Genomic DNA, 126018 nt, shown 5'->3' with positions numbered 1-126018 from the left:
GGAGAATGGCCAGGATTTTGAGGCCAGCCTGGGCTACATAGTGAGTTCAAGGCCAGCCTGAACTGTATAATGAGACCACGTCTCAAAAAAAAAAAAAAAAAAAAAGATGTGATCTAGATGGACTAAGGCCCTCAGAGCAGATTTCTAAATAAAAGGCAGAAGGTTTGCTCAGCCTAACATTCAAGGCCTTCCATGATCTGACCTCACTTGCATAGGCAACCTTATTTCTCCCCACCTCTAACTATCCACAACTAAACCATTTAATGTGCTTGGGTATACACTATATTTTCATTCCTTTTAGTGTTATCTATTGCTGTGGAAATATTTTTTATTTCTCAAAACCTAATGTTCAAAACAGTAAACATTTATCATCTTATTATCAGAGCCTATGGAATAAGGATTTAAGTGCAGCTAAACCATGTGGTCTGGCTTGGAATTTCCTAGGAGGGTACAGTCATGCCTGGTCTTCAGTGTCTGCTTCCAACATGATTCACTAGCAAGTTGGAACTGGTTATTGGAGGCCTCGGTTCCTCTCTAAATGGGACTCTCCCAGGACTGTCTGGGTATAGCTTGGGAGAGCTATGAATAAGTTATCTTTTTAATGACCTAATATAACAAATCACATGGTATCATTTCTACTATATTCTATTAGAATGGAATCATAAAGTCAAGCCCATATTCAAAGATATGAGAATTAGGATCCATCTCTAAAGGAAGTGTGTCAGTCACCACAGTGCTCCTGTCTCACTACTCATTTAATTCCTTCTGCTCAGAATGACATTTCCATATCAGCATAGCCTGATCCTACAAGCCTTTCAAGACCCAGATCAACTGTTATTTCCTTCAAAAAGCCATCTTAAATTCCTCCCAAGAGTTTTCCTTTCTTTGTATTCTCATAAAATCATCTTTATTTTTTAAAGTACATTTATTGTTTTTTATATTGAATATTGTACATACTGTATAGTCCAAGCCAGGGTTTATCCACAGTGGCACTATTGATATTTTGGGCCAAATAATTCTTTGCTGTGGGGGCTGTCTTGAGCACTGCGGGATGTTAAGCAGCTTTCCTGGCCTATTCCCATCAGGTGCAAGCAGCATCTTCTACCTCTGGTTATGAGAGTCAAAAATGTCTCTAGACATTGTAAAATGTTCCCTGTGGGCAATATCACCCCTTATTGAGACCCACTCTTCTAGACAATAAAGTAGTGATTAATTTTGTATCCTCAAAGTACTACTCTAAAACACTGTTCTAATAAGCTATAACAATATTTTTCTCTCAGCCTTTTTGTGAGAGTTGTGGATCCTAGGATTGAATCCAGGGCCTTTGCAACTTAGCTAAGTTACTAAGTTGCCCAGGCTGGGCTCAAACAAGGCTTTGTCTATTAGTAACCAGGAAGTAGAATCTGATTTCCTCAACTTATAAGCGGCATGTTCTTCCCACCTGTCTTATTTTCCTGAATTGGCATTCAAGGTGCTATATGTGGTCCAAACTATCCTACATTTCCTCTATGTATGAGTCACCTTTTCACTGCTGGGACAAAATATCTGACATACACAAATTAAAGGAGAAAAGGTTTATTTTGGCTGCTAGTTTCAGTCCATGGTCAGTGGGTTCCAGGGCAGAACTATCTTGGTAGAAGGGCATGGTGGAGGACAGCTGCCTACCTCATGGCAGCCAGGAAAAGAGCAGGAGGAGTTCAAAAAAGGAAGGGGCCAGGGACCAAGGGCCAGATATAGTTCCCTAGCTCATGCCCCTATGGCCTACCCAGGATCCACCTAACCAGAAATGTGCTTTATTAATCTCATAGGCATCTCTCAAGCCAATCAAGTTGATAATGAAGATTAACCATAACATTAATCACTACATTTGCTTCAGCCTTTCCAACTTGTTTTACCCATCTTAATCTGAACCTTAACATATGCTAATTCTATTTTTGCCCTGTTACCTGCCCTATCCAGCTGTGGCTCCTTTCCTCAACTTCCATGATACTAAGCTCCTTTGATTGCTGAAACTCCAGGAACCCAGTGAATGGTCTATTTTACTCAAACCTCTAAGACCTAAAATATCCTATTATAATGTGTCCTGACATCATTGCAATATAGCCATAGAATATAATTTTACACTGTTTATTATTTTTATAGTAAAAAGATGTAAGGCCTTTTGAACATAATGGAAAAATTGCTTTGTAAAAGTTCTCATTTGCCTCTCTGATCACTCAGAGTACTTAAAGTTAGGTGCTTAATTGTTTGGCTACTGCTTTTGTTTCTTGTTTTTTTTGGTACCGGGGATTGAACTCAAGTCCTTGCGCTTACGCAGCAGGTGGCGAAACCACTGAGCTAAATACCCGGCCCTTGGCTACTGTTTTATGTAGTCCATACTGGTTTATATATTCTATAATCTTCACAGTTTATTTCCTTATGGTATATATTGTTTTAAATGTCTGCATCTAGATAGATTTATGTTAAATTTATGGGAGATAGGTCAAGCAGAAATTCATCTCAATATTCTCTACTATGGTTGGTCTTATTCATTAGAATGTGAGCATCTTGACAATATGTATTCTTTAAGTCAAAAGTGCAAAATATAGGGTTTGAGACAGAAAGAACAATATGTATTTGGATATATTTTTAGGTATTTCCTAAAGTTTTATGTACTATTAAGCCAATGTGTTCACAATGAGCAAAAAATGAAACTGAGCAGAGTTATAAGCAATTTTCATTGAGTATATATGTATCAATCAGCTATGTTCTCTTTATATATATTTTTACATACTTTATGCTGTGGTATAAAAATAAAGCAAGAACTCTAAGTACCAAGCACAGAGCTATGAGTTGCATGGATTATTTTACTTACTAATCTCAACTCTCTTATGAGGTAAGTACTATTTTTATCCTACAGATTTAAACAAACCAAATGAGGTTAAAGAAGAAAATATCCAGCCCCATCATACAGCTAAGTCGTGGCAGAACTGGCATGTAACCAAGGTCAAATTCCAGAATCCATACTCAAGTACTATGCAGTATGTCCAGGGCAAGGCTTCTCTACTCTTCTAAATTTGTTAAGTGTGTTAACAGGAAGTTACAGCAATGATTAAATAAGTTGCTTCATTTCTAGCACTCTGGGAGGATGAAGTGATTGCAAGTTCAAGCCCAGACTGGGCAATTTAGTGAGACTATCTCAAAATAGGAGAGTGTGTGGCCCAGTGTGAAGGCCCTGGGTTCAATCCTCAGTGTCACCACCAAAAAATAAAACAAACAAAATGTTTATTGAAATATTTGGCATAGTATCTTAAATATATACACATAATAAATATTCAGCAATCCATACTGTCATTATAATACACTATGATAGGGTTCAACGTTCAATAAACAAGCTCCTTGCCTAACAGGGTATGGTGGGCAGAATTCAAAAAGGCACTTCAAATATGGTATGGTATCACATATGGGATTGTATCACGCACAAAAAAACTTTCCAGATGTAACTAATGTTACTAAGCAATGGACCTTGAGTTAATCAAAAGGGAGATCGTCCTGATGAGCATCCCTCATTTAACGGGTCCTTTAAAAGCAAAGCACTTTCTTTCACTGGTAGCAGAAAAATCAGAGATTTGACATGCAAGAAGACGAGAGGAATTGTGGTTTTCTTTGGAGATTGAAGGGGCCACGAGGAACTGAATTCTGCAAACAATCTGAATAAGCTAGGAGAGGCAGATCTTCCCCAGAATGTCCAGATAAGGGTCTAGCCCAGCTAACACCTTGATTTCTGCCTACTGAAATCTTAAAACTCTCCTATTGAGTAGACCTCTGAAGTACCATTAACTAGTTAAGTTTATAGTAATGTGTCAATCAGGAAACAAACACAGAAACACAGGAGAATACAAAAATATAAATAAGAGATTATATACATACACACACACATATATTTTATGTATACACACACACGTAAAACAAATATAACTCAACTTAGGTAGAAGAGGGAACTGGTGAATTTAAAGGAGCTACCATTTGGAAGAAAACCCAAAATTTGTTGACTGCTGATAGTGGTTAGAGGGAAGTTTACATAAAGAAGAGAAAGAAAAGAGAGATCCTGGGCATATACAGCATAGCATAAGAAAAGGAGGAACAAGCAGAAATGACAGTCTGTGGAGGCAACACCTATGAGAGGAGAGTAGCAATTGTACAATGTGCCTTATAGTGTGGTAGGTAGGAGCTGGTTTGCAATGGTTCCTGTAAACTGTGGAAAGGGGCTGGATCTTTGCTCCACTACCATTAGTAGCATATTTTAAAAAAATCTTTTAAAATGAAATGAAAATACCTGAAGAATCAGAGTATTTTTATGAAATGTATGCATATATTATCTCATTTTCTATTTTGTATGTATTTAACATGTTTTAGTATTTGAGGTTAAATGAATAATTATTATGCCTTTTCTTCTACAAGAAAATTATAAACTTCCTATAATAAATTACATTAAATATTTAAGATAGCAAATTAAAAAATTTATTTATTCACAAAAAAGAAAATGTGCTTCCTTTACAATAGACAAAAACCAAAAATGTTTTGAAATAACAAAGAAAAGTATCCACTTTCAACAAAATTTATGTTGATCTTGAAAAATGCTTGTGATACAGCATGATTATGAATATATATAATCTTTCCAACCTTTTTCTCATTTAATAGTTACATTAACAGATTCCCATACCTCTTAAAAGCAAACTATTGCAACTGAAAAACAATTTTCAGTATAATTTACTTAAGTATCAAACACGTCAGGATTGTTATTTTTTCCTATACTCAGAAAAAGGAAAATATTTTAAACATTTCTGAAATAGTTTTTCTTTTTCTTAACTGAACTTTAAGGTATTTTGTTTATCTAAGTATACTGATTAGCTCCTCTCTTTAGAGAAAGGAAAGTTTTTTTTTCTAAAAAGAAATGTCAAATATTTCTAATCATACTACAGACTTATAAGTAAATGTTGAATATAACTGAGCTAGGGCTGGTCATTCCTGTGCCAACCTCCAACTCCCTTTCCTAAGTGCTCCACGAGAAAAAAAAAAATCATTACTGAGGGAGGTGAATTAAAATAAGTCTCCTTGTGTCTAACAGTGACTGAATATACTAGGTACACAAATTGCTTTTCACAGTGACTTACTCTGTAGAAATTCTACATCACTGACCTCAAAATAAGGTTACATCAAAGGATTTTTAAGACTGCATACACTTTAAGAAGGATAATATACAAACAATTAAATAAGTGTTAAGTATGCCAAGGTGTTCAGAGCATTAGTCTTCTAAGAAGTAGCCAGCTACTACATAAGTCTTTCCCTAAAATGATTCTACCATACTGTCTACTTCTACCAGTCTAGCTCAGAAGAAGATTCTAAGGAAATATGTTAGAAAATATCGTCATGAATCAGTTTCTGTAATGTGCAGAACTCTTTATCACATGACTTAGGGTTCTTTACCAGATATGTCTCAACAAATATGCTTAAACAAATATGCCTATGATACAATTAGTACCTTTTAATCCAGAAATTTTATACACATTAACAAAATTGTAAACAATGCTAATTACACAAGCATGTCAGAAAACAGTACCCTAGTATATTTTCAAATGAAATTCTGTCTTTTAAAAACTAAAAGGTAATATTTTTCCCAGGATTAACTAGGAAAATGCATAATCCAGAATAGTTTTCATATGGCTATTATTATAATGAAGTAAATATGAACATGTAAACATTTAAAAAGAATAATGCCTTGAAATGTAAGTCAGAAAGTTAACTCTATTTACATTATAGTTTAAGACTAATAGAACAATGAGGACAATTATTAGAACATAAATGATGATTAATTAAAGCTTAATTACTGTTCAATAATTCACTCTTTGAAAAAGCAATTGAGTTTTGACAAATTCTGACCAGAGGAAGAGATTTTTTTTCCTGCAAAAGCATTTTTCTTCTTGTTCCTGGTATAGCATTTTCTATCTAATATGGTTTTTTCTCATTTGTGGTAACACAGATGATTACATTTGAATGGCATTTAACATAACTGCACCAAACTGCCCTATAATTTCATTTTGGACTGAATTAATTAACTTCACAGTAGGTGGCTGAGGTGCTGCCCATAAGCCTAAAGAAATACTTGACTGCTTAACCTACCTTACATGAGTTGTCTCTAAATCACGGAAGCTTCCATTTTTAATAAATAGTACCAGGTAAAATACATTTAATGGTATTCTAAAAGCCGAAAGATTTATATGATCTGAAGAGAAACCAGAGTGTTATTTAATGGTATTCTAAAGGGTAAAGATAAGGCCTTTATAATAAATGGATTTAGTTTTCCAGATACATTCACATCCATTTAAAAGAAGTTTGGGGGCAACGCAGAGAGTTAAGGAGGATTTAACAAAACTCAGCAAGGCCTGTCATGCTTGATATTTACCTTAGGAAATGTGCATTTATAATGAAAAATATTCTTTGTCCTTGCAAGATGTTAAAATAATTATTTTGTAGCAATTAAAAATAATACTATCTTAAATGCTATTGTAAGAAATTTGTATTCTAGAACTTGAAATGTAAATATAATTGTCTAAGACATTATCTTCAAATTATCAAAATTATATCATAAAATATCTATTTTTCCTATATGCTTCTCTAATTATAATATAAAGACATGACAGCAAACTGTTTCAAGTTTATAGTCTTTATACATCCAGAGACAAATTAAAAAGGCAAACAAGGAATGTGAAAAGCCAGCTCATAAAAAAGCAGAAACCTTTCATGTTACATGGCATATTTCTATCGTAACTTCTGGTTCAGAAAATAAGAAAACAAATATTTCTGATGAACACCTTGACAGCATTTAACTCGGTATTTTTAGATTTTTTTTTAACACTGTAAAAGAAGGAAAATGGTAGTGGGAGAGACAGAAAAGAGAGAAAGAAGAAACAAAATCCAACTTTGTATTATAACTTTCCTTTTTAGGGGGCAGGTAAACTATCATTTAATGGGCACAATAATCAAAAGACAGGGAAATGGGAGGGGGAGGGGAAAAGAAAGAAAAGAATGGAATTTATATGAGAAAAAAGAAAAAATGGAAACAAAGTCTTTGTAGATAGGGAGGGGTGGAGGGGTTGAAGGGAGGGCAGGGGAATGGGGAAAAAATAAGAACCAAAATGGATTATGTAAACATGCAAATTTCCAATGATGAATGTCATTATATTGTATACCTTAAATGTACCAATATAATTAATAAGAAAAAGATGCAGCTGAAGATTGCTGGCTGATTTTTAAAGACTCTAACATATATATGGGAAGATGAGTTCCCAGAAATAGAATAATGTGGGGAAGTGGGGGTGAGCAGGGATGGGGTGGAGCACCAGCAGGCTTCACCTGAATGGTTCTAGGAAGGACTTCAGACCTGGTTCAAAAGTTCCCTTCTGAGAACACAACTGCTAGATAATGAATAAGTTGTCTTTCCTGTACAACTTAAATTCTTTCTGTATAATTACATCAGGAGAAATATGATTTGAAGTTTTACTACTGGTTTGTATTAAAGGAAAGCATCAATTAGGAAAAAAAGAAGGAATGCTTAGATGCCAATATCAGAAACAATTTTGCCTGCAGCATCTTCTAGCTGAAAAATTTAGTGGCAATGACAATCATAAATGGTGTCAATAACAGCAGTGATATTAAAAAGTAAAAAATTCAAATAATAATGTCCTTTAGGTTTTGAATATATCATTTAATGAAATGGCAATCACAACAGAAATTTATGAGACCCTTCCAGTAGAAAAAATAATGAGCTTTTTAGGTCACTTTCTTCTCACTAAATGCTATGTCTGCCCTGGTGACATTAGTCGCAAGAGATCTTTTGTCAGGTTCTAAGTAATCTGGCAGTTACATCATGCTCTACAAATAAAAAAAAAAGAGCGCTATCTAAAAATAACGAAGACTTCATTTAAATTAATCTTTTTTTGGTCAAGTGTTCATTTTATTTTGCAATAATGTAGCTCTGATCCAAATAGAGCTCTTCCTAGCTTTAAAAAGATCTCCAGAGATTATACACAGGGCAGTAATTTTTTATATTTTTACTTGCAATGACATTTAGGGTTCAGTGTGATTTGATATTTTTAGTGCTGCTGCTGACACCTTATGGAAACTTTTATTTGGAAATTCTGATTAGATTTTTAAAAACTATTTCCGTCTTGTTTACAAGAAGTGTTGTTATAAAAAAATGAATTCTTTTATTTGATATTCATCCTCTTATTATTTATTCCTCACTTGATTTCATAATCCTGTTTAGGTCACTATGATTAGTTGCTATGGAAATTACCTCCTATGGAAATGATTCCCATGTTATTGCTGTAAGAATATGAATTTAATGAATAATATCAATAGCACATATCAACCCTTACCAGAAAAAGGAAACTAATTAAAAAATTTAAAAGGATTAAATCCAAAATTATTACCATGGCCAACTTTCATGATTTTTTAAATCTGCCATCTGTTTTTCAAATAAGTATTAAATTTTAAGGTGTTAATCAGCTACTTTGGAATTTTCCTGAAATTGCAAAGTCATAATGGAAATTAGTACCACACACAAAAAAGTGGATGCAAAGAACATTTCATCTACCATTTCTCTGAACTAATAAATGTTATGCTTCACTTATGAGAGTTAATGTCAACAGGATTTCAGGGTTCATCAAGGAAACGACTTTGAATAGCACATTACAAATTCCCTTTAAACACAAAGAATTTAATATTCCAAAATTTATCCCAGGAATTTAAAAGGTCAAGACTATAAACTAGTGAGTTAAACAATAGATGAGAGCCAGTGAACCATTAGATGAGAATTCCAGAATGTTAAGAAGAAAATTTTCTTGGGTGGATTCTATAATTTGTGGTTTGAATAAAACCTTTGAAACATTCCATTAGTATTTAAATTCTCACCATGAGAATATGGCTCATATTTAACACATTTTAAATTACTAGACAGTCTCTCCCCAAAAGAAATGTTAATGCTTTCTTCTGCCTAGTGCTTATTCACTGCTTGGTACTAATTTAGGAATAAATTAACCCTTCCAACAATTAGGATATTGTCTAGAAACTGCCTCTTATACTCTATGGGGAAATCACTTACATTCTGAAAATCAGAAATAAAAGAAAAATCTATTTCTTCACCATAAAAAATGTTTCTATACCTAATAGCTTATTATTTATGTAAATCACTACTATATTTACCTATAAAATTATATAACATTACTACATTAACAATGCCTATCAATTAAGCCTCACAGTTACATTCTCTTCAATGTTTTATACAGTAAGGGTTTTCTATACTTGTGCCTGCAACCATGATCTAGGGTCCAAAATGTCTTTGATGGATTTCTGCCTTGGAGCTGGCGCTGGCTTAGCTTCAAAATTGGTTTTAGTGTCTGTGTGCTCACCATCAGTTAAACTGTTTTTCCTGGCAGGAAGAAGTTTTCGAGGAGCAGCAATTGGTTTCTGTAAGTGATGCATCAGGGTTGATAGTCTGGTATCCAAAGGCAAGGACTGCAATGTACTTGCCTTTCCCCAGTTGTCCTCAACCAACTGATCTGTGTTGGTCTGTGCTTTTAAGCTGAATGGAAGTTTATCAGGAGGAGGAAGGGGAGCTCGTCTCTTTTTCCTTTTCCCGTCATGTAATTGCTCGCTTGCAGGGGACAATACCTTTTTCTGGATAACCATTTTATGATTACCATCAAATATTGAGGCCCAAGGAGGTGGTGAGACCTCTTCATCCTGACCAATAATGAACTGTCCATTTGTTTCTTCAATTTTTTTTTGTATTATGTCAGTTAAACTTTCAAGTTTCACAGGTGAATCAATGCCTGCAATAATTTTAAGGGAAAAAATAGATGGGAAAAAATTCAAGAGCTTGCACTTTAATTGAATAAGTTATTATTTTTCAAACTAATAAGTTATCTATAATGGCCATCAAAACCTTAGAGTAGGGTAACCAATAAAATGTTTACTTGTAAGAATAACTGATCAATAGAACCCAAACCCAAAGATGTCATTCATTGTACTACAGACACATATTATATATTATACACATAATAGCTAGTGCATATAAAGTACATAGTGTATAAATATATACTACACATAACACACACTCACATGTATAAAAAATTCCAAAATAAAGAGGAGATATGAGTACTTTAAAAAATTCTATAGATTAAGAATCTTTTAGATAACTTTTTTGGGATTTGAAACCTTATTTTGACCTCTAGGAAAGCTTGATGGACAAGCTACGATGATTATAACTCAATCAGTATTCTTTCCTGTAGACCAGAAAAGTCTCTGATAAAGTGAAAAAACAAAAACAAAACAGAAAAGAAAAAACATCAAATCAAAATCCCAGTGAAGACTGTGAAGCCCTCACAACATTTTGGTGGTTAACAGTATTGGATGAAATCTTTCTTGGAAAAAACAGGGAAGCAGAGATAAATGTCTATTGAATGAATTACTGGTATTTTTCAAATGTGTAAACCTAAACAAATAATTTTTAATGTAACATTTTAAAGTATATGTAAGTGCAGGTACATTAGTAGCAAATTAGATTACAAGCTGCTGTTGACTTGTGCTTACATATAACAATATTCACTAAAGCAATCCCACAAGGATAAACAAACACCTTTTGAAAGTATGGGAAAATGGAATATTAATAGGTTAAGAAATTTAAAATTTTCTAAATTATTAGACTTCATTATTTTTGACCAGAGAGGAAAGCTTCCATTTACTAATATTTATCTATCAAAACTAAAAAAAAGGAAAATGTTCTAACCATGATTACATTTTAGAATCTGCAAACTTATATTCTTAGAATTTTATCAACTATTCAGCTAATACTTATTTTCAGTGACCTTTATTCATTTTAAACCCTAAAATTTTTGTCTGATTTAGAGCATTCAAACTAGGAAAAATGTGCATTCATTAGTTTTGCATTAATTCATCTATTAAACATGAGTTCCTTAGCTTATAATCATAGTCTCTTTTTATTCACTTTGATTGTGCCTTGAAAATTTTAGCATTTTAATGTCAATAGAATAAGCTGCTTGAGCATGGACAATGTTGTTTTTGTCATCCTGCAGCTTAGAAAAGATAAACCCCACTTACTCATATCATGGTAGACTGAGGTTGCCTCTTTTGTCAAAAACAAAGGTGGTTTCCGTGGTGACATGATCTCAATTTTCATAAGTTCTTCACAACAGTGCTTCCATTGGCCTAAAAAAGAGAAAGCCAGGCTAGTTTAAAACATAAATGTGAAGGTATATATTTCATTTTTAATAGATACCAATACTGTTTTGCTTTGAGAAATAACAGTGAATTTATAAATAAAGCATGGTCTTAAGGAAGCTTAAATAAAAACTTATTCTTAATTTAAGATCAAATTCTGCCCATATCTATTGAAAAAATAAAGTTCTACACACAAATATTAAGATCTCTAGGTTGTTACTATTTCACTAAACAGTCAACAATTTGCCTTAAAATTTATATTCATGGCAAAAGTTTGTGCAGGTTCTTTTCTTTTAAATATTAAATTAAAACATCTAGTACTCAATACAGTTGAAAGGTGAATGTCAGCTGGAATATAGGTGCCCAGAACAAGTAGAAAAAACATAAGAGTGAATCTCAAAAATATCTTTAATTTAAAAATCTTAAGAAATTAAGATTTAATAACTACCGTTAAAGTGATTATCATGCTTTTTGAAATCATCTAACCCTAGAAAAACATTGCATTTTTGCTTACACCAAAGATATATTAAAACTTTTTCTCATAAAGAAAAATCATGCAACAAAATTTTGAGTCTAATTTATTTTAGGAAACACTTTAAATAAAGCCATTAAAAAAATGGAGTAAGTCTTTGTAAATAGGGAAAGGTGGAGGGGGTGAAGGGAAGGCAGGGAATGGGGAAAAAATAAGAACCAAGATGCATCATGTAAAGGTACAAGATCCCAAAGATAAATGTAAATATATTGTATACCTAAAATGTACCAATAAAAGAATTTAAGAAAAAAAATATGGAATAAGATAAAAGCAATATATGGAATAAGGTGTTGTAAGTATTAAGTTAAAAATTTAAACTACAGACATTAGTTTTCCTTTTAATTATGTTTCATTATTTTAATCTTAAAATTTTCAGATTTGTCTCCTGACTAGATATCAAAAAATTTAATTTTTCCAAATTTATTGTGCATCCACATGTTAGATGGCATCTATGCTAGATACTATGTATCCACAAATTAATAAAAAAGTTATTGAGGTCCCCCACTTTTATGTGTTACACCAGTAGAAAAGTTTTGCTGCTGATTTATGCTCTACCTATCTCTCCTGGTTTTTTCTATCCTTAATATCCATATTTGGTATTCAACTTGATCATTTCCCATAGCTTAAAAAGTAAAGATATTTCATGTCAAGTCAAATTATCTATTTTTGTTGCTTCTGGTTGAATATACTGTCATGGAAAAATGGTAATATGTGCATAAATTTTAAGTCTATTACCTTAACAAGTTAAGAAACAAAAAAGGACCTTTCAGTGGGCTTTATTATGATGCTAAGTACAGAATGTGGTAAAAGTTTCAAAATAACTGACAGGGCAATACAAAGAGAAAATAAATTCTTGAGTACAAAGCTTCAAAGTTTGCTCTCCAGAATTTAAATCCAGTAGGATCTAAGATTTGACAATTTATTTCTCCCTCCATTTCCTTTTATAGATAAATATAATAAAAGGCAGGGTTTTTTCTTCTTGTGGCAGGGGGAAGAAAAAGCCCTTAGGAAATGATTCACTTTAAACTGGTAAATATTTTTCTGTCACATTCTTAGACAAATTATTATAAAGTATAGTATTTTCTATATATTGATAGATGAAATCATTTTATCATTAAACTAGTAGCAGAATACTAATCATATTGAAAATTGGAACATAATGCCACATTATTCTACAAGTTACTGATGTCAGATATACAAATGTGATATGTTCACTGGTCAAGATGTTACAATTGAAACATTTATTTTGCCAGGGAGTAAGTTTGTATGCATAGGTATATATGATAGCCAGTATGCTAATAAGAAAACAGAGACCTATATGAAATATTAAATGGAATTGTTTTGTTCACTTACCAATCTACATATGGAAGAAGCTGCCCACAATACTATTTATGTTATAATGTTCCCAGTCAAAATGATCTATTTTGCTAAGCTGCTAATGTAGCTGAGTATTTATATTAAACATCTGAAAAAAACCCTGATGTCTGCTCCAAGTCTTTAAACTCTGTTTCTTTGATCTCCTATTTCCATCCCCATCTCTACTGGCATTCCAGAGCAAATGTCATTCCTCTTTTAAATGTTTGTTAGCTCTCAAATATTTCAAACAGCAATTATGTTCCCCTTGCCTCCTAACCTCCACCCTTTGCTATTCTTCTCCAGGCCACACAGGCCTGCTTCCATCAGCATTTCCTCATGAATTCTAATTATCTCACCCTCCTGGTTTTCCACTCTTAAGTGTGGCCAGAGAGTTGAAATGTGCTCCAAATATTTAATTAGTCTTACTCTTGCTATCTTCCTCTACTTTGCTATACTATACACCACACTTCAAATAAGATCATAATAAGTACAGTCACTAGGAAAATAAAAATTTTAAAGTACAGAGTCAATATTTAGGATAGAATAAACACTTCCACCTTTGATTCTCATCTCCATATGTAATGAATTTTGAAGTATACTTCAAAAATGTAATAGAATTTTTACTTTAAAAATTACATAGATTTGCATTTTCTATCCTAAAAAGTATTAAATACCAAAGAAGTAGATCCAAGAACCAAGTTATCATCACTTTCTTACTGATAGTACAAAAATATCATAAAATTCTTATCCTTCCAACTCCCTACTTTAGTATAAATTATTTAAGATAATCTAGAAACTGAAACTATCCTCAATATTAAATATTGTATATTTTGGCATTATTATCTTCATATTTTGGCATTATTATCTTCATGTACTTTCTGTTTTAATTCATCTAGAAAGTATAAAATATCAGAATTGTTTTAAAAATAATACACCCTTTTGTGTATTAAGATAGACTCTTCAGATCAGAGTATTCAGGAAAGCAGTTAAACAATATAAGCTATTGAGATGGTAAGTGAGTTATTTTAATGATGTAATAAAATATTTTACAATTTTGGCAAGATGGTCATTTAATAGGAAAATAACTCACCAAAATGTTTCCACTTGAATTTATTGATAATGTGAGACATGTGTGTAATTCAATATATACATTACCCATATGTATACACAGACATTTTTAATATTTTCCTACTGATATGAAATTTAAAATTGGAAATTTTGTGAGTGTTTTCCTTGTCCAATAGAGCCTGTTTCTTTTTAGTGATTTAACAACTTCTTGAGGGCTGCACTTTCAAAGTCCCAGACTGTCCACAGACATGTACAGTATTTGAGATAAGGTGGACCCAAGTGTACCTATAAATAAAACCTTCTCTTATTTATTTATTTATTTATTTTTATTTTGGTACTGGGGATCGAACTCAGGTCCTTGGCTTGCGAGGCAGGCGGTGGAACCATTGAGTTAAATCCCCTGCGCAATAAAACCTTCTTATGAGACTATTTTAAACACACATTAACAGTAGGACAGTATCTAGAAATTATCGCCTACAAGTCATAATTAGGTTGTGTGCCTCCTGAAGGTTTTTCCATTTCTGTATTATAAATAAATGTTTGCATATTAAAATTCTGATTTTTCCCAGAGACAAGTACTATAGATAGACAGACAGACAGACAGATAGATAGATAGATAGATAGATAGATAGATAGATAGATAGATAGATAGATCTAGATCAGATGCAGTGATCTGTTCATTAGAACACAGTGTTGGGGATGGCAGCCTGAATGCACAGACTTGCAGTGACAGTGGAGGAGGAAAGTGGAGACAGCCTGCTGTGTGTAAGTTCTTATATGATAACTATGAATTCTTGTACAAAAACAAAAGCTGGAAAAAAAAAAGAAAAACAAAAATACAGTTTTTATTTTGGAAAAAAAAAAAGAGTAAATGCATACAGAAAATGTGGTATATTGACACAATGGAGTATTACTTAGCCATAAAGGAAATCTGAGTCATTTGTAGGAAAATGTATGCATGTTGAGACATAGTATTAAGTGAAGTAAATCAGACACATATACTTAAATATAGCATCCTTTCTCTTATATGAGAAATCCCAAAGTACAGTATAAATGTTCTAAAGAGCAAAGTAAAGGATGGATAATAGGAATTAGGGGAGAGGGATCTAAAGATGGAGGGAGGGGGAAGAGCTCAAGGGGAAGGGGAAGTAAAAAGAATTAAGGTATGTTATGTACGTGTACCAACTCCCCACAATGAATGTAATCATTAGGTAATACAAACATGTACTAAATAAAATAAATAAAATTTTAGCCATTAAGGAAGGTATCATTAAAGTGACCCGTCTAAGATCTGCTGAAATTTTGAAATAAAGAATGTTTTGCAAACTGATAAACATGGAATGAATAGTTAAACATTTATTGAGTGCCTAGGGATGGTATTTATGGAAAACAAGTCCTAAAGAATTTAAGACTACACAAGGGGATCCTCCTCTAGTTCAATGTCATGAACCAGAAACCTCTTTAGGCCTCAGTTTTCCTTGCTTTAGAGCACAGTGAAATAATTTCTAACTCATGGGGATGTCATGAAAAATAAATCAAGCATCGTGTTCATGGGAGGTAATCAATAAACTTAGCTGTCTCTCTTGCCTCTTTCCCAATCTTCATTAAAATATCTGATAAAACCATGAATCAGAGAGTAAAAAATTATTCTGAGACCTGAAGGTATTAACTCTTTATAGTGTTCCAGAAAACAGATTCACTAAATTGTCTCTAGAATTATTTTTATGAGACACAGAAATAACTTTTCATTGTATGGAAATGGCTCTACTTTGTAATTCTATAGAATATCATTCTACAGACATAACAAATATGCTGTTAAATTTACTTTCAGTAAATACAAATAAATGCTTTAAATTAAATATTTAAATTTAAATATTTTCCTATTGGTAAAAATTCTTTAAATTGAAAATTAAAGAACCCTATACATTACTGCCACCCTATTTTTTTGTAATCCATGCCATTCGACAATGTTATTGAGATAAAGAAATCATATGTGAAATTAAAAAAGAAAAAACTCTGAATCATATTCAAAATGATATTATAATACATCTAGAGTTTACATGTTACATAAAAATGAGGCTTCTTCTGAACATTTCAATATTTTAGGATCATCATTGTCCTGGAAAAGATTTTTGCTCCTCAGCTCTCTTCTTATCTTTTAAATCAAACACATTGCCCTAAGAAGACAAAATCTAGTATTTTGAGAAAATGTCATCTACTTGTTTAGTGACCAGAGCAATGCTAGGAATTCAAAGGTATACTATATGAGAGACAGGTACTGGAAAGACACTTTGGAGAAAAGAGATTAATGCACTGAAGATATACTGCCAATTTTTTTTCAAGTGCATCAAAATTTTTTACTACAAACTCTCTCTTTTTTTTTTTTTTTACAAATTCTTAAGGTTACAATTTTAATAGATTGCTGTGTGTAACCTTTCAGGATTCATGAATACACTACTAGAAAATCCAAATATCTACTTACTAAGATCAAAGAAATGTTGCCAGAAAGCTTCCATCCACTGCTGAAGATCTGCTTTACTGTCAACTGCAAAAATATGAGTTGTAGCTTGTCCAGCAAGAGGGTTAATGACAGAGAAATTATGGATTCTTTTTTTGGCATCTTTTTCCATTGCCCGAATTCTGGTTTCCTAAAAATTAAGACAAGTATTGGTGTTTTTCAAAAAAAGCTTCCTCTAGTGATCAAAGAAGTGTTTTATTGCTTGGTTACAATTTTCACACAAGATGTAATTATAATCTTAATGTTCATCATTTGAAAGTTAAAATATGTAGCTTTGAGAATTTCAAACAACTCTAGAAAGTTTTAGAAAGAATGCTTTGTACTAAAAAAACCTGTAAGTGTAATATATAGCACTTATACTAAATTATGAAATTAAAACATAACCTGTTTTGATATATCTCAATTTAAGTAGGAGTTTGCTGTCTTTTATATACATCCTAAAATTTTCAATAAAACAAGTACAGTATGTCATAATTTTAATGTGGATTATATTAACTATACTTCCAACAGTAATAAAACTGAATCAGTAGTTTCTTATTCTAATATTCATACATATTACAATGTTATCAGTTAAAGTAGTAAAACCATAACTTAGTGTTTATTGCAGGGAACCAGGTTTTCCTCATTAACATTTATTTCATATGTAACATTCATTTACAAAGCTAACAGTTAAAGATCTATAAAGTAATCCTCATAATATTAAATCCTCATAATATAAAGAAATTAGATATTGAATATAGCATTCTACCACAAAGGCAATGGTTTCATTAATGTTAATAGTAACCTTTTCAGATGGTACCAGGCATGACATTGTAATGACACTGATTGTGTCTACATGTACAAGAAAGACGTGAACTCCCAAGTCACCTACAGTACTTCCATGCCACATGGCAAACTAGCAACTACATGTAGTTCAGACCATAGAGTTATCCAAACATAGGGATTTTACTGCCTATATGATTAGTTTTACACTGCCTCAGGGCAGCACTATCCAGTAGAAACATAATGTGAGCCATACCCAATGTAATTCAAAATTTTCTAGAAACCACACTGAAAAAAAATAAAAAGAGTGAAATTAATTTTAATAGTACACTTTATATAACCCAACATATTCAAAATATTTTTATTTTAATATGTAATCAATGTAAAAATTTGAGATATTCTATAATCTTTTTTCATACCCTGTCTTCAAAATCCAGTTTGTATTTTACACTTAAATCTCAATTCAGATCAGACACATTTTAAGTGCCCAACAGCCCCTGGGGGCAGAGGAGCCATAGAGGAACATGCTTACGCCTATGTGTGGTGAAAAATATTTTGGTTGGCAGTTACAAAAGCTAGTGTACCTTAACTTGGAACAACTGTCTTACAGGTTTTATATGTTCTTTAGCTTATTAGTCTGGTTTTCAATCTGTATATATGATAATTAACTTCATAAAGTCTTATAAGATAAATGAATGATACTGGAAAGATAAAAGGAGGAAAAAAAGAATTAAAATGTGTTATGTACATATATCAATTCCCTACAGTGAAATGTAATCATTAATGTACTACAAATGTGTACTAATGAAAAAAAATTCTTTAGTTGAGTATAAGGTGAAGATAAACTGTATGTACAGTGACAACCAAAATGTATACACATAAAATGATGTTTATGTGGGTATTAGGGAAGTAGCAAAAAGAAGAAAAACTATTCTGTGAAAAGTAAGTAAATACAAGCAGGTTAATACCATATATACTACACAAGGAGTTCTTTTCTGAGGGAATTCATACTTATTCAAAAATCACATGGGAAAATATGTATTCTGTACAAAGTAAACATAACTTTGAACATTTAGAGTATCACAAAATGTAAGGAGTGATAACCATCAAGTCATTCTATCCTGTCACTGTAGGAATCTAAGAATGCTGAATGTTATTTAAGGATTATAATGGGACTTATGGCTAGAATCTTCATTTATCATATAACAGGTTCTCTCTACACTTATAAATCCCTGGTAATAAACTTTATGAAGTAATTATTTATATGTCTTTTAAGTAATTCTTTATACAATATAAAATATGCTGTCCTAAATGGCATCCTTGCAAACTGAAAAACACACCTAATTGATCTCCTTAAAAAAAGTATTCTTGTTATTAAAATTGTGCTTCCTTCCATCCAGTTTCATGTTAATACAATTTCCTGACTAGTTTTTATAAATGGAATTAAAAGAGATTCAACTTTTTAAAAGAATGTGATTTTTATAGATGAATGTTTGTATTTTTACCAAGGTATCACTGAAATGAAACTGCTGTGTAGAAAATGTGATGAAGCAGATCATCTATATCCTCCTAAGAAAATAAAATATACAGATAAATACTGTACATTCCATTAACTCTGGTTACCATAAGTACCATTACATTTTTAAACGTGAGAAGTTATAAAAGGTGCAAATGAAATGCAGAATTTGAATTGATTTCTATATTTTATCACCCAAAATGATTTAACTAAGGGAAACTTTAAACTAAAAATTACATGTCAAAGGAAAAGTAGTTATAAAAAGTTCCTCGAACGTCAGGAAATTTACAAACTGTTGTTAGTGTAGGCAAATACCAGTAATGATGCTCAGGGCTTCACTTCTCAGAAAGTGAAGTGATTAGAAAACACTTAGGTACATTTTAGAACTGTTATGACTATGGACCCATAAAAAGTACAGGTGAGGGAAATACCTCTTCTGAGGAGGGCATGAAAGGTGCAATTGGGAAATTTCCCCTCAGTATTTTTTTTTTTTTTTGGTACTGGGGATTGAACTCGGGACCTTCCACTTGAGAGGCAGGCGGCAGAACCACTGAGCTAAATCCCTGGCCCTCCTCTCAGTATTTTTACCACCTAAAATATTGTCTAGCACCTAATGAGTGGCTAATAAATGTTTGATGAATAAAAAGAATGACTAAAAAAAAACCCATTCAGATAATGCTAAAAGAAAGTTTTATATTAATAGACTCAGATCTTAGAAGGAGTTCTCCACATCGACTCTTTAATGTATAAAGAAATGTGTTCTAAGAAAGAAGTGTTCCATGTGAGACAGAGTTTTTCATTTTGTTTGTGGTATTCTCAAACTGTTCAGTTGACACAAGAGGCTATATATTCAACTTTTACTGATTTGTGGATGGATGTGATATTATTATGAAATTTTAATAGGTAGCTGGCTTTGTTTTAATAAAACAGTACAGAGGGAAGTATAACCTTCCACTACATAAAATGGAGGAGGCACCCAGAGTAGGCCATATGAAGTCTACCAAAACCTAATCTGAGGAGTCAATTTTGTTACAAAAACAGAACAAACTGAAGTCAAATTTTCCTTCGGGTTTTTCATTATTTTGAGTTTACACTGTTCTTTAACATTCTATCTCTGTAGAAATGGAAAATTACTAGACCAAGACTAGCTTTATACGTTGTTTCTTATTTTACTTTTGACTATATGACCTCAAATAGTCTACTACTGCAACCAGATTATGGTCTGTAAAAATGAATCGGTGATCACTGGAGAAATGCCTAATTACCAGGCTGGGTGTAAGAAATGCAGATGATAATTCTGGAACATTTTATCCTTTCCAAAATCAAAGATTACTAGGGTTGTGTCAAAAGTACTCAAGAACCAACCCAAAGAGGATTCCATTAGTCAAAAATGGAACAATTAAAGCATCAATAATAATAGTAATGGATTAATAATAGTAAAGGATTAATGTCTTTAAATTAAATCTATAAATTCAGTGTATTTAAATAAACTAACTTACTAATTCACCTTTGGAGGGTACTAGGAAACTATCTCATTGTTTTGGTGACTGATATGAATGTAAAAATATCAGGAATTTATCCTGCCTTCCCTGCAAGAATTGTACCTCAGAGTAACTAAATCAATTATGTAGATATCCTAGCCAATAAATGAAGAAAGAATGTTAAAATATTAGGAATTCACAATCTGCAAAAAAAACAAAGGACCTAAGAAATGATCATCAATTGATATTCATATGAGTGAAAACCCATTTTGTAATTTCCCCCTGATATAGGTATACAATTTTCTAAAATGTATTGTTACCAACTAACCAATAAACCTGAATATGATCCAAAAGATGTTAAAAAAGAAAAAGAAAAAAAAACTATCAAAAGATGCAACAAGCAAAATGCAGATTATGGAAAACTCTGTAGGATAAGTCAATTTCTTCAACAAATATAAAAGAGTGTATTGGGGAGGCAGGAGGGGCTAACAGATTGAGGCTCAAAAAACCTCAACAATCAGCTGAAATATATGGCCATTATTTGGATTCTGATTCTAAAAACTGTTACAAAAATTATGCAGCTGAGAGATTTGAACACTGCCTAGATTTTTTAATGATATATTAACTATAAAAAACTACAATTTCTTGTCACACAACTGGGGTATTTAAACTCAAACATAGTCTCTAGGAGTCTAGAGTAGGGGCCATGTTTAAGGGTATGGATGAGTCCATTTATACTCTTCTCTGTATAGATTATCTTAAAATTTTACAAAAATTTAAAAAAATACAAATATAAAAAAATAGAGCCAAGCATGGTGCCACACGCTTGTAATTGTAGCACTTTGGGAGTCTGAGGCGGGAGGATTGCTTCAAGTTCAAGGCCAGCTTGGGCTACATAGTGGGTTCAAGGCCAGCCTCAACTACGTAGTGAGACCCACAGTGATATCCTACATTGTCTGTCTCAACAAACAAACAAACCAAAGTCTAGTAGGTGTCTCTTTCTTAACTGTAATGGAAATAGTATTTTCATGTTTTCTTCATAAACATGTAAAGATAAATGGCTTCTTTGACACATGTTTGACCTAAAGTCCTGTTAATCAGGAATAAAAACAAATAAAGCTTGCTGCTTAGAACAAGCTTCAGATTTTATACATAGCCTAGTGACAAAGAAAGCACACCACCATAGTAAGTGGCAAGGAATATCAGAACTATGTAAAGCATAACATAAATTAAACCAAGCCTTTTGGTTTGGAATTAGTTTGATATTCTTTTTTTTTAAATAAATTAATAAAGTCAGATTTAAACTTCTAAAGAAACAGACTATTTGAAATATTATTATAATTGATGATGGACAATTTGAATAGTTGATAGGCCTCAGAAGACTCACATAAACTCATAAAATCCCATGTGCTTCACAACAACTTTGCTTTCTAGGGTCCATGATAAATAAAATAGTTAAAAGTAATTTCAAGACAATTTAATAAAGGTCTAGCATACCAAGTAGTGTTATTGACTTGTGTAATGCAGATTACATTATTAAAATGAATGATGTATAGGATTTAAATCAAGAAAAGACTATTGATCTCAAATGGGTACCCACACTTCTTTTCCATCCCACTCCCCCTCCACTGGCAATGGATAAAGCTTTGCCCAATAAAATGCTTTGTACAATGTATAGGAGATTCAGTTAAGCACCCATTATTGAGAATGTCTTGCTCAACAACATTCTTACTAAAGTTTTTTGAAGTTGAAGCAATCACTTTGAAGTAAATCACCCTTTTAAATTTGGATTGAAAAGGGGAGGGGAGTAGCTTTTAGGCTTTTCTTCCCTTAACGTGACTATTTCCACAGATGGCTCCCTATGAAAATTAATGAACTAACTTAGGCTTACAGGAAATGCCATTTAGAAGGACAAGAATTATAGTTAGAGAACAGATCCTGTGAATAAAGTAAAAGAACTATTATTTATATACCTCAGCAACTGAACAATTTGTTTCCACATGACTTTAAAGTAGCATTAAAAAAATTATTTTCTAAACCATAAAAGAAAAAAGATGACCAAAAGAAGAACTCTAACTTATATTTAATGTTTAATGCTATTACACTTTAAAAAATTTTAGAGACTCAGTATTGAAAATATACTAAAAACCAAGACAAAAACATTATTCTTAAGTTTTATTTGGTCCTTATAATATATAGCAGAAAATACCAAACTGACATGTATCAAAGATCCTTTCTTTATTTAAAAATACAAAAATTGCATGTGTCCCTTAAAAATTTCCAGAGAAAACAATATGTACATGTAACTATTTCAAAAGATGATTGTAAACTACATGAACTGCAAACATGTACAAATAAAATCTTTTTTAAAAGAGATAATTAAAATACCTACCTTGCATTTTAAAACCAAGTAATTTGAGACACTAAACAGGTATAAAATTTATAAATTAAAAAAAAAGTTAAATGGATATTTTGGGGACACTGGGGTAATCTGAATATAGATGATATATTAAATGATATAAGAAAATTATTATTTTTTAATTATTAATTTTAATAGTACTATAATTACATACATAAGAAGCCCCTATTTTTAAGAGTTGTATGTTGAAGTATTCATAGATCAAGTGTCATAATGTTGAAGTCTTATGTTTACACAGATCAGCAGAAAATATAGACACATATAAAGAGATATGCTAATATGACAATACTGTTAAAAGTTGGTGGTGGGTATATAGGTGATCAGTATAGCTTTTTATTTTTCAACTATTCTGTAAATTTGAATCATTTTATAAGTTGAGAAAAATGAATACAAATTAATAGATGTATTTTGTGACTGGGATAATGTTTGACTTTTTCAAATATGAAGATCAATGACATTTACTATAAAGGAGGGGTTCATGTGATATATGTGCACCCATGTTCATACCAGCACAATTTGTAATAGCTAAAACTTGGAAGCAGCCCAAATGCCCATCAACTGGAGACTGGATAAAGAAAATGTGTGTTTTTTATAAAATGGAGTACTACTCAGCCATAAAAAATGAGAAACTAGAGACATTTGTAGCTAAATGGTTGCACATGGAGGCGACACTCTTAAGTAAAATAAATAGGACACACATGTATAAATACCGAGTAGTTTCTCCGTGTGAGAAACTGAAAGTGCAAATAAGGACTAAAACGTATAATAGGTAATGTGAAATAGGAAGAAAAGGGACAAAGGGGAAGGGGAAGTGGGAGGGGTAGAGGAAAGGAAAGAAGGGAATGGAATTAATATGAGAAAATGGAAAAATGGAAACAAAATCTTTGTAAATAGGGAGGGATGGAGGGGTTAAAGGGAGGGCTGGGCAAGGGTGAAAAATAAGAACCAAGAGAGATTATGTAAAGGTGCAAATTTCTAATGATGAATGTCATTATATTGTATACCTAAAATGTACCAATGATTAGAATGAATAATTGGTAATGCAAACTAGGAAGAAAAGGTCCAAAGGGGTAGGGGAAGTGGGAGGGGCAGGGGAAAGGAAAGAAGGGAAAGGAAAAATGCTGAGAAATGGAAAAAATGGAAATAAAGTCTTTGTAAATAGGGAAGGGTGGAGGGGGTGAAGGGAGGGCTAGGAATGGGGAAAAAATAAGAACCAAGATGCATCATGTAAAGGTACAAGTTCCCAATGAGAAATGTAATTGTGTTGTATACCTAAAATGTACCAATAAAAGAATTTAAGTAATAAAAAGAAAAGGAGGGGTTCAAAAGAAATCTAAAGGGGAAGGAGGAACTGAAAAATATAGTTTCTACAATGAAAAAGGCCAGGAAGCAACACTGAAGAAAATGAAGATGGCATCATTACTGCCTCGTAAGCGCAAGGTCCTGATTTTGATCTCCGTTACAAAAAAAAGAAAGAAAGAAAATTAAGATGGCAGTATTATAAAGTTAGAAAATGGAAGACTTTGACATTAGCTTCAACTTTGAGATCAGCAATTAAATTATATTGATTTTCCCAACTGTAGCTCTTACCTCATGTTTAATTTTTCAAATTCTCTTTTGCACTTAGATAAAAGTCATTACAGTGGGGAGAGATAGTTAAAGGATTAGTTTTCAGGATCAAATATGGTACATGTTGTCCCCAAATTTAAGGCCAAGTCCATGCAAATTACTAGATTAATAATTTTCCTGTGAATATATGATAGTCAATTGTGGCATAAGCACAGGAATTTCTAAGTATGCTGATTTTAGTCATCCTAATAATGCCACTGATTGACTACAGAATCCCATTAGTCACCTGGCCATCAGCCTTTATTACTACTAGAAAAAAATAAATCAACTAAAAAAATGGTCAATTCAGTCAGGCTATATAAATACTGTTATGACTACTCTGGAATTATATCCATACCATTATGGCCAGAAATACAGATGTAATGGTATAATAACAGGGGAGTTTCATTATAAGTGCCTTCCTAAATTTAAATGGTAAAGATTCAATACATGCCTAAGTGATCACTTTGAGGTTTATTGTAGCTTCAAGCTCATTTTACTGCCACTTCTGACTTTTAAAACTGACTCAGGAGTGTGTAAGGATACAAGAAAAAGTCTAATTTTGCCTTCCAAATCCAAGCCTAGTAGTATGTCTCTGAGGAAACAGAAAAACAGTCTATGAAGTTTTATCTTTTGTTCCCTACCTATCAGGAAAACAGTGAGTCACCTAATTTTCCCTAACAGTTTGGCAAGTTCTATCTGATCTCCAAGTCTGTTTCTTCACCTGTAAAACAGAAATAACATATAGGAATCCCATGCCTACTTTTTGAAGGGCTGAGATACATGGGATAAATAGCTTAAAGACAATCTTCAAAGAAACCTAATGACTTTAAAATTATCATTTGTTTAGATTACATTTTAATTTGGTTTATGACTGTTCATATTCCATGGTACAACATGTAAGAAAAATAGGTAGGATTCCATTTTTACTACCCATTTATCTAGTAAAAAAAATCCAAGTTAGAGTTGACTCCACAGATACCCCTCACAGGCTTCGTGGCCAGGGTGCAGGAAAACATTGCCAATAACCCAACTCCACCACCACCTCCTCCACCAGATGACATTCCCATATTTGATGACTCCCCACCTCCACCTCCCCCTCCCCCAGTGGACTATGAGGATGAGGAAGCTGCAGTAGTTCAGTACAATGATCCATACGCAGATGGGGATCCTGCCTGCCCCCCCAAGAATTGCATTGAAAAGGTTGTTGCAATATATGATTATACAAAAGACAAGGATGACGAGCTGTCATTTATGGAGGGTGCAATCATTTACGTGATAAAGAAGAATGATGATGGCTGGTATGAAGGAGTCTTCAGTCGAATGACTGGCTTCTTCCCTGGGAACTATGTTGAATCAATCATGCACTATACTGATTAATTTTTTTATTTGTTTTGCTTTTAAAGTAGATTCTTATTACTCATACTGTGGACTATTACAGTTAACAGAATTGTCTTAATGTTTTAAAATGTGCTCATATTTTCAGGATATGTTGTTTATTGGTATATTTGAATGTCTACCTATAAAGATAAATCTTTGCGGCAGTTTGTGTATTGCTCAACAGCAATTTATACAAGAAGCTGCCCATAAATGATTATGCTTATGTACTTACACATTGTTAACTTTATGACCAGCCTAAATATTCTGGGGAAGTGGGGGTATAATATTTAACAAATCATGATTAAGATTGTACCATTACATGTCTCAGTGCAGCATGGTTACTAATACTATGTCAGACTAATATTAAAATCAGAAAATTTAAATGCTGGTGCTGGCCATACTTCTGGTTTAGATTCTCTCATTTTTAAAAACTGTTTAAAGCATGCATAAAAATTTATGTATTAAAATATACTTAACAATTCCAAGATGCTTCCAATTTGTGTACTACTTATTGGAGTACTCATATTAGGTGAGTCGCTAAGGTCTCCATGTGAAACAAACACAAAGGATTATCTGTAATGTTGTAATTTGTACCTAAGTTTTTTTATGAGCGAATTTGCATTATAAATTTTTCCATTCATAAACACGTAAGTGGACCAAAGGTTTTTGTCCTTTCCTTCACTGGTTTGCTTTTAAAAATACAAAAACTGATTTATTGCAGAATTATCGTTCTATTTTCTCAATATATTAACTTGGAAAAAAATTTTAGCCTTATCTCAATGTGTCCCAATAGCAATGTGATGGATTTTTGCAATTTAAAATCTAAGATGATTATTTACAAGTCAAGTCAATCTACTGAATTACTTTTTTAAAGTAACTTTTGAAGCTAAGAAAATATTTCAAAGTATGTACATCATTCTGTAGGTAAAATTCTTAAGGACTGCCTTGTTAGTCCTTTAGTTTTACAGTGGACTGTTGTACACTGGTTCAGTAAAAGGAACTTACAAGTATCTTTTACATACTGTAAAAGCGGATGCAGTTAATTTGTGAATAGGCGCTATTTAATCTACTGCCTGGCACTAGCAACATTAAGATTTAAAAATAATTGAGAAAGGTGAAGCATACTGCAAAGAGATATACTTACTGAACCAACAGATCTGTATTGTCTTTTGACATAATTGAAATGCAACACATGTACTTTGTGTGTCTCTTTTTAATTTAAGAGAGGGTTAGAGGGATGTTTTCTTCTCTTTTTATCTTGTGTATAATTCTGTATTGCTTAGGATACTAAAGTAGAACACTCCAGTATGGGTTTCTGTGTATTGAAGATTTATTTGGATTTCAAATTTCAGTTATGTACTGGGCATTACAGACTTAAAAACAGCACAGTGAATAGTGAGATTAGTGCAAAACATTTCTGAAAATTAAAGACCATTATTGCTACCAAATCAATGTGACTGTTTCATATGCATTTTGCCTTTAATTTTAAACAAAGTATCATTAGTGATCAGCTAGCTAACTTCTACTTCCTTTTTCAAATTGAATGTTCTCTTAATTTGTATATAACCTGTTGTCTAAATTTTACATACAGTCTTTTATAATAAACCATCTCCTATATGAAAAAAAAAATCCAAGTTAGCATAATCACATATGGGAGAACTCTTGCCAAAAATATTAAACCTGAATCTAGTGAAACAATTAGTCCACATATTCTAAGAGAAAAAAATTGGCTTGGACTTTTAAAAAGTGTCACTGCCGTGAAATACCCAAACAAAGGCAGGACATGAAGTGCATAATTTAGATAAAAGGAAACAAAGACATGGTGGCCATGAATTCTGGACCAAACAATAAATAAGAATTAGAAAAAAACTAATTTGGGGGACAATTGGAGCAATTTGTTCTGTATATTAGATAATATATCAACAATAAACTTCTTCAGCATGATAATAGAATTATGGTTATGAAGAAAACTGTCCTTGTTTTTAAGAGAAACATGTTGAAACATTCAGGGTGCTACATTGTTTACAACTGATTTTCAAATAATTCTGAAAAAAAATTTAACTACAGAGAAAGCACGTGACAAAATGTTAATTGCTGAAAATCTAGGTAAACAGTATAAGAACGTTTATTATCCTGTTCCAACTTTTGTATATATTCGAAATTTTCAAATATATACAAAATAAAAGATGTATGGGCCAGGGATTTAGCTCAGTGTCACCGTGCTTGCCAGGTAAGTGCAAGGTCCTGAGATCGATCCCTGACACAAAAATCAGTAAAGTTAAATAAAATAAAAGACTAAGATACAAAAAAGTGAAAGACAACATATGAATACAATAAATCCTGGCAAGTAATAGAAAATATATTCATTTTTCATTAATAAAATTATACATTTCATAAAACTAATTTTGTAAGCCAAAATAAATTCACCATATTATAATACTGAGGAATTAATTGTTCATATTATTTAAGAGCATCACTAAGCTTTCTAATAAACAAAACAGGTAAATTAGGTGGACTATATGATAAAAAGTCTCAGTACAAGATTTCCATCAGGTAAAAAGCAGTGTAAATAGAACAGACAAAAATGTTACTGTTGGAAAAGATCATGAACTAAAATCAAGTCCATATAGATCAGAAGACTAGTACCCACATGTTTTCAAGAATACAACTGCAATATGACTTACGTTTTTCTTTTAAAGAAAATCTCTCAAACAATGTAGAACAGATACAGTTAACCAATGTGACAGTTCATATTTTATCATATACTCCTTCCAGTTGAACCACTCCAAAGGCAAGCAAGTAAAACAACTAGGAACAAAATATGGTCTACAGGCAGAAAACATTGTATATTGCTCTAGAGTACCATTAAAGTATTCTAGAGTAGGAGTACTATAAAAATGTGGGGAAGAAAAATTCTCTAATAAACACTAGGTTTGGACAATACATGAAAATAAATTTAAGACATGGATAAAACACACTAAGTCAGCCTTATCCTAAAGTCTTCCTACAGGATTTGGGGTGAAAGAATTAATAAATTTCATGAGTCTCCTTTGTATCAAACCTGTAAGAAATGTTAATACAGTTAACCTATTCTCTAGGCAATGAGTACTATTTTTTTAAGAGCAGTAAAAGTACTCAACTATTCTAAATGAACCTTCAGGCTTTTCTGCCCTGTCATGAGGTGGGACAACTACCCAACAATTGCCTAAGAAATCAGAAGGTATACTCAGGAATCTTTTCATGGGTTCATTTGAATATTAACTACAAAGAGCATCAGTGTAACATGAGTTAAACATTTATATTCATATCATTCTTAGTAAAATATATTCATGAAAAATGTAAATATATTGTAAATGTGGAGTCACATCCTCTGATTTAAAACCTTTTTACTAGTATGGACTTCCATTACCATGGGCTCTTCTTAGGAAACATACAGTATTTCCTTTAAAGGATAAGCTCTGTAATGCAAAATAATAAAAGATTAAATTATCTTTAAGACCTAACCTATTTCTAGAAATCCTTTTCTTTATAAAATGGCAACTTTTTAAAGTATATAGACAAGAACAAACATCATAAAGCATTGTTATCTGTAATTTCAAAAGAGCATTTCATTTACCTTATGAATGGGCACTATCAAGGTTGGTTCCACTTTAGCTTCAATTTCTTCTGGACTATAAAAGCAATAGAGTTTACCCCCTCTCAAAACACAATACAGCCTTCTCCAAACAGTTAAACCTTCTATCATTTGCTAGGAAAAAAAAATCAAAAAGCTATCAATTTTAAATCATTGCCATCATAACTCCAAATTCAATGCAATACTTAAGTTATCAAAGTTAAATTATATTTTAGAACTTTTAAAATGTGATAATTACCCACTTATTTGCTACAGAATAAGCCTATCTGCTCAAAATCCAAGAGTGAGTTCATTATCGAGAAGAAAAGTTTGAAATTCTCAAAAAGCATTAAGCAAAATGAAGGTAATGATTACCATATAACTTACGTACAAATCACAAATTAATGCAATTTTTAGAAAAGCTAGTCTATTAAAAAATTACTTCTCAGAATTACACAGTAATTCATGAGTCAGGAAAATTATAAAAATAACTCTCAATGTTGAAAATTTAATTTTCCCTTACTGTTCTCAGAACATTAGAAAATGTTGACTACCTGGTAAGAATGCAAATTTTCTTTCTTTTAATGGAATCTTTTAGAAAAAGCTATTGATTCATTGAAGCCCACAATTAATTATTTACTGAATATAAATAACTAAGGTTATAAATAAATCAGGTGTAGGTTGCACAGAGGCAGCTTTGGAAGCCCAGAGGCCCAAACTGTGCCAAAAGCTTTCTGCCAGAAGGGCCTTTATGTGAAAGGTGTTGCGTAGCTGCGTCATTTTCCACAAGGAGGCCTCTGTTGCTGATTATCCTGCTACTGTAGGAGCATGCAGAGGTAGCTCCCTAGCCATCAAAACTGCACCAGACCCTTCTTCCCCTTGACATCCTTCTCATGCCCACATTCCCCAGTTTCTAATAACATTTTAAAAATTAATATTTAAAAAAGGCTTCTCAGTATTTGAAGGTCAAACAACTACCTACACATTAAGATCTCAATTGGAGCTAAAATTGTAGGATTATTTAAAGTCCACTAACCTGCTGATTAAGAAATCCTGCAAATGCATCCTCAGCCATACAAGCTGGCTGAGCAACTAATCGGCAGCACATGTTGCCATACAAGGGAAGCCAAAATGAAGACTCCTCTATTTAAAAGAGAAAGAAAAATAATCAAGTTACAAATATATGTTTATTTAAGGTCATTATGCATTTTGTAATTTTCTTTTCACAATTTTTTACTTCATACAAAACATATTTTGATATTTTCATATAAAGGTTTATCTATTCAAATACCAGTACTATATCTAATAGCAATCAAATATGAGTAAGTAGAGAGCACATGATATTAAACTGATAAGTTTATTGGCTAAAATAGCCATGCACATTTTAATCTTCATTTAATTTGATCTTAAAAGTAATTATTCAATGGCGATTCCTCAAGAAATATAAGTAATCTCTAATAATAAACTAATTTATGTTTTTCAAATTCTACTTTTTGCTCTGATTCTCATTATCAAAATTAGCAAAGTGATCTTCTAAATAAAATATTATTTCAGCCAACAACTTAAGATAAACTAATAAACCTTTTTGGTCCTTTCTCTTCCCCCTTCCCATACTAAGTATAGCCCACAGGATGAGCATCTGTGCAGGGTTCAGAAAGGAACTGTGATGTGCTTGAAATGAATGCTGGAGCCAAGCGGGATAAGGAGGGTGATGAGGAGGGTTCCCAGCATGACATGTCAGAGCCTGAATGGGCTCACAGGGCATCCACACCAAAGCACAGCCTAGCCTTGGGACTCTGCCTTGAATAAGGAGACTGAGAAGTGTCCCTCTGAAATGGCACTCTAAAGTGAGGAATGGCCTGGTGCAGGAAGTCAGGACCCTGGCAGAGCGTGGAAGGCCTCCTTGTAGAGTGGCTGCTTGAAGTGAGGTGTCAGGACCCAAGCAGAATAAGAAGATTGGCCACGGGTGTTGACCAACCCAGCCATAGGAATCCGGGACTGAGAGCAGTTAAGAAGTCACCCACAAATGGGTGACAGTACAGTGTGTCAGCACCCTAAATCAGGTGAGAAGGGCAGCCAGGGACCTGGGAGAAATGGTTGATTCTGGGATGGGGCAGGGAAAGTACATGATGACCTGAAATTCTTTGGTATGGCATAGAGCAAGGAAGTGCTCAAAGAATAACATAAAAAAGACACAGAAAAATAAGAACCAAGATACATCATGTAAAGGTACAAGATCCCAATGATGAATGTAACTGTATATCTAAAATGTACCAATAAACTTAAAGGAAAAAAAATAAATGACCAATGATCAGAAAAAAAAAAAGACACAGAAGTCATCTGGAACGGGTTCCCATTGCCTGCGTTTGGGGCAATTCGAACCTCAAAATAATCAGTGATATTAACAGATGATGATGTACTGAATAAAAATGGAAAAATATGAATTCATAATTTGGAAGTCTAATAAATGTATACTTACACAGTTTCAAAGTACCCCGTCCCTACCACAAAATATGTACTAATTACAAAGTGTAGAACAAAAGAGTCATTTTACAGTAGAGAAGATTGGCAGATAGCATCTTAGCCTAGGAATCAAAATTAACACATCATTAGTATGGAATGGGATGAGTCAAAATTATATGCCACCTGATAGGATGGAATGAGAACAGCATCACTGCCAAAGATACATATTCTGAATCTTATCCCAAGAAATATGACACAAATCCAAATGGAGAGATCTTTTATGAAATGACTACTGTCTAATCATTAAAAATGTCAAGGTCGGGCCAGGGATTTAGCTCAGTGGCACCTCCACCTGCCTTGTAAGCACAAGGTCCCAAGTTCGATTCCCAGCACCAAGAAAAAAAAAAAAAAGTCAAGGTTATGAAAGTCAAAGAAAGACTGATACTGATCTAGACTGAATGGTATTAAACCCATATGATAATTAAATGCAATGTATGATTCTGAACTGGGGGATCCTTTCGCCATATTATCAGAAAATTGGCAATACTTGAGTAGGGTCTGAGAATTAGATGACAGTAATCTATTAATATTTACTTCTTGAGTTCAGTTGTTGTGATGTAGATAAAAGACTTGCTAATGGTTAATATGTATTAAAATATTAGGGGTTATCAAACATCAAGTAAGCAATTTTCTATCATGTCTTTTTTTGGGGAAAAAGATCTTGACATTTAACTTATACATTTTAAAAATTTCTTTCAAAAAAATCATTATGACAGTCCCTCAACCTAGTGTCAAGGTGGATTTATGTCCTTTGCATCTATATGGAAAGAAAGTATTGAATAATTTGTCCAATATATTTGATTACAAATAAAATCCAATATATGGCCTTCAGTTCACACTGGTCCATACACAAAGGATTATTTTAAAGTTTCCACTACACCCCCATTGGCAGTACCCATAAAATGGCTAGCCATTGGCTATAATTAGTATTTGCCTCAAAGACTCAGTAACTCTAGAAAACATGTTTTTGATAAAACTAGTTACTTAATATATAAAAACATAAGACAGCCGGGGATTTAGCTCAGTGGTTCTGCCTCCTGCCTTGCAAGAGGAAGGACCTGTGTTCGATCCCCAGTACCAAAAAAAAAAAAGACAGTAAAGATAAAATGTATCAGTTAAAGGAAAAAGAACAACTTAAATGAAGAGTACAAAGTAAAACAACAAAAGTTTAAACACTTACCTGAATTCTATTATAGAATAGTACACAACAAATTTCCTAGGACTATTCAAACTTTTATTAATAATTGGTTAAAACTGTTACTTTTTAGAAATAAAGAGTTGAACTAGGAGAAATAAGTGCATAAATACATGCAATGATTTGAAATGAAAACTAAAATAGAGCCACTTCTAAAATAGTCAGGAAATGAAATAAAAATTCTACAGAGGGCATGCATCTGAGTAATATATCAGAAATCTATATAGGAAATCTCAGATTTATGAATGGTTTATGTTCTAAATATTTGTAAGTTAGTTGTTTTTAAGTTTGAATGCACTTCCTAAAGAAACAAAATCAGAAATTATTAGATCCCCAAAATAGTCCACAACATTTGTGCAACCAATAATGTATCTGGAACCTAAATACTACATGTGACAATGTATTTCTCTGACAAAATAAGTTTGGACTTCATGGCAAGCAAAGGAAAATAAGTAATTTCTAACTGCAGTCCTATACTGAATGCAGACCTTAGTCCACAGCCCTGCAATCACATTACTTCTAACATAGGTTTATTTGTAGGTTGGGATTACTGTGGAATAAAATAATAGCTTCTCTATTTCTCATTTAAAAAAATATCAACCTTAAGAGAGGGTTGTTATGATGATCAAAAAAGATAATGTGTACATGATATTCACTATGTGCCTGGCACATAATAGATGCTTCTCCTAATTTCATATTCAGGGTTGTCTCACTCCCCAAACCACACTTTTTCCATTTTTCAATCTTGTCTCTTGATCCTTGTGCAACACATTAATGAAATTCTTAATTTCTCTTTTTCTAACCAATGGAGCTATAAGGACAAGATGAACTGAAACAAGAAATGAAAGAGCAGTTTGACTTTTCATTACTGAAAGAATTTATTCATTCATAGTTTCAAATGAGGGACAAAAAAAGAGTGTAAAAGTATAATGACAAAAACGACAGGTTGGAGAAACCAGAGAACATCTCTTAATCTTGATGATGTATTTCAATTTTTGATAAAGTATATAAAATTTTCTTGACAAATATAAACTTTAAGATACCATTTGGGCTGTCATTCAACCAACAAGACTAAGAAAAATTAGTTATAATTTTCAAAAATCTTGTATCTTCTGTTAATTTTATAGTATTTGGTATTAGTATTTGCACATAACTTTATTTAGGAAAATCCACTGCACTAACATATAGACTTACACTTAATGAATAAATTAGAAGGTGACTTTTTCTATAAAACCTTGTTTTACTTTAGTGTAAGTTTTAGTTTTAAGTTTTCTTCTTTTTCAAAATATAATCAATTTACAAAATTTTTATTTACATATACTTCCAATATACCTATTACATAAAAATAGGTAGTCTGGTGTTTAACATTTCTTCTGTGGATCTACATGTTCCAAAGTCAAAAGGTTTGGAGTTTTACTCTTTTAAGCATAGGTCTTTTTCAGTCTTTACTATGCATGCATTGTGGTTCTCTAGGACAGTTATACCATATAGTTTCCTTGCTCACTTGACCACCAATACTTTCTTGAATCTTGTCATATCTTATAGAACAATGAAAACAACCAATTTTATCACTTCCAAAATCGATGCTCCCTCTGTGAATGTTATTGCTTTCTACTACTTTTCAGTAGAGCTGGTTGAAAGAACTGGGTCTTTCATAAGTTCCACTATCTTCACATTACCACAGTACCTGGTGTACTCTGGGTACCTTAACAGTGATTGCGCCTACAGGAGAGCATGACGGGGCGAGCATAGCCTTCCTTGACTGTCTGCAGTTGACTTCAGCCACTTGCTGGTTACATGGCCTAGGGCTCTTACAGCCTCTAAGCTGTGCTTTACCATCTCTAAAATGTGAATAATAAAATGAGGACCATACCAAAGGTCACAGAACTAGCCAGTGGGAGAAGTAGAATATGAACCAAAGACTGACTGCTTCAGTGTACCCACCATCACTTATTATTTGATTATAATGCCTCCATATATCTACATCTCAGTGCACAAGAGTGAAAATTGCTTTGAAAGTATTTAGAACAGTTTCTGACACAGTATAAGCACACAACATATGGTATATCTAGAGAAATGACCCAAAAGAGATAACGAAAAAGATTTATCAGATTTTCTGATAAAATTGATAAGGCAAACACTATTATACATTTCGGGTTCTAGATGATGAAAGGTTAGACTAAATTTAGGCCACTTCTCCCACTGAAAACTACTGAAACTGCTAAATAAAAAAAATTGTAAATTTTTTTCCAAAAGGAACAAAGAGGTAATCAAACTGTAAGAAATTACCAGGACGACCTGAAAGACAAAAGGGAATCAGAAAGTAAAGTGACGTCTTCAAGAGTTCTACCTAACCTCTGTTCCAACTGGTTCAGAGTTTCTATTTTAATATTTAGATCTTTAATCCATTTTGATTTTAGTTTAGTGCATGGTGAGAGATATAGGTCTAGTTTTAATCTTTGGCAAGTTGAAACCCAGTTTTTCCAGCACCATTTATTAAAGAGGCTATCTTTCCTCCAGTGAGGGTGATTGGCTCCTTTATCGAAGATGAGATGGCTGAGTGTGTCTGGCATTGTTTCTGCATCTTCTAATCTGTTCCACTGGTCCTCAGGTCTGTTTCTTTGCCAGTACCATGCTGTTTTTATCACAGTAGCTTTGTAGTAGAGTTGCAGGTTGGGGATTGTGATACCCCCTGCCATGTCTCTGTTACCTAGAATTGCTTTTGCTATTCTGGGACTCTTCTTGTTCCAAATGAATTTTTGGATTGTTTTCTCAAGGTCCATGAAGTATGCTGCTGGGATCTCAATTGGAATTGCATTGAACCTATATAGCAGTTTTGGAAGTATGACCATTTTCACTATATTAATCCTTCCTACCCAGGAGCAGGGGATGTCTGTCCATTTTCTGACATCATCTTCAACCTCTCTTTTCAGAGTGCTATAGTTTTCAGAGAAGAGGTCTTTGATTTCTTTTGTTAGGTCAATTCCTAGGTATTTCAGTTTTTTTGGATGCTATTGTGAAAGGAATTATTTGCCCTATTTCTCTCTCAGTGAGTCTGTCTTTTGTGTAGAGGAAAGGAAATCCCATTTGACCCCATTATTCCACTGCTGGGGATCTTCCCCAAAGAATTAAAAGAATCATACCACAGTGATATATGTGCACCCATGTTCATAGCAGCACAGTTTGTGATAGCTAAAACTTGGAAGCAGCCCAAATGCCCATCAACTGGAGACTGGATAAAGAAAATGTGGGTTTTTTAATAAAATGGAGTACTACTCAGCCATAAAAAATGAGAAATTAGAGACATTTATAGCTAAGTGGATGCACATTGAGGCAATACTCTTAAGTGAAATAAATAGGACACACATGTATAAATACTGAATAGTTTCTCTGGTGTGAGAAACTGAAAGTGTAAATAAGGACTAAAATGTATAATAGGTAATGTGAAATAGGAAGAAAAGGGGCAAAGGGGAAGGAAGTGGGAGGGATATGGGAAAGGAAAGAAGGGAATGGAATTAATATGAGAAAATGGAAAAATAGGAACAAAATCTTTGTAAATAGGGAGGAATGGAGGGCTTGAAGGGAGGGCTGGGCAAGGGTGAGAAATAAGAACCAAGAGAGATTATGTAAAGGTGCAAATTTCCAATGATGAATGTCATTATATTGTATACCTAAAATGTACCAATGATTAGAATGAATAATTGGTAATGCAAACTAGGAAGAAAAGGTCCAAAGGGGTAGGGGAAGTGGGAGGGGCAGGGGAAAGGAAAGAAGGGAAAGGAAAAATGCTGAGAAATGGAAAAAATGGAAATAAAGTCTTTGTAAATAGGGAAGGGTGGAGGGCATGAAGGGAGGGCTAGGAATGGGGGGAAAAAAAAGAACCAAGATGCATTATGTAAAGGTACAATTCCCAATGAGAAATGTAATTGTGCTGTATACCTAAAATGTACCAATAAAAGAATTTAACAACAAAAAAAAGAAAACCCACAAATGCACTCCAAAAAAAAAAAAAAAAAGGAAAGGAAAGTGAGCATAGAAACTGTGTTTGTTCTCAGTATATTTACCAATCACAGCAAATCTGATTTTAGGATTTAATGATCCCACAGGATTGGCAGCAGAAGAAAAATTAAATCCCAGTGTTGGTACAATGTAAGTAGTTTAACTGGAGATTCTCCTTATAATAAACTGTTATCCCAAAGGAATAACCAACAAGCTAGTGGTGAACTAGAAGTAAATCAACCCTGTGCTCAGATTTCTGCTGCCCGAGTGTTCAGAGCTGCCCAGAGACACTCAGGCTGGCCTAAGAAACACCAATTTAGCTCTAGTTGTAAAATTTCAATTACAATGATAAGCACACAAAGTAATCAGATATGTAAGAAGGACTCAAGACCTCAGTGAAAACTAGTTAAAAAACTAGAAAAACTTTAGATGTCTAAACTGTTAGACACTGACAATAAAATAACTACACTCTTACTCTTTAATTAAAAATGTGAAATATTAACAATGTATGCAGGGTATAGACAGTAACAGCAGACATGAAAAGTCATATAGAACTAGAAACAAAGACCCTGGTGGGCAGATTTAGTAGTAGATCAGACACAGCTGCAGAGAAAATAAGGAAAATGAAAAAAGCCAAGTCAAAAATATCCAGAGGAGCACCAAAGAGACAAAGAGATGGAAAGTAGTTATAAAAGGTTAGAACCCTGGGGACACAATGAGGAAAAACAAACACAGGTTTAAAAGGCATGAAGGGTAGAGAAAGACAAAAAAGAGAATGAAGCAGGGGCTCTTTGAATAGATGAGTGAGATTTTGTCCAAACTGACAAAACACATTAATTACCAATTTAAAGAAACTCAAGGAATCTCAAGTACATAAATAAATTTTACACTTCATTATGTTACAATGAAATGTCAGAAAAGCAAAGGCAAAGAGAAAAGAAAAGATTACCTTCACAGAGGAGACACACTGACAAATTCTTTTCAACAATCAATAAGAAAATACTGGAACTCTGCCTTTAATACTCAAAAGTAAAACTTCTCTATGCTTCAAAAAATATAGCAAAATAAAATCATTTTCAGATAAAAAGAACCAAAGATGTTTGATACTAAAAGATCTTATTAAAAGTATAATCTAGGGACTGGGAATTTAGCTCAGTGGCACCACACCTGCCTGGCAAGTGCAAGGTCCTGAGTTCAATCCCCAGTACCAAAAAAAAAAAAAGTATAATCTAATGTAATCTAATCATACTGTAAGAAGGAAAATGATTCCAAATGCAAGGTATAAGATATAAGTAGTATATAGAAACATAGGTAAATCTAAGTATTAAATGTATAAATTATCTTCTGAATATTAAATGTATAAATTACCTTATTTTCTAAATAAATATTAAATGTATAAATTACTATGTAGAAGTGAATAGTATTATACAACAAGAACCCATAGATTAGTGAAATAGTTTAATGGTTCTTAAGGTCCTGGCATTGTCTGCAAAAAGGGGAAAATATTATCTTTGAATTTTAGAGTTTAGTATGATGAATGGAATTATTAGAGATAATTTCTAGAAGAAGATAAAAAGAATGGATAACTTTAATTAGGACAGGGAAACAATGAAATGCTAAAAGTAATGAATCCTTAAAAAGGAGGGAAAAAATTCCACCAAAAAAGATACCCCTGATATAAGAAATCACAGTAGATACAACACAGGTAGCGATAACACAGGTAATCATGGTAGATAAAAACCCAAACATATAGATATATGATATTAAATACAGAAGGATTAAAAGCTCCAGTGAAAGAGGCACAATTTTCAAATTTGATAAAAATTAAAATCCAGTCTAATGTTGTCTGAAGAGGCAGGTCTATAATCCAAAAAAGATAGTTTCAGTTAAAGAACAGACAAATACATACAATTTAAAAATTGTGTACATCAGCCAGGTGTAGGGCACATCCTGTAATCCCAGCACTTGGGAGGCTGAGGCAGGAGGATGGCCTTGAATACAAGGCCAGCCTGGGCTACATAGTGAGTTCAAGGCCTGACTGAGCTACACAGAGAGACCTTGTCTCAAAACAAAAAAGAATTGTATATCAAATAGAAAAGGCTTAAATTATATAAAGTGAAAACAGATGTAACAAGAGTAGAAAAGTTCACTACCGTAACAGGAGATTTTATCACACTTCTTGCAGTAATGGAGAATGCAAACACTATAATCATCACTAATAAATAATTAGCATCCATAGATCACACTAGTAAATAATAAAATTGACACACCTATTAAAAGAATGAGAATAATGGGAAAAAACAAGAACCAAGATATATCGTGTACAGGTACAAATTCCCAATGATGAATGTGGTCAAAATGTATACCTAAAATGTACCAATAAACTTAATGAATAATAATAATAAAAAAAGAATGAGAATTACAAGCAAAGAAACAAAGGTACAAAAAGCCAGTATCAGGAAAGGAGAGATAGTGCTACAGATACTGTAGAAATTAAATAGACACAAAGATATAACAGAGAATCTAAGGCTTATAAACTTCAAACTTACATCAAATGGAAATATACCTATGAAAATATAACTTACTGAAACTAAACCAAGAAATAGGAAAGCTGAAGAACCCAGCAACTACCAAAAATAACTGAATAAGTGTAAGAGAAATAGTGATATAATCATACAATGAAATACTATAAGCAATAAAATACATATATACTGAATGATGAACAAAAATCAAATCACTAGGAAGGTATAATATGATATGATTCATCTATATAAAGTCCAAACCAAGCAAAACTAAATTATATTATTTAGGGAAGAACACACAGGTGGCAAAACCATAAATAAAAGCAAATATAAAAGCTTGCAAATAATTAAAAGAAAATGGCATTGGCAATGTTCCATTACTTGACAGGGAGGTGGTTATGCAGATATTCACTGCATAATTATTTAAGCTGTGCATTTACATTTCATAAATGTTTCACTATTTTTAATGTGATTTATTATGAACTTAAAAAATATTATTGTAAAGTCACTAATCCCACTAGCACAGAGCAACCAATATTTACAACAATAAGTATAAAATGGTATATGTACTATATATTTCTCTTTAGAAAATAAATAAGAATACTTAATGTAAATCACATTTCCAAACTGCTTTATCAACATTACTTGATATTTTTCATCGCAGATAAACTAATCAGGCAAAGTCCTCATATCAAGGTTTACAAGGCTTAATCATCCAACCTCTTTGCCCACTTTGTTATCCTTTTTTTTTTTTTTTGGTATCAGGGATTGAACTTGGGTCCCTGCACTTGCACAGCAGGCAGCAACATCACTGAGCTAAATCCCCAGCCCAGTTATACATTCTTTTGGAAAAACTGCATTTACAATTATTCAGAGAGAAAAGTGTTAAGATTAAGTCCTACCTTCCCTTATATCATCTGCCTCCTGCCCACAGAAGAATTGGCTTCCTTGATTTCACATTTAAAAATGAGACCAGTCTTTGATTTCCAATTAAAGGACTGGTGAAGTTAATTTCAGGTCAAAGATAAGGACTCAAAAATACTCAAAACCTTTCTATCTCCATAAGTTAGACTTATAAACAAATCTTAGCACAAAGGAAAATAGACTTTCTTTCTTTGGGGAAAAATATATTTGAAGGAACCCATGGAAACATTCATTTCTATATTACTTCAGCTATCTACTTCAAAGCAACATGTTAAAATTAGAAAGTTACTGTTACCATGATACATATATACTGACATAATATATGTAATAAGTAAGATATATAATGTACTTACCATTTCCATTAATAAACAGATTATGAGTCTTGAAGCTATCCTCAGCACTTTCCAAGGTTAGGGTAGTATGAGCTAGCAAATGGTACTTTGCACCACTAATAGTGAGAAAGAAGACATATGCTAAGTATTTTTGTATGCTCTCTATTACATAAAACATTTAAATATTTAAGAACAAAATAAACAACCTGGTTAAAAACTGGGCAAAGGACATGATCAGACATTTCTCCAAAAATATATAAAAGACCAATAAAAACATGCTCAACATTTTAAATGCAAATCAAAGCACAATGAGACATCACCTCCCACCATCATGACGGCTAATAGTAAAAAGAAAAAAACCTAAAACCCCTAAACAAGCAAACAACAACCAGAAAATAGGAACGTGGAGAAATTGGAGCCTCTGTACATTACTAATAGGGATGTAAAACAGTGCAGCTGCTATGAAGAACAGTATGGTGGTTCCTCAAAAAATTAAAAATAAAATTACAATATGTTCCTTCATATATAACCAAAAGAACTGAAAGCAAGGACTAGAATAAATATGTGGCCTCATGTTCACAGCAGTGTATTCCCAATAACCAAAGGCAGAAAAAACCAAAATGTCTATCCAGAGATGAATGAATAAACAAAATTTCAAAACATACATATGATATATGTATATAAATATATATTTCTTCCTCACTAATAGTGGTGCAAAATATGATTTGTAGGAAACCCAAGGGAGGGCTGGGGATTTAGCTGAGTGGTTTGCACCTGCCTCACAAGCGCAAGGTCCAGAGTTCGACCCTTGGTACCAAAAAAAAAAAGGAAACCCAAAGGAGGTGTCTAAGGAGCACGCTTCAAAAACCTGGATATTCTGGTGATAAATTTCACATCCTGGCACCCTGTGGTGATAAAAAGTGTATTTTTGCTCAGTAACAACTGTATTTTTTGTGCTAGTAATCTTAATTTTATTCCATGATTTTCAGTTTTATTATTTATTTTCTAAAACAGTAAAACCTCAAAGCATCAAAGAGAATGTTAAAGATAGATATAGATAAACTTGGGAGAAGAGATTGATGGGAATTTGTTGTTTTTTTTCTTTTTGGGTAGGTTGTTTTGTTTTTTGACACAGGTTCTTGCTTTGCAGTGCAGGCTGGTCTTGAACTCAAGGTATAGCCCCGCCTGGCCTTGAACTTGTGGCAATCCTCCTGCCTCAGCCTCCTAAGTGCTGGGATTACAGGTGTGCATCACCACACCTGGCTAGGAATTTTTATTAATTATACTGGGTAATATGTTTTATAAACTTTTTTTTGTCTCTTATTAATGTTTTATTGGTTCTTTTTTCCCAGTAATGGGGATTGAGCCCAGGGTCATGTACATGCTGGGCAAGCACTATACCATTAAGCTACATCTGCAGCCCTTTCTAACTTTTAAATGTTGAGACAGAGTCTTGCTAGCTAAGTAGCCTGGTTGTCTTGAACTTGCCTCAGCTTCCTAAGTAGGATTACAGGCATATAACACCATGCTTAGCCTAATAAAATCTTTATAACAAAAACAATGCATCCATTTAGAAAGTATGCAATGTGCGTATGCAATGTGTGCATACAATGTGTTCAATAAAGTCATGCCCCATAGAATGTTACTCCCTTGGAGAATGTCTCTTGGTTTTTGGTGTACAATCATTACAGGTCAGGGATATCTTTCAATACACAACGTTTACATAAAGAAAGTTATATTTCTATCTCCAAATCTCAACCTTACATTTTAACAACGCATGAGTAAAATTTCAAGTTACCTTCTGAACAACTGGTATAAAGTCACACATAAATATTATAGACTTTTGGAAAAATTCACTAAGTATAAACAAATCACCACTGTGGACAGATCCAAGAGAGGAGCTAGCCTCATACTTAGTGTGGGCTATTCTCTGTTTTTAGTAACTTACCCTGAACATTTCCACAGAGCCTTTCATAATTACCTTTCATTTTTGCCTAATGTGTACACAATCAGTTCCCCAAAAGTTAAGGAATTATTGTTTTTATATATTTTTTACTAGTGCATGTATACAATACGTAACTGTTACATTAGCTTTGGGGAACTGGTACATTAAGTTGCAGAATTATTAAAGGAAAATAGAGAAAGAATCAAAGTAACTAGGATCAGTAATTACAATGAAAGAGCTAATATTACTACATCTGAAACTGCCAATTAGTACTACTAGCTCTATAGTTATCAAGGTCCAATATGTTAAGCATTACCCAAAATGTTAATTTGTCATTATATGTATGTATATATATGGTCTTACAGAACTACATTTTAGAAAAAGTGTTTTAAATTGATAAAAACATTGTAATTTTTCCTACATAAGATAATGGGAAATAGATTCCCTACTAGCATTTGAGTGCCAAGTGTGTTGCTTTTCAGGGAAAGATTATTGACAGTAAGTAGAACTGCCTGCATTTGCCAGGTATTGTTGGGCGCTTAGGCTACAACAATAAACAAAATGGAGGTCAGGGGTCTTCTTAGAAGTGAGAAAAAGCAAACACAGTATAAAAGGTCTATGAGGCTGTATCTACCATGGTAATGGGATAAAGGTGATAGGAGAGTGTTATTTCACTCAAAGCCAGCCTGAACTGCATAGCAAGACCCTGTCTCAAAAAAAAAAAAAAAATCAGCTCAGTGTAAATACTAGATATGAAAGAAATGACAGTCAAGGACATCTTCAAAGATATCTTCAAGTCTTTTGCTCTAAACAACCAGAAAAATTGGAATTGTTACTAATTGAAATGAGATAAATTGAGAGAGGAATATATATGGGAAGCAATAATTAGTTTTAGGCAAGTACAATAGACTCATGACTTATGAACTCAATTCATTTACAAGAGCTGGTTTTGGTCAATTGAAGGCTCAGGCTCCTCTAAACAGCCTTCAAAGTTTCTCTCCTGTACACTGGCAAATCTCAGTGTCCTCAGAGAGACACTGGTCCAGGATTTCCCCATACAGGAAATAATGTTGTAATGTTCCTTCCAGAACTCTGTATCTGAAACCACCTGGAAGCACAAGTGGTCGGCATTCAGGACATAACTCAAGACTCTGTTCATAAGTTAAAACTAAAATCCTAGTCATAACTCAAGTTGTTCACATGTCAGTCCAGTCCTAACTCAAGGGTCCACTGTAAGCTTGATATTTTTAGATATTAAGACGCATTACTGAGTAATGTAGCTGGGCATATGAACCTGAGATAGGAGAGGAGTAGATATTGGGGATATAAATTTGGGTATAAAAATGAAATTTAATGAAAGAAAATTAAGTAAAGTCCACTGGTCAAGTACTCCATCATTTAAGGGCAATGATTAAAGGAGATACACGAAGAACCATCACGAAGGTAGAAGAAAAAAACTAAGAAAATGGTATCCCAGAAGACAAGTAAAAAAGCTGTTTCATGGAGAGTGATCAATTGTGTTAATCTAAAACATTAAAAAAAAAAGAATGTCAATAACCAACAAGATGTGTTAAAATGTACACTCCTGTTGACTTTGACAAGAGTAGTTTCTGTAGAATGGGAAAGAGGTAACATGATGAAAGTCAACTGAAATAGTCCAAGAAAGAATGGAAGGAAAGGAAGTGTAGACAGGAATATAAGAAACTATTTTTCTGTAAAGGAAAGCTTTATGAAGAGGAAAATATTTCAGCATGTTTATATGTTTTGTGGGAATGATCCAGAAGAAGAAAAGCTGATGATGCAGAAGAGAGGGGGAAATATTCAGAAGCCTACCTCTGAGTAAGAGGATGAGAACTGATGCACAAGTAGATGGGACCCAGATGCAAAGGCAATTTACAAGGAAGGAAACACCAAACACAGATGGAGATGCTGGTAGACTGGTGGATTTGGTGATGAAGGAGATTAAAATTCTTTTCTGATTACTTCAAGAGTATCAGTAATAGAAAGTCATTGCCTATGAATGAGGCCTGCAGGAGGGATTATCAGAGGTTAGAAAAGAGAAAATTATGTGAAATACCTTAAAAAGAGGTAAAGTGGAAGGTTATGGAAACCTAGCTGAATTGCTCAGTCATACTGAGGCCCCCTTAAGGTTAGTGACTTGCATCTCAAGTGAAACAGTAAAATGACTGTTTTTCTCCAGACTTCTCATGTTTCTTGGTAGTGCATATGCAAAAGGTGCTATAAAAGGAAGACTGAAAAAGGAAGAGGTGTTAGGAAAGAATAAAATTGTACATTATAGTCTAAGCTAAGCTGGAGCAGGAGTACTGGAGGAAGAACCAAGAAATGTAGGAGGTGGTGAAGAGACTAGGATATCTACTATAAAGATTTTGGAAGGTACACAATAATTATTAATGACAAGACTAAGGGAACAATCACAAGGTAGATGGATGAGAGAACAACATCAGTGGAGACAAGGACATGAAATGAAGAAGTCAGGGTATTAGATAGGCTGTCTATATGTATGCCAAGACTAGCAAGAAAAATATTTGAAATAGTGGGCAAGAAAGAAGAGAATGAAAAAAGAGAAACTTTAGTTTTGTTTTTTTTAGGAGTGACATTGTAATTTATTCTCCCTGATGACCAAAAACATTTGAGTAGTCTTCCTTTTAGGAAGAGTCATTTCAATATATATGGGAAAAAAATACTGCTATTAATATACACAAGAAAAAACTATGCTATTAATTCTGCATATGTGAACAATGGAGAGGTAGCATCAGAGTAAGCCAAAATTATGTAATGACTAAATAACATGTCTAAATTATACTGTCTTAACAGATGATTTTTACTAACTACCTTAAACACGTAACACATTAACCATTTCTCCTGCATGACACATCTGAAAATAACAATACAAAAAAAGATATTGATGACTTTGTCTACAAATGGTTAAATTAGGATATAACTAAGTAATAGATGATATGGCCATTTAAAGTCTCTGCAATAACTTCTGAGAAAAGCTGAGTGAACAGTATAATTAGGAATATCTAAATATCTCCTAGGGTTAGGTATTTAAAAACTCAGACAGAAAATATTAGCTCAAAATTATAAAAGTATTTGGTGAAGAGTCCTTGAACTATGAATAGCTACTTTTCTCTTTTAGATTCTATATCTTAAATTTACATCACTTTTCTAATGAAGTATTAATAAAGTTAAGTGGTAGTAAAATGAAAACCTCAACTAAGAATCAATTATATGCAAAAGTATTAATTCTACTATTAATGCTAATTAATATATGGGCAGTTTAATGTACTTTGACAAGCAATATCTTTTTTTAGGTTCAAAACAACTCCTTAAGGTAGGCAGGGCAGATATTCTGGTCCACATTTTCAGATGAAGAAAATGAAGTGCAGAGAATGTAACTGGCTTGCCTACAGCTAACAACAGGGTCCCACTATGCCATACTATCTTTAAGCGTTATAAAAAAAGATTTGTAAGTTAAGGTACCTTTTCAACTAAAACAAACACATAGTGACTGTGTTTTTAAAATACTGTAAGAATTTTGAGTGCAACAACCATGACTTATGAAAAATCATTTCAAAGATAATTAAAATAATCAAATGAACAAATTAATTATATGCAGAAGTTGACCAATTCCTTAGTTATATTTTAAAAATACATTATCATTCCCACCACTAAATCTTTAGCAACATAAATAATCCATTTATTCCAGATAAATGTTAGGACACTTGTTTTATAACTTCCATCAAACTTAAAATGTACTACATGGCTTGGTTTTTAAAAATTTAATACATCATTTTGTCAAAAAATCACACTCAATTTTACCAGTTTTCACAAAATCATTTTTTAAAAGATAAATGTTCATACAATTAAGACTAATGTACCAAACAGCTATCAAGGAGCATAAAATAGTTAAATCAGCTATTAGAGGCTCTGGGAAAATTTCACTAAAGGAATTTCAGTAAGCTAAAGTCTACAAATAAAATGAATAAATTATCACATCAGGAAGTGTACAAAAAAATTACCAAAAATGTTCACTATTTTCCTTCAGATCCAACAATACTTTATGATGATACTTCAAGTTACTTCATTTTTTAAACCATTACTAATCACAGTATCATTGCTACCAAAACCAACAATGACTTCACTTCTAAAACATTTTTGTCAGGATAACATTTTCTTTGCAAAACATTACAGTCATTCCTTTCAGCCAACCCTAACGTTGAGTTCCCAAAACTTTAATCAAGCCACATTTTTTCTATCAAATAGGACAATTGTTAAAACATTTTGCTGCCTGGGGGTACAGTATAAAAATGGTATTAAAAAATGAGTAACCACTTAAATAGTAGCCTGAAAAAAATGTACTCGTCAGGAAAAACAGCTATATTTGGTTCCATGTCATAGTCACATTACTAGGGCAGATATATATTGTTTTATGTATACCCATTTTGGTTAAAGACTAAAATCTGTAGCAGAAGCCTTAATTATTGAATTAGATCAACATTAAAGAAATAAAATTAATTGCTTATGCATTCTGATTACTAATATAATTCTCAAATTCCTACCATGGTGCTGAAGTGGATAGTTAAGAAAGTTTCAGGTAAAGTGGACCTGAACTATGACTGCAACCCAGTATACTCTACATACAAACCAGGAAGAACAGAAAGCTGGTTATCCGAGAACATAATTTGGTGAAATTATATAAAAGGTATTACCATATCTTTCGTCCAACTTTGATGATGTAAATTAAGCAAATAGCATGCAAGTTTCATAGGAAATGTCCATAAAGAAAACTGGCATTTGTATTTGGGGATTCATCAAGTAGAATGATGAATCTAAATAGGGGAATGAAAACCTAAAAAAAATGCCATCCCTACTGAAAAGACTTTCATACATAATAATGTTATTCTAAAAAAATACATCTAGGCCTCAACAATACAGGTTGTTACATAATTTAGATTATCTTCTACGTGACATTATAAGTATGATTTTAAATGAAAAAAAAGTCAACATTTTATAACCCTGTGACAAGTGTATAAACTGCAATGCGTCAGCACAGGTTTAAGAAATGACTTAGAAAAAGCATTGGTCTGAGAACAGTAGAAATAATAACAATAATGGTAAGATCTACATTTATTAAATGTTTACTTTATAACAAATCCATACATTACCTTATTGAACCTCAAAAAGGCCCCAGAAAGTAAATTAATCTGTCTGGGTCACACAGGTAATAAATGTTGGAGGGCCGGGGATTTAGCTCAGTGGTGCCACAACTGCCTAGCAGTGCAAGGTCCTGAGTTCAACTCACGTACCAGAAAAAGAAAAAAAAGACCAGTAATAAATGATGGAATAAAATATTAAGTATTCACTGCCAGACAACAAAGTTTTAAACTGTTTGACAACTTCATTCATTGTCGTTACATGCATTAGTGGAAATGAAACTCTAGAAACTTCTCTAAGGAGATTTCTACAAAGAAATGGTTGTATCCAAGCATCTTTATCTTTCATTTGAGAAAAACTGAGGCCCAGGAGAAATGTCCTGTGTCCAAGTTACACTGTTGTTGGATAAGAGGTAATACTGGTCCTGCTATGTCATAAAGAAGTTTTGCTCTTTAAAAAATTTTGAAACTATTCAACTAGGAAATTATTTCTAAGGTGTCTCTTAGTTCTAAAACCTATGTTTCAACCTGGAAAAAATTACCTAAGCATTAAAAAGAAATAGTCTCACTATCTTGTGATTGAATTAAAGCACATTCCTACAAATCCTTGGTAGAATCTTACTGTAAAATAGTTTTTAAGGTAGTCTTAGATCTCAAGGAAGAAAATGAAAGGTTTTCTGCCCCCCTTTTAAATGACATTTTTATTGAGAAGACTTATATCTTCTATGAATGACTTTCAGACTGTGGATTGGAACCCATTCATGGATCACAAAATCAATTTAATGATTCACAAATATTTTTTAAAAACTGAAAATTATAATTTAAAAAAGTCTAATAATTATATTATTATAGTAAGGATTAAGCATTGCCGCATGTGATCTACCTACTTATGTAGCTGTGCATTCAGTCATGTCATAAAATATTTCTTAGTATGAGTCTCAGTCAAAACAGAAGAACAGGCACTATGCTAGAATGCCAATATACATTTCACATCTAATACATCTGACATGAAGAGTTATTTAATTGCAGTTTGGTGGTTGATCTTATAAGATTTACAACTAAAATACTTCAGGTTTTGTATTATAGTAAAATTACTGATGTGCTGAAGAGCCAACTCTACTAGACATGTAAAGAAATTCTAATAAGACTGATAAGTGCTTTCCCAAAAAAATACAAATATAAAACTGTGAAGAAGCAAACATAATGCTTAAAGAAGATATTTGAAAAAAGACAGGGCTCCTGGAGAAATAGTGGTTCCAACAAGTCTAGGCAGAAAAATGCAAGATTAACAGAAGATATCCTATTGTGTCAGACAGCAAAGAAATGCATCCAAAAGGATGCAGTAATCATTTTGAAGGTTTTCCTGCTCAGAGATGGAACAATCTAGCCATCAAAGAGAATAACTATAACAGAATGAGACACAATTATATAGAAAGTTAAGAGTTCAAATAAAACAACCCTGTTCACCTCCATAGTTGCTAGGACATCAATTTATTTCATTAAAAAATGTTGTAATTATTAGGATCAGTGGTGTTGTACACCTGTAATCCCAGCATTTTGGGAGGCTGAGGCAGGAGGACTGAAAGTTAGAGACCAGCCCAAGCAATTTAGCAACTCCATGAGACCTTGTTTTTAAAAGGCGGGGAGTGTATCTTTGCATCTTGGTACAAAGACCCTACATTCAACTCCCAGTACTAGATAAAAAGATTCAAGTATTGTTTTTCCTCTATTGCTTCCACCAATTGCATTATAGTTGTATCCAGTGAGTTTATGAAGAAAAAAGGTTCTTCACATGAATGCTGGTTTAGGATGAAAATGCAGCACAGATTTAGGAAGCCATCAAATTATAATCTCTAATGAAATAAAAAAAAATGAGCAGCAACAGCTGCTGAAAGCATTAAATAAAAGATTGATAGGGAACTTCATTATGGATGGATCAGGATGGCAACACCTGAACCTAAAAGTAGGACAAGGTCTCCTAATGGGAGATAATAAAAAATACATCTAATAATGAGTATTGCTGCCTTAGAACAGTTTCAATCTAATCATCCTTTGGATTTAATAGAAAACACAGGGACCAGGGCCGGGAATTTAGCTCAGTGGTTCTGCCACTGATCCCCAGTACCAAAAAAAAAAAAAAAGAAGAAGAAGAAAATACAGGGAACAGAAAAATACTAAAAAATAAAAGTATAATTGTGTTATCATAAATATTATATTAGAAAACTTACGAAACAATAGAACTGAAGAATAAGCATGTTTCAGGATTCTCATCTTGAAGCACTGAGTTTATTTTCTTTCCTGTAGCTTTACTTATAGATATCTTCAGTTTCTTAGCTAGCTTTTTTGATGTGTTGGCTATGGAAGATTCTTCTGTACAACAACTATACACTTCCACCTTTATTTTAAAGTCTGGCCCCGCTTCATTACTAAAAACAAGGGTATTTGTAAGGTTAAAGATTTAACTCAATAGAAAATAAAATTACAAAATCCTTTGATGCTTTTATAACATTCAAAATTGACATTTAAAATATGATATAGAAACTGTATTTATTTAGTATCTAAATGGCATAAGAAAGTCACTACAACTTTCAGGGCTATCAGCTTCTAAACAAAGGCAACCTTAACTAAACCAATGTATGCAGGCATCTGACTTAAAGAAATAGAATAAAACACTTTGATCATTTTTTTTTGCCAGTGCCATTTTTCCTTTAGCAGTCCTTTAAGACTATTTTGAAGGTCTTTACATTACATGTGTAATTTCCTAACATGACTACCCCAAAACAAAATCTGAACCTTCAGTATTTATTTCTTCTTCTTAGAGTTACTACAGTCAATTCACCACTGTGTGCCCCCTTCATATCACTTTTGTACCTAGTAACTGTAAACAACATTTTTACTATTTGATTATGTAGGGAAAAAACCTATGAAACCAATATATCGTTCAAACCATGAACTCCATGGAGGGCACACGCTATCATGGCAATTTTTGTACTTTTAGCCTAGCATTGTGCCTGAAACTAAAAGATACTTGATGCCTATTTATTAAACCAATATGAAGAAATGTTGCAACTGTAGGAAATACTGAGATTGGCTTTACCCCTTTTCAGTAATGGTAAACTTGCATAAAAGATTGTGGCAGTGTTACCAACAACAAAATACATGGAAGACTGCAAAAGGGGTCCATCAGCAGTACCTGTTGGCTACAGACAGAACATCTGTCAGCCTCAGAGATATTAAAAATGCAACATAGACTTTTTAGGATTTAAACAGCCAATCTGTAGGTTTGGTAAATCCAAGGAATAACTTCCAGATATTTTTATAGTTTATAACTTATTTGGCAGCTTCTAACCATACAGTATTCCTGGTAATGACAAACAAATGTCAATATTTAGAGGGAAACCACAGATTCATAAATACTGAGGACTTATTAAAAACAATGATCATAACAAAAACCACATTTTTAAACATTTAGAGCATTTGTCAGCAGTTATTTTTAGAACAATTTAAAATATTTACAAAATTTTAAAAAATGATAAATCATGTACTTTCTTCCCAAGTACTTTGTATTGTTCTTTCTCTGACACACACACAAAAAACAAACAATGGCAAAGTGATATGGAAAAAAAAGCCCATTGATAGGGTAATTTTTGCAGAAAAAAATTCATTGGTAATAGCTGATAGTGAAAATAAATGTATTTAGATAATTTAGGAAAAAAATTTTAGCCTCAATTATATAACCATTTGAGAACAGTTTTTTGTTTTTTTGGACACTAAACAAATTTCTCTAGTTCAATACAGCTTGTAAGAATGTCTGTATTACTGAGAATGACCCCAAACAATACATTTTGTTTTTCTGCACTGTTCAATTACTATGGGACACTGGACCAGAAACCACAAAATATGGTTTGCCGTAGTTTCTTTAATGTCATATGAATGGCAAAACTAGTCCTCTGAAATCTCAAATGCAGCTCCATAACTGAAAATGGAAAAACACATGTAATATTGGTTTTATCTTAACAGCTCAGTAGCTATGAACATTTAGATATGAACACAGTATCTTTGAAAGCCTGAAAGAAAAACAAACCCCACAATGATTTAGGCCAATAGAATCTCTGAAAGAAGCCAGGAAAATCTTATGTTAGTTAAAAATTATTTCTATGGCTACCTGAGGAGTTCTGGTTCTGTATTATGACCACATAAAATGAGCCTGTAAAAGAACAGGGGCAATAAAAACAGCCCTGACAATCACTGATTTTTTTTTACTGTTTTGGAGTACACATTTCTTAATGCACCATAAGAAAAAGAGCACCCTCCAAGTTTTACCAAAGTGTTTTTCCTATGACACATACTGCAGCACTATCATATAAACAAAGGTATTTTACTATTTTAGAAGTTCTGTAATTAAATCTCTTTAAGATCTATTTTCTTTGGTTTTTCTGAGACAGGGTCTCATTATGTAGTTCAGGCTGTCCTTGAACTCCCAGCGATACTCCTACCTCAGCCTCCCAAGTGCCAGGATTACAGGCATGCGTTACCATGCCCAGCTAGAAGACCTATTTTCTAACCAAATTTATAAAATAAATTAAAACTACTGTATTCATACTTTAATAATGAAAATATAAATATTTATAAAGTTTTAAAAATTATTTATATCCAATGAATCAAATACTTGCTGCTAATTATAAAATTTCCATTTTTATTTTACACCAGAAAACTACAAACAGAGAAAAAGGCTTCTGGGCTGGGTATTTAGCTCAGTGGTTTCGCCTCCTGCTGCACAAGTGCAAGGACCTGAGTTCAATCCCTGGTACCAAAAAAAAAAAAAAAAAGAGAAAAAGGCTTCTTTTGAACAAAGTACTTTTCAAAATCGTTTTGAACATTTAAAGATCTTAATACTTCAAAAAGAATCCAAGGACCAACTAATTAGGCTGTAAGAATCCAAAGGCCCAATAATTAGACTTTCTTTTTTTAAGTAGAACTTTATTTTCATTGTTTTAAGATTAAAGATACTTACAATATTGTTACATTTTCAAAACATATATCTGTAATTGTTTTATCCACAATCAGCATGTCAGTATCGAAAACTTCAGCTCCCATTCTGAATAAACAAAAAATGGCATAGCGCTCTGATCCTAGAGAAAAAAGGCAACACTTTAAGCAATAATACATATGATAAATCCAATTTTCTTAAAATAACCTTGAAAATGAAAAATATTAGCTTAAATAGTTGTTAACAAATTCTTATTTTTATATACTGTAACCTTTAACATTTTATAGTGTCTGTTATTTTTTGTTTGTTTGCTTTTATCTTTTAAGACAGGGTCTCATTATGTAATTCAGGTCAGTTTTGAACTCACTATGAAGCTCAGGCTGGCCCCAAACTTGCAGCATTTCTCCTGACTCAGCCTCCCCAGTGCTGAGATTATAGGCATGTGCTATTTTTGTCAGGATATAGTAATACCTTGTTCAACTAGAACACAACCTTAAACCTGGAGTATCAAAAAATAAAGTTAGAAATATAAGACTCTCAGTTTACAGAAACTACTAAAGTCATAAATTTTATTATTAGAAAACTGTTTAGACCTCAACTAACAGTAAATTTATTATTATTTACATATACTATTATTTCTGTCATTTTGGTATCTAATTCTATTGAAGAAGAATATGTTATTAGAAGAGTTAAGAGTAGTCACATTAATAATAGCAAAAGATTTTCTACCAAACTGAAAGCAAAGGAGGAAACCACAAGGATAGATATATAGATAGATAGATGGAAAAAATAAATGCATGAATGAAAGCAGACATGGAAAAAAAACAACTGCTGAATCTTTTAATTTTGTGATGTTTTAAAAAGTATTAAGTAATAAAAAGACTAAATCTTCATTACTGAGAAAATGTAGCTCTTTAGAAAAACTTATTCTCTATAGAAATCAGAAAGATTTATTTAATTCCCACATGCACTCCTTTGTAAATTATATTTCCTAATTGAATAACAAACACTAACTTGATTTTAAATTCTTCATATAAAACTAATTATGCTCAATATGTTTCAGTTTTTTATGTATGAAGAACAAAACTGTCACAATAGAGAAGAGAGATAAATGATTACCATATCTTTTGCCTCTAACAGCTAGAAATCATGTGAGATTAATTTCCATGACTTAAGCAATACATAGATTTGTGAAGAGTACATAAAGCCATAAAAGAAAATGTTGAAGGAAAAAAAACTGAATCAAGCTTAAAATCCTTATTACATCCTATTAAATAATCTGAAGTAACAAAATAGAGCATAAGAGATCTCAAAATTCTGGTCAAACAGAAGAAATGTTACCTTTACCTTTATTCCTTAAACATTTTCATTTGTTTCCTATTTTTCTCTCATCTCCCCACCCTGAGGCCACTACTTACTGTCTCTGCATCAATTCTATCAACTTACAAGTACAATGATAAGGACTGTCTTAATTAGTATCAAAGGATTGTAACATATTTATACTAAAAATCAGAAAACAATAGCTCAACAAGATTCTGCATATTCTGTCAAATGACAATTTATTTCAGTGTGGAAGAAGTCTTTACCTCAATAATCACAAATTTATTATAAACCAAAGAAAACATTTCAATTAAAAATTAAAACCATACATACGTTCTTTATTGCTGAAGTGATCAGAGTCTTTCCACATTAGCGGTATTCGAATATCTATAAAGGGGTAAAAAAAATGACAAGTAATAATTTTGGTAAGTTTTACAGTGACGTGAACTCTGAATCCCATAATAGATTCTCACCATCAAAGCCAAAATAAAATGTAAAACAGAATATTTTATATTTATGGTTTATAATTTTAAGTTATTTAATATAAATTGGGCATGGTAGCACACATTTATAATCCCAGAACTCTGGGAGGATGAGGCAGAAGGACTGCAAGTTCCAGCCCAGCCTGGGCAACTTAGCAATTTAGTGAAACCCTGTTTCAAAATTAGAAAAGGGCTGGTGATGTATATCACTCAGAAAGCCCTGGGTTCAATTCCCAGTACAACACAACACAAAAAAAAGTTATTTAATATATATGAAATTTTGAGATAAGGCAAAAATATATTATTCCTTTCTTATTAAATAACTGTTGTGCTCCATGTACACACACCTTTCTCTTTCTCACTGATTTATAGTGCCGCATTATTAGACATGACATTCTCAGTAAATGTCTGCATCCTGGGTATACATTTATGGATCTAATTAAATCATTTATTACTACCATATATAACCTAATACTAACACCATTCCATTAGAACTATTGTACCTTTACAATATACTTTACTATTAGAAATACCTTTTGCTATCACTTCTCGGCCTTTTGGCTAAGATCAAGTGTGGAAATACTCTTTTCTGAAAGCATCTTATTCTAATTTCTTTATAAGAATTGTGGAACTGTTTTGTCAAAATCTCCCCTCCCACACTTTATTAGTACTGGGTTCAGTTATCCAAATTTAAAAGCTAATAACTATAACACTCTGTCTTTACATAGAATAGCACAATCTATTTACCCTCACATTACAATTAAAGTTATTCTTAGGTCTTTAATATTTTTCAAAGTAGACCTTTTGTGCTATTGTATTTTCTAGTTAGTTATTTGCTAGTTAAAAGATTATTGCTGTTTATAGGTTTATCTTAAACTATGCCACTTTTTACTGAATTCTTTATTAATTCAAATAGTGTTTCAGTAAACTCCCTTAGGTTTCACAGGTCTGTAATCCATTATCTTCAAAGAGTATTCATTTTTCTATTCCTTTTCATTCATTTCATCCTTTACTCTTATTATTTTAGCTAGAATTTCTAAAAGAGTTATATTATAGTGATATAATACAGTTTTATTTTAATTCTTGGTTTTAATGGAAATGCCTGTATTGTTTTATAAATAGGACTTGGCTGATGTCCTGTCAAAAAGCCCCTTCTTGCCTGACCACAGTTGCTGACTCATTTCATTTCACAACTGTCCTGTTCATAGCTGTTCTGGCTCACGGGGGTGGCATTAACAATTTTACTGTCATGGGAGAAACATAGACCCTGACTTCCTCTCCTATGTACCCATAGCCACGGTCAGTCTTGCCCTTTCCCATGACTACCTATGTCGGCTCCCCAAAAGGAGATGGTGGATGTTTCTTCTGTATTCCCCAAGTGATCAGGTACTGTTCAGACAGCAAAGTTAAGTCAAGACTTATCAAATGTGTTTTTTAATTCAGCTTTAAATGATAGAAATTCTTTCCAGACTTGTAGATGGCTGACTCAGTTTTAGTTTACAGTACTCTTACCTCTGTCTTTTCTTATGTTTCTACTGACATGTAATGGTAAACTGAGGGAGCCATAATAAGATGGTTAAATTGATTTTATTAGGTCTTAGAAATCTATCATTTTTAAAGGTGAAAACTGAAGGCTGTAAAGGTAACTCAGTAGTAGAGGGCTTGCCTAGCATGTGCAAGGCACTGGGTTCATCCCCAGTAGTGCAAAAAAAGAAAAAGAAAAAAAGGGAAAATTGAATGAGGTATGTGATGAAGTGATTTGTTTTAGATACTGAATTAGTTGTCAGTGAAAACCCGAGAAAATTATCACAATGTTATTATTTGTTATTTGGCAAAAAGAATAAGGATAAACCTGTTATTCTTTGTAAAAAGATCTGGCCACGTAAGGAAACCCAGAAATGCAAATGTCAGATCTCTCCAGGCTATTGATGTAATCCCAGAAACATTAGGAAATTTTGCTGTAAACATTCCTTTTGGCCAAAATAAGTCACATATTCATCCTAGTGTCAAATGAAAATGCATTTATAAAGGTGAATTTTTTATTTTTGCTTTTATAAATACACAGATAAGATGTAATTAAGTCCAGGCAAAGATGAAAGGAAATTACATATGTACCCCATCTTCTGAGAGTTTCAGTTCCTTAGTTTAATTTAAAATTATCTTCTGGAAAGAAGAAACATATGCAGAAATAAGTTTAGTTTTTATATATTGGGTATTTGTGTTCATAAAAAATATTTTTCTTTTACTTTAAATGCTTTTTTGTAAGTCTCTTCTAAATGTACAGTTAATTCTAATAGCATGAATTGCAGCAGTCAATAAACTACTATGAAATCACAACAGATGTTGAAACTATTAGAGAACTGGAGTCTTCAATAGCAATATATCTCATGTATCCCCAGAGGTGCCACATTTGAAGAAAAGGATTATGTTTAGGTATTTGTAGAAAATCCCTTTTAAAGATGTATAATATTTTATTTATTAATGTTAATAGGTATTAAGCATAATGAAGAACTACCATGTTGGGTAAAGGATACAAGGAGACATAAAACATGTTTATGTCAGTCTTATAAATGGAAAGATGAAGACATGAATATAGTAACTATAAAACAAGCAACAGATATCTACATAGTTCACTTATTTTTCTGAAGAATTTTTTGCTTAGCTGAAGGCAATTTCTGATGTTAGCCAATAATCTGCTAAATAAAATGCAGGTCTATCTTCCTGTATAATTTTTGTTAGCTATGAAGTGAGTTGGGAAGCTGGAAATGGAAAACAGTTCCTTGAGTGACAGGGCCCAAACTGCAGCAGTGGGCTCCCTAAGACATGGGTTTTGGCCAGGGGAAAAAGGAGTTATTATGTAAGGACTGATGGAGGTACAAACAGTTGTTTCCAAAATGTACTGAAGAGATGATATTTGTAAAAGTGCATGACTGTGATAGCATACCCTCGAGTTCACTTCAACTGTGGGATCTCCAGGTCATTGTTTCTGGCTTCCTTAACACTTTGGAGAAACTGAGACTACACAGCATAAGTGCCATCTAGTGGTAGAGGGTCTCCAAATGCATTAGTAATTCAGAGAAAGGAAGTATCATTTCTAAATTGAATGATAACAGGGGATGTTTTATAGATGAGCAAACATCTGAAAAAAATATTTATTTCAGAAGCCAATTAGGCATCTGAAGTCTAGGGTATGTTGACAGAAGGAAAGAAATGTCTGCCTAAATAGACAAGATATATATAGGCATAATGGAAGAAAATGGCTAGAAAAAGAATTAGGTCAAAAAGGAAAACTAGGAAAAAAGTGTGATCTTTTTCCTACAGGTAACAATGATCAGTCTTCTATGTGCCAAGTGCTATGCTAGCTTCTGGCTATAAGGTGAAGAACAAGACAGACAGGTTCCAACACCTGGGGAACAGAAAAAGAATGGAGAGTCAACTGACTTGGATTTGCAGCCCAGCTCAGCCACTTCCAGCAAGTCACTTAACCTTTAAATCTGTAGAAACTGAGAATATTTATCCTATCCATTTTACCAGGTTGCATTGAAGAGAAAATCACCTAACATATGTAACCATTTTTTTAAACTGCAAAGTTCTACACAAATGTAGAGCATTAATGATCAAAACAGAGCTTTCAAATATTTTGATATGAAGAGTTATGGAAAAGGCTAGAAGTAGAGAATAAAACAAACCTTATCAACTCTAGTTACTTTACAGAATTTATTCAGCAATATAAAATAATCCACATACAACATACCTGATATGGCAATCTTTCCTTTACATGCTGTTCGTTCTTTATTTTCAAAATTCATATCACTGTCAAAAGAAACATAATTCCTTCTTAGAAAAGATCTGTTAAGTCTTTCACAAATGCCTACAAATTAAAACAAATATATACCTATGAGTGACTTCCAGTTAATGTAAATATTTAACTCAAATTTTTAAGATGTCAACAGCTAGCTAGATTTAAAAGAAATATATAGAGCTATTCTCTTGATTTTTTTCTTATAAATTTTGTATTCCCTGCTGGCTTCTTTACAATGAAAATCTTTTGTTGCATTTATAAGCAAGATGTACAGTATTTGTCCAGCTACTTGGAAGTGTAATAACTTGAATCACTACTTCACAAGTTAGATTTCTAGCTTACTAGATACAGAGCCCTCAAAGTTAGTATACTTCCCAACATGCAATGTGCTGTTCAAGAATATCTTACTTATCCTTACAGAATCTGAAAAAAATAAAAATTGATACTATGCTTATAGGCAGTTAATATCATATTTCATTTTTCCCAAAATCTAAAGAACTAAGTATTTACTAAGGCAAAGAATAAATTAACTGAAGTGGGAAAGAAAGTGAGTAGGTCTGTAGAGAGAACATAAATGTGGAAAGGAAAAATATCATGACAATAGAAAAAGTTTCAAAGTTAAGTCTGGAGACAAAAGACCCTTTCGCAAAATGTTACAATCTATCATCACCCCCCCCCCAAAGTTTTCAAAGTCACTATTTCCTACTACATCAAAATAATTTCCCTTCCTTAAATATTTCCCCAATATCCCATTTCCTATAACTTGCACTTAGAGATTAGCATTCCATTTGTAAGGCAATATTTCCATGAGTATCTTTGTGTTTCTTTGTCCCTATTCAATTTGGTTAGCTAATTAACTTCCGGTTAACTTAATTAGGTACTTCAAATATGTGATAAGATGGAAATTTTCCATTTGAATACTATTTGATTCTACAAGTTTCTGGAGAAAGATTGAGTGGAAGTTTGAAGTGTGAAGTTAACTAATTTTCTGAATAAGATGACACTAACTCATTGCTTTCAGTAAGCAAATTAAAAACTATGTATTTTCATGCCCGTATTTAAATTTGAAAATAAAATATATCATCTTACTTTTTTACTAGATTAAAGACATAGGTACTATAGGTGAAGTATATTCCACATGAGCTAAAACAATTTACTGACATATCAAGTAGATAAGTTTATGTGGGACATTTACATGGTATTTATAGAATCACACATCAGGTACGACTAAAATACTATAGATTTAAAGTCATATAGTTTTAGAATGCTACCTAATTACTTTATGTTTACACGTGGTACTTATGGAATTCACTCACTGAAAAATGTAAGTACTCACTGATATTTTAAAATAATGTTTCATCGAATCACAAATTTAAGAGTCAAGTTCAACATTAAAGCTTAATTTGCTATACTGGAGAACATCTTTCTCATTGCTTCATCACAAAGTAGAAAGTTCATTTGAATAGTCTAATGCAAATTTTGGTTAAATAATACAGTGAAAAGACCACTAGAAACCAAACATAAATTTTAATTAATTCAAACTGGTACAAGAAAATTTATACAAATACTGTTAGTTGGCATTTGCAAGTAATATCTTAAAAATTATCTTATGAGAATCCATAATACAAGCTTTTAAAATATTTATGTCAATGAAAAAAATGCAAGGAAGCTCTAAGATGATAGATAATTTATGGAATAGGTATTAGACTGTGCTAAAATTGAGTAAATTATGCATTAGTAAATTTGAGGCTTTGGCTGGTAAGTGAAATTCTGAAAACTACCAAAGACAAACTTGGTATTTATCAATCCCTCAAAAGCAAAGATTTTCCCCCTCCATACTATTCATCTACCTGGCCAAATATAGCTTTCTTAACTGCAATTATAAATTTGTATAGACATTTCTACGAGGCAGGAAATTTACTACATATAAATATTATCAAACTATTATATAAATCCAGTTAAGCATACAATCTTAAAGAATAATTCTATCTGAAGAAAAGTGAGAGAAAAACTCAGCTTCAGTTTCTGAAGCTTGAATTATTCTCAAATTCAAATAACTCCAAATTGTTATTTAGGGTAGTAAAATGTGATGTTTTTCTAATTAATCCAAATTGACAATGAAATTGTTAAACTTTATCTGTTTAATAATGTGCTACTGCAGCTAATAGTTTGCTACAGTTAAATAAATACTTATTTGAAAATCTACACTGTTAATGCCAATTCTGAATGCTACAATTAGAGCCAGCCTGAAGAAAAAGGAAATAACCATAAAATTACTGAAACAATGCACAGCTAAATAATAATCCACCTTATTTACATGAACCTGCTTCAGAGCATTATTTTGGCAAGACCTGCAAATGCCAATTAAAAGATAAACATATAAAAGACAAGTTTTGCATTTTATTATACTGCATTTCTGTCAGCAGGTAAATAAAATGACCAACAGAGGGTGCAGGTCAGCTACTTTTTTGCTCAAAATTCTGTATTAAAATCAATTGAGTAAATACAGATTACCTTATTTGATGTTGTTGTATATGGGAATTTAAAATGGCATTTTTTGCCAAAATTAACAAAGAGCACAATGATGAAAGTATTTTACACTTCTTAATGAAATACTAAAAGAATCTGAAATAGTACTCTGTAGAAAGCAGATAAAAAAAAAATCCTTCACCTTTTATGCAAATAGGTGAAAACTAAACTACTCAGAAATGCTTAGTGTGGAATTTTAAGCCATCCTAAAACTATATGGTATAAAATAGCTTTATAAATATCTTAAATTCTACTTCAAATGTGATTAAAAAGCCCCTTTTAACAGACATCGAACTATATAAAGCTTTTAAAAAAATTAGTAATGTTTTAAAATATATGTTTCATAACAGAACTATGAAAACTACACATTTTTTCACTTCCAATATACTTTTTCTTTTTTAAATTTATAGTATATAAGCAATAAACTAGGAAATGGGTATATAGTAATCACATAAAACTTGGAGTTATTTTGGCACTATTAAAAGTCACAATTATGTTGAATGATACACATAATTAAACCCTATAAATTACTCTAGTTAGTATTATTTTTTAAAGCCAAATAAATCTCAGAATTTAAGTCAAGAAGAGATGGATTAGGTTGGGAAGGGGTAGAGGGATGGATACATAATATTGCTTAAAATATAAGTTCTGTGAGTGCAGGGTTTTTGTTTTGTTGGTCTAGTTTGTTCATTGCTGTAATGACAAGTGCCTATTACACAACTTGGTACATTCTAAGGTACTTAACGTTCAAAGACTGTTCAAAGAAATGAAATAACAATATGATCATTTTGATGGAGCACACAGTAGATTTGGACTCTTAAATCTTAGGATTGAATTTTACTCATCATTAACTAGTTATGTAAGTGAGTTGCTGTTAACCTTGTAGCCTTAACAGCCTTCTCTGTAAAATGAGGGAAGTACTTATCTCATAAAGTTACTCAAAGAATCAATGTTTTAAATGTATTTTGTCATTCAAGTTATATAAATGCAAGGATTATTTTGAGTACTGTATTTATATTTTGAGGCCCAGTATTTAGCTTGGTGTTTATGTAGAAGAGGTACTAAACTATTTGCTAAAGTGATCAGAGTATGATTTGTCAGTTGCAGTAAAATAGTGGTAGCCATCCAAACAAGATTCTCTTTACACATACTGCAAAGGCTTTAGATCAACAAGGTAAACAAAATCACCTATAGCTTTCACCAACAGCATAACTAGGAAATAGAAACTACTGCAAACATCACCTTACATATGAATGGGAAAACTAACATCTGAAACCATCAAAGATAGCTCTAGGAGGCCATACTCAAGTAAGAGGTATCCACGGGTTGATATTCCACTCCACTTCCAGAAAAGGAGCTGGCCATTAAAACCAGGCAGTTATTAGGGCACTAGTTCCTGGGGAGCTGAAAGGAAGAACCCCAAAAGTATTCTAGTTCAAGAGTTAAGTCTTCTGAAAATGATGTATAGAGATAAGTGTCCTTTGGAGGCTCATCATGGGAAAAGAAGGGAAGAAAGTAGTTGAAGTTAAAAACTCCAAGAAAGAAAATAGTGCCAAAGTATCAAAAAATCAACCAACCAACATTTCAAAAGGTAACATCTTCACGGTTCTAAAAATAGTAAACATTACTGAACTAAGAAACCAAGTAATCCCTTCTAACAATGTCCAACCCTCACCACTAGACAGGACCCAGGAAAATTCCACGTACTTTACTAGGAATCTTAAAAAAAAAGACCCCAATATCCATAGAAAGCCATTATAAATAAAAGTAGAAGATTGAACCTCATCAAGTGATAAAAACTCTCTACCAACTCTGCCTTGAAGAAATATGAAGTTACAAAAACTAATACAATGCTCTAAAATTGATTAAGTATAGTTAACTTATTAAGTATCAAACCAGGGATGCAAATATGATATCAGAAATCTGAAATCTAAAATGTCATACTAGTGAAGAAAAAAACAATAGGCAGTTATGCAACAAGAAAAAAAAAGAAACTGGGAAAAAAATCATTTTTGAAGTGGACAATTAAATATAAGATGCCCAATGACAGAAGCAAAAATAAACTAAAAGATACAGCAGGTGGGAATGAAAAGAATCAAAAGAATAAAAATGAAGTGTTTAAAAAAGATCAGGCTAGGCTTGGTGGTGCATGCCTGTAATTCCAGGGAGGATCTTTGTGAGTTCAAGGCCAGACTGGGCTACATAGTTAGTTCAAAGCCAACCTACACTACACACCAAGACCCTGTTTCAAAAAATACATAAATAAATAAAATAAAATAAAAAAAGATCAAAAGTGATATATAGACAAAGAAGATCCAACTTATGTGTAATTTGAAATAAGAAAAACAAAGTAATAAAATTGGATTAACACTTTATAGTACAGAGAAAAATTTCCTGAAAATAAACTGTATATTCAAAGGGCCCTAAATGAGACAAATGGTCAGCTTTACACATATTCCAGTAAAATGATTAGACATTCAAATTTTTAAAAAATAATTTTCAGTCTCCAAAGACCAAGTCCTTCACAAAATAAAGAAAATTAAACATTAGATTTGTTTATAACATGACAACATGCAGCAAGACTTCCAATAAACTAAAAAAAATGTTGAGTAAATATTTTATAACTAGACAGAGTACCCTTTATGTGGCAACACTAAAGAAAAGCATTTTGAACATGCAAGAACATAAGAAAACTATACAGTTGTTGAGGAACCTATTAGCTGATGAGCTTTCTTTTAAAAGGTTATTTTGGAGAGCCAGGGACATAGCTCAGTGGCACAGTGCCTGCCTGGTAAGCACAAGGCCCTGAGTTCAATTCCTGGTACCAAAAAAAAAAAAAAAAAAAAAAAAGATTATTTTGGAAAGTACTGTAAAAGGGAAGGTAGTTAACATTATGTATAACACGGACCTAGAAGCTGGGCCTGCAGATGTTCAATGGGTAACTAAAACCAGAATAAAGCCTGTCATTTCTATCTTCATTTTACATGCCTCCCTAATTACCCAAAATTTTGGGTCATATCCCTATTCAGCTCTGCATGTGGACACATTACTCTCTTAAAAGTATCTTTATTACAAGGTTTATTGGCCTAAATTTACCTAGCCTATCTTATCCCCCTTTAAAACTAAGACACAAAGATAAGAGTAAAGTAATTTTCAGAATTTACAGGAATATCTAATTGTCAGCTTTAACAACGTTCAGTTCCAGGCCCTCTGAAGCAATACCTACAACTTGCCACTCATTATCCTAAACCTGTAATCACCTCAGAGTCCTGGAAACTCAAAGTCCCAAAGACCACTCCATAATGAACTCACCCCCCACCATGAGCTCACCCCTCAAGTGGGAGCAATTACTCCTAAAGAGAACTGAGGCTGTGTCCCAAGTCAAAAGCCCTCATCTCCTGAGGACTGAACAGTTCTCTCAGGTGATGATGGCTCTCCCAGGACCTCATAAAATCAGTCCTAAGAATTAATACCCAGACCAAGACTTGACCAAGATTACCTATACCTCCCAAGGCATGCAAACCCAGACCCTTGCTTGGTTTCCTTTTTCTTTAAAATCCCAACATTTCCCTCAGCCCCTGAAGGTAGACCTTGAACTACTCTGTGCTTCCCAACATGGTAATGCTGATCAAAGGTCCTTCCCGGTCCTTTACCACTGCTTGTCTCCTTGACTATGATTGATGGCTGAGCATGATCTATTGGAATACTTGGAGCTGGGGGTTTGCCCTAGAAGCTCAGTAACAACTATACATATTTAACCATGGATCAATGACTAACACAAAGGTGGAGATGAGTACAAGATCAGCACGTAAATATTATCCACTATACCACAGCAGAAATGACATAATTTTTTTTAAAGCATGGAAGACAGAAAAGGGGAAAACACAGCAAGTCACTAACCTCGACAAAGATAAGTAGAAACAAAATTATACCATTAAAAAAAATAGAAACTTAATAGACACGAGGGAAGAACTAAGGGCATTAAAGTTATCACCATATATATTTTTAAATATTAAAGTTCAGTAACTACTATAACTGATAGTTATTCCCAAATTAAATCAAATACATGTCATATTAAATACAAATGGACCTAATTTCCCCATGAAACAAAAAACACACCTTCAAAACGAATCAGAAAGACTAAAAGTAAAAAATGAGCAAAGATATGTCAAATGAAAACACTTAAGAAAGCAGAGGATATGGTTCTGTTGTCAGGCAAGGTAGAATTCAGGCTCAAAAGTATTATGTGAGATAATAACAAAAGGACACTTTATAATTCTAAAGTGACAATGATTATAAGTACCTATTGGGTACTTTCTGGTTCTCTTTGAAGGTATGTTTTTTGTTTTATGGGGAAATAATCTTCAAAAAGAATGAACAGATAATGGATAAAGACAGCAACACCCTAATAACAACAACAACAAAGCTTAAGCCCACCTATTTCAATACAAGACATTTCAGGTAGTCAAAAAGTAAGGCTATAGAAGACCTTAAAAACAAATAGGAAACTTTGCACCCCAATAAAAAACCCAATGAAACAATCATGAGAATGGACTGTACTAAGTCATGAAGAAACGTTAAGTTACTCCACAAAGTAGAAAAAAAATTTGTTTTAGAGAAAGATGCAGTTAAATGAATTCCTCTTTTGGCAATGGCAGAATAGTTCACTTTGAAGAAATTCTCCCACAGTAAAAACAAAAAAACATCATTTCAAGTAACTTTTGAACATAGTTATCAGTTCACTATCCACAGAGATGTCTATCTATCCATCTATCTATCTATGTACAGAGCCATAAAGAACTTATTTTTAACTGCATCATAAAAAATAAGAAATGGTGGGTGGTGAGACAAATAAAGGATAAACCAAATATAGCAATATATTAATTATAGAATCTGTGTGGTGGGTATATGAGTCTTCATTGTACAATTCTTTCTACCTTTTTATATGCTGAAATATTCTCATAATTCTTGTATGTTGAAAAAAATTGCAAAGAAATCCCGAATTTGCCTAGGTAGGCTTAGTTCCATAATTATTAAACTATTTTACATAATCACAGCATAAAAAAGGAAATATATTTATTTTTACTAATGAAGATTTTCAGAATAACACATAAAAATAAAAAAATTCATGCAAATAAAAAGCTGTAAGTTATCAATCTAAACTCACAATTTAAGTTGCACAGCTATGCCCACTGAAAAAGGTCAATGATCCTCTAATAACAATGAGCTCACTAAATACACAGACTGTTCTTAAAATATACTCACCATTAAAGGAAACCAGTACTCTGAGAAATGGCTAACTCAAGGTGCAGAACAGGAAATACATGGCAACCCTGGGTCTCCCTTTGTGTCAGAAAGCAAAGAAGCTCTTAATGACTAATAGAGGCTTGTGAAAATAACAAACATGCCAGCTGGAAGCAACTCCCACTGAACAAATGTGAGACAAGTTTACTATCAAAAAATATTAATGACGATAATACACTGAACAAATAAAAATCCATAAAGTATATAAAAAATTGAAATGCTCTCCTTTACAAATAAGTATCAGCCAATAGTTGTTGAAAAATAAAAGAATTAAATGATCATTGTTTTTGCAAACCCTATTATACCTGATTTAGGTAAAGATCATAAATAGATGATAAAGCCATTAAGTTAAAGCTTGCTGAATAACGGAATATTCAGCCAGCTCTCATACCCCAATATTACTTACAAAGTGCAGAGAAAACCAATCTGCCACAAGAGAAAACTAACCTGACAACTGTCATCTAAAACAAGGGATCCAACTCACCATCACTCAAAGTGGAAATACTGCATCAACTGAAGTATATACAGTACCCAGCCTTACCTAGAAAAATTCTTGCAAATGTTTAACCTGAGTCTGATCAAACCTTTAGACCCAACTTCCAGAGAATATGAGAAAATAGAGAATATGAGAAAAGGTTCATAAGAAAACAATTTGACAAATGTGGAATATAAAATTTTTAATATTTTTTAAGCTTTAAAAAGAAAAGTCTGGATTTCTCAAAGCATTAATAAGGGGTTTTTACTTATTTATTTTGACACAGGGTCTCAAGATGTAGTTCAGGCTGGCCTTGAACTTGCAGTGATCCTCCTGCTTCAGCCTCCCAACTGCTGAGATTATAGGTATGTGCCACCATGCCCAGATTGATGAGGTTTTTAGAAAAAGATTAAATAAAAGAAAACAAAGATATAACCAAATGTATTATATGAATTTTGATTGAGTTCTGGTTTCAAGGGGGAAAAAACTTAGATTTTAACAACTGAGTAAAGTTGAATATAGAGTGAATAGTAGATTATTATCATGAAATATTAATATTTTGCTTATAATCATATTTAGATTATGTAGAAAAATGTTCTTCCTTCTATAAGATATATATCAAACTACTAAGGCCTACATAGCATGTTGTTTACAACTAATTTTCATATGATTCAACAACAAAAAATTGTTCACATGTGGGGTGTGTGTGTGTGTGTGTGTGTATGTGTCCACGCACATGTGTATACAGAAAAAAAGAGAGAGTAGAGTGGAGGAACATATATGGCAAACTGGCCAATCTGGTAGATAATGCTCATGATATTCATTGTATAGTATTTTATTTTTTATATACAAAAAATTTCATAATAAAAAGGTGATTTAAAAAGTGAACAAAGTAGGGAATACATTACCACCAAAGAGGCTTGGGACAGCAAAACACAGGAGTAAGCTAAGAATATGAAAAGGGACAAAAAAAAAGAATAGCTAGTATACAATTAACTATTAAATTAATTCTCAGCCCCAATTGCTCATTACACACATGAAGGGAGATAGGGCAAAACTATCTACTATCTATGAAACACATATTAAATTGAAAGTGGACAGAACTATCAGGTGTTCTCAGCACACAAGGAACACAGAGGAAGAAGAGAACCAACATAAGAATTGCCCCTAAGCTCCAGGCACTGATACACACAAGAGCCTATGAAATGAAGGTGATAACATCTTTCTTTCATTATAAGAACCAGACATTGTCCTGTTTCCAAAACTTGATAATCTAATTGAAAAGATGTATTTATTAATACCTCATAGGTTATAGTAAATTATAATGAGCGATTCACTAGTAGCAATTCAGATGCTATCAGAACTAAGAAGCAAGTAATCATTTTTTGAGTCTTTGCTATGCGCATAAAGGAAAAAAAATCAGTCACTTTCTGAATAGAAAAATCAAGGAAACTCAGTTGTAATAGTTAATGACTTCAAAACACAAGAGGTTCTGCTATGTGGGATTGGAAGATAGGGCACTTTAGTATATAAGCAAAGGCTCTGGAGATGAGAAAATTTAAGAACTGTTTTGAGGATACAGATCAAGCAATTGTCTGCAAAAACATGTAAAGTAGAAAATGAGAGATAAGTTGGGCACCATGGTACATGCCGGTAATCCTAGGTATTTGGGAGGCTGATACAAGAGGATGGCAAGTTCAAAGCCAGTCTGGGCAGCTTAGGGAGACTGTCTCAAAAAAGGCTGGGGATATTGTGCAGTGGTGAAGTGTTTGCCTAGCATGCACAAGGCCCTGGGTTCGATCCCTAGTAGAGGGAGAGAAGGGTGGAGGAGAACTATGAAAGTAGTTTAGAAATAGACCTAAGAAAATTCGGTATTTGGCAAGCATTAGCTGCTTTTTGAAAGTAGTTTGATAGAAGTAGTCTTTTAAATAGAGAGATCCTAGCTATTATAAGCCGGAAAAAGGGAGGGGGTGGTCTAGTTTAGATAAGACAAGCAATTAACAGTTTACTATAAACAAGCCATTCTACTCTCTAAATTGAGGAAGGATTGTCTCTCACCTTCTAGTCAATCTAGAAAAAGTCACCTTTTTGGATCAGTAGGAGTTCACTTTGAATTGTACATAAATCTGAGTATTTTTTATTTTTCAGGCATAAAAAACAGGCAGTATAATAGAAGGTATTTCATACTTACATACAATCTAGGACAATGCTTTAGTTATACAGTATTATTGGGATACTATGGCAGTGAAACATATAACTAGTTGATATTCTCAGAGCACGTGTAGTTTAAAAAAATATCACTGATTTCTCAACTGGAGTGCCTCATCTAAACCACAGAGTGGTTTGCAATTCTTCCAAGGTTGGTACAAAAGTAGCACTATTTTAGTATACAAAAACTAAGTGAATGCACAAAGTAGAATGTCTTGGGGCATTAGGGCTTAATTCTTTCCTGGAACCCCAGGAAACTAATCTTATAAACTAATCTTTAAAAAGGCTATAAAATGAAGTAAGATTAGTTGATGGTTTTAATAACTCATCATTTTGAGAAATAGCTGAAAAGTGTTAGCAGAATGGTTGTGTCTGGATAGAGAGCACTTTGAGTGAAGATCTATTAGATAAGCCCCAAGGAAATTCATGTGCTACTTGCGATTTCCTCATTTCTCTAATCAAGTTATTTTGTTATTAGATCCATCGGTCTGTTCTTAAATATTTACCCTAAAAATTATTTCAATGATTTTTTTCTCATCACCCTTTAATACTCAGATAACCTCCCCCAGAGACACATTTTTATCATGCCTCTTCCCTGGGTAAAATGATAAAGGATAAGTCATAAACAGATAAATGTTAAGCCCTATAACAGCTCACCATGGCAGCCAGAGTGGGAAAAAGGCCAGGGACTTTTTTTGACAGAAGGAACACAAGCTTTAAGTTATCTGGATGGATGTCTTAGCCAAACAAGCACTGTGTGCCCTTGAAACAGTTATCTACTGGTTTGAAATCCTAGTTCCCAATTCTTTCATAAAGATGCTTATTTGTACTTTTATCAGCTTTTAATGTGATGTTTGTGAACCCTGTAGCACAATTCCTGATACCAAGAAATGCTGTCAATTAACACCCACCAGTTCTCTTGCATTCCAGGCTTTCTCAAATTCTGTACCCCTTCCTCTTTCTTTTCTTCTTTGGCTTGATCTTCAGCCTCAATCAACTCATCTCTCCACTGCTCTTGTATAATTCATGCTCATCGTCCACGCTAAGCTTTCATTTTGCTATTCCTTTTTCTTGGAATGTTGTCTTTTTCCTACTCACTAAACTCTCCATCCTTCAAAAGCTACAAGATCCAGACCCACTTCCTTTATTGGACATTCCTCAGTCCAATCATTCCATACTGATTTGATTCTTCTTTGAAAAAGTCCAGGCTTATTGTCTATACTTTCAACATTTTATCATAAAATTTTAAGACAGTCTAGAGTTGTTCTCATTAATGCTATTTATTTTATAAATATAAAATGGAACACTTCTGTGTCTCAAAGACTAAATTAACTAAGAAATAGATTATGAGTTTCTAAAGCCAACATATTTGCTGCACATGAATATATTGTTCTTGGTTGACAATCTGTTTTTCGTGAATAGACACCTTAGTACAATGCTTAGTAAGTGGTCTTCAGGCAATAGATATTTGGTAAACATAAGGCTGACTAATCAAATGCAATAATTCACATGATTTTCTTCAAGGAACTAAACTATCATAAGATTCATTAATCTTCACATCATTTTCATGTAATAAGAAAGCAAGTACTAAAATTTCCAGTTGTATTAGATCAGTGGCCTCAGGTTTTATCTGCACCTATAAAATGAAGTTGTAAACAAAAAATCCATACAGAATACTCAATATTTTTTTTTAAATTCTAGAAATAATTTCAATAATTATGGGCAGCAATGTTTTCATGAGTGGTGAATATAAATATGTGTATGGAAACAAAGATATTTTCATCTACAAAAGATAATCACAAAAAAGAAATGAAGATATACATTTTAGTTAAGATCCAAGATTCCACCCGCCCCTCATCTTTGCTACATAAATCTAGCAGAGATTAGGCTTATTTCACATTTTTTCATCAGCAACCTCAGAAAAGTTATACTAAGAACATGGACAATTCAAAATTCATAATAAATATTTAAAAGAACATTAAATATGGCAGTAGATATGGATCCCAGCATATTCCAGATACTGTGCGAAAAGATATAATTGAATACTTACTCTTACACTTTTTTTTTCAGTACCAGAAATTGAACTCAGGACCTCATGCTTGCCAGGCAGGTGCAATACCACTGAGCTAAATCCCCAGGCCCACTTCTATACTTTCTTAAACCAGTACTTTTTTTTTTTTAGTACTTCTTAAATTTTTCCTCTGTAACTGTCCTGACCTTGACAAAATACCATTATAAAAGCTGAAAACATAACCTAAAACTATATCACATTCTAAATTCTCATACTTCATCGTAAAAGTTTATCCTCTAAGATGTGGCATATTTACTCAAATGCTTTGCATATTTGCTGACAGATCATGTACTGTGAGTGACATATGTGGCCCACTTTGAGAAGCAATAACTCAAACTAATGTATGCGTATGAGAAAAGTATTTTCCTAGATTATGATATAGAAGCAATTTCACTAATATTGCTCAGGGCACATAATAAGAGAATTATTTGACATTTGTTGAGTACTAAGTATGTAAAAGCCATTCCATGAGAACTGTGTAGATAGATATAGATATGTGTATATACACACACAAACAAAATCTCAATTTTCAAAATGTAAAGATTACCATGCCTACTATAATGAAGGAACTGAGACATAAAGAGATTAAAATAGCTATTCTATTACAATACAATTTAATGAATATGGTTCCTTTTACTCAGGTCTCTAGCACATCATGACCTCATTAATGTATTTTATTTTTACAGACATCTTCTCTAAGCTATTTTTACTTTCTTTTTAAGAATTTAATGAAAGTATATTGGGACCAGTTCAACAACCACTGAGGTCTACAAAATACTTCTCACGTGTAGCAGAGTAAGGCTAATCAACTGGCATAACACTATTTATACTAGCCACTAAACTGGGTCAATTCTTAGGTCTAAGAGAATTGGCAACGTAAATAGAATAGGATATAATTTCATACACAAGTCATAGATCTAATTCAAAAAGGGACTATGGCGTAACAGAGAGAACATAGAAACAAGTTTCTTAGAAAATCTTAACTAACATTAGCTTCTGTCATTAGATTCTTGCCCATCTGAAACTTATGTTCATCATATGAAAGGATATGCTAGCAGATTCTTAAGTTTTCTTCCATTCATAAGGTTTTATATCTTTATAAATTTGCTGTCCACTCATTTTAATTTCTTTAGGTTTTTATTACTTTAAGATACTATATTTTTATTAGTATATCTCTAAGCAATTAATTTTTTATCTACATTTCTATGTATTCAACTACCAGCCTTGGTCCATTCTCCTTAAAATATTCCCTTGGTCCTTGCTTCTTAACCACATTCATTATTCATTTCATAGTAACTTATTGAGCACAACAAAGTTGCCCAACAAAAGTTGCTGCTTTACAGTAAGTTTACTCAAAATATTTGAGTAAACATTTGTCAAAAAGTTTATGATGCCAGCTGCTACTTCAGTGTATTTGTTTTTACAAAGGTTTGGTGATTTGACATTTATACTTAAGCTTAAATGCAAATATTTAGGAACATTAAAAGTCATAGGTAGGGCCAGGGATTTAGCTCAGTGGGGCCGCCGCCTGTCTCGCAAGCCCAAGGTCCCAAGTTCGATCCCCAGTACCAAAAAAAAGTCATAAGTAAATTATGCTACTAACCATTGTCCAGTTTGATTTGCAATCTGCTCTTCTAATTTCTGTAGCTTGGATGTGTAAGCCTTTATTCGAGCATTGCACACCATGAGATTCTTAACTGCATGTAAAATTTGGTCCTTCTGAGTGCTCAGGGAAAGGAGTTTCCATATTCCTTCTCGAATTCGAATTTCTAAATCTATTTTCTCTTGAATGCTGCAGTCCTAAAATAAACAGAAAAGTATTTTTAAAAGGTAGCAAAAATCCAAATTACATGTCTTTTTACATTTAACATGAAAAATGCATTGCTATCATTCATTTTATATCTTATTTTGAAAAAACACATAACATATTAAAATAGATCTATTTTTAAAAGCTCTTTGCAGTCAGGCATGGTGGCACATGCCTGCTATCGCAGCAGTCAGGAGGCTGAGGCAGGAGAAATGCCGTGAGTTCGAGGCCAGCTTGGGCTCCATAGTGAGTTCAAGGTCAGCCTGAACTACATAGCAAGACCTTGTCTCAATCAATCAATCAATCAGTCAATCAATCTCTTTGTAAAAGTTTAATTTCTGCTGTTATTAGAGGTCTTTATAATCTACTAGATAAACAGAACAGAAGCAAAGAACATTACATGTTCTTATTTTAACTATACTAGGTTTAAAAGTGTTCCTCAAAATTCATGTCTATCCACAATCTCAAAATGTATCCTTTACTAGATATAGAGCTCTGCAAATGATATTAATATGAAGTCATACTGGACTATGGTAGGCCTCAAATTCAATAATTAGGGCCTTATAAAAAGGCCATGTGAAAATGCATATACAAGCTAAAGAACACCTAGGATTAACGGCAACAATCAGAAGCTGGAAAAGGCAAGGAAGGACTCTTCCCAAGGACTTCCAGGGGGAATGTGGCTCTGCCATTACCTTGATTTCAGACCACTTATCTCCAGAACTATAGAGAGAGAAAAAATTCCCTTTTCTAAACCATACAATGTTGGTCATTTATTATGATAGCCTTAGGAAACGTACACTGTAACTAATGTGAGTAATACCCAACATGTATATACAATATAAACTTTATCATGGGATGGTAAAATGTAGTTGAGGAAAACCTTTCTGAAAGAGGAGATTTTGAAGAAAGGAACCAAGGCTTAGCCCCAAGGAGTTAACAGGCCATTTATCATGATAGGCAGTGTAAATAAAACCTCAGAAATGACAGAGTGAAACCACTGTGCTTAGAAAATGTGAGAGGCCTTAGTTATCTGGAACATACACTTAGAATACAGTTATGGACATACTTATTTTCATTTTAAAAGTCATCAAGAAATTACCAAGTGTTTTAAACCTAAAAGTCTTTCATTCTATTTAATTATCTTGCAATGGCCTGATTCTATATTTCATTTTTAGCATTCAAATTCTACAAACTGAATGTACAGTTTTGACTTTATTCCATCACTTTGTAAAATTTATTAATCATAGAGATACTCTTTTTTACTACAAACATAGACTATTGTCTATTTCTAAACATTAAGTGACCATCCTGGCTTCTCTAGATAAAAATTAAAACACTATTACGTCTAATGTATCAAAATACACATTGTAAAATGTGAATGAAATCTAAGAAAGCTCCAGATATTAAAGTCAATTTTAAAAAAGATAGAAATTGGAAGCTAATAGTCTATAAAGATTATTTCTCTCAAAAAAAAAATAGTAGATCATTTAACTTGGCTATCCAAATCAATCAACCGTACTAGTCACATGCAGAAAACAGATCTGTTTAATTCCCTTCTATAATTACATCACATAATCACCACATTAAAACCTTCTCTTGTAGTGATGCAACTCAAAACTAGTGTACGTACTATATAAATGTAGTCATTTGCTGGTTTCCTTCTTTACACGATTGAATTTCAACTCCATTTCATCTTTTTATAACTTGTCAGCCCTGAAGTAAATTCTTCTTTAACGAAATTAGCAATTAATTAGAAGAATTATCTATGTGACCCATATGTCTAAAGAAATAAACTCTGACAGACTGGTTAGTGTTGGAGAGTGCAAGCAGGGAGCAACTTGAAGCTGGATACATAGCTTCACCCCACAACTCAAATATAAATAAATACCATCTGGTGCCATTAAATTCAACTTAGCTTTTTAAATGCAGAAATGAGGCAACAAGTTGAAGTAGTTCAGTGCTTCTCAATGCAGGCTTAGAAACACCTAAGAACCACATGAACCAGAGAGGACGGGCCTTTGGAAAGTACCTAAATCCTTTACTCCCAACTAATTAGCATCTCTGAAGGTGGGACATAAGTTTTTTGCATTTTTATCTTCTTTCTTTTGTTTCTTTTTCAATTTTTCTAGTGATTCAGTGTTCAGGATAAAGAAATACTGTTGGATTACTGAAAATTCTACCCCAATCTCCAAAGGTGCAACAACCTTGAGGAACCAGCAGGTGGCCGCAGCCACATTAATGAACCAGTCCGGGCTTAGGATTTGCATCCAGTAAATGAAGACTGTCTTCTCCCCCTAACTTATTAAAAGACTCCATAAAATCAGAGGCTGAGGAAATAGTGGAAAAGGGGAATATAAAGTCAGAGTTTTAAAAAATTTATGTGAAAATGAAGTTAATATTCATTTAGAAAATGAGATAGTCAGCAGACATTACTATTAGAATTTTATCCTTTAGAACAGGCATTAGCAAACTATGACCTAACAGCACCTATTTTTTTTATCCAGTTGCATTAGAGCACATCCACTCTATTGTCTGACTACTTTCAAGCTACAGTGACAGAGTAATTTCAAGAGAAACAGCAGCCGGGGATGTAGTTCAGTGGCGCTGCACCTGCCTCGCAAATGCAAGGTCCTGAGTTGATCACTAGTAGGGGGATGAGGGGATGACAGCAGGGCATGCAAAACAGTTACTTTCTGGCCCTTTACCCACCCCAGTTAACACATGTAGTAAACTATAACCCTACCTTCCTTGCTGAGGAAGATCTCAAGACAGTGTGAGTTAAGTGGATCTGAGAGGGAGGACATAAACAGGATAAACCGGTAAGTTTATGCACAGCTTTTCAATGTAGTTTGAGTTAATAATTAAAAAGGCTATTGTTTTGGCCGGTTTTGTTTTCCATGCAACTTGCTTTATTATATATTCAGCTACTCTTTACATGCAGAAATGAACCTAACTAGCAATACTGACTAGCTTATCCAAGAAAGGGTTGATGGAGCCCAGCCAAAGGACTTAGATAATAAGGGTAAACGTGCTGCTAGGAAGGAACTGAAGTCTAGTCCCACGCCCAAAGAGAATAATGATCATGTAATGAGGACACACACTGAGCACTCAATGATGATATTTACCAATGTCAAAAATGGAAGAATACTTACCTGGCAGGGGAGATACCATACATTTTTCCTGCAATGAGGTATTATATCTCAAATTTTATTTTAATTTTAAGATCTTTTTTAAGAGCTTAAACATTTAAGATTCTCAAATACCAATAACTTTCTGAGATAAGCATTATAGCCATTATATAACTGTGGAAATTAAACTTAGATAAGGACGGTGATTTATTCAAAACTGCACAAGCAAAGTTCGGTTTGACTTTAATCTGACTCCAAAATCAACTTTCTTTGCTGTGAGGAGTAAGAGTTGGGCAGAAGTATTTGGTACTGATTTCCTCAAAAGCACTGGTCTTATCCTAATTATATGGCTGTTTCATTCACATAAAAATACACCAAATAAAAATTAAATATAACATTCTCTTATTGGCTCCATATTCTTGTTAGTTTAAAACCTACTACTATTTTATGATTTTTCTCAAAGATCCAAACAAAAGCAATTTCACTTTTCTATTACTTTGTTTTTACAATGCTGAGAAATAGCTAAGCATAGTACTCTCCCACATATATAAAAACACAGCCTTTATGTATTATTTAATATTTAAATATTTATTTTCATTTCATGAAGCCAAATTTCTTTCATGACCTTATCATCTCTGTTTTCTCTTCCATACCATTCCTAAATATTACTGCAGCACACAGCTAATAAACCAACACCTATGAGACATGCATAATCCTCAACAGTTTGGCAACTTTCAACAAATGAAGATGGTATACAAAACAATCAAGACAGCCAAAGTACATAACAAGAAGTACTCTGCAACAAAATCTTTGAAACTTTTGAAAACACTGTCAAAACAGCACAAATTACTAATAAAGGTATTGGATTTCTTTTGCACAATAACTCTTAATGACTGGCTTTATTTCTCACAGTATTTTTTGAAAACTTTCTAACAATGTTGTATGTACTAAACAGTGTATAGGCTTCTAAGCAAAGGTGTTAGGTTGCGCCACATTAAACTGCAAATAATCTAACGATTTTGACTTACAAAACTGCTAATTTCATATGGTTTAAACTACTGTACTTTAAAAGTAGGTAAAAGACAGTGGAGATTAAAATGGAAGTCTAGATCCAGCTGAGACAGTTTTAAAATCTTAAAATTATGGTTAAGAGTGAGAAGTATAATACAACATTAACTACAGATGTTGCCAAGAAATAATGTCGGTTTTCATTAAGTAGATCAACATAACGCATATTCTACACAGTTAAAAAGCAAACACCAAACTTTAATCCAATTCCAAGCGTCATCTCCCTACCATTCTAGTTACTATATTTGCGGAAGAGCTCACTCCCTTCAACTTTTTCTAAAGTTCTGAGGTTGCAGTCCGCTTCCCCACTCCGCGTCCCTCTCAACATTTCATGCTGTATATAGACATCGCCCCAAGAACTGTGCTTTGCATTATCAAATCTAGTACTAAGCCACCTGTCCCCATTGGCCTTGGTGGCTTTCTCGGAAATCCCGGGACCCACTCCCCCTGCATCACCTACACTTGCAAAACCGCGTACCTCTAAGCCCGGGGAAGGCGGCACACAGGCGAGCCGGAAATGAGCGGCGGGGCCCGGCATCGCTTCCCCATTCCAGGCCTCAGTTTATTCCGCGGAATCCGCGGGTGCATTTGCCCAAGCCCTCTGGAGGCCCAAGAGTGCGTCTCCGAGTCCATCCCCTTGTTTCTGGCCGCGCCTGAGTTCGGGTGCGGAGTGAGGCTTCCCCGAACACCTGACAGGGCGGCCAGGCGAAGCCACCTCCCTCTCACCTGCTGGGCCGAAAGCCCCGCCTGGCCGAGCTCGCGCTCCCACTGCGTCTGCCCCTCCATCTCCAGCGCCAACGGTCGCAGCCGTCGCCACTCTCCTCAAAGAAATTTGAAAAGCCCGCCCCCAGCTATAGCTACGGAGGATGCCAACCGCCCGCCAGTACCAAGTGCCGGTCACAGGGGGACCGGGCCCCAGGACCAGCGCGCGCGCACGCGCAAGCGGCCACGCCGGGAGTCGGTGGAGACACGCGTTGGCAGTGCGACCCTCTGGAAGTGCAGAGGACCTGGGAATTTAAGGTCTGGACTGGGAAGAGGGACGGGACTGGAGGCAGAACTGGGCGGGACCGGGGCGGAGCCTGAGGCCGGGGGCGGGGCCGCGGAGAAGAGTCAGTCTGATCGGACGGAGGTGTGGAGCTGGTTTGAGAGTGGAACGATTGCGTTAGGGTCCTGCTTTCTGCACCCCATCAGAGGCCCAGGGTGATCTGGGTGCAGTCCCTACGCACTGCCTCCAGACAACTCTGGGACACAGGGTGTCACGGGGGGACCCAGGGAGTCGCGTTCCCAGAGAACCAGACGACATTGCTCTCCAACAGGGCTCACTCTCTTCTCACCTAGCGCTGCCTTGTCTCTCAGGGTCCCTCAGAGATCATGGCCTTATTAATCAGGCTGGTGAGACACCATGTCAGACATGTAGTAAGGTCTCATCTATTGCCCCTGGTGTTCATAATCCCACCCACCCCGTTCGCTCATCTCCCTACCCCTCTCCCTGCCTCCTTCTCTTGTTCTTCTTGTTACTGTAGTTTTCTCCTTCTCCCCCGCTTTCCATCCTCACCCTCCCTTGTCCTCCCCTTCCTCTTTCCGTTCCTTTCCCCTCCCCTCTCCCCTTCCTCCTCCCCCTCCTCCCCTTCTCTTCCCCCCACCAATATCCACCTTGACAGCACAATGGGGTAATACATCCAAGAAGTCATTATTCTTTGCTCATGCTGACTTCCCGTTCACAAAGAATACAGGAAGCGTCTTTGCGCGTCCGTTTTTTGTACCGAGGTCAACCCTCCTACCCTCACCTCATAAAAAGCTTCGGACACTTCCTTCCAGAAATAAGGTGACCATGCTTTTCATTTCCCTGGAACAGTCCCTGTTTGAGCCTGTTGTCCCAGTGTACTATCAACTGTACTTGTTTCAAAGTGTATTTTAAATTATATGGCTGTCTTAATCCACAAATCTCTTTTTTAGCGATTGGTTTGAAAATGTGCTTAAGAATATGAATGCCTTTTCCCTCAAATGGATAATTTGCCTGTTCAAGATCCTTTCTACTGGATGATTCTAGAAGCCTGCACCATTTAGGAATGACTCTCCCCTTACATTAGGAGTACGTGGGTCATTCCTGATGACCCATATCCTTACACCCAACTCTCAAGTTTGTGGATTTCAAAATTACCAACACAGAGCTCACCTTTTCTCCCAACACAGATCTGAATTCCATTGTCATTAGTTTCCCCTTCCCTGGTCCACACCTCTGTTTTATGCTACCACTTTTGTGTAATTATCCTCTATTCCATGTGAGCTGCATGAACCTGGTATAATACCTGACTCATAAAAGAAATACACACAGAGACCTCATTATTGGACATATAGTATTTATCATACAACACACATAGCTCTCAGACTCAAAACACATGCAGAAGACATTACTTTATAAAAATGGGGGCAAGCAACCAATTTGAAATCAGACACTTATATAGAAATATTTGATGGATTAATACTAGGCATATAGCTGCAGATGCATTTATAGTACTCCAAAAGGCAATCTATACTAAATTACTATATTTAGTAATTATCTGTAGAATATAGTTGATGTGAAACAATTTTCTTTTTGGAGAAGGGGTGATGTGGGCCTATATCTTTATTATTCATCAAGGGATGTGCCCAGGTAGTGCTTAAGTGCTTAACTATTATCTGATGATTAAAATAACTCAGAGTAGGACTTCTCTTTTCTCAGATATCCTGGGGTTCTTTCTTGTTCCTGCTAGCTTCATCAAACAGATTTCTTTGGTGTTTGTAATGTATATAAAAATAGAATCACCTATGGAAACACCAGAAGGTTAAAAAGGTTACATGTAGTAGTTGATTAACTTGAGAATTTATTTATCTAGTAATTTCTGTATCTTACAACTCCAGAAAGTAAAAAAGTACCACCTCTAAAAATCTTTGAGAATTAATTTGGATATCTCTTAACCCACCTTCCTTGCACTCTCTTAGAAAGTGAATTTCCAAATTTCCACTCAACTGTTCAGGGTGCTGAGCTTCAGATGGAGGTTGAATGATGGAATTCCCATCCTACCAATATTATAGCCCATGATAAGGTCAATACTTGATGCTAATTACAATTATAGGTATTAGTTGTATCTAATAATATATGTCAAATAGATGGTATTTTATAATTAAAGAGAAAGCATTTGACAAAGAACAAATAATTTAGATAATAATAAATGTTAAAAATATATTTTCTACTTTTTATTCCTGATATTCCTCTTCTTAACACTGTAGGAGGTTAAAGGAAAAGAAAATACTGAGCTTGAACTCAGCTCCCCATTATGTAACAGACATGTTAGGTTTTAAAAGGTAGTTTGTTGAAAAACAGGTAACTTGTAATTTCTACTAGTCTCTCAAACTCTCAAAAAGTCATATTAAAAAATTCTCTTGCTGCTTCTGTTACTCATCCATTCACCTTATAGGTAATGTATTTTGAATGGACTTTTTAAATTAGAGCTGTATTTTGAATTATATACAAAAGAGAGAAAGAGGAAGCAGAGGAAAGAGGAGGAGGAGGGGAAAGAGGAGAAAGGAAGGGGGAAGAGGAAAAGGAAGAGGGGAAGGAAGAGGAAAAACTGAAGTAAAGCTTAGGTGCAGCATTTTCTTAAAGGAATAGGACATAATCTACAAACAGCTGAAGCATCATATAATCATAAGGAGGATACAGATTGCAGAGTTTAAGGATTTATTAGCCCTAGGACCTTGGGCAAGCCACTCAGTTTCCTAATCTATAAAACAAGAATAATAATACACATCTTTTCTTTTAAAAGTTGTTGAGAGACTCTGATGAGATAAGATTTATGTAAGAGCTTTGTAAACTGATTATCCTACAAAATCATGAGCCATCACTAGTACAGAAGGAACATGTCAGTACTGAAAGGCACCTGTACTGGGCCCACAGAACTCTAAGAATTGCATGAGAAACTGTATGTGCATCAGTTACATTCAAAATATCTCACCTACTGCTGACAGATAATATCTAGAGTATACACTTTAAAAGTTCCTACAGTAGAACAATCCAATGGACACCCCCCCCCCCCGCGCTGCTCCTCTGTACAGTCACCTGGTTCCACACTACAAAGACACAGAGGACACTGGACCACCAGACCACAGTACTGAGTCCAGCCGCTCCCAGCCCAGAGGTAGGGGCTTCTGAGCCATTGTCCCACTGCTCCTGGTCCAGAGGAAGGGGCTTCCTGGCCACCATCCCTCCCACTGCTCCCAGCCCACAGGAAAGGGCTTTTGGGCCACCATCCCTACCGCTGCTCCTGGACACTGTCCCACCTCTCCCAGCTGAGGGGAGGTAATCCATGCAGGCGCCAACAACACCTGCCACTTCCCCCCCCAGTTGAAATGAGAAAACACGTAAATAACTCTCAGAACCAGACTTCCAGATCACCTACAGCAACCCCAAAGGGAAATGAGATGGAACACTCTGATACTCAGCAACCTGGACCCACTGAACTGGCAACAAAAGGGGATCTGGAAAAAATGAAATCAGAAATAATTTCTCAGATAACAGGAGAAATAGTGTGCCTAGTGCAAGACAAGATTAATAAATCTAGAGAGGAACTGAGGAACATGATGGAATCCCAACATAGGAAAAAAATGGAATCCATAAAACAGATGCAAATAGATTTCCAGGACATGAAAAACTCCATTGAAAGTCTACATAGCAGAATGAGCCAATGTGAGGACAGAATTTCAGACATAGAAGATAAGATTGCAATTAGTGACCAGGAAAATAAAAATTGCTTCAAAATTATAAGGGAACATGAGAAATCAATCCAGGAGCTGCTAGATGATGCAAAGAAGAGTAACATAAGACTGACTGGAGTCAATAAAGAAACAGGAGAGAGTGGAGATGACATAAAAAAAAACTCTTCACAGAAATAGTGGCAGAAAACTTCTCAAGCAGGGGAAAAGAGCTTGACATACAGATAAGTGTGGCATATAGGACTCCAAATAGCCTTGATCAAAAAAAAATCTACACATAGGCATATAATTGTTAAGATTCCAGAAACTCAACAGAAGAACAAAGTTCTACAAGCAGTTAGAGAAAAGAAACAAATCACATACAAAGGAAAGCCCATCAGAATCACAGCAGACTTCTCAACACAAACCATCAAGGCAAGAAGAGCTTGGAGTGACATATTCCAAGCCCTAAAAGAAAACACCCTCTAATCCAGATTGATGTACCCTGCAAAACTATCTTTCAAAATGGATGGAGAAATAAGATACTTTCATGACAAAGAGCACCTTAGGAACTTCGTGAATACCAAATCAGCACTCCAAAGAATTTTACACAATATCCTAGGAACAGACATTGAGCATCACAACCCCAGGAAGCAAAGCAGAATGAACCCATCTGGCATGACAAGAAATTAAATGTAAAGGGGGAGAACCAAACAAAAACAAAAAGTCATGGCAATGACAAGTCAATACATATCAGTTATAACCATCAATGTTAATGGTCTCAATTCACCAATCAAAAGAAATAGACTGGCAGAATGGGTCAAGAAGCAAAATCCAACAATATGCTGCATACAAGAAACACACTTCATTCCAAAGGAAACTCATAGACTGAAAGTTAAAGGGTGGAAAACAATACTCCATGCAACAGGAACCTGAAAAAAAGCAGGAGTAGCTATCCTCTTTGCAGATCAAGTAGATTTCAAACCAACACTGATTAAGAGAAACAAAGAAGGACACTACACCCTTGTAAAGGGAACAATCCAAGAGGAAGACATGACAATCATAAATATCTATGCACCAAACACTAGTACACCCAGCTATATAAAACAAATACTAACGGACATGAAAAGTCATATATGCACTAATACAATTGTAGTGGGGGACCTCAACACCCCACTGTCACAAATAGATAGATCAACTAGACTAAAAATAAGTAATGAAATACTAGAACTCAATCAAACTCTTGAACAAATGACCTTAACAGATGTTTCCAGAGTCTTCCACCCCACAAAATCAGAATACACATTCTGCTCAGCTGCACATGGCTCATTCTCCAAAATAGACCACATACTCACACATAGAACATGTTTAAGAAAGTGCCAAGGAATTGAAGTTATGCCCTGTATATTATCAGACCATAGTGTGATGAAAATGGAAATCCATAGCAAAAGAAACTCGAAAAATTTCTTAAACACGTGGAAATTGAACAACACACTTTTGAATAACCAATGGGTCACAGAGGAAATTAAAGAAGAAATCAGACAGTTCCTTCAATTAAATGACAATGACAATACAATGTATCAGAATCTATGGGATACAATGAAAGCAGTCTTATGAGGGAAATTCATAGCAGTGAATATGCATATTAGGAAAACAGAACAAGCCCAATTAAACAACCTGATGCTGAATCGCAAGCTTCTAGAAAAGGGAGAGCAGGACAACACCAGAGCTCATACAAGGGAGGAAATTATAAAGACCAGAGGAAAAATCAATCCAATGGAGACAAAGAGAACAATACAAAAAAATCAATGAAGCCAAGAGTTGGTTCTTTGAAAGAATCAACAAAATTGACAAACCCTTAGCCAACCTTATCAGAAAAAGGAAAGAAAAGGCCCAAATCTATGCAGTTAGGAATGAAAAGTGTGAAATTACAACACACCCAGCAGAAATCCAGAGGATCATCAATACCTACTTCCAGAATCTATATGCCAATAAGATGGACAACCAGAAGAAATGGACAGATTCCTAGATACATATGAATTACCAAAGTAGAATGAAGAAGACCTAAAAATTCTGAACAACCCAATATCAACCAATGAAATTGAAAATGTAGTTAAAAACGTATCAACTAAGAAAAGCCCAGGTCCTGATGCCTTCAGTGCTGAATTCTACAAGACATTTAGAGAGGAACTGCTGCCTCTACTGTTTAAACTCTTCAATGAAATTGAAAGGGAAGCAATACTCCCAAAGTCATTCCTGGAAGCAAGCATCACCTTGATCCCCAAAGCAGAGAAAGACCCAACCGAAAAGGAGAACTATAGGCCAATCTCACTAATGAATATAGATGCAAAAATCCTTAATAAGATACTGGCAAACAGAATGCAGGAGATCATCAAGAAGATCATATACCCTGATCAAGTGAGATTCATCACAGGGATGGAGGGATGGTTCAACATTCGCAAATCAATCAATGTAATACACTGTATCAATAGAGCCAAGGACAGAAACCATATGATTCTCTCCATAGATGCAGAAAAAGCATTTGACAAAATCCAACATGCATTCATGATAAAACCCCTACAAAAAATTGGAATAGATGGTCTCTACCTCAAACTGATAAAAGCCATCTATGAAAAACCAACAGCCAACATCATACTAAATGGTCAACAACTGAAATCCTTCACACTAAAATCAGGAACAAGACAAGGATGTCCACTATCACCACTCTTGTTCAATATAGTTCTGGAAACATTAGCCACATGTGGAGAGCGAAAGGTTGAAATAACCTTGAGAGACCTCTGAGTCTCTTGAGAACATAATCAATCCTGGATATGCAGCTGGCACAAAAACAAGGATGGTTACTTGTAAGGAGAGTGGTTAAATAGAAAGAGTTCGAATGTCTGTAATGCAAGGGAATGTTATTCCCGGAGTTGTAACGATACATTTGACCTTTTCCCTGGAAAATAATTAGTTGCCAAATTATGTGCTGAGGAGGGGTTGGGGGTTGTGGAAAAGGTATATAAAGGGCAATAAAGTGGGAAGAGGGGTCTCTCCTCTGCCTCTCTCTCCTTTTTCTTATCCTCAGAGGTTGTGTTTTTCTTTCATCCTCTCCCCTCCTCTCAGGTACTGTTCGACTAGTGACGGCTGGCACCGTCACAGCCACATCAATTAGACAAGAGAAAGAAATAAAAGGATTAAAGATAGGTAATGAAGAAGTCAAATTGTCATTATTTGCAGATGACATGATACTCTATATAGAAGACCCCAAGAACTCCACCAAAAGTCTTCTAGACTTAATAACCAAATTCTGTCAAGTAGCTGATTACAAGGTCAACACACAAAAATCAATAGCTTTCCTCTATATGAATGACAGACTCACTGAGAAAGAAATAGGGCAAATAATTCCTTTCACAATAGCATCCAAAAAACTGAAATACCTAGGAATCATCCTAACAAAAGAAATCAAAGACCTCTTCTCTGAAAACTATGGCACTCTGAAAAGAGAGATTGAAGATGATATCAGAAAATGGACAGGCATGGTACTGGCAAAGAAACAGACTTGAGGACCAGTGGAACAGATTAGAAGATGCAGAAACAATGCCAGACACACTCAGCCAACTCATCTTCGACAGAGGAGCCAAACACCCTCACTGAAGGAAAGATAGCCTCTTTAATAAATGGTGCTGGAAAACTTGGGCTTCAACTTGCCAAAGATTAAAACTAGACCTATATCTCTCACCATGTGCTAAACTAAAATCAAAATGGATTAAAGATCTAAATATTAAAATAGAAACTCTGAACCAGTTGGAACAGAACAGAAGTTAGGTAGAACTCTTGAAGACATCGGTGTAGGAAAAGATTTTATGAACAAAACCTCAGTTGCCCGTGAACTAGCACAAACAATCAACAAGTGGGATCTCTTCTTATTAAAAGGCTTCTGCACAGCAAGAGAAACCACCAGCAGTCTGAAGAGACAACCCACAACTTGGGAAAAAATTTTCACCTGCTCTTTCTCAGACAAAGGTCTACTATCTTGAATCTATAAAGAACTTAAAAAGATCAGATCTCCCAAATTTAAAGACCCAATCCAAAAATGGGCATCTGAAATGAACAGACATTTCTCAGACAAAGAAATAGTAATAGCAAATAAATACATGAAAAAATGTTCAACATCACTGGTCATTTGAGAGATGCAAATGAAAACAAGATTCTGAGATTCCACTTCACTCCAGAAAGAATGGCTGCTATCATGAAATCAACCAATAACAAATGCTGGTGGGGCTGTGGGGAAAGAGGAACCCTGCTCCACTGCTGGTGGGAGTGTAGACTGGTGCAAGCACTGTGGGAATCAGTATGGAGATACCTCAAAGAACTAGGACTGGAAGTCCCATTTGACCCCACTATTCCACTGCTGGGGATCTTCCCCAAAGAATTAAAAGAATCATACCACAGTGATATATGTGCACCCATGTTCATAGCAGCACAGTTTGTGATAGCTAAAACTTGGAAACAGCCCAAATGCCCATCAACTGGAGACTGGATAAAGAAAATGTGGGTTTTTTTATAAAATGGAGTACTACTCAGCCATAAAAATTGAGAAATTAGAGACATTTATAGCTAAGTGGATGCACATTGAGGCAATACTCTTAAGTGAAATAAATAGGACACACATGTATAAATACTGAATAGTTTCTCTGGTGTGAGAAACTGAAAGTGTAAATAAGGACTAAAATGTATAATAGGTCATGTGAAATAGGAAGAAAAGGGGCAAAGGGGAAGAAAGTGGGAGGGGTATGGGAAAGGATAGAAGGGAATGGAATTAATATGAGAAAATGGAGAAGTAGGAACAAAATCTTTGTAAATAGGGAGGAATGGAGGGGTTGAAGGGAGGGCTGGACAACCGGGAAAAATAAGAACCAAGAGAGATTATGTAAAGGTGCAAATTTCCAATGATGAATGTCATTATATTGTATACCTAAAATGTACCAATGATTAGAATGAATAATCAATAATGCAAAATAGGAAGAAACGATCCAAAGGGGTAGGGGTAGGGGGAGGGGCAGGGGAAAGGAAAGAAGGGAAAGGAAAAATGCTGAGAAATGGAAAAAATGGAAATAAAGTCTTTGTAAATAGGGAAGGGTGGAGGGGGTGAAGGGAGGGCTAGGAATGGGGAAAAAATTAGAACCAAGATGCATCATGTAAAGGTACAAGTTCCCAATGAGAAATGTAATTGTGTTGTATACCTACAATGTACTAATAAAAGAATTTAACAACAACAAAAAAAGTTCCTACAGTAAGGACCAAAATGGATGATAGATATTGGGAGTAGGACAAAAACGTTCAAGTAAGGAGGGGAACAAGGAGGGGGGAGGGGAAAGAGAAAAGAAAAGAAATGGAAACAAAATTGTTATAAATCAAGAGGGGAAGAAGAGTTGAAAGAATGGGAGGAGAATGAGGGAAAAAGAATCAAGATATATTATGTACAGGTGCAAATTTCCTACAGTGAACATGATCATGATGTATATCAAAAGTGTACTGCGCCGGGATTTACCTCAGTGGTTTCGCCGCCTGGAAGACCAAGGGCCTTACCAAACACTCCAAGTAGCTGACTGTAGTGAGGATCACCCAGGAGGAAACACACCGGACAGATTGAGATAGTAAAAAACAGACCTTTATTAGTCTGGCCAGACGGCACCCTCCAAGCAACAAGCTTAGAAAGGCCTGAGCTCAGGGTTTGGAAGGTTTTATAGAGGCTGCAGGGGAGCTTAGCAAGCAGAACTACAGAAGAGGAATTTTTGAGGTTAGGGGATGGTTAGGGGAGTTTGCAGATGTTCTTTACTTAGCTAACAGGATGTTCTTCACACAGAAACAATGGTACATTCCATGGTGTCTTAACAGATAAACAAGTACATTCCGGGAACTCTGTGTCCTTTAGTGAACCCGAGACCCACAGGGACAAGATGAAGGGTTTGTAACAAGATGGCGTTACTTGTGCTAAGTTTCACCTGGGTCTTACAGCCTGCCTCGCAAGCACAAGGACCCGAGTTCGATGCCCAGTACCAAAAAAAAAAAGGGTACCAATAAAATTAAATTTAAAAAATAAAAATAGAAGCTCCTACAAATCAATAAAAATCCATTTGGAAAATGGCTGAAAGGGCTAATGGTATGAGTATTATTTGTGAAGTGACAAAACATGAAAGATTGTTCAATCTTACTATTAGTCTGTAAATTATAGATTAAGTCCTCAAAGAGATAATATAGTGACTATATTGATCAGTGTTAAGAAATCAGATAATGCTAGAGTTAGTGAAAATGAAAGTCTGGAGGAAATTATACAGTGGTGCAGGAGATAGAAGTATCTTTCTTATGTATCCTTCAGGAAATTCTTGTAAAACTGTACTAGTAAGATTGCTTATTTTATGTATTTATTTGTTTTTGTGCTACTGGAATTTGAACCCAGGACTGTGAGCATGCCAGGCTAGTGCTTTACCACTGAGCTACATCCCTGCCCCCATTATTTATAATAGAAAGTCTATTAAAAGGATACAGATGTTCATTTCAGGAACATGAATAAAATGTGCTGTGACCAATGGAATATCATATATTTTTTAAAATGAGTAAACATAAGAATAAATCTTTGAAATACTTAATGAGGTAAGGTAGTTTCAAAAGAGTACATAGGATATAATTTGTTTGAATCTCAATACAATAACAAGAAAATTGAAACAATATTATTTAAGAAAACTGAAGAACCCTAGCTAGCAAAACAAACTGCATATTGCTGATTGACCCACCTGCCTGTCCTTTAGATGAACTTAGAAGAAGGAAGCTTAGAAACCTCCTCCCCTTAAAAGGTCCCTTTAGAAATAACAATTAATCAACTATTGTTTTACAAATGTTCTAACAGCAGGATGTTCTGCTTCTGTACTTTTTGCTTGCTTTGCTAGTTCTATCCCATAGGGGGACCTGGAAACTGTTGGCCTCAAAGGTATATAAAACATGTTTGTCTCCCCCCAGTCAGGGCTCGAGTCCCATGCTCAGCTCAGGTCTTGGCCGGTAATAAACTCCTGTGTGGATTTAATATCGGTCTCTGGTTGGTTCTCTCTCACTGGGTCTAACAAAAACAGACATGTGTTTAAAGTATACGTATAAAGGAAGATAATGCTAAAAACAAAATTCAGGCTCGTGGCCATCTCTGGGTGGTAAGCAGAAAGTTGGTAGAGAAACAAAGCCTGCAGATACAAAACTACTTACTGATCATCTTTTAATTAAGTTAGTTCATTTTATCTTATTTTGTATATATCAAACATTTCATGATAAATAATTTTGAGTTTGCAAACTATCCTTGCAAAAGTTAAATACTGATAATACATGGCATTAAAAATAATCTTTTCTCTGCAAAAAATGAAACTATTTTTAGTTTCCAAACTTGGACTTGACACTTGATTCCTTTCCAGTACATTTCTTTTTTTTATTTGAAAGCCTGATAATCACAACTGTGATGCACTGGTAACTGTGCCCAAAAGGAGGCACTGAAGAATTAGCTGTGTGGGTTTTTCTGTGGACACTTAAAAACCATTACTTGGGAATACTGGAAGCCAAGGGCTCAGAGGAATCTGTAAGGGATGAGAAGTCTGACAAGCAGGTAGAGATAAAATTAAGCCCAATTTAAATTAATACTCCTAATGTGACCCACATATTACACATAGAGTCTAAGGAAATTAAAGTGACTTTATAAACAGAATGCCTCTTACTGACCAAGCAAATCAGTCAAAGGAATTAGTTGTGTGATTTGAATCAGCCCTCCAGGCCTAGGTGTGGTGGCGCACATCTGTGATTACAGCACTCACACCTGTGATCCCAGCTGAGACTAGAGTTCAAGGGCAGCCTGGGCTACATAGTGAGGTCAAAGCCAGCCTGATTTACATAGTGAGACACTGTCTCGAACAGTCCTCCACCTAAGACACAAAGACTTTTCAAGGCTTGGAAATATTGTACATCTAATATTTGGAGATGTATTATACATATAATATAGTTGATGTATATATACAGGCCAGTATATGTATATATATTGAATATATATAACAGCCTGAACAATTTTGAAGGATCCATTGTCAAGATCTTCCACTTTTGTTCCAGAGACAGGAGATTAGGGTGTGGCAAAGCTGGCTGGGGAAATAGGTGTGACTTGTTAGTTACAAATGTGTCCCTGGACACATGCCCAGAACTCATGGACTTCTCCTGAGAACTTGAGCAGGTTTTTGATAGGATGGTCTACACCTGCCATCAGCCTGAGGAGTGGGTGATATAAAAAGGATGATCCATGCTGAGTTTTTGCCACTGATCTGTCACATGGTTGGCAGGCCCTCATGCTGTAGGGTGTACTTTTTTTTCCTGCTTTCACTTGGCCCAACCTTGCACTCCAGAGCCTGTGTCTTCTCCTATCTCTAAAACAACTTTGCTACCATTTGTGCTTAGTCTTGACCAGATCTTTGCTTAGGACAGAAAGAAACTAGAAACCACCTCCAGAAGGAGACTCCAGCACCTCCAAATTAGGTAAAACTCCCTCTCCTGAAATCCCTCTAACAACATTCCTGCACATTTACCAGACCTCACATTGGTCTTCCTTTTGTAGTCAACTTTTTCCATTTGATAAAAGGAAAGGATCTCTTTCACACATCCTTTCTTCATTGTCTTAGGCTACAAAATTCATGCCATAGCTGAGGGGATATTTAGAATTATTGATGTTAATGTTGATATAAGCAATGAACCAGAAGCTTAGTGCTTACATTTATAAAAATGAATAACAGATGTGGAATTGATGTTGAACTCTGCCTCATTTCAACACAAGTAACATTAACCCACAAATACATAATCAGAGGAAAAAGGGCTCATCCATCTCATGAAATGTGAAAATATATAAAACTTCAATTTCTGAAAAAAAATTTCGATTTACATACATGTCTTTGTTTCAGAAGAGTATAAGGTGAGCAATAAAGATCTATCACACATTAAAAACATTTATATTTGCATAAAATTCCTTGTAGGAAATGGAAGGTAAACACAAGTTTAAGTAGGAAAAGTAACAATGTAAAATTTCCAGCTTAGAAGTAAAGTTGTTTACATATGGACAGTGGTGAGTGGTTATCACTTCTTTCACTATATACACTACATGAGGATAATGTTTGATTGAAACATTTAATTATTTTCAATAAAAATGCCACCTTAAAAGTATCTAAGGGCAAAAAAAAAATTTAATTCCCTTAGGAGTATTTGTGCAGACTCTGTGTGTGTGTGTGTGTGTGTGTGTGTGTGTGTGTGTGTGTGTGTGTGTGACTGGGTCTCTCTATGTAGTTCATCCTGGCCTGAACTAGTCCCCTCTCAAAGTTCATATGTCAAAGCCTTAACATCCAGGACCACAGAATGTGGCTGTATTTGCAGATAGAGCCTGGTGTTCTTATAAAAAGGAGCAATTGTGGACACAAAAACAAAAGACGATCCACATATACATAGAAAGAAGAAGACTGTGAGACTGGAAAGATGCATCTATAATCCAAGGGATGCCAAAGATTGCCGGAGAACACCAGAAGCTAAAAGAGGCAAGGAAAGATATTCCCTTACACCTGTCAGGGGCACCTTCACTCTGCTTTAAACTTTGGGCCTCCAATACTGTGAGACAATGACTGTCTTCAAGCCACTCAGTTTTGAGTACTTTGTTACAGAAATCAGGAAAGGAATAGAGGAGTAACTCTTCATATCCTTAGATTTGGTAATGGTTTCTAAGAGATGACCCTAAAAGCACAACAACAAAATAAAAAACTTCACAAAATTAAAAACTTCATCAATATTAAAAGCTTGTGTGCTAAATGAAAGAAGATATGGAGCTTTCTTTGAGAATAATGAAAACATTTGTTGTTCAACATTGTGAATATAACAAATGCTACTGAATTATATACTACTTTAAAATTATTAAATAATAATTTAGGTATATATTTTACCACAATAAAAGTAAGTTAAAAAATAGCATATAGGCTCATTTTAGGCCATCATTCTCCATATAAAATTGTTAAATGAGTCTATAAATATCCTTGACATCATCGCAATATTGAATCTTTTCATTTATTAACAGTATAATTTTCTGAGTCTTCTTTACACCTTTCATTGCAGTTTTAATTTTTTTTTTTTTTTTTTTTGAGATAGGGTCTCACTGTGTATTCATGCTGGCCTTGGACTCACTATGTAGTAGCCCAGGGTGGCCTAGAACTTGCAGCAATTCTCCTGCCTCAGCCTCCCAAGTTCTGGGATTACAGACATGGGCCACCATGCCTGTCTGTGCAGATGGTTTTGAAAACTTCTGATTTAAATATCTAATAGCATCATATTCCAATAACTAGATAGATACACTTGCAGAAGATATACTTGCAGATGGATCCAGACCCACTTCCTTAAGTTCTTCTCCAATTGTCCTCCCTCTGTGCCCCAAGACCCCTTATGCATGCTCAGTGTACTTCCAGTTTTCAGGACAGTCCCATCAACTTCTCTAGGTATTTTTAAGTTACATTAATATTATGAATTAGGTGAAGGACAGATTCCTCTCCTGGATTGGTTCTGGAAATCCTCTTTGTAGAAAATTCACCACCCTTTTCTCCTCAAGAGTATCTTGGTTATTAATGGGTCTTTGCTCCTTTGTGCAAAATTTTGACTTAGCTTCTCAAGTTCTGAAGGAGCAAAATAGAATTTTATCAGAATTGTATTGAATTTAGAAGGATATTATATATTTAATATATTCTATATTCCCATTCATGAACATCATACATGTTAACAATTTAGATATCTATATCTTTTAATAAAATTCTCATTTTTTTTCCACATTAAGCCTAAGTATATCTTTTATTTATCTGTGTCTAATTTCCTCTGAAATTCGTCCCTTGAGTTTTTATTTCAATAATTACAGTTTTTATTTAGAACAGTCAATTTTAGTTACTCTTTAAAATTTCCCTGGACATTTCAAATTATCTTTTGTTCTCTATTTCCATAATTTTTTTATTTCTACAAATCTTTTTATAATTATTCTACACTCTGTATCTAATCATCCTAATATTTGTAATTCCTGAGGATATTATTCATTTGATGTCATTTCTACTGACATTTACTCGTGATGATTTGTGTGTTCATATTTAGCCAATCTATACTTTGTTACTAAGAGTATTTATGTATGCTTCTACTGGGAACATAATACTCTAGACGCCCGAGACCAATTAATCTAGACTCCTAAGCTTACTATATGAATCTCTGGTGCACATTCTTCTACTGGCCATTCGCAGAGCAAAACTATTTGTGGATGTGCCTGCAGGTATGCACGTCTGCTTACAGCTCTAATTTCAACACAAGACTTTTTGTTTACATAGTTGTTTTTGTTGTTATTCTATTTTTGGTTCCTTGGTGGTTGTTTGTTCTTTCCTGATATCCCAGCAGGGCTATAAAATAAGGTTTTATGCAGAATTATATTTCATGTAAAATTATTCATTACTGAGAGAAACCATTGATATAAAGTCTACCATACCACTAGTGTAGCAGTCCATAAGAACTGCTGACATGGAAGTCCACAGAAAAGAATTGTTTAAGACCAAAAATCTAAGAATTGCATAATTAACAAGCAATCTTTTGTACACATTTGGGGTTTTTTTTATCTGTTATTTACTTTATTACAATTATTTAAACTTTTTTCGAAGTAAAGATGCATTTTGTAAACTATGTTAACATCAAAATTTAAAAATATTTGAAAGAGGGCCGGGGGATTTAGCTCAGTGGTGCTGCTGCCTGACTCACAAGTGCAAGGTCCTCAGTTGGATCCCCGGTAACGGAAAAAAAAAAAAAAAAAAAAAAGATTTGAAAGAATTGCAATTTTTGCGTGATTTTTTAGCTGTGTAGTTTTCCGAGTATCTTTCTTTCTTTTCTCCATTTATTCTTTTTCTCTCCTTCCTTTTTCTTATTTTTTCCTTTGGTGGCATCTTCAGTACTTGAATCTGTCTTGCTTCCTGAAGAAGATGATGACGGAAACACATGATCATCTGAAGAAGATGTCCCTGATCTATGTCGGCATCAGTGGTGTTTGGGGTTTTGCTTTTTTTCTTTCTTTTGTTTGTTTTTACCTTTATAACTGGTAGGCCTAGTATCTTCAGGACTTTTTTGTGTGGACTTGTCATCCATGTCTATAGAACCTGCCTGCCATGTTGGAAGTCGCAGGAAAACAACTGTTCTGGCCTGGCCTCAGGCCAGGGTACTGAGCCCAGGGTACTGAGCCCCGCGAGTCGGCCCCGCGGCCCCACGGCGGGGCTCGGAGCTGCAGGCAGGGCTTCTGTACATATTTGGTTTTAAAGGAAACTCACCACATTCTCTTTTCTTTTCTTTTCTTTTCCTTTTCCACCTGAAAAAATTGTTCAGTGTCCCAACAGGTTCATATCCCCAGATGTTCCCTTTGAATATGATCCACTTTGAGCCAAACAGAAAAGGAAGGAATTTTCAGAGGTAGAATCAAGTGCAATGAAGAATAATAGCCTTGAGAGTTCCCTCCCAGGTCTAATCAAGGAACATTTCACTCCCTTTGAGACAGAAGATCGTTACAACATCTGCCCTGTGAGATTTCACAACTGCTGCAGACAGGGAGTACTGTGTCTCCCATTCCTCTTCTTTCTAAATGAGAATAGTTACTGAGGTTATTCTGAACATGCTTCCCAGTATGCATGCACATAGTATGCATGCACATAGTATGCATGGAGACGAGATTGTTCAAGCCACTTCCAGACATGAAGGACACCCCGCACCCCATGTAGGGACTGCAGGGTGTCACCCAAGATCCTGTCTATATTTGAGCTTGATATCTTCACTGCTTGGGGCTTCTGGGTGTTCTCCTTCAATGAGTATTTGTCTATTGCCTACAAGAAAGACATTGAACTTAATATTTAGTGCCTAGGAAGGCCAACTATTGTAATCAGGTCCATTTATAAAAAAATTCTTTTCCATTTTTTTCACTTCCTCATAGATTTACCTGTTTGAAAGTAGTCATTATCATGAGGGCCTTTAGTTGATGAACCATGAGCAGAACAGTCTGTACAGCAACTTAAAAGCAAATATATATCTTGACAATTTTCTTTCTCTTTGTCCTAGTGATAGGCAAAATTCCAGATTTCATATATCCTGGGTTGCAGAGTGAGACCAGTCAGTTGTTTTGAGATGAATAGGTAGAAACAAAAAAATTGTTTTTGTTTTGAGCCTCTGTATCAGGGGTTTGTTTGATGCTACAGCATTACTAGGCTCATTCTGATTGGTATTTCAATTATAGCTTTAGCCCTGTTTCCTACTATCCATTTGGCAGGTCAAACTATCTCTAGACCTAATCTGTAATGTAGGAGTAATAATTCTTCACCTATCTTTGCACAGGGTTACTTTGGGTATCCAGTATAAATGAAGCTACTTGAAAAATGTAAAGCATATGCAGATATACGCCAACAGTATAATTAACAACAGTGAATTAATTTGTCTCATCTATATTATGCCAATCTCAACAAGAAAAAATTAGGGAAATTATAAAAACTCAAGATTTAGATCAGATAACAGTGGAATGAAAGTCTTGACAATTTCACAATGGAGTAGAGATACTGCCATCTAAAATATCTCAATAACTCTGCACACTCTATTTTATAATCATAAACTTCTTTTTTTTTGGTACCAGGGATTGAACTCGGGTCCTTGCGCATGCACAGCGGGCAGAAAAACCACTGAGCTAAATCCCCGGCCCAATCATAGTCTTCTTTAAAGAAGCTTTAATGTTTTTGGCATTCTACCATACCTTAAGAGTGTAACTAGCAAAAAGAAAAGAAAAGAATGTAACTAGCAAAAAATAAAGCCAAAGGTATTTTTAGGCAGAAAGTTTATTTTGGCCATAGAAAATATTATATTTTTATGTTGTGTGATTTCAAGGTGAACATTAAGTTGGCTTGCTCACAACAAATCTAGAGTCAAGCTTATCAAACTGCTTTGTTTTCAACCTCCATTTGCTTTTCCTTCTCCCCTAAATTCTAAGTCCCTGGGGGTTGATCCTGGTCTTCCAGTGAGATCATTACATTAGAAAGAACAAATCAAAGAATCTTGTATCATGCCCTTTCTTTGTTTTCTGAAAACCTAAAGGCAACAACAACAACAACAATAAAAAACACAACACCCTGTGACGATTTTCCAGAGTTTAGGAGTTTTTTTAAGCAGTTTTGCACTAGTTAACAAAAATATAAGTGAACAATTTAAGCTGTCAGTGAGAGGGAATTCTGGGCCTTGAGCTGTTGTTTTTGGCTTGTCATTTGCTGTGTTATTAATGTCTAAACCAGTAGGGCAGGGCCACATGATAATTCTATGAAGTGCTATGTTGACTGGTACTGTCACAGTTATGATAATGGTGTGTAATGTATAATTATACCTCAAACTCTGAGTTTCTTTTCTTATCAGACACCTAGACTAGATCACTTATCTCTTTCCTTTATAGGTTTGCATTGAGAAGCCTTAAAGTTTCAGGTTTCATCACGAGCTGTATAAGCTTCACAGTTTAGTTATTCCCAAGTTAGGTGTTAACTAATTTTTTAATGCTAAGTAAAACTTGCTTTTTGCTGGCCACTGTTCTAACTTCTTTCCATCTATCAACTGCCATGAATGTAATTTCATTTCTTTAAACCATTTCTCTATTACAGAAAAGCAATCATTCATTTCTAAAACATGTAAACGTTTTAGTTGAAATAAATAAAGTATAAAATAGCATAGCATATTAACAAGGAACTTTTTGTTACTTGTAAACCAAAGTAAAGTTGACTGACTTTTTTTTTCTGGTACCAGGGATCGAATTCAGGACCTTGCATTTGCGAGGCTGGCACGGTGACACTGAACTAAATCCCCAGCCCTGACTTTGACTTTTTGAAAGAACTTTTGTGCATGCTAGAAAATTTCTGTCATCAGAAACATATTTTAGTTCCAACAATATCTTCACCCCTTAAGCATTTCATATCTTTGCTTTGTTGAAACTGGTATAATAATGTCATTTTGTCCCCATAGCATAGCTACATGAAAGGTAAGATTTTTTTTATCTGCACATTTAATGTATGTTTCTTTATGTGCAGTTCTAAATGTTTTAATGAATTGCACGTATTAATCATACACTTCATTAGTATTTGAAAAATGTTGACCCAAAACATGCTTTTAAAAATATTGCTGTATGCAGAAAAAAATGTGTAAATACTAAAAAGATGAAATAATCCCCCAGCTAAAAAGAATTTCCTTGGGCTGGGGATTTAGTTCAGTGGTACCATGCTTGCCTTGCAAGCACAAGGTCCTGAGTTTGATCCCCAATACCAAGAAAAAGAGAAATAAATAAACTAAAAATAATTTTCTTCCCAATATCCATTATCTTATTTTTTCTGTATAGTATGTATTTAACTGAATGCTGTTTGGAGTTTTTCCTTAATAGCTTTCTAGATTCAAGCATATTTTAGAAATTACGTACAAAATGATGTATATTTTATTATCAAAGGTGAAATTAGTTTCCCTTTTTTGGACATTACTTACTAACAATGTGTATCACTGGTGTTTCAAATTTATACAAATAATAAAAAGAATGGCTAAAGAAGTCAGGACTGCTGTAAATTACTTTTCAACATAATTTAGTTTGAACAAAAATGAGTTTTAAAAATTGAAAATGTCTGTAGACGGGAATGAAAATTTTCTTAAGACTCATTTTATTGATTCTTTTTCTATGTCTTAATTCATTAATTAGAGAAAACAAAAAGAGAAACTAGGCTTCAAAACTATATAATGAGTGATTGGATTTGTTAAATAAATATGAGATTTTACCATGTATTCTTTTACTGTAAGGATGCTTATAACCCATCAAGTTTACAAAGTGAATGTTTTGCTATATTTTTCTAAGGTACAGAGTAAATTCCATAGTGTAACAATTTTAGTGAAAAATCTAGGTTGGTGCCTTTTCTCTATGGCTTAATCAGGTCAGAATTGTTAAGATGTTTGGCCAAATGTATTATAGGACTTGCAGAGCAAAGAATATTCAAAAATAAAATTAGAATTGGAACAAGTCTTAGAAAATATCCATGTAGTTCTATTATATAATTTCTAGAAAATTATTGGTACAGTATAATGAAGTACAAAAATAATTAAAAATGCACCATGTATTAAATGCTTTTAATATGGCAGTGAAGCAAATTGGCAATCTCTTCCTAAAAAAGATCTCTAGTATTTTGATAAATTGCTAGCTTTCATTTATTATATATTTGAATGTTGATATACAGACATTCCTCATTTAATGACCTAGTTACGGTTCTGAGGCTAGGCCATTATTTGAATTGGTCACTGAATGAGGAATTGTATATAGTATGTATGTTACAATATTCAGAACAAAGAAATGGTCAAAGGAAACTCTAACTGGATGACTTTGCTTTTATTTGCACTCTTACAAGTGGTACTATAGTGTATAACATAAAGCTAAAGTACTGTACAGTACAATCAGCAAAAATTAGAGTACTATATAAACAAGGTATGCTGTACCAAAAAAAAAGACATTGAGGGTCTATAAATAAGATGTACAGAATTGTACAAAAAAAATGGGTTGTATGTCCAAGCAGCAGTTCTTAAGTAAAAACAGTCATTAAACAGGTAGGTCGATAAATGAGGAACATCTGTATACCATATGGCATCTTGAGGGACTGTTACCAGGTAGCTTGCTTCTAAAAAGTGGCTCAGCAACTAAACCTTAGTGGGTTCAAGGTTCCTCACCTCTCCTTCAGGAGTTGGATTCCTGGTTCTCATCTCAAGAAAAGAATTGAGTAAAACAACCAAAAAGCAGTGGCAAAGTTTATTTAAGAAAGTAAAAGTGGAAGAGTGAGAGAGAAACTGGCTCTACAGAGCCAGCTTGGGCCAAATACATAGGAAAAGAGGGCAAGGGCAAAGATAAAAGTACATGCTTCATCTGGGAAACACATCATGGGCTACCTGGAAAGTGATGATGATAGCCCTGGCTCCTCATGGCTGCCTTTCTTTTATGCTGTCCAAATCTCAAGGAAACCCATGAGAACTTCTACAACCGGGTCATGAGACTAGGATCTCACACCTCAGGCTGACATCGGGTCTAGGCATCCTACTGAAAACCTGCTTGAGTTCTCTCTAGAAGTCCACCTGCAGGGTTTTGGGAGCTGTTCTGCACATATGTCTGGACCTTGTAATTAACAGGTCACACCTACTTCCCCAGCCAGCTTTTGCCATTCCTTAATTTCTTATCTCAGTACAATCCCTTAATCTGGTAAAAGAACATTTCACAAAGTGATTTTCTGATGTGGCCATTTTTTATGACAACATTTTATTCACGAACATGGATTGGTTGTTAATGCTGGACTGGCACAATACTTTTCCATTATTTAAAAATGACTATATTTGGCAAAGTCTCCATTCAGGTACATGTTTTCCCAAAGGCCCTTCCACCATGTTCAACCATCAGCTTCAGCAGCAATAAATGAAAGGTTCTTGTCTTTCCAGCTGTGAGCCTAAAAGTTGTGGGTTGTAGAAAATGTAGAGTTAAATAGGAAGAAAAGGGTAAGAAAAGAGTAGAAAGAAAAGATGCCCAGTGCTGAAGATTCTGCTGTGCTACTTGTTCTTCTGCCTTCCATACCCAAATTGTCAGAGTTTATATGTGATCCATTAATCAACCTGGAGCTCAGTGGTTGTGACAATTGCAATGTCTTTTAAATAAAATGCTTCCTAGTGATGCCATGACCAGTTTGGTACAGCTGCAGCTGTAACAGAACAAATATATTCATTCTTTCATCGAGAAGCCATTTTCCCCCTCACAGTAGCAGCAATTTTCTCTTCAAAAATAAAGAAAATCTCACTTTATCTTTTAAGCTAGAGAGTGCTTGAACAATAGTCACATCTATCACTCTGATGTCAAGATGTAGCCTCAACATTGCTGAATTCATTTTCAGCTTTTATTGGGAAAAGCTCACTGTTAGGAAAATAATCAAACAGTTATTTCATTGGCTGAATTTTGAGCCTTCAATTTTTCAGACTAAAAGTCTGAAACAAAAAGCCTTGTTATTGCTACTCTTTTTTTTTTCTGGGATCGAACTCAGGACCTTGCACTTGCGAGGCAGATAGCAGAACCACTAAGCTAAATCCCCAGCATTAATGCTACTCTTGAAGTCAATATTCAAACTTTGTAAAATTCTACATGCTGAGTTACACAATTTTCAATAACAATTATTTATTTCTGTGGTTGCATTGCAAACCTCAAATTAACAAGATTAATACCAAAAAGTTACACAACATTAGGAAAAATGCCCGATGCCACAGAAATCAATTTTTAAAATGAGACTACATATCTAAATCTCTTATTATTATCAACATATTTATGCTTGTATGAATAAAGTTCTTCATTCCAGAATGTTAACAAGATGTCTTTCATATATCATTAAAATAACTTATGTCAAATACTTGGCTAAATTATTGAAGCATGTTTAATATTAATAATTTCATACAAATGTCTAGCAAAAACAACCAGTCAAAACTAATGATCAATTAGGATAGATTATTTCTCTTGGCTCCCATTTGCTTTGCTAGTAATCAACTTGCTTCTTCTAAAATGGATCAGTATGAAATGAGTCCTAGTCATTTCACACTTCTATTTTTATAATAAACCAAAGCTGTGTCAAGAAATTAGTTATTCCCTTGCAAGTTATTAATCCTTATGGATATTATAAATCATGTTTTCATCCCTTTAATTTGATATGCTCATTTTCCCTTTAATTATTGTGTACTAATATGATAATACTGCATTAATTTTATTAGTTCTACTTTTAATACGTTTTGTAAAAGTGGATTTATTCTAAAATTAATCACATCTGACTTCATAGTACAAACATCCTTCACTGTTGTTTAAAGGAAGCTCATTTTCGATATGTTTAGGTAAAAGAACCAAAAGGGGATATTAATGTTTTTAATTTTTTAATTTTTCTGGTCCCTTGGATTTTTGTGATGCAACATTTGGTGCATAAATCTCCTATTAACTTGAGCTGGAATCCAAGAGATTAATAATTGAACTCCTTGATTTTTCTTTAGCAAATGATGTAATAGTAGTAAGAGTCATATTATATAGCAAGGTATAGTAAGAAATATAGATTGAATATCATGGAAAAATGAAAGCTTAGGCATGTTGAACAGATGCTTGCCTCATGACAAAAGATTAAGTTTATTCAATGCATACCATGTATATGAAAGGTCATTTCCTTTATAGATTTGTAGAATTTACCACTTCATTTAGCAATTGCTAAGTTACAAATGAAGATTAAAATGGGGGGGGGAGCAAAAATAACTGCAGAATACAGATAAGCAGAAAACCATTATTCTGGAAACACAATTCTTGTTTGAAAATTCTACCAACCAATTATGCTTAATGTAAAGTTTATCATTTAATTTGATTGGGGTCATTCCTTTTTCACCGGCATTACTGAAAAGTAGTATTTTTTTCCTAATGGTTTTGACTTCATAGCTTATGCACTGTCTCTTAAATTATTTCTATGAGTCTTAGTATAAATAAGCTAAAACCATACCATCTTTCCAAGTGTTTTCTTCACCTTTTAAGTACTCTTCCCACTTAAAAATGGAAATGAAATTTCTTTGCTTAGAGAATAACTTAATCTTTTCTATAGACATATGACATAAAATATGAATTAGAGATTTGTCACATAATAAGAATAATATGAGAAGCAACTTTCATTTACTTGGTATTTTAACTGTATAGTCATGGTGCTTAGTTCTTTGTATGTTCTATCTCATTTAACTTTCACAGTTCTGAAATAGGTAAATGTAGAAATGAAAAACTACAAAGTGTCAGTTTTTAAAAAATTGCTCAGTTCACATAGTTAAAAGTTACCAACATGGCTGCAACAGAAGCTAGATGTTTAATTCTATGAGCTTATAGCACTACTTTTTTTTTATTAGAACAGACAAAATAATCTTTTTTGCCAAATATACTGTATCACCACTACCAAGTCCTGTCTTTCACAAAATACTAGGACACAAATACAATTCAGCCACATCCTTTGCCAGTGTATACCAAGAATAATCTTTCCTCCAGTTTCCAATAACATGCCCTTCGATCCTGAGACCTCAACAGAATGGCCTTAACCATCCAGATTTGTGCCAACATTCTGATAATAGTCACTTTAGTAATCTTTAAGCATATTGAGGTTTTCTCTATATCACTCTTCTTCTGAGCTTTCATCAGAGTTGCTCTTTATTGTCCGTTAATGGTAATACCAGCTTCTTCCAACATGTACCTACAAATTCTTTCAGCCTCCACCCACTCAGATCCAAAGCCACCGCCACATTTTTAGGCATTTGTTATAGCAACACCTTACTTTTTTGTGCTTATTTCAGTCTTAGTCTGTTTAGTCTGCTATAACAAATTACCTTAGATGGGTAATTTATAAATAACACAAATATATCTCTCATAATTGTAGGTCAGGTGTTAGCAGATTCAGTGTCTAGTGAAGATCTTTTTCTCAGAGATGATGCCTTCTGAATATTCTCATATGGTGGAAGGGGCAAAGCAGCTTGCTTTAACTTCTTTTATAAAGGTACTAATCCAACTCATGAGAATGGAGCTCTCCTAACTTAATCACTTCCCAAAGCCCCCATTTCTTAATACCTCATACTGGATATTGCATTCTGACATATGAATTTTGGGTGACATAAATATTCAGAACATAGCAATATATTAATTGATAATAATAATAACCAAAAAAATTAATATTCAGATTCACACAAACTAGCAATGGAAATTGCAATCACCTTGCAATCTCATTATGCTTTCATTCAATTAAATGATGAGGTTAAGAAGTAACTTCACTCCTTAGTCCTAGGAAAGTTGAGTTAACCTTCATGCATAGTAACAGGCAGATAGTTTTCCAAGTTGGGTTTTTAAATGAATATTTTTAAAAATGAAAAATATTTAAAAGGTGAAGTTTAACTCAAATATTTGTGGAAGCCTAGGGTTTGTGGACGGTACCACTTAAGCCTACTAAACTGGAAAGTTAGAGATTTAGTAATTTGTAAGTTGATCAATAGAGGAAGCCAATTTAGATTAAAACAAATACATTTCAGTTTTCCACTGGGCAATTAATTTAGTAATTCTTAAATTACTTTCTAAAAGATTAGTATGTAAGTCCAAAATTATTAGAAAAGACATGTCTAAAGATTTAAAAACCTTTATTTTGGTAAATATTAAACACAATCCAAAGTAAGAAGTTTTAGAGAGATGTAAACATTATCTGATTTGAGCATTACCAACTAATAGCAAATTTGTTTTCTCTGAGTTGCTTCCTTCCTCCCAGATCGAGCCATGGATCAGTTTTGAAGCAAATCCCAGACAGTATAACATTCCCTCCGAAGCATTTCAGTAGGCACTCTAAAAGATAAAATGCAGGAACTGCAATATTCATTATGCCCAAAGCAGGCTATAAGCAGTATAAGCTGTAAAGTGTTAATCCCACAATTGGCTTGTTTATAGAAATGAGTCCGGCTGAAGCCTTCCTACCGAGGTCAGAGTAACTCACACCCAAATTCCATCTCCACAGTTAAAACCTTCTTACTAGACAGACAATGTTCTAATTACAATCATATATTTTGTCTATTCTGTTCCTAATTCGAGAATGCTGTATCTTGTCCTTTATGAGGCTTGTTTACATTAATTTACATAGAAACTGCATGATTGTGCATCCTCACATGTAGTTCTGCCTTGCACATAGCTCACCTTTACCTCAATTGATTACCAATAAAAATCAGTGGCTTGGACTGGCCAGCACCTTTGTCAGTTGCACCAGCATTGGTCATCTTGGCACCTTGCTTTCTGTCTCTCTTAATATTTTTTCCTCAGGCCTGCATTGTACACTGAGCAGGAGACTGGAGCCTACTGCAGAGATTTCTGGTAACATTTCAGGGGTCCCCAGTAATAAAATCTTTTTTAAAGAACATAACCACAATTCAATAATTCTAGTAATTTCTTAGTACCATCAACTCTCCAGTCATTGAGCTCACAGTTCTATTATTATTACATAAGTTTATACTTTGTATGAATCAGGGTCAAAGTATATTCCATATGTTGCAGCAAGTAGATACCTTTGGTAGAAAAATAACATCTGATTTGATTTGTAGAATTTCTTACAGTCTAGATTTTGTTGACTGTTTCTCTCATCTATCTTCTGAATTTCTTGTGGATTGGTAGCTTAGAGTAGAAGCTTCCAACTGGCAGCAATTTCCCCCCAAGGGGGCATTTGTTAATCCCTGGAGACATTTTTTATTGTCACAGTGGAGAGAGGTGCTACTGGCATCTAGTGAGAAGAAGACAAGCAGGCTGGTGAACATCCGACAATACACAGAACAAGCCACTCTAAAAGAATTATCTGGCCTAGAGTGTCAACAGTGCCCAGGATAAAAAATCTGAGAGGCATAGTTTTAATTTTTTTCCCCAAATTTTCCCACTTTGTCTATATATTTTCATCTTCTTTATGTTTTAGGCACTAATTGCATTAAATCAAATTAGATTATTTTTAACAAATTATTTGAAATGTACCAGAGGCTAAAAACAGTATTTGAATGGAAGAAAGTGCAATTAAGATTAGCATTTGCCCACAGTGATATATGTGCACCCATGTTTATAGTGGCACAGTTGGTAATAGCTAAAGGTTGGAAACAGCCCAGTTGCCTATCAACTGGACACTGGATAAAGAAGATGTTTTTGTTTTATATAAAATGGAATACTACTCAGCCATAAAGAACAAGAATGTAGAGACATTTATAGCTAAATGGATGCACATTGAGGCCATACTCTTAAGTGAAATAAATAGGACACACATGTGTGAATACTGAATATTTTCTCTGTGAGAACTAAAAGTGTAAATAAGGATCAAAATATATAATTGATAATGTGAAATAGGAAGAAAAGGTCTAAAGGGGTAGGGGAAAGGAAAGAAGGGAAAGGAAAAAATATGAGAAAAGGAAAAAATGGAAACAAAGTCTTTGTAAATAGGAAAAGGTGGAGGGATTGAAGGGAAGGCAGGGGAATGGGGAAAAAATAAGAACCAAGATATATCATGTAAAGGTATAAGTTCCCAATGACAAATGTAACTGTTGTACACCTAAAATGTACCAATAAAATTAATGAAAAAAAAAGATTAGCATTTGCCTTAGTTCTCTAAAAAAGATTACATTTTTATTCACTGAATTATGGTTACACTCAGAAAGTTTGATATTCACAATAAAATTTTGTTTGGGGTACAAGGCTCACTTTGTATTAACCCAGATTCATCCAGCTACCTTTAGATATTTATTTTCTGAACCCATTTTGAAACTTAAGAGAATTTAGTATTTATAAAATCATCTCCAAAGTTTTGAGAATATTCACATGAAAGGCAGTAAATGTGCTTCTCATATGTACATCTATAATTAAATGTGAAAATAAAAAAGCCATCTGTCCTTGCTTTGAAAAAATAAAGCAACATCATCTAGAAAAAAATGGAAAGATTATCTAATTTACAAATGATTCAAGTCTTTAAAAGTCACTGAAAATGCACTGAACAAAGATTTTTTTTACTGGAGTACCCTAGTTTGAGGGCTTTGTTTTGTTTATAGGAAAAATTCTGAGTTCCAATTCTGCCAGTCAACTGAGCACAGTTTTTATGTCTTTCTGTTCTATGTCTTTCCTTTTTTTTTTTTTTTTTCTAAAAGGGAGCAATGGAATGATATGCATTTGGGTAATGTGGAGTGAGTAAAAGTGTGATTAATCTTGAACTTTAAAAATATTTTAATCTCAAAGATTGAAAACAAGATAAAGATGAAGAATGCTATAAAATATTAACTGATTTTATTTTGTAATTCTACCAAAGCACATTTTATGAGATAGCTTAATTATTTTCTCAGTAAATACATTAATGACACTACTTAACGTTTGTGAATGTTTGGCTCTCCCTGTATGAAAACATGAAAATCAAACCACTGTTCTAAACATGGATAACTTTTCTAATTATTTATTTCTTTGATAATAGTACACTAATTTATAAGAAATTTTTCTTAAAATATTTAAACATTTATAATAAAAAGATAATTTTTTTAAATGAAACATTGCACTATACATGATTGGCTACAAGGGCCAGAAATCTGACTTAAAGTGGTTTAAATAAATAGGTTTAAATAACTATGTTTTTTCATGTACCTAAAGAATCTACAAGAAATCAGTGTGGTAGACCCTGTTAAAGACCTACCTCCCCCTTCCATGTTGCCTTCCAGGCAGGTCACTGTGGTGGTGGAAAGTTACAAATGTACACTTATCCAGCCTTATCCAGCCTCTCTTACAGCTAGGGTAAAGATACATAACCCAGTCCTGGCCAATGAAACATAAAGAGAAGTCAAAATGAGACCCTTGGGAAAAAAAACCTTTTTTATTTGACCAGAAGAGGAAGGCCTTGAGGAGAACATACTTTTCTTTCCTGTCTTTGGGTACAGTTGAATGAAAATACAGTGTTATCATGGTTGGACAAGAGATGTGAGCCAACAGCTCTGATTTGTTCTATTGAACAACCAACCATTGAACTGTTTGGGCTATGAGGAAAATAAATGCTCACTTTAAATGAATGCTTTATTTGTAGCCAAAAGCATTCTAACATTGCTGACTTGAGTCATAGCTAGAGTCAGAAGCTTAAGGGATGTCACTTAATATTTAACTTTTTCTGTCAAGTCTGCATTCCTCAGTGTTGGTTTCATTCTTGGGCTCCAGAAAGTGGCCCTCAAGCAATTTCAAACTAAGTCTAAGTCTCAAGAGACACTTCCTCCAAAGAAGTTCCTAGAACAGTTTTATAATGATCTGACTTCTGTTCTGCATTCTTCCCTGGAATAATCCTTCTGGACAAGGGCACAAAACATAATAATTAGGTCTTCTGACTGCCACCAGAACTAGAGATGGGGTCCATCTTACCTAAACCACACAGGAAATAGAGCAATTCTCCAGTGTCATTAATTAGAAAATGCAGGCATATGCTATGTAGACAAACTAAATAAGCAAGTGAAACTCAGATGTTCAGTGCAATAATAAAAATAAATGTGCATAACCTAAGTGTGGAATGTATAGTGGAAAAAAAAAGCTGAATTCTGGAAGTAGGGAGACTTTTTTCTATGGACTGAATCTTTTAAAGATATCAATCATTAATCTCCTAATATATTTTGTGTATCAGGTGGGTGCTGAAGATACAGAATTTAAGACACAGTATCAACTTTTCCAGTTTTCTGCAGAGATAGAAAGGAAGTGACCACAGCATAGCAAATAAATGCCATGAGTACTAGATATCTTGGTTTTACGACAGTCAGAAGCGGTATTCAAGTTAGTCTAGGAGTGAGTGAAAGTTTCCACAAAACCTTCCAAGTGTGGGTAAAATGTCAACTGAAATTTAGAAAGTTGTGAAGGTGAGACTATCAAGAGAAAAATCAGAAAGGTGAGTGAACTCAGTGCTGTTGGTTAATTGTAGGGTACTACAAACAGTTTAGTGGCCCTGGACAAATTTTCTAAACTACTTTCTCACCAAAAATAAATGGAATAATTTGGGAAGTATAGACAGGTGAACAGTGTTGGACTTTTAAAGACTTTCCTAAGTTCCTTATAGATTTAGAATCTAATTATTCTATTACAACTTATTGGTACAAATATTTCCAATTCAAAGAGAAAGACATTAAAACACTTTTAAATTTTGAACAATGTTAAATTAATTGAAAATTGACCAGTTTTCTAATTATTAACAAAAAAAAAAGGAAAGGAAAGAAAAGAAAAAAGATTTCAGTTAAGCCACTGAATAACATCATCAAAGTCATCATGTTTGAAAAATGTTCCCTTAAAATTAACAAGTCATTGTCTCAGGAAAAAAATTGTACTATTTTCCTCTCAGTGAGTTCCCAGGAGGTTCTATTATTTAAATTAAAATTTGAAAAAAAAAATAGAAGTTGGTTTGTTTTGCTGAAATCTACTTTGATAACACTCTAATAATATTAAAGCTAAAATTATGTTGACTATTTTTTAAGGCTTGGATATTTGAGGCTTCATGGATTTATTCACGCTCAAGTTATATACACACTCGAATACTTGTACAGAATTATTGTGAAAATATGAATTACTAAACCCCAATTGCACCCACTATTAAGTACCTACGGTAAAGTTCAGAAAGTGAGTGTGATAGTTAACTAATGGTGTCAACTTGAGTAGGAAATGGCCAACTAAATTGGAACAGCACAGTTGTGAGTGTGGCTGAGGGGATTTACTGAAAATAGAAGACTAACCCTAGCACAGCTTGTCACCTGATGATATAAAGGGGAAACAAGGAAGGATCGCTTCTGTTTTTTGGAAGAACTTCAGTTTTCACCTTCACCTTGGATGTCATCTCAGACTTGCATAGGGCACTACAGCACGTTCCAGGCCTTTGACTGGATCCTTGCGATCTCCAACGTGCAGACAATCCTTTTCCACTTTTCCACACCTCACCCTGTGGATGGCTATTGTAAGTTAATCTTGTAAATTCTTATATATTTGTATATCTTGCATTAAACCTGTTTCTCTAGTAAGCACTAAATGATACAGAGAGGGAACAATAATTACTCAGGGAGGTCAAAGGTGATGAGTGAACATTCTCTTAGGTCAGACACCAGGGTGAGAGGTTGAGAACACGTGAGTCAGCTTACTCAAATCTTAGCACCTATTGGTTCTTAAAAAAAAAATTTTCAAAGATGCATCATTTGAAAAACAGCTTTTGTTTAGAAATATTGATTTATTCTTCATGCTAACTTTTGACTTGCTGTCAAAGTAGCTTTGCAAAATAACTTTCCTCTTTTTATACTTAATTATTCTAAAATTTGTGCTAACTTTCATAATAATTTAGAATAGACATCCTTTGATAGACAACATCTTGAATTTAACCTTAGAAAACATCTTCCTTTACAGAAACAAAGAAAATTCAGATCTTCTCTCTTCCCTGTTCTCTAGCCACTGTAAAGCAACATCAAAGCTATGAGAAATTCTAATATCTACTAAAGTCAACATTTGAACATGAAGAAGAAGCTAATATTTGTTAGATAAACATTGAAAGATTTAAGTTTAGAAGCTTAGTATTTTTAGTGTCCTGTATTTCTCATCAGATTGAAGAAATTATGGCTGGGGATTTAGCTCAGTGGTTTATCTGCCTGCTGCGCAAGTGCAAGGACCTGAGTTCGATCCCCGGTACCAAAAAGAAAAAAAAAAAAAAAAAGAAAGCCAGATTGAAGAAATTAAACTCAAGAAAAGAGGCATTTGTTTTGCTTCAGCTATTCTTTCAGAAATTAAAAATAGAAGGAATAAAATGAGCCTTTAAATATTTGAAACTGTACAGATCTGTTCTATTATGGGTCTGTTCATTTCAAAAACTGACAGTGAATTTGTAAGAAAATAGCAATGTCATATGTATTAACTGTGAGACACATTAATTTGAAAATATTCAGTATGATTAGTAATGAGAAAAATGAAAAGTTCTAATTTTTTTAAGTGTTTAGAAAACTCATTTGGAGGAATAATTGGCTTTCTCTGGGAATCTGACAGAAAACTGAGAGGACATACACAGCTTATTTAAAGTGTGTCCTTGCATTTGTTTTGATTGGAATGTTTCCACCTTTTTTTTCATTAATTTTATTGGTACATTTTAGGTATACAATATGTTGATATTCATCATTGGGATCTTGTACCTTTACATAACATATCTTGGTTCTTATTTTTTCCCCATTCTTCTGCCTTCCCTTCAATCCCTCCACCCCTCCCTATTTATAAAGACTTTGTTTCCATTTTTTGTAGATGATCGCCAGCAATTATTTTGGAAGACAGAGTGTTCTTAGGTTGCCCTGAGCTACCTGGATATTCACCTTGCAGTAGTCAGTGAAGTCAAATACCCACAATAGGAAAAAGAGAAACTGCTACAGTTTAATATATGATGGGATAAGAGGATTCATTTTAATTTACCACTCTGAACAACACAGTTCTTCCCCTTCTCTGCACTGCACACTATTAGGGGAAATTCTGTTAACAGCTGTCACTCCATACACATGACAGCATTGTTCTAATCTGTGTGTCATAGACTGCCTCAGCTGTCGCTCTTTGCTATCCACGTGCTTCTGCTGCATTTGGAAGGTAAGACCTTTGAGGTTACTGCTCATCACCACACAGGCCTCTATTCGCTGACGCCCTGCAACCACAGACACCACTGCCACCACCGTCTTCTGAGGCTTCAGGAGACTTTCTGGAGCTTTTACCATGGCCACTGCAGCAGAAATATTTGGCAGCACCAGCAGCATCAGAAATCTCTTAGATGTAATCCCTGTGCTTGGGAGCTGAGGCAGGAGGATCACCAAGAGTTCGAGGCCACCCTGGGCTACATAGTGAGTTCAAAGCCAGCCTGAACTACCTAGTGAGACCTTGTCTCAAAAAGTAAACAAACAAAAAATTAAAAAGAAAAAAGAAATCTCTCTTAGGTGGATGGAAATCTACCTACTTTTCTGCTTCCGATAAAAAGGTAACTACTAAACCAAACATCATCTGCCTTGAGGACTCAGCCTATTAACTCTGAGAATTAAGAAAGCAAGATATTGGATGAATAAACATCATGAACAGGTTTCATTAGCCTACAGTTATCAAATGAAGGCCTTTTAATATCAGTTCTTTTCCAAATAAGTGATACATGCACATGATTCAAAATTCAAAAGGCACCAAAAATTTTGCAGTGAAAAATCATCCTCCCTTTAATTCCCCAATTTTTTCTCTTCCCTAGAGAAAACCAATTTGTCCTTTTTCACTTATTTTTGTGTAAATAATTTTGTTCACCTTCCCTTTTTCACCTCTCTTCTTCACCTTCCTCACTCCTCCTCATTATACTCATCTTCCTCCTCACCCTCCTTTATTTAAAATGACTCCATAGCTGTTTTAGGTGATTTCTCATTGCTGGAAATAAACACCTGTCACCCCCAAGTTAAAGGAGGAAAGGTTTATTCTGGCTCACAGTTTGTAGAGATTTCAGTCCACAGTCAGGGGGATCCAACACAGGATAGCATGGCAGAGGGAGATGGCAGCAGTCAGATGCAGAGAGAAATAGAGGAAGGGAGACACACCCTTCCAGGCCACGCCCCCACTGATCCACCATTTCCAACCAGGCTTTATGACCAACATCACATTTAACTATAAACTCATCAGTAGATTAATCCGCTGATGATTATCATACCACCATGATCCAAAAACCTCCTCAAAGCCCCATCTATGAGTGCATGAGGCTTTGGGGGAACGTTGAGATATGAACCATAACAATAGTATTCTATATTCACCATAATGTACTTCATATTTTCTTGTTGATGTGTACTGAGGTAGATAATATAAAATTTTTGGCAAAGGTGCAAAAGGAATTCATTGGTGAAAGAGTAATCTTTTTAACATAAGGGCCTGGAACAATTGGCTATCCATAGGCAAAAACAAAACAACAAAATAAACACGAAAATTTAGTGTAAACACTTATTCAAAAGTTAGCTCAAAACAAATCACTTAATGTAAAATATACCACTATGAAACTTTTAGAAGAAAAATTAGGTAAAAATCTTCATGACCTGGGCTTAGGCAAAGGCTTATAGACCTGACACTGAAAGCAGGATTCATAAAGAAAAAAGTCATAAATTATACTTCATTAACAATATTTGAAAGGTTTTTTTTCCTGTGTGAAAAACACCTGAGAGAATGAAGAGAGAAGCTATAGAGTAGGATACTTTCATATAACATATCCCACAAAAGCTTGTGGCCAGGGTATACAAAAAACTCTTAAAATTCAAAAATAAAACAACCTTTCCAACTAAAAAACTGGCAAAATACTTTAATAGACACTTTGTCAAGCATATAAATAGAGGGTAAATACGAAAATATGTTCAGCATCATTAATCATATGAGGGATGCTATTAAAATTACAATAAGATACTGCATTAAAACTACTAGAATGAATAACAACAAAAAAATGACAACTATCAAGTTCTCTGCTTCTGGAATTCTCCGTTGCTTATTAAATACAATGTGGGGTATAACATGGCACAAACACTTTGGAAAATAGTGTCAGTTTCTTATGAAGTTAATGTACACTTATGATCCAGTAAAATTTCACTTCTAGATATTTACTCAAATGAAATGAAAAGCTATATACAAGCAAAAATGCATACACAAATGTTTATAGTATTCCTCTTCATAATAGCTAAAAGCTGGAAACAATTCAAATGGTTAGTGTGTAAATGAAACTATAGTGCAACTATCCAACAGAATACTACTCAGTAACAAATGAAACAAATGCTTGATAATACTCAACCGCTTGGATGACTATCAAAGACACTGTGCTGAGCAAAAGAAGCCAGATTCTAAAGGTGCCATGCTGTGTTTACATCTATATGACTTTCTCAAAAAGGAAAGACTCCAGCAATGAGGAACATATCAGTGTTTGCCAGAAGTTAGGAGTAAGTAAGAATGAGATCACAAAGTGATGCATGAAAATGTTTTTGGGAAGGTTGAACTGTTTATCTCTAGATTTCAGTGATGGTTACATGAATCTGCACTTTTGTTAACATGCACCTCTCCAGAAATTCAGTATCATCATATGTTTATTTAAAAAATAAAGACAAACAGAAAAACCCTCTCAACACCTCTCAGCCCGCTTTAAAAAAAAGAAAAAAGAATAGCCAGAATAATTTTAGAAAGGAAGAGCTAGGTGAAAGGATTTCCCCTGCTAGTATCAAGATGTATAAAGTTACATTAATTAAAATAATATGGTATTGTCATAAGAATACACGGGCCAATGGAACAGACTAAAACACAGAAATACATCTATGTGTGTATAGGTATTCAATTTATGAAAAACGTGGTTTTGCAGAGCAATGGAGAAAGGATGGCCACTTAAATAAATTGTGCTGGGATATCTTGGGTGTGCATGTGAAAGAAAAATCAAGTTATACTGTAGCCTAAACTGACAAAACAATAAAGCTTTTAGAAGTTACTATAAGAGAATGTGTTCATAAGCTCAGGGCAGGGAAAGGGCCTTTAAACAAAATAATTAGGAATCAAGTTATTCATCACAGTTATTTATATAATGGTAAGAAATAGGAAATAATTCAAATATTCAATAATCATTAGATGCTTAAATCATAAATGGAATAAATATTTCTATACAAGTAATGTTTTCAGTTAACATTTTATAAGATTTAAATATTTCTCAAGTAATATTAAGGGACAAAAGCATGGTCCAAATTATAACTTTTTGTTATTGGAAATAAACATGCAAAATATTATCTCCAGTCTATCAGTCAGGTTCCCAGCAGGATATGTTCAGTACACTCAGACTAGGAAATTTGAAAAATTTAGAAAAAGAAGGAGTTAAAAAGGTTTGGGAAAGATTTAAAGAGAATAATAGTGAGATCCCAGAGACAGCTTCATGGAGAGGGCAGTCTGACAGGAGCTAATATCTTTCACGGAGAGATGCTGCCAACACACGGACACCCAGCAGGGAGTGAACATGCAGAATAAACACCCTAACATCTCTTTCTTCCTGGTGACTTTCATTGGCCAAACTCAACAGGTATCCACAGGCCAGGAGCTAGTTAATGCAGCCCATTCAGTTTCAGCTCCCAGGACATCACAGAGGACAAAGAAGAGTGGAGAGTAGATCTGCAGAGCAAAAGAAGGTAGCTTCTTTTGTTATGGGTAACAGGCTCATGGAAGATGATGATTTTTTTTTTCTCCAAATTTCAAGGAAGAACATGTATTGCTTTTACAATGAGAAAAAGTGCTATCAACCCCTAAATGTATTTTCTTGGTGGCCAAACATAGTGTTTGTTAGGGGTTAGGGAGGTGTACACATCCTTTCAATATAAAACCCTTCATCATGGCACTGAAAACAACTCAATGCCGTCATCAAATGGTTAAATAAAATGGAAGTATACTCCTAAAAGTATACTCCTATCCTGTGGATACCTGTTGAGTTTGGCCAATGAAAGGCACCAGGAAGAAAGAGACATTAGGGTGTTTATTCTACATGTTCACTCCCTGCTGGGTCTCCGTGTGTTGGCCGCATCTCTCCATGAAAGACATTTGCTCCTGTCAGAATGCCCTCTCCATAAGGGCATCCAATGTGGAAATGAACAGAATCTAGTCATCTTACCTCATTTTACAAAAACCTAGCCCTGCCCACCTCACCAACATGATCACTTCCATTCTGCTTTAGTCAACTGATCTTTAAGTTCTTCAAATATGTGCCTTATTTCGCTTCAGTTCCTTTGTCTGGGTGTTTCCTCTTCTTGGAATGAACAGCTACTCAACTTTTCCGTGGCTGAATACTTCTTGTGATTTCAGCCTCATTTTAGGTTGACATTTCTTTACAGGTGGCTTCTTTGAACTGCCTAATTTAAAGTGGCTCTCAAATAATCTTGATTTAATTCTCTAATACAGTACATAGCATTCACATATACTTGATATTTGGTGCTTATTACTGTATTTATTTATTTATTTTACTATTTATTTATTGTCACTTCCCATTAGAATATATGTTCTCTGAGCGCAAGGACCTTGTCGTTCTTGAATATCATCATCTTTATTAGTAGTGCCCACTGATAATAGGTCCACAACTCCTATTAGTTTAAGAATATATATCTACTACATGTCCATACACATGGATCTGCATCCAGGGAAGGAACAGAAGTGGAGAGGAAAACCATCTCTTTGTTATATCTTAAGACTAAATGAGTACAAAACACTTAACTCTGTTACGAAATCCAAAGTTGAAATGGTGTTGAGGGCTTATTTACTCTTAGGAAATTCCAAAAGTAAAATACCACCTGCCAAGAGAAAATGGTTTGTTTTTACAAAGCATCCTCTTTCTTTTGAACATTAGCTACTCAAGTTATACCTAAGAAGTTGGTTTTTCATTTAAGGTAAAGGAACAGATGTTTCATTTGATGCCAGGGACTGAGAATCGGTTCTCCTTTTGTTTGTTTCTCATCCACAACCTTACTTAGGGTTCTTCACCTTGTGAGTGCATCTGTTATCAAAATTGTGTAACACAGAAGTAGGCAGAATGCTACCAACTCCTGACATTTGATCATTAGTCTGCTAAAATACACAGACAACACACAAGTTTAGATCCATAGTAGAGGTGGACTCCTCACACAGTTTTAACAACCCTGGAAGAAGGAGCAAAGGCTAAGGAATAAGTTTATAGATAGAAAGCAATTGGTAAGAGTTAAAATTAAAAAACCAAGGGCCAAGGATATAGCTCAGCAGCACAATGCCTCCCTGGCAAGTATGAGGTCCTGAATTTGATCCCCAGTACCAAAAGTTTTAAAAACCAAATTTAGAGGACCCGTCTGATCCTTTTCATCAGAGTGTGCCTGCCTCCTTCAGTTGTTCAAGCTACAGCCATCTCCTATTTTCTTACTTTCCTCTGTTAACTACAGCCTCGCCTGATCTTTTTCAGTTCCTGCAGCTCCAGTTCCTTACTGTGCCATTTTCTCTTTCCAGTGAAAGCTTCTTTTTCTATAAAACAAATAACAACAACAACAACAAAAGCCCAAAGTTAAAATTTTTTCTTTGAATCTGGTTAATTACAAATGGTGATTTCTGATCAAGGACTAAAATCTCGATTCCAATCAGTAAATAAATGAAGTGAAAAATTTATCATCTAGGAATTCTACTTAAATAATTTTGAAATAATTGCACTATTAAATATATATAGGGGGTTTTTGTTGTTGTTTTGCTTTTGAGACAGGGTCTCGCTGAATAGTTTAGACTGGCCTTGAAGCCCAGGCTGGCCTCAAACTTGTGGAGATCCTCTTTGCCTCAGCCTCCGTAGTGCTGGGATTACAGGTGTGTACCACCACGCCTGGCATTGTGTGTGCTTTCCAATATATCTTCTTTCAGGGCCTGACATCATCATTAGATATATTAATGATTTGCCTCTTAAGAATTTACATTTAAGTGTGTAGGAGAACGTTTTAATTTTTTTTTTTTTTTGGTCCCATTTTGTGCAGCAGGGCTGCACTGGGGTGTGGAGAAGGAGCTGCCCATAGGGTATCTCTGGGAAGTAAAGGCTTTTAGAGCAGCACAGCAAATGTTGACAGTTAAGAAGGAATCCTGCATGTACGAGTTAACTCAGCAAGAGGACTGAGGTCAATTGCCTTGTATTTATATTGGTGGCCGGAGAGTTTCCAGTACTGTGATTTTGGTTTTCATTTTTTTTTTTTTTGCGTTTTTTTTTTTTTTTGGTACCAGGGATCGAACTTGGGTCTTTGCGCTTGCACAGCAGGCAGCGAAACCACTGAGCTACAGCCCCGGCCCTGGTTTTCATTTTTAAAACAATTAATTGGAACCAACAGAAAGTTATAGAAGTTTTAATTTCCTGAGTAAAAACATGGTAGCAGATACTATATGTTACCTACTCAGTAGTCACTTTTTCATCCTCTTCCTGTTAATAGTCAGACTTGTTCAGTTAGAGAGAAGAGGTCCCTGATCTGAGGAAAAGTAGGCCTCTACTTTAGGCCTAACGGAGAATCATGAGATTTAAAGTGTGGTAGCTCATTCATTCATTCAACAATCATTGGTTAAACAGCTACTATGAGTCAAGTAAAGTTCCAAACCTTTGGGAGAAAGCAGTGAACAAAACAGTAAATCTCCTGTCCTCAAGAAGCTTATACATCAGCCCTCCATGTCAGTGTATTTTACAATTCCAGATTCAACCAAACATGGATAAGAAATACTGTATTTAAAAAATATTGCACCTGGACTGAACATGTAGACTTTTTTCCTTGTCAATATTCACTAAACAATACAGTGTAACAACTATTTACATAGCATTTACATCCTATTAGTTGCTACAAATAATCTAGAAATTTTAAGGTAAATGAGAGAATTGCGTGGTTATATGTAAATACTATGCTATTTTGTATAAGGAACTTGAGCATCCACAGATTATTGTATGGAGAGGAGTTTCTGAGATCAATCCGAAGATACTGAGGAGCTACTGCATTCTAGTGGAAAGAGATAAACAAGAATACAAAAGCACCCACCGGACCAGTTCGCGAGGACCCAGCGCCCCGCCAGACCACGACCGGAAGATGCTGCGAAGCATCAGAATCCGCGCAGCAGAGGCGCCAGGGGGAACATAAAGGCCATGGTTATGAGCCCCAGAAGATAGAGCAGAAGTGAACAACAGAGGGCCTCTCTGATGCTCCTCAATGAAAATTGAAGCCCACTGGGAAAGTGAAGAAAAACTCTTCAATAAAAGGACACTGGACCATCATGGTTGCTAAGTTGGTGGGATCAGCACCTCTCATAGAAACCTGGACTTCCATAGCGGGAAGGACAGCTGGAACCTGCAGTAGTTTAATCCAGCAGGAGGTCAGGGACCTCAACTTGAACCTTTCAGCCAGAAATCATCCTGAATCTCAGTAGACTACAGCTGGCTTGTTGAGACTAATTGACTTAGACCCACACACTGCTGCCCACACTGCCTACCAGGACGGCAGAGATATATCCTGAGGGAGACCTTTTCTTGTTTGTTTGTTTTGTTTTATATATATGTATATGTGTATATATATATATTTTTTTTCTTTTCTTTTCTTTTTCTCTCTCTCTATCCCTATTGGCTCTACATTTCTCTCCCTCTTTGTTCCTGTTCCTGTCCCACTCTGAATTTTTTCTCTCTCTTTCCTCTCAACTGTCACTTCTATAGGAAGGTGAATACAATTTCTAGCTACCCTATTGTTGTCAGTTTGTTCTGTACTTGTATCTGTTCTTTCTCTCTGTCTTCTCCTCCTGTCTTCAACAGATCCCCACAATTTGCGTGATCTTTCCATGTCCTCTAGCCTCACCTCTAACCTTTCCCTTTCCCTCTATATCTCTACCCCTCCCTCCCCAACCCCTGCTAAATCCTTATCCCAAAGGGTAAATTTGCCATATTGAAGGGTTTACTTACTACAAACATATTTTGGACTGGCTCTAGATTTTGATCTAGCTCGCATGGTTAAAGGTAACAGATTAACTGCTACCACAAATTGTCATTTTCTAAGCTGTGTTTGATGCTGATTGTGTCAACTGGGCTAAGGTGTTGTGATTGATCTAATCAGTTGTTCTCCCTGGTATACTGAAAATGGAATTGCATAAGAGTCATCAGAGACTCAAAGCCTAAAAAGTCCAGCTATACCTGGAAGATATCTCTGAGAAGCAATCATTCCGTAGGGGTTCTAAACACCAGTAATAAAGAGATTCAAAAAAAGAAATATTGGAGTATCAGCCCTGGAATTACAGACAGCAGCAACAACAGAATTAAAAATGAGAAGACACCTTGGCAGAACACAAACACAAACTTCCAGCTCACCAAAGGCAAATTCTGGGGGAAATGAGGTGGAAAAATATGATAATCAACCACCAGGACACCCTGAACCGGTAGCACAGGAAGTAACAAAACAGATGAATGAGGCTCCAGAAAAATTCAAAACAGAAGTAAATTCCCTGATAACTACAGAGATGGTGAGCAGAGTGAAAGACTTGATTAGAGGCTCTGGAACAGAAACAGATAAAAAATAGATGAGCTCAGAACCATGCTGGAAGCCATGAATGCCCAGCATAAGAAAGAAATGGAAACCATGAATGCTCAGCATAGGAAAGAAGTGGAATCCATGAAATATATTCAAACAGATATCCAGGAGATTAAAAACTCCATTGAAAGTATTCACAACAGATTGAGCAAATGTGAAAATAGAATATCAGATATAGAAGACAAGATTGTGGTTAGTGACCATGAAAACAGAGATTTCTGATTTTTTAAAAATTAATTTTATTGGTATATTTTAGATGTACAATATAATGACATTCATCGTTGGAAATTTGCACCTTTACATAATCTCTCTTGGTTCTTATTTTTTCCCCTTCCCCCTGCACTCCCTTCAAGCCCTCCATCCCTCCTTATTTACAAAGACTTTGTTTCCATTTTTGCATTTTCTCATATTAATTGCATTCCCTTCTTTCCTTTCCCATACCCCTCCCACTTCCCCTTCCACTTTGCCCCTTTTCTTCCTATTTCACATTACCTATTATACATTTTAGTCCTTATTTACACTTTCAGTTTCTCACATCACAGAGACTATTTGATATTTACACATGTGTGTCCTATTTATTTCATTTAAGAGTATTGCCTCAATGTGCATCCAGTCAGCTATAAATGTCTCTAATTTCTCATTTTTTATGGCTGAGTAGTACTCCATTTTATTAAAAAACCCACATTTTCTTTATCCAGTCTCCAGTTGATGGGCATTTGGTCTGCTTCCAAGTTTTAGCTATTACAAACGGTGCTGCTATGAACATGGGTGCACATATATCACTGTGGTATGATTCTTTTAATTCTTTGGGGAAGATACCCAGCAGGAGGATAGCTGGGTCAAATGGGACTTCCAGTCCTAGTTCTTTGAGGTATCTCCATACTGATTTCCACAGTGGTTGCACCAGTCTGCACTCTCACCAGCGGTGGAACAGGATTCCTCTTTCCCCACAGTGCCACCAGCATTTGTTATTGGTTGATTTTATGATAGCAGGAATTCCTTCTGGAGTGAGGTGGAATCTCAGCATTGTTTTCATTTGCATCTCTTGAATGTCCAGTGATGTTGAACATTTTCTCATGTTTATTTGATATTTCTACTTCTTTGTCTGTGAAATGTCTGTTGATTTCAGATGCCCATTTTTTGATTGGGTTTTTAAATTTGGGAGGTCTGATTTTATTAAATTCTTTATAGATTTGACATAGTAGACCTTTGTATGAGGAACAGCAGGTAAAGATTTTTTCCCACATTGTAGGTTGTCCCCTTACACTGCTGGTGGTTTCTCTTGCTTTGCAGAAGCTTTTTAGTAAAAAGAGATCCCACTTGTTGAATGTTTGTGCTAGTTCGAGGGTAACTGAGGTTTTGTTCATAAAATCTTTTCCTACACCAATGTCTTCAAGAGTTCTACCTAACCTCTGCTCCAGCTGATTCAGTGTTTCTATTTTAATATTCAGATCTTTAATCCATTTTGATTTTAGTTTAGAGCATGGTGAGAGATATAGGTGTACTTTTAATCTTTGGCAAGTTGAAACCCAATTTTTCCAGCACCATTTATTAAAAAGGCTATCTTTCCTCCAGTGAGGGTGTTTGGCTCCTATGTTGAAGATGAGGTGGCTGAGTGTGTCTGGCTTTGTTTCTGCATCTTCTAATCTGTTTCACTAGTCCTCAGGTCTGTTTTTGCCAGTACCATGCTGTTTTTATCACAGTAGCTTTGTAGTATACTTTCAAGTTGGGGGTTGTGATTATCCCCTGCCATGTCTCTGTTGGCTAGAATTGCTTTGCTATTCGGGGTCTCTTCTTGTTCCAAATGAATTTTTGGATTGTTTTCTCAAGGTCCATGAAGTATGCTGCTGGGATTTCAATTGAGATTGCATTGAATCTATATAGCAGTTTTGGAAGTATGGTCATTTTCACTATGTTGATCCTTCCTACCCAGGAACAGGGGATGTCTTTCCATTTTCTGATATCATCTTCAATCTCTCTTTTCAGAGTGCCATAGTTTTCAGAGAAGAGGTCTTTGATTTCTTTTGTTAGGTTGGTTCGTAGGTAATTCAGTTTTTTGGATGGTATTGTGAAAGGAATTATTTGCCCTATTTCTCTCTCAGTGAGCCTATTGTTCATGTAGAGGAAAGCTATTGATTTTTGTGTGTTGACCTTGTATCCAGCTGCATAAATGAATTTGGCTATTAAGTCTAGAAGACTTTTGCTGGAGTTCTTGGGGTCTTCTATATAGAGTATCATGTCATCTGCAAATAATGACAGTGTGACTTCTTCATTTCCTGTCTTTATTCCTTTTATTTCTTTCTCTTGTCTAATTGCTGTGGCTAATGTTTCCAAGACTATGTTGAACAGGAGTGGTGATAGTGGACATCCTTGTCTTGCTCCTGATTTTAGTGTGAAGGATTTCAGTTTTTGACCATTTAGTATGACATTGGCTGGTGGTTTTTCATAGATGACTTTCATCAGATTAAGGTACAGACTGACTATTCCAATTTTTTGTAGGGTTTTTATCATAAATGCATGTTGGATTTTGTCAAATGCTTTTTCTGCATCTATTGAGATGATCATATGGTTTTTGTCCTTAGCTCTATTGATATAGTGTATTATATTGATTGATTTGCATATGTTGAACCATCCCTGCATCCCTGGGTTGAATCCCACTTGGTCAGGGTGTAGGCTCTTTTTGATGATATTCTGCATTGTATTTGCCAGTATCTTATTAAGGATTTTTGCATCTATGTTCATTAGTGAGATTAGCCAATAGTTTTTTGATTGGGTCTTTCTCTGCTTTGGGGATCAAGGTGATGCTTGCTTCCAGGAATGAATTCAGGAGTATTGCATCACTTTCAATTTCATTGAAGAGTTTAAACAGTAGTGGCAGCAGTTCCTCTCTAAATGTCTTGTAGAATTCAGCAGTGAAGCCATCAGGAAGGGTGCTTTTCTTATTTGGTAAGTTTTTTAATTACGTTTTCAATTTCATTGATTGATATTGGGTTGTTTAGAATTTTTAGGTCATCTTTGTTAAACGTTAGTAATTCATACTTATCTAGGAATCTGTCCCTTTCTTCTGTGTTTTCCATCTTATTGGTGTACACATTCTCCAAGTAGGTATTGATGATCTTCTGGATTTCTTCTGGGTCTGTTGTAATTTCTTCCTTTTCATTCCTAATTGCATCATTTTCACTCCTAATTGCATGGATTTGGGCCTTTTCTTTCCTTTTTCTGATAAGGTTGGCTAAGGGTTTGTTAATTTTGTGTATCCTTCAAAGAACCATCTCTTGGTTTCATCGATTTTTTGTATTGTTCTCTTAGTCTCCATTGCATTGATTTCTCCTCTGAACATTATAATTTCCTCCCTTGTATGAGCTTTGGATTTGTCCTGCTCTTCTTTTTCTAGAAGCTTGAGATTCAGCATCAGGTAGTTTAATTGGGCTCTCTCTGTTTTCCTAATATGAGTATTCACTGCTATGAGTTTCCCTCGCAAGACTGCTTACATTGTGTCCCATAGATTCCGATATGTTCTATTAGTGTTGTCATTTAACTGTAGGAGCTGTCTGATGTCTTCTTTAATTTCCTCTGTGACCCATTGGTTGTTCAGGAGAGTGTTACTCAGTTTCCATGTGTTTGTGGGGGTTTTGCAGTTTCTTATGCTATTGATCTCCAATTTTGTTGCACTGTGATCTGATAATATATAAGGGGTAAATTCAATTACTTTGCACTTATTTAAACATGTTCTATGAGGCAGTATGTGCTCTATTTTGGAGAATGACCCATATATAGCTGAAAAGAATGTGTCTTCTGATTTTGTGGGATGGAACACTCTGTAAACATCTGTTAAGTTTATTTGTTCAAGAGTTTGATTGAGTTCTAGTATTTCGTTGCTTGTTTTTTGTCTAGTTGATCTATCTATTTGTGAGAGTGGGGTTTTAATGTCCCCCCCTACTATTGTATTAATGCTTATATGATTTTTCATGTCCAGTAGTGCTTGTTTTTATATAATTGGGTCCACTAGTGTTTGGTGCATATATATATTAATGATTGTCATAACTTCCTCTTGGATTGTTCCCTTTACAAGGATGTAGTGTTCTTCTTTGTCTCTCTTAATCAGTGTTGGTTTGAAATCCAGTTGATCTGCAAAGAGGATAGCTACTCCTACTTTTTTTTCAGGTTCTTGTCACATGGAGTATTGTTTTCCACCCTTTAACTTTCAGTCTATGAGTTTCTTTTTGAATTAAGTGTATTTCTTGTATGCAGCATATTGTTGGATCTTGCTTCTTGACCTATTCTGCCAGTCTATTTCTTTTGATTGGTGAGTTGAGACCATTAACATTGATGGCTATAACTGATACGTATTGACTTATCATTATCCTGACTTTTTCTTTCTGTTGGATTCTCCCCCTTTTCATTTAATTTCTTGTCATGCCTGACAGATTCATTCTGCTGGGTTTCCTAGGGTTGTGATCCTCATTCTCTTAGGATATTTTCTAAAATTTTTTGGAGTGATGGTTTGGTATTCATGAAGTTCCTAAGGTGCTCTTTGTCATGAATGTATCTTATTTTTCCATCAATTTTGAAACTTAGTTTTGCAGGGTACATCAATGTGGATTGGAGGCTGTTTTCTTTTAGGGCTTGGAATACATCACTCCAAGCTCTTCTTGCCTTGAGGATTTGCATGGAGAAGACTGCTGTGATTCTGATGGGCTTTCCTTTGTATGTGATATGTTTCTTTTCTCTAATTGCTTGTAGAATTTTGTTCTTATTTTGGGTTTCTGGAATATTAACTATTATATCCCTTTTTGTAGATTTTTTTGATCATGATCATAGCTAGTTGGAGTCCTATATGCCTCACTTATCTGTTTGTCAAATTCTTTTCCCCTGCTTGGGAAGTTTTCTGCCATCACTTCTCTGAACAGTTTTTTATGTCACCTGAATTCTCTCCTGTTTCTTCATTGACTCCAGTCAGTCTTATGTGATTCTTCTTTGCATCATCTAGCAGGTGCTGGATTGATTTCTCATGGCCCCTTACTATTTTAAAGCAATTTTTCTTTTCCTGGTCACTAATTGCAATCTTATCTTCTATATCTGAAATTCTGTCCTCTCATTGGCTCATTCTCTTGCATAGACTTTCAGGGGAGTTTTTAATCCCCTGGAAATCTGTTTGCATCTGTTTTTTGGATTCCGTTTGTTTCCTGTTTTGGGATTCCATCATGTTCCTCAGCTCCTCTATTTTCTTATCTGTGTCCTCTCTAGACTTATTAATCATGTCTTGCACTATGGGCACAATCTCTGCTGTTATGTGAGAAATGATTTCTGATTTCATTTTTTCTGATCCTCTTTCAATGTTAGTTTGGCAAGTCCAGGTGGTTGAGTATGACAGTGTTCCATCTCATTTCCCTTTGGGGTTACTTTAGGTGATCTGGGAGTCTGGTTTTGAGACTTCTTTAAGTGTCTTCTCATTTAAGCTGGGGGTGTATGCTGCTGGCATCCACACAGCTCACCTCCTCTGCACTGGGGGTGGCTCTGCTCCTTGACACTGGGGGCAGTGGTATGGCAGCTCAGAATTTTCACGTCCTCTGCACTGGGGGCAGCTCTGCTCCTCCCAGAGATTTCCTAAAAATAGAAAGGGACCACACGTAATCGATCCAGCAGCTGCTAGATGATGCAAAGATGAATAACATAACACAGACAGGAGTCCACGAAAAATCAGGAGAAAGTACAAATGACATTAAAAAAATGGTTCACAGAAGTACTAGCAGAAAACTTCCCAGACAGAGGTAGAGAATTTGACATACAGATAATTGAGGCATATAGGACTCCAACTAGCCAAGATAAAAAAGAAAAGCTACACCCAGACATATAGTAGTCAAGATCCCAGAAACCAAACAGAAGAACAAAATCCTACAAGCAGTTACAGAAAAGAAACAAATCACCTACAAAGGAAAGCCCATCAGAATCACAGCTGACTACTCAACACAGCCCTCAAGTCAAGGACAGCCTGGTGTGAAGTATTTCAACCTCTAAAAGAAAATAACTTCCAACCTAGACTGTTGCATCCTGCAAAATTATCTTTCAAAATCGATGGGGAAATTAGATACTTCCACGAGAAAGAACACCTGAGAAATTTCATGAACACCAAACCAGCACTCCAAACAATTCTAAACAATATCCTAGAAAAAGACAATGAAGGTCACAACTCCATGAGGCCCTACAGAGTGAAGCCACCAGGCAAGGCAAGAAACTAAAGGGAAGGGGAGAAAAATAAAAAATAAAGGATCCAACAACAGTAAGACATCATGGCAAGGAAGAGTCAATATTTATCAATTATAACCATTAATGTTAATGGCCTCAATTCACAAATCAGAAGAAATAGACTGACAGAATGGATTAAGAAGCAAAATACAACAGTATTCTGTATGCAAGAAACACACCTAATTCAAAAAGACATTCATAGACTGAAAGTAAAAGGATGGAAAACAGTTCTCCACACCACAGGAACCCAGAAAAATGCAGGGGTAGCAATCTTATTTGCAGACAAAATAGATTTCAAACCAAAACTAATTAAGAGAGACAAAGATGGTCACTACATCCTTGTGAAGGGAACAATCCAAGAGGAAGAGATGACAATCATAAATATATATGCACCAAATACAAATGCCTCCAACTATACAAAGCAAATATTAATGGACATGAAAAACCAAATAAGCACTAATACAATTGTAGTGAGGGACTTTAATACCCCACTGTCACAAATAGACAGATCATCTAGACAAAAAAATCAACAACAAAATTCTAGAACTGAACCAAGATTTTGAACAAGTGGACTTAATAGATGTGTACAGAGTGTTCCACAGCACAAAATCAGAATATACATTCTTTTTGGCTGCACATGGGTCATTCTCCAAAATAGACCACATGCTAGCTCATATGGCATGTTTAAGTAAATGTAAAAGAATTTAGGGTACCCCCTGTATATTATCAGACCATAGTGCAATAAAATTGGAGATCAATAACATAAGAAACTGCAAAATGCCCACAAACACATGGAAATTGAATAATGCTCTCTTGAACAACCAATAGGTCACAGAAGAAATTAAAGAAGAAATTAGACAGTTTCTACAAATAAATGATAATGCCAGTACAACATACAGGAATCTATGGGACACAATGAAAGCAGTTCTATGAGGGAAATTC

At 34.5% G+C, this 126018-nt stretch overlaps 1 protein-coding gene and 1 pseudogene across 6 annotated transcripts; one reads left to right on the top strand and one right to left on the bottom strand.

Moving 5' to 3' along the window:
• Positions 1–4494: 4494 nt before the first annotated feature.
• Rtkn2 (rhotekin 2) lies at positions 4495–78366 on the bottom strand. Of its 6 annotated transcripts, XM_021239170.2 has the most exons (13): positions 78064–78334; positions 75885–75929; positions 72935–73131; positions 58697–58755; positions 54794–54847; positions 53165–53282; positions 50379–50576; positions 41050–41144; positions 30570–30676; positions 29537–29668; positions 16719–16884; positions 11161–11268; positions 4495–9872 (listed from the first exon to the last, which is right to left on the bottom strand). In XM_021239170.2, the coding sequence occupies exons 1-13, from the start codon at positions 78121–78123 to the stop codon at positions 9337–9339; spliced, it is 1875 nt and encodes a 624-aa protein (XP_021094829.1). In that variant the 5' UTR covers positions 78124–78334; the 3' UTR covers positions 4495–9336. The 6 variants fall into 6 exon arrangements, with proteins under 6 accessions (XP_021094829.1, XP_021094832.1, XP_021094831.1 ...); XM_021239173.2 differs by lacking the exon at positions 50379–50576; XM_021239172.2 differs by lacking the exons at positions 75885–75929; positions 78064–78334 and adding an exon at positions 77816–78057.
• On the top strand, positions 55484–55644 carry LOC147825605 (U2 spliceosomal RNA; annotated as a pseudogene).
• Positions 78367–126018: the final 47652 nt, after the last annotated feature.

Source organism: Heterocephalus glaber, unplaced genomic scaffold (assembly GCF_053883595.1).
Source record: "Heterocephalus glaber isolate CG9 unplaced genomic scaffold, H.glaber_assembly_v1.0 deba00001497, whole genome shotgun sequence".
Classification (NCBI taxonomy): domain Eukaryota; kingdom Metazoa; phylum Chordata; class Mammalia; order Rodentia; family Bathyergidae; genus Heterocephalus; species Heterocephalus glaber.
The sequence above is the reverse complement of the archived record's forward strand: the minus strand, read 5'-3'. Positions and strand labels throughout refer to the sequence as shown.

Bases quoted from the DNA above. Each gene is read 5' to 3' on its own strand.
- Rtkn2 (XM_021239170.2), bottom strand. From the start codon at position 78,123: ATGGAGGGGCAGACGCAGTGGGAGCGCGAGCTCGGCCAGGCGGGGCTT. The intron at 73,132-75,884 runs GTAGGGTTATAG...TGTTTATTTTAG, and splicing joins GATCTTCCTCAGCAAGGAAG to GACTGCAGCATTCAAGAGAA. The intron at 50,577-53,164 runs GTAAGTATCTTT...CCTTGTTTTTAG, and splicing joins TTTGAAAATGTAACAATATT to TAATGAAGCGGGGCCAGACT.